We start from the raw sequence: 130368 nt of genomic DNA, 5'->3' as shown, positions 1-130368 counted from the left end.
ACACAAAATATTATAGATATGCGAAAACGTTATTTTATTGTTGTTTATATTGACTAATATTTAATAACACTTTTAATATTTCTTTGTGAAAATAACGTGCACTAGAAGTGCCAGTTTTTACGAACTTGTGTGATTTCAAGTAATGAAAAACAGAATCCCTAAAGGAAGCCCAACACGACAAAATTTTAAAATGTTGCAGGCTCGGTTTGATAAAGCCTGTTCATGGACGGTACTGGAAAGTGCAAGTTACGTCCACGCCCCCAGCAGAAGACAAAAATGGCGAAATTTGGATTTAGAAACATCCGCAGTACTGTTTATGAAATAATTATCATTTCAAGGTTTTAAATATTTGACCCCGTTACGTTGTTTCAGTGAAATACAAGCGTTCACAGTACTGGATGTTCATACGTCGTTATCATTGAACCTTCAATGTGACACAGTACTGTCATTCCGTGAAAAGCGGCGCATGGTCCCCAAGTAACAGAATGCGTCTTACCCCCATCCCACCCCTACATTTTTCTACCGTAAATCTGAAATCTTTTTTCATGATATGTTATTGAAGTTTATTAATCTTTAAAAGAGTGGGGCAGTCTTAAGGCAGATTTATATTTGATCCTAAATATTTTCCAATGTCAATTGTTGGTCAATTACCATAGTAACAGACCATCTTATAAAATATATAATCAATAAAGGACAACTTGCGAATGGAAAAATTAGCATAATGTCACAAACACAAATTCAACGTGCATGCTCAATAAGTGCGGAAGGTGCGTTAAGCAATTTGACGTTGAAAGAAAAATTGTGGTGTTCGGTAAAACGAGCGAACGGCATTTCTGAGATAGAGCTATGTCTGTCGTATAGATTCCATTATTTCTGTTCCAAATTTGAATGAGGCACGAGCATATGCATGGCGTAATACAGGATGCCATAAATCGAGGTCAATCATACTTTTTGTGACGGTTATTTACATTTAAAAACGTGTGTCCGTACAAATTCGATAAAATCGAATATTTTCATTTCTACCGCGAATGTTTCCGAGCAGGTACGTGTTACGCTATTGTTCCTGCCAGCATATCAGGTTTTTCGAAAAGTTACATATACAATGGTGCAGAACAGAAACAAAATTATGCAATGCACGGGCAAATTAAATGGATCACTACTACCGAGTTCATTTTACTCTTACTTTCTGTAATTAATAGCTCTAACGTACATTTTTAGAGCAAACACAAATAAGCCAGGTTTTTAACTGCAATGGTACAGCGCGTAGTAATATATTGATTATTTATAGATGCGTCTTGTATTTGCTTGTATTGTGCAAAATATTGCACGCGCTGTTTGACACTACATTTTTGGCGTCAGGTCTGTACAGCGTTTATGACTGAATTAAAGTTATTGGTGTTCGGATTTATTTTCTTAGACCATTTTCCATCATTCTAGTTAAAAATGCTTTTTATTCATCAGATTTTTCAGAAAAAAAAATAGCGAAAGAATTCCCTTAAAATAAGTTTTACTCCGCCCACTTTTATATTTATTTTTAAAAGATATTGAAATATATTTGACTCACCATATTTCCTGGGAAAAATAAATGAATTAAAAATATTGTGAACATGGCTTAAGAGAGAAACATTCATGCCTTAGGATATCAGTTCCGAACTCAAGATAAAAATAAAAGGAATAAGGAAAATATATCAACAATGTGACTGGGCTTTACCACTAGCCTGGAATTCAGGCGTTGATATTTTTTGCTTATTCATAACATACTATTTCATACTCGATCCTGTTTTGATCAACGATTTGCCGAGGCAAGAAATCGACTGACTGCAAGTAAGACTTACTTCTCGACCCCTTACGATATTAAGATGACTTCTAGACCTCTTGACAGTTAGACCCCTTTTTACATGACATAGGGTCGAAACCCCTATCTCATTTTTTGTACATACTTTAATATTTTAAAGCAAATAGCAGCTATTTGATTCATTTTCATAAATTAAACACTTAAGGTAAAGCAATAATTTATCATTGTTTTTTTATTCGTTTAATGTTATGTTACGTAGAATGCCACCTCAACGACTTTTCCTTACTGAGGACCACCATGTCGCTGTCCCCTACATATATAGGGTTTGCTGCCCTCTTCAGTACCTGGGTATAGTCAGGGGTCCCGGACTTGACTTACTCATCTTTGTGGCGCCGATACTTTTTAATATGGGCTACCAAGGTTTCCCTTCCTCAAACCTGAAACTGCACAAGGTGCAGTAGAACGGCACCCTGTCCATAGGAAACTGCACTACAAAACTAATTGGTGAACATTTCTCTACAATAAGATAAAGTCCATCATAAGCTTTCTCTAACTTGGAAGTCACTCGTACTTTTCTTTTTTCATGCAGGCACCAAAAAACTTGGCATCATAAATATCTTTACTTCGTTGGTGTTCTCTCGCCATATCATGCGCTGTCAACATGTTGGTCCTTAATCGCTGGACATACTGGTTCTCAATAATAACCTCTTTGGACATGGAATTCGCATGATTGAACATCAAGTCTGCAGGCATTCGAATCTCGCGACCAAGACAAGAAAGGTTTCTCGCTTCATTTGGCGTACATCTGTAGGCACCAGCCAACATCCTAAGTTAAGGTCCCAATCTTCTTTGTTCACCGGCTAAAATAGGCGCGAACAATCTTCAGATGCGTACGGTTAAACCGTTCTACTTGTCCATTTCTTCTCGGATTTCTAGAACTTGTTCTAATTTTCCTTATGTCTAGCATTCGACATGTCTTTGAACAATTTGCTTTCAAAAGCAGACCCTTGATCGGTATGTATGGAAAGTGGACAACCCCAGTGAGCAATAAAATCATTAAGTATTCTAGAAGCACAAGTTTCAGCCGTCTGGTCCAATCTTGTGACATTGAAAACACTAATTTTCCTCTAATTTGTTTATCTATTTTAGGCTCATTGGCTTTATTTTGTTCTAATCTGTTAAGTCGCTGTAAGATATCAGACATATTATATTCTTGATTGTTTTCAATATGTTTTCCAAGGTTGTCTCTTTTATGATGTGCAAATTTAGTAAAGGTATTGGGAACGTGTTCCTTTCTTCGATTTCTCTGCTCATTGCCTTTATAAGGTTCTGTTTCTGCTAAGACATCATCTTCATCACAAGCTCTCCTAGTGCTATTACGGTGTCTCCACAACTTTTGGTTTGTTCACTACACGAGCATCAATCGTCTCAGGCGCCTTATGATATTCTACTTCACAGCAAACTTCATTATCCCGCAAACCATCTAAGAATCTACGCACGAGATCTTCTTCACGAGTTTTCCTATCTCGAAAACCATGGGCTTTATCATATAAAACCTTCAATTCAGCTGCGAACTCCTCTGCGGTTTCACCTACTCTCTGGTTTCTTTTACTAAATTTGACCGCAAAAAGTCTAGGGGTTTCTATAACCCTATACCTGTTATTCAACTCATCTATTAACCTTCTGTAACTTAACATTAGGCTGTAGTTGTGTGAATACAAACTCTGCGGCCTGTCCTTCGATACGTGGCAATACTTGATCTAATCTTGTCTCATCTGACCATCCGTAACGCTGAGCTTCAAATCTAGCTATCCATACCTTCCATTCTTCTTAACCAGTAAACGGTGCGTACCTTCATTTCTGTTGTTGGCACTGTACATTGACAGGGGATAATGTAACTACTGTCATAATTTGTACATTGACAGGGGATAATGTAACTACTGTCATAATTGTCGGTTACACGGCGTGGCTCTTCATACCTATCCGATACAACATTTGCATTACCTGTTATACTGAAAATTCACATATTGGTCTCTATTAGAACCAGATACACGGGCTCTTGTATCGCCTATTTTGGTCATCTTACCAGATTGTACTTGAAATCTTGCATTAATAACAGGGTCATTGTGTACTTTGACATTCTTGCCAATTTCTACTATACATGTGTGGGAGTCTATCATATGGTGGTACATCAACAAATCTATTTGAGTTCAAACCAACTTCATTAGCTTTATTACTATTGCCATTAGAAACCTAAAAGTTGACATTGAGACTGCTTTAAACTTCTCAGTCCAGTGACTACATCATTTAAAACACCAGTTATACTGCTAAGGACTTCATTCACATTATTTGTTTCAGGTGTACTTTGTTGGTGATGTGTTTATACCAACATCTTCATGATCACACATCATATGTGATAGGACTGACATATTATCATCTTCACTTTCCTGACTTTGCCCTGCCTCATCATTTGAATTGAAAAATACGGTATTGACTGCTTGCACTGTCCCGCTAAGGCTTGGATTAGTATCACTGGATTTGATGTTTGATTATCAAATCCCACCACTGCCAAAATTAAATGTTGCGCTACTGTCCAGCTATATGGTACCAGCCCCTTTAATCTTCTTGTAATTGTGGTAACGTGCTCAAGACTTGGAGACCAATAATTGGACTGGACTGTAGAGAACGATATTGATTTACGAACAATGAATTGATCACAATTATAACAATGAAATATAAAATAGAAATTGTTAGGGTTAGGGGGACTAATGAGACTTGTTTTAGATGGCTGTCAAAAGCCTGTAGATCTATTTAGCTGAGATATGCAATTATGACATCTGCCAATAGTAGGGCTACTCTGTATAACTCTGTATGGCTTGGACACTGTACTCCACAGTACTTGGTAATACTTTCTCACTTCTGGAGGTATGCCAGTTTAAGATTAATATTGAGCCACAAAAAAGAAAGACTGTTCACAGTTTACTAATTTTAATTAGTGGTGAACTGTTAATAAATTCAATTGTCAAATATTCAAATAACAGTATTGTAAATAACATCAACACATGTATATAATTCAGTCCTAAACATCCTGTAGCTGTAGATTAGTGGTGAACTGTTAATAAATTCAATTGTCAAATATTCAAATAACAGTATTGTAAATAACATCAACACATGTATATAATTCAGTCCTAAATATCATTATCTCCGGGGGAGAATCACGCCGTTCGTTTACAAACAAACAAGATGGCGGATGCAGCCAAAAAGTAATGTTTCCCCTTTTTTCTCTGAAAATTGTAATGTTCTAGTGTTAACAACCTTCTCCACAGTTTTCCGGGCACACATGATTTTATTTCATGATGTTTTGTCCGGTACTTCATCTGAAATGCGCGTCACCAGATTAGTAATTAAGTAAAAGATTAGTAATTAAGTAAAAATGACGTCAAAAGGCCAACCTAAATTATTTTATTTTATTTATGGATAAAGGATATTCATGCAGTTCAGATTTAAATTCACGTCTTGGCGATAAAGATACTGCACGTGTTAAAGTAAACACCAAGACAAAATGTCAATTAATATATATTTTTATTACTAATGTAGGAAAAAGTCTAAGTTTCTTATTTCTGTAGAACAGCACGGATGAAAACTTACATATGCTTCGCAAATACTATTTTCATAGAAGCGTTATTTTTATTACCGTTCTGACGTCATCTGAGCGCATGAGCTGTCTGGCATTAAAGGTTTTAGACGGTTTTTCCGGCATGGATAAAAACATCGAAATCCTAAAATCCGATTTTAAACTATCTTTCATAGTCGGTAAAATGTTTACCACAAGAGATAAATAAGCAAATTTCAATGTGACTCTTTTATTGCTGATACCTAAAATACATTTTTTTTTAAAGAAACTGATTTTTTTTGTTTGTTTTTTGTTGTTTTTTTTTGGGGGCATTTGTGGAATAACGCCAAAATATGATAGGCAAATGTAACTGTTTTGATTAAATTATGACATTCCTTTCATTTAAAATAAAAAAAAACTGTATGGCTTGGTCGTGCAAATATCTGGCGTCAAAGTTGCTCAACGTCACGCTAAATGGTAGCGTTTGAATATATACCGCCTCTCAAATAAATAGGAAATTTCTTAATTGCTAAATTTATTGAACATTTTCGCATAACATTATTTTTAACTCATTTAATCAATTCAATATAGAACCTAAACTCATTTATTATTCTGTTATGTTTTTTTTTCAATGAGCGACCAGATTGATAAGCACAGACTCATTTCATCTGGATGTAAGCGTTTACGTTCATAAGTACATTATGGAAAAAGTGGTCGAAATGTCCAGTCAATTTAATGGCTCTAAGTGTCTTTAGGCTAAGGTCTAAGTCGAGATGTCTTAGGGGTCGAGGTGTCAAGGGGTCGAGATGTCATAGACTCGACAGACTGGAACCCAGGCTAGCTTACCACAATAACTGGAAAGTGTTAACCGAACACTGCAATTAAATTCAAGTCAGTCATGACTGGAGAGATATATTGGAAATTGATAATCAATTTACAAATAATCCGCATTTTGCATACAATAATATAATTTACATATAATAAAATAATATATAATGGATGCTTACTTCATTTGTATGTGTTTATCAATTTGCATTTGCTGATACTGCTTAGCAATCAATTCTCGTTATGACTAGCAGGCATGCATACTATATATGTATTATATTTTTTAAATACACGCACATCGCATGTGCAGTAGAAGTTATGTACATAAGAAGTTATGTATATATTACAAGAAGCCAAACTTCGTTAAAAAGCTCTATATGGTTCCCGAAAATAACACCAAGTTGCTTAAAATGAGAACAGTCTTGAGCTTTTAAAAAATAGTTTTGTTTTTTCTTATAAGCAAAGTCCCTCTCGCAAGTGTTTGGACGTCGGATGTCGATGTGATGTTAAAAATTGTTAAAAGAAATTAAATTGTTAACGGAAATGTAAAAACATAAAGAACCTAAAATTTTATTTCCCAAAACCAAACTTTGTTGCAAGCTGGTTACAAAAAGGAACACACTACAGGAGAATAGAAGCGAGTGAAACGAGAGAATTTGGTAAACTTCTGTCACAAGTGAAAATATGGCCTTTGACTCAATCAATAGAGACTTTATATACTTATATTTACATGATCAAGGCTGCTTAAAAGTATTTGGAATATTGCTTTTTAAGGTATCCTTAATATAATACAAAAATATACCTCATATCTGTGATAAATAACAAGCTAATGCAAATTAATCAGATAAAACCCGTAATGAAACGATAGAGATTGCAGCTAAAGTGCATCACAATGCGTAATTTCCATAGTAATCCATTTAACTGTGGGGAAATTTTAATCTAACTTCAATCTAAACTAAAGCATGTTCATTGTTGACTTCTCTGGGCGTAACAATTTTAGTCTAAAATTGCAAATTTCTAACTTATATTGTGAGAAAATTATTGCTGTAATTATTGCTGTAAACGTTGCAAAATGTTTGCAATGAAAAGTAGAGAAAGATGTGAATACTTAATACGAGTATTTAAAATATATAGAGGAATCTACTATGCTCAAATTTAATATTTGAAAATATCTATAATAGCAGTCCGTTTGTAAATATAAAATAAAAATGTTTTAAATTCAATGTTGTGTTTAATATTGTAGGAAAGGAAGGTGGTTAAAAAAACCTGAGAGAGAAGACAAATTTTACTTGACTTGAAATAGAAAACACAGCTTCCAATATTCTTTTATTCAAATTAGACATATTCGGTCAAAATAGATTTCAATAATTTTCTATGATATCAATATTTTACGCATACTTGTATCCTGTCTGCAAAAATATCTTTTAATTTTGGGAGAGTTGTGAAAATCAAAGAGAGATTCTTGAAAATAATCTATATTTATCTATCAAAGTGTCAATTTTCAGACAGAAGAAATGTTTTTCTGCATTGATAGCATGAAACACGCTCTTTGAAAATAGCCGCTTTTAGAGGCACGGTTTTTGGAGGAGAAAATTTAAAAGAACACTTTGGAGAAAAACAAAAAAATTTAAATTTTGGAAATATAACACAATGTACTCAGAATTAAATATCAATTGAATTTTGTCTGATTTGTCTGAAGTCGGATTTAATATTTGAAAATATCTATAATAGCAATAGCGTTGCATAGCTTTTCATTTTTGGGTCACATTGCACAGTTAAGGAAGGTGGTTACAATATGAATATATAGTGTCATTAAAAAACCTGACAAATTTTAATTTTATTTGACTTCTGAGCTTCAATTACATTCGGACATATTCGGTAAGAATAGATTTCAATATATTTTTATGATATAGATAAAAACGCAAGGTTCAAAGGTCTTCCTTTAATTCTGGGAGAGATGGGAAAATCAGAGAGAATCTATTTATCAGTGTCTGAAAAGACAGCAGAAAAAAGTTTTTCTGTATTGAAAGCATGAAACACGCTCCTTGTTTTAAATAACTTAAGAAGATTTAAGGGACACTGGAGAAAAAAACAAAAATTTGAAAAGTTTTGACTAATTTTATCTATTGAATTTTTGTCTGATTCTAAGCGGATGGAGCGCATAACTTTTCATTTTTTTGGGTCACCTTTGCACAGTTTAAAAGATTATCCAGGAAAACAATTTATAAGCAAGTTTTTAGTTCAATTAAGAAAAAATATTTTTAGTCCTATCATGAAGAAAAACCCATTAAGATTACACAAGACAGTCTGAAGGACAGCTAAATTCCCTTCCGCAGTGAACATGTACTGCTAAATCGCCTTCCGCAGGGAACATGTACTTCTTGACCTTTTACCGCCCGAGCATAGTCTCATGGTGGTGATTATTTTTGACATGTTATTAAAAATCTTCATTACCTTGATCTTGGGTGTAGCTCTCTGATCAGATTGTGTCATGGTGCTGATAATTGTGCCATGTAATTTAAAAACCGTTGAATTGTCAGTAAGTTATAGAGCGGGCATGAAAAAAAAGGTGTTTTTTAACATTGGATTCAGGGTTGTGACTTGATTATTGCGCTTTGCCAATTTGCCAATTTTTTTGCGATTTTCCCACTCGGATTTTTCAAGCTAAATAACCATACTAGGGCTTGGTGATCACTTCTCACCTAGCAAATATTGCCTGATATACTGAACGTAATATACAAGCAACTCCTTTTCCGTTACACAATAATTACGCTCGGCCTTGATCATTGACCTGCTGGCAAAGGCGATGACTCTCTCACGACCAGCCTGCAGCTGTGACAACCCTCCTCCCAGCCCAACCATCGATGCATCAACATCTAGGAAAAAGTCTCCTTCATTTAAAGGATAGCCCATGATGTCAGCGCCTGTGAGCTTTGCCTTTAAAGTTTCAAAGGCCATTTAAGCACTCCGAGGACCAATTGAACACTGCATTAACTTGGTTTACTCTTTCAGAGGCTTGGCAACTTTCGCAAAGTATTTAATAAACCGCCTGTAATAAGAGGCGGTCGCGACAAACTGCTTTACTTGCTTTGTTTGATGGCCTAGGCCAGTCAGCATTTGTCAGGTCAGGTCTCACACCATCTTTAGACGCTATATGACTAAGGAAGGTTACTTCTGTCTGAAGCAGATGGCATTTCTCTGGACGAAGCTTTAACTCCGCACTATTTATTCTTGAAAGAACCGTATAAACACGACGCATATGTTCCATCAAAGCTGGCACTGTAGACAATCATGTCATCGACATAAAAAAGACACGTTTGCCATTGAAGAGCTTTCAGTACCATCGTCCTTTGGAAAGTACTGCTGATGTTGCTTAAGCCGAACGGCATCCTGGTCATCTCAAACAGTCCATACTTGCACGTAAAGGCGTCTTGGGAATATCTTCTTTCTCGAGGGGGATCGAGTAACCCGAGGTCAAGTCAGGCTCATAACTGCCACTGCATCCAGGCAGTCCTGGACTCTTAGACATCGGATGGCAACTTGCTTGACAAGTTCATTAACCTTCTATAATCCACACACGGACGAATACCAGGCTTCTTACGCACAAATTCAATTGGGCTCGCCCAAGGAGGATGACGTCTTTCTTTAAGTCCTCAACTGCGGCCTTTTCTTCAGCAGCAGACGTCTTGGTCTCTGCTTAATTGGCGGTGCATCGCCTGTATCAATGGAATGTTCGACCAATGATGTAACTCCGAAGTGGGGCTAGTCCTTAGAAAATGTATCACTATGCTTGCACAGGAGGTTCTTAACCCGAACCTTCTCATAGGTGCTTTTGCCTTTTGTCTCCTCATAAAAGCTCAATAGGTGGACTGGTACATCACCTATATTCACCTCCTCGGCATTGGTCTCTCCTCGCGTAGTGCCCCATGGCATGGCAGAAATAACACTCCACAGAGTTAATATTTCGGGGTAACTGGTCTCTTTTAGGCTGCTGAGCTGCAGATCTACCTGTCCCTTCAAAGCTATCGAGTCTTTCCAAAATAGAAGCCAACATTTCTTCCTGCATATTTTGGACTTGCCGACTACCGCTATTACCGACTATCGAATGACATCTACCGCCTTCAGTCGGAGGTCCAGTCCATGGCAACACTTTCCCCGGAACCCTGCAAAGTCCTGCTCGGACTTCCAAAGTCTATATCTGAGTTCTCACCTTTCTGCATTGCACGCCTTGCAGCTCTAAATTTCCTGTCAGAGCCTACACCGTTTGGTGTCTGCACAAAATTGACAACATGGTATAATACCGCTTCGTCAATCGTTTCGGGCTCCTTATGGAATGCGATTTCAAATCTTGCCTCGTCATCGATCGATCAAGAAATCTCCGGACAAGGTCTTCTTCCCTGGTTCGCCTGTCGCGATACCCATGAGCTTTATCGTAAAGCATTTTCAAGTCAGCTACATAATCTTCGGCAGTCTCTCCTGACTTCTGATTTCTGCGACTGAATTTGTTTTCAACGACACAAAATCTATTGTTCATCTCTCTAACAAGCTCTTCATAGTCATTAATAATGACTCAGTAACTGTCCGTACAAAAATTGTGCGGCTTCTCCATGCGGGGCAATAACTGGTCCAACCTGTCTTCATTACCCCATCCGAACCTATCTGCTATGGCCTCAAAACCTTGTTATCTAGACCTGCCAGTCCTCTATACCTGTAAAGAATGGTATCTTTATTGTATATGGCAACCTAGATCTGGACACATACCTCCTATCTGACCGAATCACACATTCCCTCACGTAAGGTCTTCTGGGAGCAACATTCATCCTGGGCTCCGCCGAGTTGAAATTAATTAATCAAGGTCCAGATCTCTCTTGGTCCAGCTCTCTCATAGAGATACTGATGATCATTCCAAGTATTGACGCCTATGAGACTCATAATCTCCTTGACCTGGATCGGTTTGTGGGGACTCCATTTTGCAAGTTTTTACGACCACCTCTTTCAACACCCATTATTTCGTTAAACATTCTATCAGACCCTGCTTGATACTGATCAGTTGCGATAAATGGTGAAGTATTTGCCGCAGCATCTGTATATTTAGATACGCCGGATTTGTCGTTGTTTCTCTTTCATATGGCCGAATTGTTAAAGACCTCTCTTCGTCGGACACTGTTACGTATGTCTCCCAGTCATAGTCAGAATTGATTGTTCGGGAATAACATGTAGATGTAGATGTAAACTGCTCGCTCTAGACAATCCGTTATGGGTTGATCCTTCATGATCTTGCCGTCGAAAAAATACCACCCCTACACTTTCCCCTGGTATATAATTTTCCATCATACCGAGCTCTTGCAGGTTTGCATCACTGGATCCTTTAAAAATCAAGGATCCCACTTCTGACATCAAAAAAAATTTGTTACGCGCTAGCGGTCCTGGCGTCCGGATGACCTTGTATATGCTATAGACAATGTAGTGTATGACTGAGTGTGAGTGCCCGACTTAAACTGCTCGGTTCACTAGACTGGTTATCCCAACGCAATATTGTCAGGATATACAGGACTTCGGCTTTAGGGTTGAAGGGAAAATGGGCTATGGACTTCAGTACTCAAAGGGGGTCTCAACCAGTATGGGTAAATAAGAACTAAAATCTATTTTTGTACACAATGACAAAAGACAAGTGATAAAGTATGATCAATTTAATTTTCTGTCAAATCTGAAGCAATCAGAACATGCTCATAAATTAATAACAAAGTTTCATGTTTTTACAACTTAATTAACACTCATTAAATTATCTACAAACCTTTGGCTAACCACTATATTTACTGATAGCTTAACCCTTGTGCAAGTGTATAACTTATAATCTACTCTTCATCGCATGTAGAACTTTAAAGCCTCAAACTCATATGGCAATGTAATAAATGATTTTAAATGCACAAGTTATTTAAAGATATTTAGAAAAACTCTATAATTACTTATCAATGAGAAATCTACGAAAAATTATAAGATTTCTCTTACAAAAATATTTCTGCCAAGTTATCTTAAAAACATTGAAGTGATTTAAATGTTATTTAATTATTGCGCTTTGCACATGGTGATCACCGTGCCAAGTTATTAAAAAAAACAAAACTTTTCAGCAGTTTGAAAGTTATGAGCGGACACGAACTGAATACCTTTTAACACTGGACCTTTCAGCGTGACCTTGATCTTGGGGATACGATCCCAATTATTGCGTTCTGCACATTGTCTCATAATGGTAATCACTTGTGCCAAGCTATTCAAAAAACAGGTTTAAACGTTATGGAGGGACTTTTATACATTTGACCTGTAAGTGTGACCTTGACCTTTTATTGCGCTCATCCCAATCCCAATTCATCCCAATTATGTTTGCAATCATTTCGCTCGCTAGAACCATCTGTGCAAGCATTTTACGTTCTTCCCCTTGCACAAATATGGACATAAAAAGCTTTTTTCGTTTCGGATTAGCCTGTGGAACAAAATGCATCGGTTCTGGTCGCTGTGATCTTAAATCTTTAAGGTCAACACTAACAATTCAGACTTAATTCAAATGTTTCAACTGATGTGCTTGGACGAAAATATCATCTTAAATAAGCTGATAAAAGTTCTGTTATTGTTGGTTTGCAGTTTGTATTGTACCTAAAATCAATAAAGAATTCAATCCCGATTTACCATTCGATTACCCTGAAAAACTTATAGTATCTGGATGCTGTTCATTTACTGAAAACATATGATCGTATGTCGGCTCACATGGAATTACCCTCGTACATTAACTCGTAATTCATTAGAAAACAACATTACATTACAAATATTTCTACGGAATCGTTTTTGGTAACAATGGATGAATTTTACATCTTATAGTGCTCACAAAAGAAACTTCCAGTTTGGTGATGATAATTATATACAAAAACAGCTTTGGTACTAAAATGGCACCATCTGCTTATTGGAAAATTTAAAATGGGGCTTTTATCATTTTCAATGAAATTAACAACTATCACAATACAAATATATAAAATTATTTATAACTATTCCAAAACAAACGCAATCTTTAAATTTGGAAAAGAGAAACAGTTTTTAGAAATGGACAGACAAACCAACTGACAGACTCTGAGGATAAATCTTTAAACATCCCTGCTGGTTGTTTACCAGAATATCACATTCTAAAAACAAAATTTTTAAACTAAGCTTTTATTTATATTCTGAAAATCATGATACTGCGCAGCAGTATCTTTATGCTCACTTTTTCGCAATCCATTAAAGGCGTTGTTATGTAGCTATCCATGGATTTAGCTAGGAGCTGTGTTTCTTATGCACAGTAAAGTTCCAACCACTTTGTGTTCTGATATTTTAGTAACAATTGACTATTAATAAAACAGTGCCACTTGGAAATATAACCATTTGGAACTGCGCAACATACAAACATCCGTAATATAAAAAAATATTTAATTTTACCCATGAAATATGGTGCTATATCAGTCAAATATATTTCTTTTTTTTTTAAAAATAAATATGAAATATAAATTAGACAGTGTGCGGAGTCGAAACTCATATTTATTTTAAGGGACTTCTTTCGCCATTTTGTTTGAAAAATCTGAGAAATGCAAACAACTGTTTGTTGATTTTTGTTTTGAATGAGATAGAAAATGGTCTAACTGAGAAAATAAATTTGAACACCAATATCTTTAATTGTTAGGATATACAGGTCTTAGGCTTAAGGGTGAAGGGCAAATGGGCTATGGACTTCAGTACTCAATAAAGGGGGTCTCAACCAGTGTGGGTAAATAAGAATTAAAATCTATTTTTGTACACAATGACAAAAGACATCACTATGAAGTATAATCAATTTAATTTTATCGTGCCAAGTTATTTAAAAAAAACTGTTTCATTTGTGCCAACCTATTTAACTAAGAAAATAAATCCGAACACCAATATCTTTAATTCAATTATTAACGTTGTAGAGACGTTTAAACAGTTGTTAACGTGACGTCACAATGTAGCGCCAAATATCGCGTGCAAAACAAAATGAATTATATATTATTGCGCAATGTACAGCAAGCAATGGGGTTCGTTTTTTTTTCTTTGATAATGAAATTAAATAAAAAGGTTATTTTTTTGTTTTTCGTGAAATATGGTATATATTTTCACTTAACATGTTAAAATGCCAAATACTTGGCAAATTTCATTTCTTGAAAAATGGCCTTCAACACACAAAATGTTGTCAAGAAATATGTCATTGTTAAGAATTTAATGGGAGGAATATGCCCTGTTTCTCTTTAGCTGTGTTATTATTATTTTACTCTTGAACAATGCCACGCTTGACCTCGAAAAGTTAGACCTCTTGAAAATATATTCCATATTTCACTCAAACGGAAAAATATCCTGTTATTATTAATTTGCAAATTGAACGTTCAATCGGCGCATTTCTCTTAACATTTCTTGCAATTTTATTCCTACATACAAAAATGCCTAAATCCATGCAATATGATGGAATTACAGAAAATCAAATTCGTGTAATTTCTTATCTGATATATATATATAAAAAAACAAACAATTGCCAAACAAAAAACACGCACTTTGTCCTCAATATTAGTTGACGATTCTGCTTGATAAGATATATATTCACTTTATATCTAATGATTAATTTTCGGTATGACATATCTCGCACTGGAAAATTCATTTTACAAATTGAATATATCTCGCTGTCATTGTTATGATACTACACTGAGGACACATTAAATGAGCCGTGTCACGACAAAACCAACATAATGGGTTTGCGACCAGCATGGATCCAGACCAGCCTGCTCATACGCGCAGTCTGATCAGGATCCATGCTGTTCGCTTACAGACCCTATAACAAGTAAAGAAACTGATAGCGAACAGCATGGATCCTGATCAGACTGCGCGGATGCGCAGGCTGGTCTGGATCCATGCTGGTCGCAAACCCATTATGTTGGTTTTGTCGTGACGCGGCTCAAATAGCGTAATATCTAAACATCAATAACATCAATCCACAAACCATTAACTAAATATGCCTTTTAATAAATGTTTATTAATCCATACTGCTTCCGGACGTACACAATTCAGATTATTTAAAGCGTTCATCTGTATCGTTATGATTTGCTGAATTATGATAAAGATTTTGTTTTAAATTAAAGGGTGTGCTTTACAAAGAAACTGTAACATTTGTCCCAGTGCATACCACATAATTATGGAAATAAAACAATTTTCAAACATAAAAGAATATGTAAAATATGAACTGCAAATATTTGTGCATATTATATGTAGTTTACATGAAATGTTAAATTTGCTAATATCTTATATATATTTGGAATAGTTATAAATAAATTTAATTGTATTGTGATAGTTGTTAATTTCATAGAAAATGGTGTCGAAGCTGTTTTTGTATATAATTATCATCACCAAACTGGAAGTTGTTTGTTTTTTGTTTTTATTTGTGAGCCAATGTAAATTTCTGCAACTGAATGGTGGTTGTCCTGTTTTCTGATTAAGGTAGTTTTGACTCAAAAGTCTTTATAAGGTATACTATTATTTACAGACACAATTTGGCGCATCAATGTAATTATGCGGAATAATAAAAGATACAAAAACAGTGGTAGAGATAAGGTATTTAGTTCAAACATTAAATATTTGTTTTTGATCTTCAACTTCAACCTCGAACCACAACCAAACGGCACAATTGCCATGTCAATAATGGTCAAATTATCATGAAATAAACACACATTTAGCTGCTTGCCATTCGTATTCCAAACAGGTTAAAACATTCAATTCAAGTTGAAATATGCTATTTGTGAACAATATATATCGAAATTATGCAATTTTAACTCAATTTTATCGATTTCTATTGCTACCATTAGGTCACGCGGCTACCATTAGGTCACGCGCATTAAATTAACCAATGGAAACTTACCATATCATTTGGCAGCGTAATGGCGGATTTTTTGAAGAAAAAAAAGTGTATTGAAATTGAGTTAAAATGTGACATTAAATATGTGACAATCGTTATATAATGACATATAATTCAATGTTTTAACATGCTTGGAATACTTTCTTACGAATGGCAAGCAGCTCGTGGTAATTTTGGAAATTTCCGTGGCACAAAACATGTCGCAAGGTAATTTTTGATGTTTGGTAATTTATCGTAATTTATCGTAAATGAAGTTAGATGGCTCAATATTTTAACGGTTACCGAAATATATATTTATTGTGTTGTTTCCAGGTTTAATATGAAAATATGTCTTATATTTAAAAAAATGCGAGAGGAAAATGTTGACCGTATCGGGTGAATACGCAACGTAACTTCGAGTTACATACTAATCAAAAGTTCTAACGCTCGTCTTAAAATGGACTTTATTTCAAAACGAAGAAATGTACACATATGAAATATTCACCACATGTAGCTATTGTCTACATGTACGTTTTGATAATAGCTTCATGCTTGAGAGCACACAAGCTTGGTCAGTCAAAATCGCTTTTCTTGTGCATTAATCGCTTCATGTGAATTTTCAATCAATAAAATTCGAACAAAAACTTAGCGTATGTAGTCATTGTAGCAACGCTATATGTCGCAACGCCGCTATATGTCGCAACTAACGCTAAATGTCGCAACGCTGACGCTATATGTCGCAATCAACGCTATATGTCGCAATCGCCTACCGCTAAATGTCGCAACGTTGCCGCTATATGTCGCACAAAAATCGATTGCCGCTAATGTCGCAACCCCTTAACGCTAAATGTCGCACTTGGTAGGAAAGTAACAGATGGAACTGAAACAAAAAGTAAGTGTTAAAACATTTAAAGTTTATACCATTTACACATGAAAACATATCCTAGTAACCAAACAAAAGTTGTACTTCGCGGTCTATGGCAAAAACCTTATATGGCCATAGAAACTGTTTTTGATAAAAGGGATGGATTTGGTTCTCAACCACGGACCAGGTGTGAGATCAAACTTTCTCTTTGAGGATGTCTTTCTCACAAAATCCATCAACAAAAACATTTGGATATACATGTATATATGTTAATATATTATTTGACATAACTGAGCAAACCGCTTGTTAATGCTAAGGGGGAACTATATCTTAAAATATTTTTATTATACCTGTTCATAATCTGACAAGATAGGCTTTACTACATGTAAGTATTAAATAATACCCAATTGATCTGTTGATCGATATTCGTAACTATGCGGTGTATTGATTTAGGTTTATGACAGAATTGTTATACTTTCATAACTTTTTATATTTATCTCAATATTTCTTTGGGAACATTAATGTATCAATATACTATGGAATTGCCAAATGTTGACTGCCTACTGCTTACTGTCAACTGCTTACTATCAACTGCTTACGGCTTACTACTTATTATTCACTGCTTATAGCATTAAAATAAAAATGGACGACCTATTACAAATGTATTGGTCAAAAAATTATTCAGTTGCCGAAATAGTTGCCGTTCTGGAGGTCATGCACAATATAGTGCAGTGGTATATAGGCCACTTCCAACAGCATTGCTGTTGGGTAAACCCTTTAGCGATGTGGTTGAGGTGTCCGCCTACGGACCAAGAGGTCTGTTGTTCAAAACCCGGTTGGACCCTTGGTATTTTTCTGCCTCCTAATTTACTTAAATGGTGTCAGAAGTGTTTGACGGACTCATGCGGTAAGCAGGGAGTGACATTCAGGATAGCTGGCTAGCTCTGAAAAGTAAAGAGGAGAGGAGTGTAGTGGTTGTAGGTATATAGGACACTTCCATCAGCCTTGCTGTTAGATTAACCCTTTAACGACGTGGTTGAGGTGTCCGTCTACGGACCAAGAGGTCTGTGATTCAAAACCCGGTTGGACCCTTGGTATTTTTCTGCCTCCTAATTTACTTTAACAGTTTACAGGTACATATATATATATTCTTAGAACAACATTTAAAGGAATTCACTGATAAATTAATAAATGCATGGACTATAACATGAAATTCCATAAACGACAGCCAACTGTTTACTGTCAACTGCTTACTGTCAATTGCATACTGTCAACTGCTTACTCTCCCACTAGAAAACAACAACAACAACAACAACAACAACAACAATTAGATAAATAAATAAATACAAAAATGAATAAAAATAAATAAATAGAGGTATTCTTTTATCTGTTTACATATAGAGGTTAAAGGCTGACCCATGAAAAAATAGAGAAACTAAAAATCAAGCCAAAAAGAAATTGTTTTATCATATACTTATAAGTGAAATATTGAGAAATACTGATGAAATAAAATGCGTATTTTCAATTTTAGTATTTTCACTGTAAAAAGCTATTTTTCACTGTAGTGAAATATATTTTCCGTATTTTCACTGCTGTCTTGCCGGACTACTTTCTTCTAAATTCAGACAATACACATAATTTAAGGAGAATTCTTTCAAATTGTAATGTCAAAAAAAAAAGAGAAATCTATATGATAAACAGACAATTCAAGTTTTTTTTCTATAAATACAGGATTTATTTTTAACTTGTGGGAAGAAAATTATCATATTTCACTCATGGCTATCGCCACTAATAAGATATTTATTGTCATACCACTCGATGAAAATAAATCCTGTATTTATAGAAAAAACACTTGAATATCCTCCATGAATTATGTCATAATATGTTCAAAAGCAACCAGACATAAAATCGTATGTATCAGATACCTTATGTGTATTAATAATGATAAACCGAATGTTTATTTTTTCTTGTGTTCTGATTAAAAATAATCAAAATATAAATTAAATTACACATCCAATTTGTTGTTAGATAAATCATCAAAGGGTGATAATAAGACAACAACTTAATACATGTAAATGTGAACAAAATATTACCATTCACAAACGCATTCGTTTTCTGATGAAAACGTGACTTGAACAAACTCTGTTTCGATGAAAGCGATAATACGCAAACTTAGAGCTGAAAACGAGGCGACAGTAAGAAAACGTCACAAACGTATCTATGAAACAGTGAAAATGAGGCTAAAGAAAAAAACGTCCCAAACGCAACCGTGTAACGACGAAAACGAGGCAACAATAAGAAAACGTCACAAACGTAACCATGTCAGTTTTAAAACGAGGCTACAATATCAAAACGTCAAAAACGTGAGCATGTTTACAATAAAAACGAGGCTACAATAAGAAAACGTCACAAACGTATATATGTAACATTGAAAATGAAACTACGGAAAAAAGATGTTACAAACGTAACTATGTTACGATAATAACAAGAAAACAACAAGAAACCTTCACAAACGGCATGTTACAATGCAAACGAGACTACAATGACAAAACGTAACAAATGTACTGGAATCTATTAGACTTTAACAAAACGCGTAACAAACATCTATGTAACGATGAAAACGAAACTTATAAGAAAAATATAATCTATTCCATTCGCTTTAGTATAGTTGGCTCAGAAAGTAGTCCCAAAACCGCACTGACATACTCGTATGTTAACATTTTGGAAATGAATAATTTTGCGATTTATGTCGCCAGAATAAGGCAACTGCCTCCAAACTGATAGAGGTCCAGACAGGAATGTTTCTACCACATATTGAAATTATATTAAAATCACTTTCAAGTGTTTTGTTTGCATCTGCGTGATGACATCATCTGCATACTTGGACATGACAAAAGTTCCAATAAAAATGATGATAAAATTTATCATATCTTTACAACGTGCATCTATTTGTGCATTTTATCTATGGTCTTATATTTAAAGTCAAAGTGTTAAAAAATTGTTACGTTTTGACAAGATTCTTGTCATTCAGCATATTGCAGATGTGATATATGTGAGGAACGAACAACTCTGCTTCGAAATAATTTAGAAACGTCAAAAATGAAACCATGGTGAAGTTAAAATGAGACTACGATACATTAAGTTAACAAATGTATCAGTGTTACGAGGAAAAAGAGGATAAAACATATAAGGGAGAATATGAGATAATAATTTAATTTATCACACACCCGTGCCGATTTTGCGACTCCGTAAATATGGTATTGCACGGCCGTGCATATATTTTGACGTGACGTTATTAGCGTTATACAAACATAGTGTAAAGACGCTCTAAATTTTAGCGTTATATTATAGGCGCGTCAATGAAAAATGACTCTTACTTCACTTTAAACGGTATTTATTTTGGGTATGTGATAAATAGAATATTAAATTCGTGTAAGTTCATTACTGAATTTATTGCACACGTTGAATAAAATAATATTATGCTCGCCAGAGGCTCGCATAATATAATTTTATTCAACTCGTGCAATAAATTCAGTATTGAACTTACACTCATTCAATATCCTCTATGTCATAAACGTGTTCGTGTTCATGTAAATCAGGAAATAGAGTACCCATTCACAAACGTGTCCTTGTTTCGATCAAAACGAGAATATACATGTAATTAGAAAATGGTCACAAACGTAACCATATTGCAATACAAACGAGGCCACTTAAAGGAAACGTGACAAACGTAACTATGAAAACGAGGCTACAGTAAAGAAACGTCACAAACGAATCCATGTAATAGTGAAAACGTGCTTTACAGGGAGAAAACGTCATAAACGTTACCATGTTACGATGAGAACGAGGCTACAGAAGGTAAACGTCACAAACGTAACCATAACGAGGCTACAGTAAAGAAACGTCACAAACGTAACCATGTAACAATGAAAACGAGGCTACAGTAAAGAAACGTCACAAACGTAACCTTGTAACAATGAAAACGAGGCTACAGTAAAGAAACGTCACAAACGTAACCATGTAACAATGAAAACGAGGCTACAATAAAGAAACGTCATAAAACGTAACCATGTAACAATGGAAACGAGGCTACAGTAACAAACGTCACAAACGTAACCATGTAACAATGAAAAAGAGGCTACAGTAAATAAATGTCATAAAACGTAACCATGTAACAATGGAAACGAGGCTACAGTAACAAACGTCACAAACGTAACCATGTAACAATGAAAAAGAGGCTACAGTAAGGAAACGTCACAAACGTATCCGCGTTATAGTGAAAACGAGGCAACAGTAAGGAAACGTCACAAACGTATCCGCGTTACAGGGAAAACGAGGCTACAGTAAGGAAACGTCACAAACGTATCCGCGTTACAGTGAAAACGAAGCAACAGTAAGGAAACGTCACAAACGTATCCGCGTTACAGTGAAAACGAGGCTACAGTAAGGAAACGTCACAAACGTATCCGCGTTACAGTGAAAACAAGGCAACAGTAAGGAAACGTCACAAACATATCCGCGTTACAGTGTAAACAAGGCAACAGTAAGGAAACGTCACACACATTTCCGCGTTACAGTGTAAACAAGGCAACAGTAAGGAAACGTTACAAACGTATTCGCGTTACAGTTAAACGCAGGAAAAGAGACTACAGTAACCCTATTATAATGAAAACGAGGCTACAATAAGGAAATGTGACACTGAAAACCAGGCTGCAATAAGGAAAACTTTACAAAAGTATTTCATGTAATGGTGAAACAAGGCAAATGTATCATTATAAAAATGAAAATGATACTTCATTATGAAAACGCCACAAACGAAATCATGTTGAAGTAAAAATGAAGCTACAATATCAAACCATTACAAAAGTATCCATGTAACGGAGAAAAAACGAGGCTTAAACAAAGCGCTGTATAATATGAGAAATTGGACACAGTAGGCTACTTCGGATATCAAAATATTGTTGTATCCCCTGTCGTATAACGGAGAGAGAACACACTGATGTTTCACATTTTATTACTCAATACATAAGTATATATCTGCTCTGGACAAATACCAAATTCGAATTACCTAGACTGGGCTATTCGACCACTATTTATAATGACAGCTATTAACATAAAATGTTAAGATATAGTTCCCCCTTAGCAATAACAAGCGGTTTGCTCAGTTATGTTAAATAATATAACAAATATACATGTACGAGGGTTGTTCGGGAAGTTCTGAGAATTTTGTCATATCTCCTATATTTTTTGTTTCTAAGACGTAATATTTTGCACATACTAAGATTAGCATATCACGGAACTATTCCTTAAAATTGAATAGAATCAGACAACAATAGCCAGAAATAGCAGTAACCATAGCAACACTATAACGCCGCACCGGAGCAGTCCGACTCTAAAGAAAGGTATAATGCACTACACTAATAATATTTCGTAATTTTGATAACGTAAAAAATGCGCGAAAACGCTGGTCAGCAGCGGAACGTCATGACATCATTTCCTGAAAATATCATAACGTTATTTAAATACTCAACGGATCAACATTGTTTTAAAGTTGTTGCCCAGAGCCACTGAATACACAACATGACGTCGATAGGTGACGTTGAATTGCGAAGCATCGTGAAATTTTGTGTTCCGCTGGAAAAGTCTTCCACAGAAACAATGAAAATGATCAATTATACAGGAAAATACAAGAAATTCAGTCCGGCTACAGTGTATAGATGGCATGCTCGTTTTAAAGAAGGAAGAAACTCGATCGAAGACGATCCTACAGCCCGGACCTCGCTCCGATGGACTTCCGTGTGTTCCCGGAGCTCAAATCACAGCTGCGTGGAAAACGCTTTGACTCAGCTGACGATCTTGTTAAGCATACGCAAGCTATAGTCTGGTCCTTTACCGATAGCTGGTACGTGGAAACATACAATAAGTGGATCAGCCGACACAGGAAATGCATCGAAATTGCAGGTGACTACGTGCGACGATCGATGGACTTTAACGTCGCATAACGTTGCAAATGACGTCGGCGTGCTCCGGGTGTTTGTTATATGGTTATTTACTATTTTTATTATGTTTTAGTTTCTGTGTGTATGATGATGATATTTTCAGATACTGTACAGTATATATTAAAATAATTGCGTATATATTTATATTTACGCTAACCCGACTACAACGTGTGCTATAAAACAATTCTCAGAACTTCCCGAGCAACCCTCGTATATCCAAATGTTTTGTTGATGCATTTTGTGAGAAAGACATCCTCAACGAGAAAGTTTGATCTCACACCTGGTCCGTGGTTGAGAACCAAATCCATCCCTTTAATCAAAAACTGTTTCTATGGCCATACATGGTTCTTGCCATAGACCGCGAAATACAACTTTTGTTTGGTTACTAGGATATGTTTTCATGTGTAAATGGTATAAACTTTAAATGTTTTAACACTTACTTTTTGTGTCAGTTCCATCTGTTACTTTCCTACCAAGTGCGACATTTAGCGTCAAGGGGTTGCGACATTTAGCGGCAATCAATTTTTGTGCGACATATAGCGGCAACGTTGCGACATTTAGCGGTAGGCGATTGCGACATATAGCGTTGATTGCGACATATAGCGTCAGCGTTGCGACATTTAGCGTTAGTTGCGACATATAGCGGCGTTGCGACATATAGCGTTGCTACAGTCATAACAGTCATTTTATTAAGCCTTAATTAAGCATTGAAAAAAAGAGGACGTGCGATTGCGATGTTACAAGCCGGAGCGCGCGTAAGCAATGTACACGGTGTCAAACGTATACACATCATTTTTCCGCGTAACGCCGATAATTTATCATCCTGCGCGCAACACCTTATCATTCTTACGTAATCTTCTGAAAAATTCAAAATGCCAACATTTCTTACTAATATTGATTTTATTTAGAGAGTTTGCATACATCACGGAAGTTTTGAATGATTGATCTATGTGTGCAAAACATTTTGCAACAATATTTGTCTTATAACCTGAAACTAATGAAAACACTTTTATACATGTGAAACATTTGTGTTCTTGATGCGAACATTTTTCATCCTTTTCCGAAAGTAAAGCTGTCGGAAGAAGTATCATATGTCAAATGATCACAAAAAGCATTTACCCGAGCTTATAACATACCAGTGTTGTAAAACCAAGAAAACTTTGATAAACATGGTACCGCATCATGCAGAACCATGGCACCGCTTCTTTTTGCGCGGTAATACTGCATACATGTACTTTAAAATGTGTTAATCCGTTTTTTGTTACTTTTTTGAGGGGGGTATTGTTAATTTTTATTGTAGGATTGACAAGCAGTGGTAGATGTTAACAAGATTTAACTGCCACAAACAGAACACTAAAGAAACCGATGGAAAGTAGTGCGCATCTCATGAGAATATCCATTTCATAAATGAAAGTGAATTATGTCGGATTGACTAAGTGCACGAAGTTCCGTGCGAATACAATTTACCTACACCTTTCTCTGCCCAAAGCTTAAAGGCCTTGCAAATATTTTCTTCAACGTAGGAATACATAGATCTATTTATATGTGTTTATTTATTTATCGGTTCTTTACAATTTAACGTCGTATAAGTCAGATACAGTTACTCGTATTTTCTTCAAAATTGTCTTCTAATGTCTGTAAGAAGACACTTTTGAAGGAAAACTCGTACTGTATCCATTGCATATTTGTGTCGGCATGCTTGAATTTCTTTTAGTTCCATTTATTGATAGACTAATATTAAACTTATAAATAACTTTAACCACAACAATTTAAGATTCTTGCTCAAGGAAACATGGCGCCTCGACAAGCGATGCCAGAATTCCAAGTACGCCGTTTCAGTCTAGAAGTCTCGGCTTCAATTCCTTACTCTTCCAATGTATTTACTCAAATTCTTTAGTTATAACAATAGTTTATTTATGAACATATTCATAATTGACAAATATTAAATTGCACGGATTGAGTAGAAAGCTTGAATTCATTTTTAGAAACTCTCTCCGTAAGCGTATGTATAAAATTGTAACAATTCTATATGCATATTTGTGTTAAATATACATAAAATTTTCACTATAAACTTGCTTCTTTACATGTCAGCAATTTGCACTGAAGTTATCCTAATCGAATTGATCTTAATAATAAAGTAAAGACTCAGATTCTTTCGAATGTGACCGTGTGTTTACGCCGGACACACAAAGAACCAGGTTTGCTTCTAGAACTGACTAGTATTTATGAATTTTCCTCCGGTTTGTAAATAAATGATATACATCCAGATGGGTAACAATAAATAACTACAAATAAGATTATTCACCATTAAGGTTAATCATCATGATGCGGTGCAAGTCTAGCGCTAATGTATACGGTATACGGTGCCACAATTTTCGGTGCGGACCCATAATACGGTACCAAGAACTCGGTCAGTTGTCACGCTTTTAAGACTTTTTTAAGCTCTTTAACAGCTTAAATTTGTGTGCAATAATTTTTGTATACATTCATATCTTTGATGCTTACAGTTTATATAATTGGATCTCGTTATCATTCGTGGGAACATGAATGCTCAAAGTTACATAAACAACGTCTTAAATCCCGTTGCCATACCATTTATAATTTACAATTATGGGATGAGCTCGGACGTCGTGTCTAGTTGCGCCTAGAACACTCCAAGACCTTGAGAATGCGTTGCTTCAGGAATGGCAGAACATCACCGTTCCGACAATAACACGTGCGTTATTTTTGAAACTGACCCTTGTGATACGGAAGTGTCGATTTGGAAGTGTTTTGTTTTGCTTTTGCATTTTGTTTTGGAATAGAATGAATTAATTTCAATCAAAATTTTGGAATAGTATATTTTACCGTTTTTCTAAAAAATAGTCCCAAATTATAATGAGCGTTAGAACTTTTGAATAGTATATATTATATAGTTAACGGGAGCTGGATAGTAAGTTTGTTGTTGATGATCAAGGGGTGTTTATTTTATGATAATTTGACCATTATTGACATGGAAAATGTGCCGTCCGCCTGTGTCTTGAACTTAGAATTTTCATGAAAGAAAAAAATGATGTTTTTTTTTAAATAATTTCTATATTTCTTAATCTTCATATATATATATATTTATATATACATGTAAATGCAAGACTTTGAACCTGAATATAAAACTCGCAATGACAAGGAACATATATATACTAAGAGGATATTTTTTCGTTTGCTTGAAATATGGAATATATTTCACGAAACATGATAAAATGCCACATATTTTTACGAGCCGGTACGGCGAGTGAAAATATGTGGCATTTTATCATGTTGAGTGAAAATATATACCATATTACACAAAAAAAACGAAAAAATAACCTTTTTATCAAAGAAAATGGTAAAGGATTCCCTTGCTTGCTACCAACTGCAATTGTACAGCGCGCAGGAATTTATGCGTAAGCACGCGCTGTTTGGCGCCACATTGTGACGACATGTAAACAACTCTTTAAACGTCTGTACAGCGTTAATTATTGAATTAAAGATATTGGTGTTCGAATTAATTTTCTTCGTTAGACCATTTTCTATCATGCTAGATAGTTTTCAAAACAATATTCAAGAAAAAGTTGTTTTGTATTTATCAGATTTTCAAACAAAACGGCGAAAGAAGTCCTTTCAAATAAATATGAGTTTTGACTCCGCCCACTTTCATATTTTATATTTCATATTTATTTTTAAAAAATATGAAATATATTTGACTGATATATAGCACCATATTTCATGGGTAAAATTAAATAAATATATATATATATTTGATAAAGTTGAATATTTTTTAACTTCATAACAAGTCATAGCAATGCCAACTTATATTTTTCACAATTACTAAACGCCATGACTCTTTCAAGTTATATAACTGTATTTACATATTTTTTTGAAATTTTCCGTCCTTAACTGAGTGTATGGGTAAACATTTTTTTAAATATTGTTAGAGGAGGCATTTGTGTTTAACAAACACGTTCTTGTTTTATCTGTTGTCATGTCTCTCAAATCAACAATGACATTCTTATTGTCTTTTTTCACTGATCATTTTTGTTATGGTGGAATTGTAGTGGCTATGCTTTCGCGACAGTTCTAAGCGCTGTGCCGTAATTGGTTTAGTGCCTTGACTGTCTTATGATTATAACAAGAGTGCCATGATGGCCCTAAAATCGCTCACCTGAATATAAAACTCTCAATGACAAGGAACAAGTAATATTGTAATTTATAAACAATTTTGATCCCAGGGCCTTTATTTGAACAAACTTGGTTGACACCAGTCCTGTAAAAAGATTTTTCATACTTAATATCTAAGCTCTAGCTCTTTGGGATTTTTAAAAGAAGACTTTTTAAAGTTTTTACTATATACATTTAAGAAAAGCAATAAACCCCTTGGGCAGGGTCAATTTTGCCCCCAGGGCTTTTATTTGAACAAACGTAGTGGACACACATAAGAAGATTTTGCGAAGATCCAGCTCTTCGGGTTTCTTAAAAGAAGATATTTTTTTTAAGTTTTTACTGTGTACATTTAAGGAAAATCAATAACCTCCGGGGCGGGGCAACTTTTGACCCCAGGGCTTTTATTTGAACAATCTTGGTAGACACCCATTACAAGATGTATATAAGCTCCAGCTCTTTAGGTTTTTTAAAAGAAGTTTTTTTAAGTTTTTAAAATATACATATAAGGAAAATCAATGACCCCCGGGGTGGGGCCAATTTTGACCCCAGGACTTTTATTTGAACAAACTTGGTATGAACTCATTAGAAAATGTTTCATTCTTCATATCTAAGCTTTAGCTCTTTGGGTTTTTTAAAAGAAGATTTTTAAGTTTTTAAAATATACATATAAGGAAAATCAATGAACCCCCGGGGTAGGGCAAATTTTGACCCCAGGGCTTTTATTTGAATCAACTTGGTAGAAACTCACTAGGAGATGTTTCACGCCAAATATCTCGGCTCTAACTCTTTGGGTTTTCTAAAAAAAGATATTTTAAGTTTTTTCTTTTGGTTGCCATGGAAACCAGAGCTCTACATGGAATTAGATTCTTTGAACAATTTCTAAAGGTGACCACCAAAGGAACATTCAAATGAAGTTTGGATGAAATTGGCTTAGCGGTTTATGAGGTGATGTCGGACGTCGGACAAAAAGCGATCTCAAAAGCTCACCCTGTCACTTTGTGACAGTTGAGCTAAAATGAACGTTGTTGTGTCACTCTTTCTTTACACAATGTGCACTCATGAATATATTATGTAGATGCAGCCTTATATGAATACAACTGAAAAATATATGATGACAATGTGTCTTTATATGATGTCGACAAATCATTATACGATGTGCATTTATGAATATATACAACTCTAAATTTGCTAAGGATCACCTTTTTTGACATTGCATATTTCAGGCCTATTATCTTCATATCCGCTAACGAGGACTTCATAGGCCCGTGTTGGACCGTATTTGGTACAAAAACGAATATGGTACAAATGTACCATATTCGGACCGAATATGGTACAATTTTCGACCGAATATGGTATTCGGTTGGAATAAGTTTTTCTATGCTCGCCAAAACGTATTTGGTACATACCAAAAAAATGAAAATGGCCTACGTATATGGTACATAAATTATGTATTTCTTAATAAATGAAATAGTCTGCCGATGTGTAAACTTTTTTTCAAACTCAAATACATTGTATTAACCTAATATTGGAAGTGACAAAAGTATCATCATCATCAACATCATCATCATCGTCGTCGTCGTCGTCGTCGTAACTAGCAGTAACAGAAACAGCTAACCTAACCACACTTTACATGGATTTTGCTGGTTGTGTAACTGTTTCGCCGGCTAGCTCAGTCGGTTGCGCGTCAGATTGGCACGCAGGCGGCCTGGGTTCGATTCCCGGGCGGGCCAGATACTTTCGTGGAGATTGGTCACGAAATGATTTCTACGGCCATTCTTCCCCTACCGCTGTTTCAAGTAGGGCAGTTGTCAATTACTGGCGAATGTATCTGCTTAGTACTGGTTACTAAGTACTAGTACTCTAAGACTAGAGACGTGCTTGCTCCAGGTAACTCTGTAAAAGTTTGAGGATTATCGCATTTTGGTTATGTTCATAGAGTGTGAACTTGTAAGGGTAAAGGTAGGCGAGCAAATCCATGAAGCGCGCCAGCGCTTCTTGGAAAATTTGATCGTTTAATCCTGTTAGCGTTCGTTTCCTATTAACAAGAGCGGGCAGAAACAGCGTGGAAAATTTGATCGTTTAATCCTGTTAGCGTTCGTTTCCTATTAACAAGAGCGGGCAGAAACAGCGGTCTTATTTCGGCAATAAAAGAAATCATCAAGGGGCCAAAATGGGCAAACGCATGGCTGCGTTTGCGTGTTAGTGGAATCGGTTGGTATGATATCATAGATGTCATGTACAGACATTACAGGTGAAATATACATGTATATCGGTGTTTGGAAACCTGTTATGTTATTTTTGTGATTGATGATTATGTTCTTCTACCGGAAATTTGTTGTCATTTGCTCATTTAATGGTAACTTTTTACGAAGCACATTTGGGATCTTTGGCTGCTACTAAAACTAGAGGATGCTTTTGTAAAAAAGCGCATGTCTCCCCCACTGCACTGTGACCTTGACCTTTGACCTACTGACCCCAAAAACAATAGGGATCATCTGCTCTATAAGACCAATCATCCTATGAAGTTTGAGGGCTGTAGGTCAAAAGGAACTCTAGTTATCATCCGGAAACGAGAAATTGACCAACGGTCACTGTGACCTTGACCTTTGACCTACTGACCCCAAAAACAATAGGGATCATCTGCTCTATAAGACCAATCATCCTATGAAGTTTGAGGGCTGTAGGTCAAAAGGAACTCTAGTTATCATCCGGAAACGAGAAATTGACCAATGGTCACTGTGACCTTGACCTTTGAACTACTGACCCCAAAAACAATAGGGATCATCTGCTCAATAAGACCAATCATCCTATGAAGTTTGAGGTCTGTAGGTCTAAAGGAACTCTAGTTATCATCCGGAAACGAGAAATTGACCAACGGTCACTGTGACCTTGACCTTTGAACTACTGACCCCAAAAACAATAGGGATCATCAGCTCTATAAGACCAATCATCCTATGAAGTTTGAGGGTTGTAGGTCAAAAGGAACTCTAGTTATCATCCGGAAACGAGAAATTGACCAATGGTCACTGTGACCTTGACCTTTGAACTACTGACCCCAAAAACAATAGGGATCATCTGCTCAATAAGACCAATCATCCTATGAAGTTTGAGGTCTGTAGGTCTAAAGGAACTCTAGTTATCATCCGGAAACGAGAAATTGACCAACGGTCAGTGTGACCTTGACCTTTGACCTACTGACCCCAAAAACAATAGGGATCATCAGCTCTATAAGACCAATCATCCTATGAAGTTTGAGGGCTGTAGGTCAAAAGGAACTCTAGTTATCGTCCGGAAACGAAGAATGGACGGACGGACTGACGGACTGACGGACTGACGGACGGACGGACGGACGGACTGACGGACGGACGGACAGGGCAAAAACAATATGTCTCCCCCCGAGGTGGGGGAGACATAATGAATGTATATATGTATATTATGTCTGGTCAAAATGCTACAGTTGGATTAAAATTTAAATGCTGTTCTATGTTCTTCAATATTACTTTGAAAAATCCTGTCAGTATACTAATAAATGAAAAAAGTACAAGTTTGTTGAATCTCTTGAATGAAACAAATTATAAAATACAAAATGTAAAATGAATATGTGATGATGATGATGACAAAACATTTGTGATGATGATGATGATGGTAAAAAAATTGTGATGATGATGGTGGTGGTGATGATGATGACAGTGGTTATGATGATTGGGGTTTGATGATTGTGGTGATGATGATATTGATAATGATGATGATGATGATGATAACAAACGTTTTGGGATGATGATGACAGCGATGTTTATCGGACGATGATGATGGTTATAATGATGATGATAAGATTTTAGATGATGATGACGGCGATGTTTATCGGCCGACGATGATGATAATGATGATGATGATAACAAAATATTTGTGATGATGATGATGGCGATGTTTATTGGCCGATGATGATGATGATATTCTCATCGTCGTCATCATCATCACAACATCCTCATTATCGACCGAAAACATCGCTGTCATTATCATCACAAAAAAAACTTTTGTGATCACCATTACGATCATGATAATGGATATGATGATGTTGGTTTTGATGGTGATGATGATGGTGGTGTTGGTGAAGATAACAACGATGATGATCATTGGGGTGTTGATAATTGATGTGATGATGATGATGATGATGATGATGATGATAACAAACGTATTTTGATGATTATGACAGCGATGTTTATCGGTCGATGATGATTATTATAATGATGATGATTATGATGACAAATGTGTTTTGATGATGCTGACGGCGATTTTTATCGGTAGATTATGATGATGATGATGTGCTGACCGTCGTTATCATCATTACAAAACTTTTGTCATCATCATCACCATCGACCGAAAAACATCGCAGTTATCATCATCACATTTTTGTGATCTTCATTACGATGATGATAATGGTGATGATGATGATGGTGTTGATGATGATGATGACCTTGATGATTGTGGTGATAATGATGGTGATGATGATGACAATGATGATAAAAGTTTGTGATGATGATGATGACGGTAATTTTGATCGTCGTCATCATCATCAAAACTTTTGTCATCATCATGACGATGATGATGATAATGGCGTTAATGGTGACGATGATGATGATGGTGTTAATGGTGACGATGATGATGTAATTGATGATGATGACAATGGTGAAGATGATTGGGGTTTGATGATTGTGATGATGATAACTGCGATGTTTATCGGCCGATGATAATGATTATAATGATGATGATGAAAAAAGTTTTTTATTATGTTGACGCCAATGATTACCGGCCGCCGATGATGATGATTATGATGATGATGATGATGCTGATGATGATGATGATGATGATGATGATGATGATGATGACGATGATGATTATTTTCATGATGGTATTGATGACGTTGATGCAAATTGTAGTTATGATGATGATGATGATGATGATGATGACGATGATGATGATGACGATGACGATGATGATGGTGATGATGATGATGATGATGATGATGATGATGAGATGACGATGATGATTATTTTCATGATGGTATTGATGACGTTGATGCAAATTGTAGTTATGATGATGATGATGATGATGATGATGATGGTGATGATGATGGTGGTGATGATGATGATGATGATGATGATGATGATGATAATGATAATGATAATGATGGTGATGGTGATGAGATAACGATGATGATGATGATGATGATGATGAGTGTGTACCATATTCGGAACGAATGTGGTACATTTTTCATCCGAATATGGTACAAGTTTGTACCATATTTGGTCAGGCATTTTACCCCAAAACTGCAGATACGTATATGGTACAATTAGACAGTTGTACCATATTCGGCCGAATATGGTACAAATTTGTACCATATTCGTTTTTGTACCAAATACGGTCCGACAGGCCCGTATTCAGAATCGATACTTCACACTCAATGAGTAAATCCCATATAATTGCTTAACGGTTAAGACAGTCCTCACCTTTCAGTAAAGTTGTATTCAGGTTATAAAGTAAATGTCGAGTGAACTCAGGAAAGTTGAGAATCTGTGAGATTAGGAGGGGACTACCTTGAGGTGTCCTCAATTAAGTAATACTGAATACCACTTAGTTTTGAGTATTGATTTTGAATTTATTTCGTCCCATATACATTTAAGTGCATCAAATACGCGAACTGACAGTATTTTAGAAAATAAATGTTGAAAAACAGATACTTAGGAATGGAGATGATCCCATTAAATTAATGTCAGAAGGTGAATTTTATCAAAATATTTATTTTTCAAAGAGGTGTTCCCAGTGTGATACAACTAGTATGAACTATTAAGAGTGTATTCAGCTCGCGGGATACCAGTACTTATGCCAAAAAGAAATGAACTTATATGATTTCAAATTGGAAATATCTTGAATTTCCTTTTATCCATGAAAATGACTGTTCCTGTGTTTGTCAATGTGACCATCGATGATTCTTGATGATTTGTGTTATTCTTCTAAATATAGGCATATGTATAACAGTTAGATACAAGTTATATCACCCTGTTTGAATTTTGGGATTGACATAGAATTCCCAATCCATATATTTTTGAAGATATTTCAAAGGAAAATGACAGAAAAATATCTTCATAGCATCATGAATAACAATGGCATAAAGTGAACGTTGACGTCCGTCTGAGTATTTTAATTCAAAAAACAACAATCAAAATCCACGTAGCAAAACAATATCTTGAACATTTGTTTAGCATGATTTATGTTAAATATACTTTACTAAACGAGTATGGTGTTTCATTACTTAGATCCAGTTTGAAACTTTAATAACAGCTGATAATGAATTCCCGCTTCAGTCGTAAGGTATTCCAGCATCACAATCAAACAGGGTCGTTTTGTTCGTTTGTTTTTGTTGTTTTTAGAGGGACTTATGTACAAAATCATTGACTTTGATTCAAGAAATTAAAACGATTAGGATTATATTTTGCAAATACCAACAGCAGTCTTGTTAAAAGCACGTTATACCTCTTTCTATTTTAATTCTTTAAAAGAATAATTAAAAACTATTTATAGTTGCACTGAACGTGCAGTAATGTGTTATAATGGTAGAAAAATGTAAACAATGTAGTATGTTGACTTTAATTCAAAATGATAATGCAAGATTATACCCCTTGCAAAAGTTGAAATTTTGATAAATAAAAGTTATAGAATTTCTGAGGCATAATGGGCCTTTAAAATGTCATAAGATGATTAAAAAAGGGAAACGTAATTGTGTATTGCAAACAAAAATTGCATTGACATAAAAATTGGATGCTACTTTCAAAATACATGTAAAGCTATTGAAATGTTGTTTTTGTTGTTGTTTTTTTTTCAGTTCTAAATGCCTGTCATAAGCCTTTCACTACTTTCTTAGTAGCTTTTTTTTCGTCCTGTCTTTCAGGTTTTCCAACATAATTTTGCTATTTTGGCATTTACTACTTGAAATACTCTTTAAATGTCTCCTCATGGTACACACGTATAATTATTTAAAATCTTTTTTTCTTTTAAATTAAGATTTTTAATGATTAATTCTTTAACAAAATTGTTCCACTTCGTTAAAATACACTCTTTTAAACGACATGATTACACTTTTACAATGTACATGTATATTGATAAAACCGATCGGTCAACTTTTGAAGTCTCCCCCACGAGAGGTAAAGTTGAGTAAACAAAACGAATACCACTTTGCACATTGTGAGTTACGTACCGTAAGTCTACTCCAGCGTTACTTGAGGCGACCTTTCGTGAGTTTGAGTCGAGATTGAGATTGAGTATCGTTTCTGAATACGGGCCATAATCGTGTATTTGTTATGTACACCTTGCACGATAAGCACGTGGAAAAGCATTGTCGGAACGTATATGTCACGGAACGTATATGTCACACGTGTGGGACATATTCGGCCGAATTAATCACAGCTGTCATTATGTACAATATACGTTATGCAGTTTGGTAGTAAATGCCTGACCGTATATGTCACACATTTGAACAGTAAACATTATCATTGTCGTTTTAAACTACCTTCATAAACGTTTATAATACATCATTATCATCATCATCAACAACAAAAACAACAACAACAGCAGCATCACCATCATCCACCACCACCACCACCACCACCACCATCACTACCACCACCAACAACAAAATCATTATCATCAATGATTAGGGCAGTCATGCCAATGTTATTGCCATTGACTTAGTCGCGTGTAGCATTAGCGGTATGTGAACTAGGGACATGGTCATGAAACGTGTAAGCACAAAGCGTGATTTTGACATTACAAATGACGTTATACGACTAAATAAAATAAATTACCTACCGGTGTACACGCGTGGTAATTTACGCAGCGGCGTAATAATCACACGGTTAGGGGTAGTGCCGTTAGAATCACACGTACAGTCTTAAATTTACTCCAAAATAGTTAAATCATATACTATTTTATTTCAAAATGAATTCCGCATCTAATAGTATAATTTTTGTCGAAATTAATTAATTTTCTAACACACGGGAGTTTTTTATAAGCATGTATTGCAGCGAATTTGAAATAATTATGACAACCTTCGTTATGAATAATTATAATTATGTTCTGATGAATATTTTTTTTAAAGACTTAGTTCTACTTTTTGAATGTGTTATATTTATCGTGTTTTCACTTAGTGTTCATGATAATTGTGATTTTAAATATTGATAATAGCTATGTGTGTTTGTTAAATTTTGCCAGGGATGTAAATAGACAATCATTGATGTGTCATTCTTCTTAATTAGAATAACATTGTCTTAACAAATCGAAGCGTTTGATCGTTAGTTATTACATTAAATAATGGTTATCAATAAAATTGCAATCAGATAGAGCTACTTATAACGCCGAAATGTATAATTTGTATTAGAAATTAGAATAGTGCACGTGTTCGATTATATCGCGCCGAAGTAGCAACGGTCATGCGTACGAAATTATATTTAATTTAATCAAACATTTTTGAATTATGTAAAGTATAATACCATTTTCTCCGAAATCAATTTTGTGTCTACATGTGTCTTCAGCTGAAGGTTTATGCAAACTTTTATAATGTTTTGATGTTAAACAAACTTGATCTCTGAAAAAAAATGTATAAACCGCCTGCGACAGTAAAGCCGTGATAAGCCGTGATAATCGCAGCATGGTTTTATATTTTACCCATAGGAACTCGAGAACGGGACCGCAGATTGCGGCGCATATTTTCGATCGTGTAAGTATTATCCGAGCATACGGCCTCAAACAATATATTATCACTTGAACCCAATCTGTTACTTTTAAAACTGGTCAAATTTTACGGTATTATAAAATAAAGTTTCCTTTTAAAAGGAAAGTCTTGCACAGTTGCGCCTTCATCCCAACCCTTAAAAATTGTTGTTGTTTTTGTGTTTAAATTTATTATCACAATTTCTTTTTGAATTACGGTATTTGTATATCATAAAAGGTTTATTTAGTTGTTTTTTTTGTGTAAAAACGAATATTTTTTTGTCAAAACGATTTGTAATCTATTCTCTATTGTATAAAACTAATAAAGAAAATAATCAATCGTTGATATCTATCTATCATACCACGGATTTATATTATAAATCCGTGATCATACCGAATGGAAACAAGTGTGCACATTTCATTTCCACTTTTTTCGGAGATAAAATCATTCGATTTGGCAGTTGCTAATTTCATTTATATAGCATCTTTATGGACAAGTAAATGCACTAAAATACTTCGTTACGTGGTAGGCCTACCAATTAATAAGCACGAATCAACTATGTTACACGACCACAGATACGATGCGCTATTCGTGGTAAGGTTAATGATATGCATTCGTGGTAAGGTTAATGATATGCATAGGCTATTTTTAGATTACCTCACCATGACATTAAATTGCGTTCATTCGATCTAAATATAACTCGATCATGCACCAATATTCTGTGTGATTTGGTAAGCAGGACCACCCTTTGGAGACGGAATACTAGATCTACTACAGTAACCATTCTCTCTTGTATAAAACTAATACATACAAAAACAATTATAAAGGAAACTAATTCTTGCGTCTTGAAAAAGTCAAGTAAAAATAGAAATCCTATTTATATAAACAAACTGGGATTACCAAAGTAACTAAAATAGCTTAGATTTCCGTAATATTACTTCGTCTGATACCGCAGTATGACGGAATCACCCGAATTGTCACGATTGCAATCGGAACTACCTCGGCCGAAAAGTTGCGATTGGCACGATTGCAGCTGAATTCCCGTTCAATCATGCACTAACAAATGTAAGCAGGAAACCACCTAACCGGAACAACTTTTCCAAAACAAATGTCTTGCAGCCGTGGCTGCAAGCCAAAAAGACAAGGAGTGACATCCGCCATTCACCGCAACGTTCGGCATGAGTTTTCCCCCTTTGGCTACACTTGATTACTATTTCTTCAGAATTTTGTTCCCGTTATCGTTGTCAACTATCAGTTTATTGTTAACACGTGTTGACATGCACTAGTGTTTGACATGTAAAGTCGGCATTATAACGGGCGTATTCGTGTTATGATTTGTTTACATGGAGAAAACAAACACTTTAGTAATATGGTCTAATAGATTTTGCCTAACTGAAAAAAAGGAATATTAAACATGATCCATAGATAAATATTCAAGGCACTCATCTTGTATTCATTACTGGGAAATGTAAAAGTTTTCCATGTATTGAGTGACATAAAGAGAGTACTAGAAAAATTAAAACAAAAATCAAGCATATCAAGGGGGGTAACTTACGCCGAACGTTGCGGCAAATGGCGGATGTCACTCCTTTTCTTTTTTCAATATACCGTATATTTGACTAATTTTTAAATTAGCAGATTATACTAAATTGAGATAAGATAATAAAAGACCATCCGCTCGTATAATATAATCAAAGTGCTGAAAGCACTGGGTGCGACGGACATGTAAAGGGAATTGCATAAATGCTGTCAAAAAAGGACCAAGGTTTTTTTTATTATTTACAAAGGGCAGCAAAATTCTATGCCTGAGTTTTATGGAGCTTAAATAGAAACTTCTAATTATGACTAAAGACATGTAAATGTTTCATATGAATATCTTCTGTTTTCTTTTGAAATCTGATGTTATATGTTTAAATGAATACCACAAGTATATATTTGTTGTTCTAAAGATTGATTTTTTTGCAAGTTTTAAATTAAGATTTTTTACTAACCTAAAAAAAGACTATTACTCTGTTAAAATGATTGTTAGATTTATGGGGTTCAGAGAGTAACCTCCATTTATAATCCTGAAAACATATACAATAAAATTGAAAGAAATAAGCAAGATTAATTTGTTCCAAAATTGTCAATTTGTTCTGTCAAAAGACTATGCTAGAGTTATTGGCTTTGCAAATTTTATTACGGACGATCTCAATAATATTTGTGAAGTTACAAGTAAATATTTTAATTGTTTATATAAGCTGAAAGTTGCCCCAAAACCTGTAACCAAAGTGGTATGCCAACGCGGACACTCATGCCACCAAGATGAGAAGGATAGAAGGACAGTTGAGCTAATGTTTCCATCAGGCTCCAGTCTTTTTTCAAATACAAGTGACATGAGACCTTGCAATATTTTAAATTTTATTTGTTCCGTGTTTGGTAACACAGAAAATTAATAAGGAAGTAATATTTTCCTCAAGAGGCAGGGCATTTATAACAGTGCACAAATATTATGCAGGGTATGAAATAGGTCAAGATTTGTGAAGGGAGAGAATATCATTCGAATAGACTTACTCTGTTTTTACAGGGCCGGTCCATAAGAATTCGTAGGGGAGGGGGTATGTTTGAAATGACCAAACTCCCCCTTTTGATGTTGGAGGGTCTGGCGGTTCTCCCAGGAAAATAATGAAATTCAAATGTTACCTTATGGCTTTTGGTGCATTTTATTAGCACATTTTGAAACTGAAGTGTCTACATAATTTTCACAGAAATGATTTTTCTGCAAAATTGGAAGAAAAAAACTTAATCTACATGTATGGGAAAGCTTTGATTTTTAATGAACTTTCCAGAGGGTAAGATATGCTTTACATTAACCCTAAAAAGCGTGCTTTAAGATTAAAATAATTTAAATTTACATCACTTGCGCTTCAGTATTAAAAAAAATTGCTGAATATATATACGAAAAAATCATCATCACATTCAATATTCAATAGGGGGCTATTTATAATTCAAAAGTAAATGTATTTAGATGTACTACGAATAAGTAACTGTTGCTCTTTCATTTAGTATTATCAAGGCGCTTAAACTGCATCTACACTGACCAAGAGAACTAATTAGTGTCTGCATGTATGTATTTAGTCTAAGCCATAGTATTTAGTCTCGACTAATTGTAAAATGGACAGGAAACTCAGCTGGAGTCCAGGTTCAAATAAAAAAGGACTTAGATTTATATCATATTTTACTCTCAATGCGCTTTGTTTTTTTTTATAGGAAAACAATTCAGGCCAGGGTGTCTGGGAAGGGGGCTCCAGCCCTTCAGCTTCCTGCCGTGTATCCGTGCCTGATATTATCACATAAGTCTATTTAATATGGAAAAATATCATAAATAAATGGTCAATTCAATTTTAATTTTCCATAAAAATGTTCAATTTAGTCTTATAGCTGAACCGTACTTTAATATCTTGGTTACAAACTAATACGTATCGTATTTGTCTAGAATATAGATCGAGGTCCAGTATGACTTACTTCATGATGCTGGAGGAAACATACTTTCGATTCTTTTCTTTCGCTAATAAAGTTTCTTTTTAATGTCAGTCTACGGTTTAAAATAATAAAAAAATAAACAATATTCGATTTCAATGTTTTAATAATTTGTATGGGTCGTATTTCTATAGTTAATAAATAATAGTTCGCTGAATAAATGGTTTATGCATGTTATAAAGAAGTGTGCCACCCGTGAAAAAAGAACTGTCTTTGAAACCAAATCTCAGGAAAATGTACAACGACTGTTTTGTCTTACTGCCTGGATAATTGTTCTCTTTCATGTTTTTTTTCCAGAATTTATATTTTTCCGCTAATCTCTACTGTTTACATTAATATATTCACTTATTCGAAAACCTAGAAATAACTATGTTTATAATGGAAGATGCCACTACTACGACTGTTTAATTTTATTGATTTTCATTATAAACAATTGTTAAAAAATTTGCAATAGATATAAAAGAAATATTAATAACCACGGCTGCAAGACATTTGTTTTGGAAAACTTGTTCCAGTTAGGTGGTTTCCTTCTTTTGTTAGTGCATGATTGAACGGGAAACCAGCTGCAATCGTGCCAATCACAACTTTTCGGCCCTTTCCGTCACTCTTCGGATTAATGATGATAGCCGAGGTAGTTCCGATTGCAATCGTGACAATTCGGTCGATTCCGTCATACTGCGGAATCAGACGAAGTAATATTACGGAAATCTAAGCTCGGTAATCCCAGTAGGATTTCTATTTTTACTTGATTCCGTCAAGACGCAAAAGTTAGTTTCTTTTATAATTATTTTTGTCTTTATTAGTTTTATACAATAGAGAATTGTTACTGTAGTAGTATTCCGTCTCCAAAGGGCGGTCCTGCTTACCAAAAGATCGTGATTGAATCACGCAGAATATTAGTGCATGATCAAGTTATGAGTTTTAACGTCTTGGTGAGGTAATCTAAAAATAGTCCATGCATATCATTAACCTTACCACGTGCTGATCTCTGTGTTGTCATCATAGATATTTTAGGTGTAACATCGTTGATACATGCTTATTAATTGGTACCATGTAACGAAGTCTTTTAGTGCATTTACTTGTCTCTAAAGCTGCTATATAAATGAAATTAGCAACTGTCAAAACGAATGACTCTCTCTGCGAAAAAAGTGGAAATGAAATGTGCACACTTGTTTCCCTTCAGTATGATAGATTGATTTCCACGTGAGAGCAAATGTTAGTATTTTTACGATTGATTATTTTCTTTATTAGTTTTATACAATAGAGAATAGATTTTTGACAAAAAATATTCGTTTTTACAAAAAAAAGTTGCTACTGTTATCGTCAGCATAACCCTACCTATCCTTTAAAAGTGAAACTTTTTTTTTCGAGAATAAATAAACTAAATAAACCCTTTATGATATACAAATACCGTAATTCAAAAAAAATGTGATAATAAATTGAAACAAAAAAAAATTAAAGGGAAGGGATGATGGCACAACTGAGCAAGCCTTTCCTTTTAAAAGGAAACTTTATTTTGATTGTAGACGTCGAAATTCCATGTGTAGATGACATAGCTCTGAACGCGCCTGAGGGCGCGTCCGTCGCAAAAAGATATTCAAAGGTCGGACAAACAATATGTAAAGCTGGTACGGACTCGGATTTATGCGCCGCAATATGCGGTCCTGTTCCAGAGTTCCTATGATTAAATATAAAGGATATACCAAACAAATGCCAAAAAAAACCAAACCATAAATATTTTTCAGTCCAAATGAATTTTAAAAATGTTAATTTTAGGTGGGGCGAATCGTCACTAAATTGGGACGAATCGTCACTGTGGCGAATCGTTACCCTGTTACCGACAAATTTTATAAACAAATCTTCAAAAATTTATCACACGGGTGGCTCAGTCTCATAAAGTCTTTCTTATTTAATCGAAAATGAATTTTAAAAATGTTAATTTTAGGTGGGGCGAATCGTCACTAAATTGGGACGAATCGTCACTGGCGAATCGTTACCCTGTTACCAGTACCGACAAATTTTGTAAACAAATCTTCAAAAATCTATCACAAGGGTCAAAGGTGCTAGTGGCATTGATTTGACCTAAAATGTGTTTAACCTTGTTATTTATGCACTAAAACATCAACATATTAAACAAATTTTTTTTCACTGTTATATTATTATATAATAATAATTATTATTATATTATACTATTATTTTTATCTTTAATAATATAACAGTGAAAAAAATATTTTTTTTTAAATATCTATTGATGTTTTAGTGCATAAATAACAAGGTTAAACACATTTAGGTCAAATAAATGCCACTAGCACCTTTGACTCGGGTGGCTCAGTTTCATAAAGTATTTCTTATTTAATCGGCATAATCCGGTCACCAGGGGACAATACGTTTTTTTTTAAATATTTTTTTTATTGTCAGAGCGACTTTCTTTAATGACAGATTTCATCGGTACCATGTAAACGCTTGAAAATATGTTTATTTCTTACTATGCGCGCGCATTATCGCTGTCAAAACTGTAAAACATGTCTCCATTTCATATGAAATTTTAATAAACCATATTAAAACATTTTGATACCTGTTATAAACTTATATATTATAACATTTAAAATGCTGTGGGCAACGTCCCCGGGGACGAAGACCGGATAATATATATACAGCGGCAATATGAAATATTCGATCATTTCTTTTGCCTCGTAAAGGGAAGAGGGTTTTCTTGGGGGTCATTTATTTTATAAAATGGGGCTTGGTATGTTTTGGGGGAAGTGTCTTAATGGCTTTTTCAAAGAAATATATGTTTTTATAGTAATTTTCATTATTTGAAAGTGCTGTGGGCAACGTCCCCGAGGCAATCGCAACTACTCGGCCCCTTCCGTCAGTCTTCGGATATGGACCTCGAACGCAATAGTATGAATACACAGAACGGATGCGGTAGTTCGGTCTAACCTACGCTAAGAAACTAAACATGTTAACAAATAGTAATTTAATGCTTGGAGTTGTTGACAAGTTTATTTTCAATATACATGTATGTAGTAAAAGTCCACATAAATTAAGTGAATTCATAGGTACAATAGCAAACAATACATTATTTATATATTTATTATAATGGTTGTAGAAACCGAAAGTACAAAAAACCAACCTGTTGACATTTAGTCGGATTTGTTTAAAATTGAACATCAGTGGGCATACTTAAATTGCAAATTGTTGTCAGACATATTTTCAAGCATAAGAGTACCGGGACACACATTAGATGTCAAATGTATACATTCGTTTTACATTATCTCTGTTTCTGTTTACATCTGAAACCACGTGGTAGAACTACTTTCAATCCGTATTGTTTCCGAGGTTATTATAGATAATAGCCGAGACAGTTCCGAATGGTCCCCGGGGACGAAGACCGGATTATATATATTCAGCCGCGATATAAAATAGTCGATCATTTCTTTTGGCTCGTAAAGGGAAGTTTTCCCGGGAAGAGGGTTTTCTTGGGGGTCTTTTATTTTATAAAATGGGGCTTGGTATGTTTTGGGGGAAGTGTCTTAATGGCTTTTTCAAAGAAATATATGTTTTTATAGTAATTTTCATTACTTTAAAGTGCTGTGGGCAACGTCCCCGGGGACGAAGACCGGATTATATATATACAGCCGCGATATGAAATATCCGATCAATTCTTTTGCCTCGAAAAGGGAAGTTTTCACGGGAAGAGGGTTTTCTTGGGGGGTCTTTTATGTTATAAAATGGGGCTTGGTATGTTTTGGGGGGAGTGTCTTAATGGCTTTTTCAAAGAAATATATGTTTTTATAGTATTTTTTATTACTTGAAAGTGCTGTGGGCAACGTCCCCGGGGACGAAGTATATATACAGCCGCGATATGAAATATTCGATCAATTCTTTTGCCTTGCATTATGTAATCTTAACGGAATGAACTGAATTTAAATTATCATTTTGCATTCATTCCGTGAAATATCAAATATAAAAGCAAATTATTCATAAAATTATGTTGTAATATTTACGGAATGATCTGAATTGGGAACTTATCATTTTGCATTTATTCCGTTAAATTTAATATATTGATTAAATATCATATATTATATATTTGATATTGAAATTAATTAACAATCTGATGTGATCTTTACGGAATGAACTGAATTTTTAGTATCGTTCTGCATTCATTCCGTAAAATGTAATATATTAAACACACGGATGTGATATTTACGGAATGAACCAAATTTGAATTATCGTTTTCCAGTCCATAAAATATAAGAAATAGAACCTTATTGATCAACCATTTGATGTGTTCTTTTCTTGGGGGCGTATCGATTTGCATTCATTCCGTAAAACTTTATATATGAAACCAAATTTATTAACAATCTGATGTGATCTTTACGAAATGAACTAAATTTGAATAATCGTTTTGCATTCATTCCGTAAAATTAAATATTATTAAACTTAAATTTATTTGCACACGAATGTGAGATTTACGGAATGAATCAAATTTGAATTATGGTTTTCCAGTCCATAAAATATTAGAAATGGAACCTTATTGATCAACCATTTGATGTGTTCTTTACTTGGGGACGTATCGTTTTGATTTATTCCGTAAAACTTTATATATGTAATATGTAACCAATTTTATTAATAATCTGATGTGTTCTTTACGGAATTAACTAAATTTGAATAATCGTTTTGCATTCATTCCGTAAAATATCACAAATGGAATGAAATAACATATAATATGATATGCTCTAAACGAAATAAACTGAATACGAATTATCGCTTTCCATTCATTCCGTAAAATTTTGTAGATGGAACTAAAGTCATTTACAATTAGATATGTTCTTAATAGAATGTCACGATGGACTGGATTTGAATTATTCCTTAAAATACATGTTATTTCACATTAAGCCTAAGAAGGCTAATTCGCAAGTACGATATACAGGGATGATTAATGCGCGCGCATTATGAGTAATAATTTGTTTCTTAAATTAATTCAAGCGTTTACATGATACTGATTACATCTGATGTAAGTCACGCCAAATATAGTAACTTAAAAAAAGAGATTGTCCCCTTGGGGACGATGACCGGATTATGCCATTTAATCGAGGTAACTGTCAAAATTACTAAAGAACTTACAATTTCTTCAAAATATCCTGGATGTCTGTATCAAATAACGAAAGTCGAATCGAAAAAACATGGCTGACCTCAGTGACATGTCACGTGATTCAATCGCGCATTGATATTTTTTCTGTACACAGCACAAATTTACTGTAATTTTCGGTATCATGATACATTTCAAAATGTATGATAACCCTCCTGTAATGAATGAAGGTACGGATTTTCTAACTTGTTACCGACTATACGGAACTATTTACTACGTGCAAGTATATTTCAGCCGAAATTCGGTGCGCCATAAGCTTGATGTATAGCTTATAACTTTGGGTCGCTATTTAGCGCAATTTCTATCAATTTCCATCAATTTAAACAGACAATATTGTTACATACTTAATTAGTTTCTACTTGAAATACGTTTATGACAAGCTCTGTACATTTCTCTAAAACAACTTCTGCTATCGGGCAGGGAAAGTGTATTGTTTATTACACAGACTTGCTGTCTAGTCTCTATGCAGGCTGGCAGATATTAGCTATTCAGAGAGAATGTTCACGAATTAACGTGAATAAACGTTTGAAGCCGACTGCCAATAAATACTTAATTATATCCGACTAAGGAAGAAAAATGGATTCGAATTATGCTTTTAAACTTAATAAATTCCATATGTGTTTATTCAAGTTGGTGAAATAATTCTTTATCATGCATAAACATTTCTTTTAATTTTGAAAGATAAATTCTATATAAACTGTATTTCTTATGAATCAATAAATCTAATTTTTGAATGAATGGCAACTAATGAAATGGATATTAAAGAAGAGAACTCTCAAACGGAAGGTAAGATATAGTGAAATATAATCAAATATTAAAAGTTTCATATGAAAGTAAATATTTTATCAGATATATGTTTTACGTAAATTGCAATATTATCTGACATATTCTTTTTGAATATACAATATGTATGTGTTGTGATGCTTTGTTGTTTCTGATGCTTTTGCCTTCTCTCATTGTGACATTTATGAGCATGCAATATGCAATTAAAAATTATTTCAATGTCACTATTTCTCTGAACTTGGCCCTGTTTTTCTGTGAATTTGAGTTTTTATGATGATAGCGATTCACCTGTCTGTGTGTGTGTGTGTGTGTGTGCGCGCGTGCGTGCGTATGGTGTGCGTGTGTGTGTGTGTGTGTGTGTGTTATATAGTGAACTTAAAAAATCTTCTTGTGAATAACCACTTGTCCAATTTCAACCAAACTTGACAGGCTTGATCCTTGGGTGAAGGGCTTTCGAAGTTGTTCAAAGAATTTCATTCCATGCAGAAATCTGGTTGCCATGTCAACCAAAAGGAATAAGAATAAATTTTAAAAATCTTCTTGTAAAGACCCACAAGGCCTAGAGCATAGATATTTTGCATAAGGCATTGTCTGGTAAACCTCTACCAAGAGTGTTCAAATTATAGCCCTGGGGTCAAAAATGGCCCCTCCTCGGGGTCATTGATTTTCACTATAAGTGCATAAAGTAAAAACTTAAAATACCTTCTTGTCTGAAGGTATAAGGCTTAGAGCTTTGATATTTGGTATAATTATGATATCATCTATAGGTACTCTACCAAAGTTGTTCAATTTTTTCCTCTAGTGTCAAAATTAGCCCCACCCTGGGGGTCATAGGTTTTCCTTACATGTATATAGTAAAAACTTTAAAAAATCACCTTCTCGAAATTGACAAATGCTAGAGGTTAGATATTTTGCATGAAACATGTGTAGTGAACCTGTACCAAGATTGTTCAAATCATAGCCTTGGGGTTAAAATTGGCCCCGCCCCAGGGGTTATTGATTTTCACTTTGTACATTCAGTAAAAAATTAAAAATCTTCTTGTCTGAAGGTACAAGGGTTAGAGGTTTGATGTTTGCTATATCATATCATCTATAGGTCCTGTACCAAAGTTGTTCAAATTTTGCCCCTGGTGTCAAAATTGGCCCTGCCCGGGGGGATTCATTTTCATTATGTACACATAGTAAAAACAGAAACTAAAACAAATGTTTTTGAATTAGAGAAAGCTACAGCTTAGATATTTGACATGAAACCTTGTTTGGTGGACCTGTCTCCAGATTGTTTGAATTAAACACTTGGGTCAAAATTTTGCCATGCCTAAGGGGACAGTGACTTACCTTCTTGTCCTGTGATGTACAGCAATGAACTATGGACCACATGCACAACTTAAGTTGTAAAATTGAACTTTGATATGAGGTGACCAAGATTTTTATGATGTGACCTAGATGTAAAGCTATGAAATTTGAACCACAGATTTGAGCACAGATTAAGATGTAAAGTGAACTTTGATATCAGCTGACCTAGATTTTGACAAGGTGTCTTACTGTGTGACCTTTGATGTACAGTCATAAAATTTAGGCCATGTGAAATATGACCTTCACCACCAAATTCACTTGAATCAATTGCATTGATAGATCTTTTATTTGAATAACAATAGGTTTAATAACCACTAATCTGATAATAATAATTAGATAGGTCAGGGATTTATGCATTATGGCAATCTTCAATTGTATAGAAACAAAATAAATTATGTTCCTACACTATTATTTAGTGTTGTATTAATGCGGTGGCATATCATTTTTCACTTTTCACAAATGCAATCTTGTTTTTGTATGAATTTATTTCATGCCTATAATGCTATTTCACAGCATTTTGTTTTCCTAAATTCTTATCTAAAGAATTAATCTGACGTCAATATTATGAGCGGAAATAAACATGGGACATTCTACATCAGAAGCAATTATATTGATCCGATCTTGGGTTTTATTTACATTTGTCCGATCGATTGCTAATATTACATATTGCGTTTTCTGTCTGGACAACCTAATAATTTGCAAAAACTTGTATTATGTCCCCCATCTTGGCATGAAAGTATCATGGGAGGTTATAAATATAGAATGTATTTAATGTTGAACTGGAGATTGTAAAACGCAACAAAAAATACTCACACATACAAATAATGAAACGGAAACTAACCTAACAAACACACAACAAATAAATAAATTTTATGTACCTTTAAAGTTAGCATGATTTACTACGGTGTTCCGTTTGGACAGTATTGATTTTTAATTTAGTCTGTTATGTTACCGCGATGCACGATGGTACGATGGTGAAAACACGATGGCACGTTGGTACGATGGTGAAAACACGATGATACGATGATGAAATCACACGATTGCGCGATGGTACCATGATGAAAACGCGATGGTACGATGGTGAAATCACGATAGTACGATGGTGAAAACGCGATGGTACGATGATGAAATCACGATAGTACGATGGTGAAAACGCGATGTCACCATCGCACTATCGCACAATCGCGATTTCACCATCGTACCATCGCGTTTTCACCATCGTACTATCGTGATTTCACCATCGTACCATCGCGTTTTCATCATGGTACTATCGTGTTTTCACCATCGTACCATCGCGTTTTCAACGCGATGGCACGATGGTGAAAACGCGATGGCACGATGATGAAAACACGATGGCGCGATGGTACGATGGTGAAAGCACGACGGTGAAATCGCGATGGTACGATGGTGAAAAGAAAACGCGATGTAATATCGCATTTTCACCATCGTACACTCGCGCAATCGCGATTTCACCATCGTACCATCGCGTTTTCATCATCGTGCCATCGCGCTTTAACCAGCGTACCATCGTGCATTGCGGGTACAGACTAAATAAAAAGTCACATTTGTCCAAACGGAACACCGTATTTACAATAATTTAGCCTGTATTTGAAATAGTGTTAGTTTACTCAAATAACTTTAGATTTAGGCAAATAGATTCTCACATATACTTGTAAGGTAGTAACTGACCAACAACCAGTTTAATTTACAATTATTTTAGTGTTAGTTGGCGTTATCTACCTTACTGTATATGTTTTATCGTATTTATGTCATTTACATTCAATTTTTAATAAATACTTTAACAAACTATCTTTCTTCTCTATTTTCTTTCAGAAATGCACAAAACTGATAAAATTGTCAACGGCAAAAATGATTCAAATCACAGGGACGCAAGCAATAAATCATGTATCACAAAGGAAGCCTGTGGAACGTTTCTGGATAACTCAGATCAGTGCGAAAAGATTGCCAATCACTCAGCTCAATGCAAAACGCTAGTAAATCATACAGACCATTGTAAAACGCTTATAAATCTCGAACACTCGGCGGGAGCCGTCGATTTTAGTAATGATCAATCATGTTCAAATGACAGTGGTGCAAACACGCCTTTGTTATACAATGGAGACGATCTCTCTGAAACATCAGACAGTATTGCTAGAACAGGCATCCTTCGTCGAAAGTCGTATAACAATGAGTCATGTGAACAAAGTTGCTGTAGCAATAACGGTATCATTATTAACAATCATGATTTAAGTGCGTTTAATGATCAACTGGCAAGTAGTGAAGAAGAAGACACTATTGCCAGTAGATTAGATATAGAGAAAATCAGCAGCATTAAAAGTAAAAGATCAGGAAGTCAAAAAACTAAAAGAAAAGAGTCGTTCGAGCAAAGGCTGAAACGAACATTTACAATAAGAGATGCACATACCAGTGAAGTTACTAAACGTGCTCTAGCAATTATGATAAAATATTCTCTTTTCATCTTCAATTTTGTGTCTTGGGTAAGTATATGAACTGTTTCTTTTCTTACTTATTCATTTAAATAGGATAACCGCATAAAAAGCAGTTTTGTTACTATATACATGTATACAAGTGTATTAAAACCCGAATCTAAAGGCATAATAAAGCGGAAAAAACGCGTAATAACGCGAAGAAAAAATGCGTTATAATGCAAAGTAAAAGAAGCAAAATGTGTAATAACGCGAATTATAGCATAAAATCGGCTATTTTTACCTCTTTTGCCCATGTTATAACGGGACCAAAACCATGTGTTAACATAGTCACGCGCTCTTGTTATAGCCTTACATACAGGGCCAAGTAAACAAACAAACAAACATTTGATGATTTTAGCTTTTTGCCAAAGTGTTATATTGAAATTATTGCTATGCCGGAAATACGGCGTATATACATCGTCGCTAATCTAGGTTGTCGCCCTTTCTAAGAAACGGACAGTTGTCAATGTAAACAAATAAATGTCATTCAGTTTAACCCTCAAAATAACTTACAAAACAAGATAACACAAAATGAATATGAGAAAATGTTGTTTTATTGATGTTTATATTGACAAATTCTCTTTATATTTCTTAGAGAGAATAATGTTTGTGCCTGATATTCTTTTATAAACTTGTGAGCTTGAAAAAAAAACGATTCTGATCAGACTGATGTCACTGATCTTTTTTCTACCATCAATCTGATATCATTCTAGGAATTTCTGAGGGTCATGTTTTGTCTTGGGCAGAGTAATTTAATGGTTTTTTTTTTCTTGAGTTAATAAATCCCCAATGTTAAGCTTTGTTAAATCAATTAAAATTCGAATTTTCGAACGGTTCTGAGCATTTGTATTTCCTAAGTAGTTGGCCCCGGAAAAATAATACGCGTACGTAAAACATGTAGAATTGGATAAATACCGTCCAAGCACAAGTATTTATAGTCTGGTTCCCGTCGTACTATAAAATTTTGAACGGAGAGAAAAGAGCAGGTAATCCAGACTAAAGTATTTAATGTATGTGTTTTGTACTAAATATACAATATGAATCCTTTTTAAAATTTTATGCTATAACAGCGTCAACGCACGTTTATTTCGTGTTGTAAAGTCTGCAGAGTCCCTCGGAACTGTTGGAGCCCTACTGGGCTCGGGCACCAACCGTTCCTCGGGACTCTGCAGACGTTATAACACGAAAAAACGTGCGTTAACCCTATATATCAAAGGGCTGCAAGCTCTGTGGTATTTTCTGATCTTTGCAATCTAAATCGTGCTGTATATATTTTCCTGTAAAAGTTATTGTTATATACTATAATTCATCTTACAGGGCACCGAGATGCAGCGACTGCATTTAGATTTTTTTATTATAACAGTTTACGTTTGATACATACGGAATTTTGCATGACTAGAGTTGCATCAAAAAATCATTTATGTTCATTTTCTATGACAGCCACACTTTATCCTTGCATATCGTGGCTTCTTCCTTAAAAAAGACACATAAAAAATTAGGTGCCTTGACTGGGATTTGAACCCCTGGCCCCGTGTTCACAAAGATTAAAGGATCAGGATCAAGATCAAAATCAAATCTAAAAACTCTAATATTCTTCATTTTTTATCCTCATAGATTAAATTTCTAATATTAATTTGATAAAACTGGACTTGCAATAGCAAATTAATAAAATTTTAGAATAAATTTATTGTAATTCTTACAAGATACGGGCATTTTACAGTTGATCCAAATATCGATCCTGATCCTAAAATTGATCCTTATTTTGATCCGAATATTAAATTTTTTGTATTTGTTTTGTTATTTCTTGATTTTATCCCAAAATAGTTTGGTTTCTTTGCAAATCAACATTTTTTTTACATTTTGATTATTTACCATGTAATTCTAGCAAAACACGATTAATTTTAGTAACATAAAACAATGAATCACTTGATCTTGATCCTGATCTTTTCTTAGTGAACACGGGGCCAGACCTTTCACACCCTAAACAAGCTCGTTACCCCTGCACCACGGAGAGGTTATACGAAGAAAGCCTGAATAAAATCATATAATACTAAATTTAAAATTTCCATTTCGGGTTTGTAATCCTTATTAATTTCGAGGTATTTTGTTTACGATAAACCTGCTGTTTAACACTGATGTAAATAGTTTAGCGAAAATCTTCTCGTCAAAACAGTCCGAAATATATATTCCACTACTCACAGTCAGATTTATTTGTGTATTACGCTCTGCAGTATTCCGTCATCGACATCGCTAAAAATAGCATTCATTGATTAAAATGGCATTCATCCGCGTATTTTGTGATTCTGCATTTATTCACATTTCTATAAGCCAACGCTTCTTTTAAACTTTGAATGCGTTGTAATTTGTTGGATACTTGTAACAAAGTAAAAATATTTCTTTCTTTTACATCGCTAGTATTAAGCTGTTTTGAGAACTACTTGTTGTTAGGTTTGTCGTGAAATTCTGTGTCAGAGATTGAATGATAGCATTGAATTTCCTGATCTGCGATCAGAAAATACAAAAAGGCGTTATAACGCGAATAAAGACATTTTAACGTGCAATTAGAAATCAAAAGGCGTTAAAATGCGAATAAAGTTATACGCGAACCGGGCGTCATAAGTATGCGAATCAAAAGGCGTGATAACACAAAGCAAAAGGCGAAATAACGTCGAATTTAATACTACATGAATGCTAATTTATTATTTTCAATTATCTACGAATACGTCCAAATGCCACAGAGATCTTTTAAGCTCACACCTGCGCTAGCTCAGGGTGAGCTTTTAGGATCGTTGACTGTCCGTCGTCTGTCGTTCATCGTTCCTCCAAACTTGTTCGTGAACACTCTCGCGGTCTCATTTTTGCCTCAATCATTATCAAACTTTGTCAGGATGCTTATCTAGGTAATAGCTCGGATGAGTTCGAACATGGGTCATCTCGGATTAAAAAACTAGGTCACAGGAGCTTAAAATAGAAAAACCTTGTTAACACTCTAGCGGTCACATATTTGCCTCAATCATCATCAAACTTGGTGAGGTTGCTTGTCTCGGTAATTGCTAGAATGAGTTCAAACATGGGTCATCTCGGATGAAAAACTAGGTCACAGGCGCTAAAAATAGAAAAACCTTGTTTACACTAGCGGTCACATTTTTGACTCGATCATCGTCAAACTTGGTCAGGATGCTTGTCTAGGTAAATGCTCGGATGAGTTCAAACATGGGTTATCTCGGATGAAAAACTAGGTCACAGGAGCTAAGAATAGAAAAACATTGTTAACACTCTAGTGGCTACTGTTTTGATCCAAAATATCCTGGAAATTGTTCTGAAAGTTTGTTTTAATGATTTCTAGGTCAAGTTTGAATATGGGTCACCTGAGGTCAAAAACTAGGTCACACCGCCCAAATATGGATACACCTTGTTAACGCTCTAGTGGTCACATTTTTGACTCAATAATCATCAAAGTTGGTCAGGATGCTTGTCTGGGTAATTACTCGCACGAGTTTAAACATGGTTTATCTCGGACGAAAAACTAGGTCACAGGAGCTAAAACTAGAAAAATCTTGTTAACACTCTAGTGACTACTGTTATGATCCAGATATCCTGGAAATTGGTCTGAAAGTTTATTTTGATAATTTCTAGGTCAATTTCGAATATGGGTCACCTGGGTTCATAAACTAGGTCACACCGCCCAAATATGGGAAAACCTTGTTAACACTCAAGTGGTCACATTTTTGACTTAATTATCATCAAACTTGGTCAGGATGCTTGTATGACTTTGAACATGGGTCATCTTGGATGAAAAACTTGGTCACAGGAAATAATCAAAGCACTGAATGTACTGATGGGGAGGCTATGACAGAATGTTTCAGACTTATAGTTTCTTTTCTTTTTGCTTAAAATGTGCTGTTGTTTCACTTATTACCAAAATAAGAAGATATGCACATTGCGCTATTTATCCTTACTGTTGTGTTCAACCATTCATATATATGGTTAATATGGTTGACTATTCATTTTGTTAATATTCCAGAACATTTCATTGTGATCTACATTCGGACTGTTAATCATGCAAATTTTGAAAAACCTAAACTGTCAATAATAAATGACATACCAGCAAGTATGACGACTGTTCATTATAAGATATTCTAACACGACCCGTATTTTTCCCTATTGAACATACGCCCTCGTGATATAATTCCCCGCATCCGAACTCCAAACAGTGATGTTATTGAGCAATAAAATCACAGTGGGATATATTATTTCTTAAACAATAACATTTTACAACTGACGGTTCCTTATCAAAATATTCTAGGACTGTTCATCATAAATACTTTATGTCAGTAGTATAGGGGACGGTTTGGCCCCACGACTGCGCATGCGCGACGCCATATTGGATTCTATTTTTAGAATGACATCATCGTTCTATTTTTAGGATTTGATCATCGTTCTTTTTTAATCTAACGGAAGTATACGGAGCTGACTCGTATACCCGATCTAGGGCTTGAATCGCGGACATTGTAGGCCAGGTCCTCGGCCCTAGACGGAGAGATAATTACCATCATTACAGATAAAAGAAATATTTGTAAATAGATACGTGCTTAAAATTTTAATTTATAAATTAAATAAAAACATAGTTTTTTAATATGTTCAAAATAAATAATATGTATACCTTTGTAAAATATAAGTTGTTAACTTACCGACATCTAGTAAGGGAATGACTGTCATGGCGTCGCGTCCTTGTAGACTGCGCATGTGCCGATCTTTTTTTAGTCTCGGTATTTCACAATCACCAGGAGCTATTTCATCAGCCCCACGCGGGTGTCAATGAATGAAAAAGGCATTAAGTACAGTCGCCACTTTGTCTAGATTTATAATACCTAGCGGAACTATGTTGAACAAAAACTCTTTATACTTCGTTACTGAATATAGCTTTTCATTAATCACAAAAGATAAAAAGAATTTATTATCCTTTCAAACGCAGCGACCGTAAAGTAAAAACTCATCAACGAGAAATTGCTACGCATGCATTAACATATTTTAACACTTTATATATTGTACCCCTTAATTAGGTTCCTTTTAAGTGCATGCTACGGTCAACTGATTGCATATTTTAAAAACGGTTGCCCTTAGCAACTGGTCAAATTTTGTGATTTTTATGAACACTTCAGATTCCTATTTTTTATACGAAAATTAATTTTGAATGAAATTTATAATACACTTATGTATAAGAAAGTTGTAAACTGATTTTGAATGAAATTTATAATACAATTAAGCTATAAACCGTTTTTTCATCGTTTGGGCAACCGTTTACGCTCAAAATTTTTGAGATAAGGTCGTTATAAGATAGAATGAATCGAAAGCTTTCGTTTTGACCCGGGGTTCTGGATTCGATTTTCAGCCGTTTTCAAGTTATGACGCAAGAGCGATTTTAAACCCTAAATTGCGAAAGTCAATAAAAACGTTAGAACTTTTAACCAGTCGATCCGTGTCGTCGCGCTGATTAAGAAAATATATAGTTTTATGGGTTTATCTTTACCGTTTTCGAGTAATTCGAGTTTAAAGACACCGGAAGTGACGTCACGATAATTTGAAAATTGATTTTTTCAGTCATTACTTGACCGAATATACACGTGTTTGGTATCGTTGGAAAGCATTTTACCACACCTGTTACCTGACGATATTTTAAAAGCCATTGGACCGGAACTGAAATCACTAAAGCGTAAAAACGTGTTTTTGTACCACGCCTGGACCGAATTAAGGCGTGTTTGGTATCAAATGAAATGTCTAAAGCCGCTCTTTATGAATACGGACTAAAATCGAAATTAAAATCACTCATGCGTAAAAATTATTAAAATAACTAAAATAAGCTTACCCCCAGTCTATAATCCTCGCTATCTAAATCGGAAATGAATGAATCGTTACGGTTAAGCGAAATGAATGGAGTTAAAGAAGCGTTCTGATTGGTCACTAATAAGACAGTACTTGCACATTTTCATTGGTCTAACTGCAACATGATTTGACTAAACAGAGAGAGGCGGGGGCTAGTTGTCTTGTATTCCGGGGCAATAGCAAAAGTATTTTGATTGACTCGAAAGCAGGCTGGACAACCGTTCCTTGCAATGTGTAAACATACATAAAACAAGTGAGGAGGAGGTGGAGGAGGTGGAGGAGAAGAGGTGGAGGTGGAGGAATGGAGGAGGAGGTGATAGACCTGACCAAATGCTTCGAAATAAACCCTAGGTTCTCGATTCGATTTTTAGCAAAATATGTTATGCATTTGATGAATAATAATAGTAAGCTTATTTATTGATGTCAGTTTGTGCCGAGGACTAAAACTTTCGTTAATAATTTCGAAGTAATTTGGGAAATCTCAAGTCTTTCGTCCCCAAGACATTTCGACCCTAATGTAGCATAGTCTAATTTTTTAGACTGCATAACCGACAGATTTTACATATTGATTTTTCACAGATGTCTGCCTTTACAGGGAAAACCGGCATATACGCCTACAATTTGTTGGTCTTAACGTCCGTAACGTCGCTACCAAATGGGGCACATTCTTTAATATTTCAGAATAATTTTATTTTATCTTCATGTTTATACATTCACTAACTTATAATTTTATTCAATGAATAAAGGGATTCTATGAAAGATTAGAAATAAATGATTTTTGTGAAGTTGGCGGCCTGAAAAAGAAAAAATCACTTTCAGAGAACTTTTACATATTCTCATTTTTGTGAAGTTGGCGGCCTGGCAGCCCAGCGGCCTGACGGCCAAAAATTTTAATGTTGTAGAAATATTATTTTAACAATAAAACGGCATTTAATGAAGTTTTAAAGATAATTAGTGTTATTTAAAGGATAATTCAAAAGAAAAATTCACTTTCAGAGAACTTTTTTATTTTGTCATTTTTGTGAAGTTGGCGGCCCAGCGGCCTGGCGGCCAAAAATTTTAATGTTGTAGAAATGTTATTTTTTCAATAAACGGCATTTAATGAAGTTTTAAAGATAATAAGTGTTATTTAAAGGATAATTCAAAAGAAAAAATCACTTTCAGAGAACTTTTTTGTATTCTCTTTTTTTGTGAAGTTGGCGGCCTGGCAGCCCAGCGGCCTGACGGCCAAAAATTTTAATGTTGTAGAAATGTTATTTTAACAATAAAACGGCATTTAATGAAGTTTTAAAGATAATTATTGTTATTTAAATGATATATAAAAAGAAAAAATCACTTTCAGAGAACTTTTTTATTTTCTCATTTTTTTGTGAAGTTGGCGGCCTGGAAGCCCAGCGGCCTGACGGCCAAAAATTTTAATGTTGTAGAAATGTTATTTTTACAATAAAACGGCATGTAATGAAGTTTTAAAGATAAAAAGTGTTATTTAAAGGATAATTCAAAAGAAAAAATCACTTTCAGAGAACTTTTTTGTATTCTCTTTTTTTGTGAAGTTGGCGGCCTGGCAGCCCAGCAGCCTGACGGCCAACAATTTTAATGTTGTAGAAATGTTATTTTAACAATAAAACGGCATTTAATGAAGTTTTAAAGATAATTATTGTTATTTAAATGATATATAAAAAGAAAAAATCACTTTCAGAGAACTTTTTTATTTTGTCATTTTTGTGAAGTTGGCAGCCCAGCGGCCTGGCGGCCAAAAATTTTAATGTTGTAGAAATGTTATTTTAACAAAAAAACGGCATTTAATGAAGTTTAAAAAAAAATTATTGTTATTTAAAGGATATATAGAAAGAAAAAAAATCATTTTCAGAGAACTTTTTTATTTTCTCATTTTCCATAGGGAACGAGCCTTGGCGTTGGGATTTCCCTTTCCTCTATCTAACCAAATGGTTGATTATTTTTCTCACTCACCTGGACACACAAATATCAGTGAATCTACTTGCTACGCGCATTACAACGTACCTAGTTTTGAAAAGCGAGGGCTTAGGCGCCTGACTTTCTATGATTAAAAAGCATTATGTACGTCCGCAGAAATTCTACTGACCAAGTTTATGTGTGATGCAAGGTTATCATGATAAAACACACCAATATTAAAGTCGAAAAGTGTCATAATATAAGTGTTTATATGGAATTCAGTCGGTTGACAAAAAGCGTTTACCGTTTACAAAGCTGTTTCTACTTATTTGGTTATTTTGGCCGAATATTCAATTAAATTATCAAAATGAGATTCGTCATTAAGAAGCATCTATTATTGAGAGATAATAAATTATAAACCCCTTCATCATTTCCGATAGAGGACCTTTTCTGTTCTAATGTTGTTTGAAACCGGTTTGTACCTTAAAGATTAAAGTGATAGCGTTTGTGTAGATGAGCTACGCAATTCGCGGGTCAGTGATTTCCCACAAATATTACGAAAATTTTCAAACAATATTTTTTTTATGTTTATTATTTATATCAGATACATAGGTAAATGTGTTGAGTACGTTTAAGATAATTATTTAGTGACGCAGTGGTCAAGTCCACTATAAGGGTGTAAAACAGTTATCATATTGTATTTATCATCTTTTAACGATATAAACAAACAAAAACTACCAATTTGCCAACCGTCCACTTAACGCAGTAGGTAAGACTGTCAGTTAAATTTCTAGTTGAATATCAATGCGATGCAGGTTCGATTCGCAAAAATTATTTTTGTATGAAGAATATTTAAACGCACTACGATTACTTAATATTTATAATTTGAATATATGGATCAATATATAACATTATATTTTTACTTTTCTGATAATGCTTTCTCCTGATGTGTGGCGTTTTCTCTAACTGTACGCAAGTGCATATCAACCCGTGTCCAAAAATATCTGATGCATTTGTAACTATTTGAAACAAAACCGGCCAAATAAGAAAAAGATACATAAGACAGTCAAATGTAATAGTACTTATATATATAACCATGATTCGACCATGAATATAACACTGAAACGTTCGCTCTGCCTACTGCGCTATCAAGGCACATAAAATTCATAAGGCATCAGCTTGCCTTACCTTTTTTATGGAAAACCATGGCTGTCTTATATTGTTCTTTTTTTAATTTATTTAACCATTTGGATAATTTATAAGTTCGCTTCGACTATATATGAATTGAAAACACCTTCTAATTTAACCGGAATCCATTATGTTAATCCACAGCTACAATATATGAAAACATACCGTCAGTGTATGAAACAGAGTTAGCAATATATAAGTTGATTTTCTCGATATATGATTCCAGTTCTTCAATATATGGTACCAAAGTAGCCATGTATGGAACCAGATATCCTGATATTAAACCGAGTTATCACAAATATTAATTCATTTTTCAATATATGAAACCAATGTATCAATTTATGAAACCAAAGTAGAAATTTGGATTTAATAAGATATCTAATTCCATACATAGCTACCATATATTGAAGAACTGGATATATTGAGAAAATCAACTTATATCACGGGGGAGAATCACGCCGTTCGTTACCCAAACAAACAAGATGGCGGATGCAGCCAGAAAAAGTAGGGTTTTCCCCTTTTCTCTGAAATTCGTGATGTTCTAATGTAAAAGTACATATAACAACCTTCTTTTTCCTGGCACACATGATTTAATTTCATGATGTTTCGTCCCGTGCTTCATCTGAAATGCGCGTCACCAGATTCGAAGCGAGAGAATTTTCCATCGGTTTGATCGTGGTAACGTACGGCTTTTTCTCTCAAATTCACTGTTTCGTTTACATATATGTATATTAACTAAAACCACTGACTTTAAAAAGTTGTAATATGTCGTCATCTAAGCATTCATGCCCATTCTGACTAAAATAACTGCTGAAAATATTAATATCGGGGCATTTTCTGGAAATGATAACATATGGCGCACAAAATATCAATGATAACGTACGGCGCATTTTTTTCTGATTAATTGATTTTCTTTATAATAAAAAAGTTATGTTTACAAGACATAAGAGGATGTGTAGAACCAAATAAAGAAACTTAAATAAATAATATTAGTGTCCAGCTTTATATGTCATCCAATGAAAGCACTGTATTTCTTAAAAATTCTTTGTGTAAATTTTCATAGATGATATATCAAAGTCCGTTCATAGCAGCCTTCTATTTTTAATAGTGTTTCATAGAACCGCGTTTGTGCAAATGGACAGGTATAGTGACGAAATAAAGTTAATATTAATGTAGGCAAATAAAGCTTGACACTAAGTATGTTTGTATTCATCCGTAGCTGTTCTAGAGAAAAAAAGAAATATTCTCCGGTCGCTATCGCTCCCGTCGAAGTTTCTAATTTCTGTAGAACAACACGGATGAACACTAACATATACTTTGTAAACACTAGTTTAAGAGAAGCGTAATAATTTTTAAAACCGTTCTTTCATAAAGATAATGATGTCATCTAAGCGCATGAGCGGTCTTGCACTAAAGGTTTCAGACGGGTTTTCCGACATGGTTAAAAACATCAAAATCCAAATCCGATTTAAAACTTTATATTTAACACTCGAAATTAATAAGCAAATTCCAATGTAACTCTATTATTGCCGATACCTGCAATTTTATTTAATTTTTTTAATTATTGTTTTTGTCGGGGCATTTGTGGAAAAAAACGCCAGAATATGATAGGCAAATTATTGCATGTAATTGTTTTGATCAAATTATGACGTTTCCTTCATTTACAATTAGGAAATCCGCAACTGATGCGAATGGACCTTCATTTTTTAAGGATATGTGTATAAACATATGGCGATTATGCATTAAAAATCGATTAATATACAACAATGTTGCATTAATGGTTCATGTAATGTATGGTTTTTTTATATATGTACATGTATATGTGTGTATGTATATGTATATACAAGATACCTATATGTTAGTGGTTTAAAGCTCAATTTTGATTTGAAAATGTTCATTATGTAATTACTTAAGAAATTTTCGGCTGGTATTACTTTATCAATCACAATTGATCTTCTCCAAACTTTTTCTTGATTTTTGTTATTATGTTTATATGAACTGTTCGTTATTGTGCATGTTTTATGTCCTCATCGGCTTTAAAGCCTATTGGAACAAAACAAAATGTCTACTGTCTACTATAATAAAAAACTGTAAGGCTATGTCGCGTAAATATATCTAACGTCATAGTGGCACAACGTCACGCTAAATGGTAGCGTTTCAATATTAACCGCCCGTCAAATAAACAGAAAATTTCTTATTTACTAAATTCATTGAAGTTTTTCGCATAACATTATTCTCTAACTTATTCAATAAATTCAATATAGAACCTACACTCATTCAGTATTTTCTGTTAAGTATTTTTCTTTCAATGAGCGACCAGATTGAATAAATACAGGCTCATATCATCTGGCTGTAAGCTAGTCGCAATCACTTTTCGTTTTGTAAATGTTTAACGGGTTCAAATATTAAGATTTCCTTATCAGAAATTTGTTAGAAATGATTTAAGACTTTTTCTTTGGAAAAGAAAATATATCAAGCCGGCAGTTCCTTTTTAACATTTTGAATGCGTTTCTTCTTTCTGATAAGGGGATAAGACCATTAGAATCGCTGGCGAAATTTAATATGAAGACAACACTACACAAATGTTTCCTGAAATTGGAGGCTTTTCTTTCCATTCTGCATTTTATACAAAAATAGTCTCAAACTAACTGGTATATTAACAACGGATATCTATTATGCCAACAGCTAGAAAGATATTTATATCCAATAGTACAGCATTGTTCAATATGACCAACATTTTTTTCAGATATCTATCATTTCCTACATAAGAATAATTCATTATCAGCTGATTGGACAAATGGAAATCCACCCAGTAGTAAAATGCGCCGTACGTTATCATTGATATTGTGTGCGCCATACGTTATCATTTCCAGAAAATGCCCCGATATTATTATTTACTGCAGTAAATCTAGCCAGAATGGGCATGACTGCTTAGATGACGACATATTACAACTTTTTAAAGTCAGTGGTTTCAGTTAATATACATATATGTAAAAGAAACGGTGAATTTGAGAGAAAAAGCCGTATGTTACCACGATCAAACCGGTGGAAATTTCTCTCGCTTCGAATCTGGTGACGCGCATTTCAGATGAAGTACGGGACGAAACATCATGAAATAAAATCCTGTGTGCCAGGAAAATTGTGGAGAAGGTTGTTATGCGTACTTTTACTTTAGAACATCACGAATGTCAGAGAAAAAAAGGGAAAAAACCTACTTTTTGGCTGCATCCGCAATCTTGTTTGTTTGGGTAACGAACGGCGTGATTCTCCCCCTTGTTATATATTGCTAACTCGGTTTCATACACTGACGGTATGGTTTCATATATTGTAACTGTGGATTAGCATGATGGATTCCGGTTAAATAAGGTGTTTTCAATTCATATATAGTCGAAGTGAACTTATATATTATCCAAATGGTTTAATAAATTGGAAAAGAACAATATAAGACAGCCATGGCTTTCCATATTTTTTTCGCTCTTATTATGTAAACAAAGGTTCAAGTCGAACTCGATAACGTTTACATTAACGGGTCATACCATTATGATATAATGGGTTGTGCAAGTTATTCAGTTATTTCACTTTGCATTTTTATTGATATATAGAAGATGGATACGTACAACTGAGCAGCGTAGTGGTTAGAGAGTTCTGATTATGAGGAGAAAGTTGGATGATATATTCTATTATTCATTTAGTGTTAAGTGTCTTGCTCAAGAAAATAACGGCTTGCCCCTAACTGGCTTTGTGCCAACACGGCGAGCGATACATAGATGACTAGTCCGACGCGCTAACCACTCGCCATAATAATACTTTAATTTATTTATTATAAATATACATGCATAATAAGTACTATAATATAGTAATGATATGGTTATAAAGATATTTATTTCGTGTACAAGTTATGTTTTTATTTTCAAAATATGTTAGAGAATAATATGATTGTTATAAAATAAGATTCTATTCTAAATATTGGCATCATTGTAACAAAATGTATTTTTACTATTAATTCATGCGGTGTTGAGGTATAACTAGTATGCGATACAGATCGAAAATGGGTGCAAAACCTTAATAATTTTAATAAGAAAGCAAAGGTACTGTACATTTATTCTGGGAATATCTGTATATACAACACCATAAGAATGAAGTGTTGAAGTACAGCAATAGTAAGAACGATATATTGATAAACATGTGATGCATGATAATAATTTAAACAATTACATACATTTACAAGCAACATACAACTGTTACGGCACCATATGTAAAACGGCACCATTTGTAAAATGGTGCACCATATGTCAAAAAATCGGAACCAAATACGAAATTTTTTGGCGTTTTGCCCTGCACCAAATGTCAGTACTTTCGGTACCATATGTAAAATATTTTTTGATATGCAACATAAGTAAGAAAGGATGCACCATTCGTAAAATGCAAACAAAATCACTTGGAGTAATATAAAGGGGTAATATTTTCTGTACTATAACATAGTCTTATCATTATTAACACCATCGTCGTCGTCGCCAGCACCAACAAGATCATAATAATAATAATAATAATAATAATAATAATAATAATAATAATAATAATAATAATAATAATAATCATCATCATCATCATCATCATCATCATCATCATCATCATCATCATAATCATCACCACCACCACCAGTAGCAATTGTACGTACGTCTTGTTGTTGTAAAAGTAGCAGTATTACCTTTAGCAGTAGAACTAGTACAATAAAGTAGTAGTGGTGGTGGTGATTGTGGTGGTGGTAATGGTTGCGGTGGTTTTGTTAATGGCGGTTTGGTGGCGGCGGTAGCAGCAGCAACAGCAGAAGCAGATTTCCATCAAATATTTTTATTGAAAACCAAAACAATAGTTTCTTTCTTCTAAATTTATTGCAATAACTAGCAAAACTGTGACTCAAAACATTAACATAAATAAATTCAGATAAACTCGTGAAACAAAACTTTAGAAACGCAGTTGCAGCGAAGTAAAGTAACATTTATGTACATGTAACAACAAAATAAAACGTCTTTAACAACTAAGATAACATTGTTGTTGCGAGACCAGTGTCCCAATGCACCTTTTCTTAACGGTGCTTAAGTAATAAACGAGGAAACCGTGTACTAATTACGGCAATAATATACGTAAGGGAGGAAACCGTGTACTAATAACAGTGCTGCAGGCGCGTAGCCAGGCATACGCCGGTTCGCTCGGACGTACGCTCTGTTTAGACAAATAAAAAGGCATAAAACGCTGACGCCATAGTCATGGCATACTAAATTACATTTTCTGTGATTAAACTATCCATCTCTTAAAACGGAAACTCTAGCAAAAAGTGCTTGTTTCTGTTCCATTACAAAACACAAATATACAACTTTCGAATTTTTACTTTCACATTTACAAATGTCATGCTATTCAGTGCCTTTTTACTGAGCAAAAACAATTTTATTTTTTATTGTAAAAGATACTTTGTAGATAGAGTAATTGTCTTCCAACTGTTTTTTCTCAAAGAAGTGTGTTTAATTCAAGCGCTCCGCTCGCGCACAGATCTATATCGTTTGTGTATCTAAGTATGAATGTGCTGTGTTACAACTGTACATACATGGTGCAATAAAACTCCTTTTTTCAACAACGAAAACCGCATATTCATATGGAAAGCTATGGAAAGCCATGGCTGTCTTATATTGTTCTTTTTCAATTCATTAAACCATTTGGATAATATATAAGTTCACTATATATGACTTGAAAACACCTTCTTATTTAACCGGAATCCATTATATTAATCCACAGTTACAATATATGAAACCATACTGTAAGTGTATGAAACCGAGTTAGCAATATATAAGTTAATTTTCTCAATATATGATTCCAATTCTTCAATATATTGTACCAAAGTAGCCATGTATGAAAAAAGATATCCTTATATGAAACCGAATTATCAATATATTAATTCATTTTTAAAATATATGAAACCATTTTATCAATGTATGGAACCAAAATAGCAATATATGAGTTGGTTATACAAATTATTCAATATATGGAACCAAAGTAGCAATGTATGGAACCAAGTGTTCTTATATGAAAGCAAATTATCAATATATTAATTCATTTTTACAATATATGAAACCATTTTATCAATGTATGGAACCAAAGTAGCAATATATGAGTTGGTTATTACAATATATGATAGCAATTATTCACTATATGGAACCAAAGTAACAATGTATGGAACCAGGTGTCCTTATATGAAACCAAATTATCAATTTATTAATTCATTTTTACAATATATGAAACCATTTCATCCATGTATTGAACCAAAGTATCAATATATAAGTCGATTATCACATTATATGATACCAGGTCTTCAATATATGGTACCAAAGAAGCAATGTATGGAACCAGATGTCCTTATATGAATTCGAATTATCAATATATTATTCATTTTTACAATATATCAAACCAATTTATCAATGTGTGGAACCAAAGTAGCAATATATGAGTTGGTTATTACATTATATGATACCAGTTCTTCAATATATGGTACCAAAGAAGCTATATATGGAACCAGATGCCGTTATATGAAACCGAATTATCAATATATTATGTCACTTTTACAATATATGAAACCATTTTATTAATGTATGGAACCAAAGTATCAATATATAAGTTGATGTTACATTCTATGATAGCAATTGTCATTTTATGGAACAAAAATAGCCTATTTTCAAGTCAACAAGTCAAAGGCCGAGATCACTGGGTTCTGTTAATATTACAATGCATACACTTTTTCATCAAATCAATTATTATTTGACAAGTTATTTTTAAACTTTGTGAGTGTGTCCTACTGGCCATGCCCATTTTTAATCAAAGGTAAAGGTCGAGATGAACTTCTTTTTTAAATATGTTTTTGTTAATGGTCAGTTCGACTCAGTAGCTTAAATTATGACATAAAACTCGTACATATATAACGATAAGTTTTGCCTGCCCAGACCATTTTAAATGAATGTGACGTTAAATTCAAATTTTTCCTTCTTCAGAAAATGTGCAGTATGCAATCAGTGAAGCACGCTGTTCTTTAAACAAGGAATATTGGCGCGAAACTGTAATACCGGTGCAAGGATAGAATACAGCCTTTAAAAAAAGTCCCGTCAATATAATGACATTTTGGTTCCATATATTGCAACTTTGTTATCATATATTGAAGAACTGGTATCATATAATGGGAAAATCAACTTATATATTGATACTTTTGTTCCATACATTGATCAACTGGTTTCATATATTGTAAAATTGATTTAATATATTGATAATTCGGTTTCATATAAGGGCATCTGGTTCCATACATGACTTACTTGGATCCATATATTGAAGATCTGGTATCATATAATGTGATAATCAACTTATATATTGCTACTTTGGTTCCATACATTGATAAATTGGTTTCATATATTGTAAAAATGAATTAATATATTGATAATTCGGTTTCATACAAGGGCACCTGGTTCCATACATGGCTACTTTGGTTCCATATATTGAATAATTGGTATTATATATTGTGATTCTCAACTTATATATTGATACTTTGATTCCATACATTGATAAAATGGTTTCATATATTGTAAAAATGAATTAATATATTGATAATTTGGTTTCATATAAGGATATCTGGTTCCATACATTGCTACTTTGGTACCATATATTGAAGACCTGGTATCATATAATGTGATAATCGACTTATATATTGATACTTTGGATATCTGGTTCCATATATGGCTACTTTGGTGCCATATATTGAGTAATTGGAATCATATATTGAGAAAATCAACTTATATATTGCTAACTCGGTTTCATACACTTACAGTATGGTTATTATATGAAACCAAATTTTCAATATATTAATTCATTTTTACAATATATGAAACCATTTTATCAATGTATGGAACCAAAGTAGCAATATATGAGTTGGTTATACAAATTATACACTATATGGAACCAAAGTAACAATGCATGGAACCAGGTGTCCTTATATGAAACCAAATTATCAATATATTAATTCATTTTTACAATATATGAAACCATTTTATCAATGTATGGAACCAAAGAATAAATATATGAGTTGATTATTACAATATATGATACCAATTATTCAATATATGGAACCAAAGTTACAATGTATGGAACCAGGTGTCCTTATATGAAACCAAATTATCAACATATTAATTCATTTTAACAATATATGAAACCATTTTATCAATGTATGGAACCAAAGTATCAATATATGAGTTGGTTATTACAATATATGATACCAATTATTCAATATATGGAACCAAAGTAACAATGTATGGAACCAGGTGTCCTTATATGAAACCAAATTATCAATATATTAGTTCATTTTTACAATATATGAAACCATTTAATCAATGTATGGAACCAAAGTATCAATATATGAGTTGGTTATTACAATATATGATACCAATTATTCAATATATGGAACCAAAGTAACAATGTATGGAACCTGGTGTCCTTATATGAAACCAAATTATCAATATATTAATTCATTTTTACAATATACGAAACCATTTTATCAATGTATGGAGCCGCAGTATCAATATATAAGTTGATTATCACATTATATGATACCAGATCTTGAATATATGGATCCAAGTAAGTCATGTATGGAACCAGATGCCATTATATGAAACCAAATTATTAATATATTAAATCAATGTTACAATATATGAAACCAGTTTATCAATATATGTAACCGAAGTAGCAATATATGTTCATTTTCACATTATATGATACCAGTTCTTCAATATATGATACCAAAGTAGCAATATATTGAACCAAAATGTCATTATATTGACGGGACTTTTTTTAAAGGCTGTATTCTATCCTTGCACCGGTATTACAGTTTCGCGCCAATATTTCTTGTTAAAAGAACAGCGTGCTTCACTGACTGCATACTGCACATTTTCTGAATAAGGAAATATTTGAATTTAACGTCACATTCACTTAAAATGGGCTGGGTAGGCAAAACTTATCGTTATATATGTAGGAGTTGTATGTCATAATTTAAGCTATTGAGTCGTACTGACCATTAACAAAACATATTTAAAAAATAAGTTCATCTCGACCTTTACCTTTGATCAAAAATAGGCATGACCAGAAGGACACATCAAGGTTAATCTACTCACAAAGTTTAAAAAATAATCCGTCAAATAATATCTTGATTTCAGTGACCTCGGCCTTTAAATTGTTGACTTGAAAATAGGCTATTTTGGTTCCATATAATGAAAATTGCTATCATAGAATGTAACATCAACTTATATAATAGTTGCTACTTTGGTTCCATACATTAATAAAATGGTTTCATATATTGTAAAAATGACTTAATATATTGATAATTCGGTTTCATATAAGGGCATCTGGTTCCATATAAGGCTTCTTTGGTAACATATATTGAAGAACTGGTATCATATAAAGTGATAATTTAGTCATATATTGCTACTTTAGTTCCATACATTGATAAATTGGTTTCATATACTGTAAAAATGAATCAATATATTGATAATTCGGTTTCATATAAGGACATCTGGTTCCATATATGGCTACTTTGGTACCATATATTGAAGAATTGGTATCATATAATGTAATAACCAACTTAATATATATTTCTACTTTGGTTTCATAAATTGATACATTGGTTTCATATATTGAAAAATGAATTAATATATTGATAATTCGGTTTCATATAAGGACATCTGGTTCCATACATGGCTACTTTGGTACCATATATTTAAGAATTGGAATCATATATTAAGAAAATCAACTTATATATTGCTAACTCGGTTTCATACACTGACGGTATGGTTTCATATATTGTAACTGTGGATTAATACAATGGATTCCGGTTAAATAAGAAGGTGTTTTCAATTCATTTATAGTCGAAGTGAACTCATATATTATCCAAATGGTTGCATGTACATAAATTGAAAAAGAACAATATCAGACAGCCATGGCTTTCCATATATTCACATTATTTTTATCTCGTTGTTATATCTTTTTTTATAATATACTTTATAAATGCTTATAAACGACGATTTAACTAATTTATAAGCAATCTCTCACCAAAATAAAATTTATAATCTATTCATTAAAAAACAAAAAAGTCTTATTTACTTTTGCAAAAAATATTTTGAAATCATTTATAATTATTATTGCAAAATAATAAAATATTGTTGTGCATGTCACTGCACCATTATTAAACATCAATTTTACAAGCGCTCGCTTCGCTTGCGCGTTTAAATAGTTAAAAAAGATAATTGCCTCTAATTTAATATTCAAGACTAATGAGGATTTTACCGTACATATAGCAACTTACATGTACTTACTGGCGTTTGTTGTGTATGACTGCACATATATTGTGTATATCAACGATAAGCTTAAGGACCTGCAAACGTCACAAATTAGAACGTGCAAACAGAAAACATCCATGTATAAGACATGGAAAAGCAAGGCCCGCCATAAAAACAGAAAACTAATTATTTTTACTTGATAAGTATTAGCACATATGAAATTTGAATGCTTTGTTAACAATATCTTATTGAGAAATTGAAATAAAAACATCACTTTATGATAAAAATTCAATGTCTAAACTGTAAATAATTTCAAAAACGAAAGTATGTTAAACACAATGGAGACGATAGGTTTCTTTAAGGTTAATATTATCAACTAATCTAATTGAATAACTGGTTAGCTCGGTAGGTAAGGCGTCAGTCAGCGTTGTTGTTGTTGATGATGATGATGATGATGATGATGATGTTGATAATAATGATAAGACTATGTTATAGTACAGAAAATATTACCCCTATATATTACTCCAAGTGATTTTGTTTGCATTTTACGAATGGTGCATCTTTTCTTACTTATGGTGCATATCAAAAAATATTTTACATATGGTACCGAAAATACTAACATTTGGTGCAGGGCAAAATGGCAAAAAATTTCGTATTTGGTTCCGATTTTTTGACATATGGTGCACCATTTTACAAATGGTGCCGTTTTACATATGGTGCCGTAACATACAACATATACAAATGTTAAAACAAATCAATGTTTAAAAATTACAAGTTCACATATTGAACTTTAACAAATAATAGCGTTGAAATGACAACATGGGAACTTTAATACATTTTCACCCGAATAACGACTAATTTACTCTTGTGCTAGCAATCGGAATCCGGACCATTCAACCTTTCAGTTTCATCCAATAACAAGGAGGAAATCATTTAGGGTATGACCATAACCCCATGCTATAATCATGAGTTATTGTTAATAAATGTGTAAGCAAAAGTTATTTTGTAAAGTCAGTAAAGGATGATTACCTGACTTATACTCATGGTTGGGACGGGGAGAATAAATTGGATGGGACCCGAAAAAAAATGTTTTAAAACTTCATAAAGGACCATTCATATTTGTTACAGAAATTGTACACCATATATTAGCCTGCATTCCAGTTTGTCATTCTTATGTGCTTCTGTTCGGCTGATCGATATTATCAAAAACACGAACAAGTATGAAATAACGCGTATGTATGTAATGAATAAGCAAAAAATATCAACGCCTGAATCCCAGGCGTACCATACATAAAACAAGTTTACGCCGCTACCTTCACAAAAATGATAAAAGATCTCTAAAAGTGATCCTTTGCTTATATAATTATAAATAATTATAAAATAAGGAAAAAAAAGTGATCTCAAAGTGATTTTTTCTTTTTATTTATCCTTTAAATAACAAGAATTGTCTTTAAAACTTCATAAAATGCCGTTTTATTGTTAAAATAACATTTCTACAACAATAAAATTTTTGGCCGTCAGGCCGCTGGGCTGCCAGGCCGCCAACTTCACAAAAATGAGAAAATAAAAAAGTTCTCTGAAAGTGATTTTCTCTTTTGAATTATCCTTTAAATAACACTAATTATCTTTGAAACTTCATTAAATGCCGTTTTATTGTTAAAATAACATTTCTACAACATTAAAATTTTTGGCCGTCAGGGCGCTGGGCCGCCAGGCCGCCAACCTCACAAAAATGAGAAAATAAAAAAGTTCTCTGAAAGTGATTTTTCTCTTTATATATCCTTTAAATAACACTAATTATCTTTAAAACTTCATTAAATGCCGTTTTATTGATAAAATAACATTTCTACAACATTAAAATTTTTGGCCGGCAGCCCGCTGGGCCGCCAACTTCACAAAAATAAGAAAATAAAAAAGTTCTCTGAAAATGATTTTTTTTCTTTTGATATATCCTTTAAATAACAATAATTATCTTCATTAAATGTCGTTTTATTTTTAAAATAACATTTCTACAACATTAAAATTTTTGGCCGCCAGGCCGCCAGGCCGCTGGGCCGCCATCTTCACAAAAATGACAAAATAAAAAAGTTCTCTGAAATAACACTAATTATCTTTAAAACTTCATTACATGCCGTTTTATTGTTAAAATAACATTTCTACAACATTAAAATTTTTGGCCGTCAGGCCGCTGGTTGCCAGGCCGCCAACTTCACAAAAATGAGAATATAAAAATGTTCTCTGAAAGTGATTTTTTCTATTTATATATCCTTTAAATAACACTAATTATCTTTAAAACTTCATTAAATGCCCGTTTTATTGTTAAAATAACATTTCTACAACATTGAAATTTTTGGCCGTCAGGCCGCTGGGCTGCCAGGCCGCCAACTTCACGAAAATGAGAAAATAAAAAAAGTTCTCTGAAAGTGATTTTTTCTTTTTATATATCCTTTAAATAACAATAATTATCTTTAAAACTTCATTAAATGCCGTTTTAGTGTTAAAATAACATTTCTACAACATTAAAATGTTTTGCCGCCAGGCCGCTGGGCCGCCAACTTCACACCGCCAGGCCGCTGGGCCGCCAACTTCACGCCGCCAGGCCGCTGGGCCGCCAACTTCACGCCGCCAGGCTTCTGGGCCGCCAACTTCACGCCGCCAGGCCGCTGGGTCGCCAACTTCACACATCTTTTCAATCCAATATGGTACTAGACAGATGATATTCAAAAAAACATTTTATTGTCATTTTTTATGTATTTTTTATGCTTTAAATGATATACAATTTGTTGGATTAACAACTTTGTACATGGTACTGAATATTTTTCCAAATTAAGATGCAAAATTTCCTAATCAGTGCCAGGAAATTTTTCCCAAAATGTCTAGGAAAAGGCTTCAAAATGAAATTGTTTTGTTTGCATTTCTAATCTACATACTGAAATAGTCCAAGACTTGTTCATATATAGTACCGCCTAAAATAAAAGAGTGTCAGTGCATGCTCACAGTTTATTATAGTGTTACTTAAGAACATACTTCAAAATTTTCTGTCAATTGGCATTATAACATACTGCCTATGACAGTCTTTTTCCTATGCTGAAAATGATCACTTACAGTTGAGTTCACACTAAAGGTTACACAAAGTGCTCTAGGAGTGCACTAGATGTGCACTTCAAAGTCCACTAGTAGTGCACTACTAGTGCACTTCATAAGTACACTTTGTAGTGCACCAGACCTATAATTATATGTATTAAGCAGTTACCTTTTTTTCAATGAATAGCAATTTGACTTTTACAAAAAGATAGATAAATATAGATATCTGTATAATTGTTTTTCATAATAAATTTGAAGTTGTGAATATTGAATTTTGTAAAATATGGCGTAAAATATTAGAACAATAATTTTTCAAAGTCATTAATTTTACTGATTTTAAAACTTAATTGTTAGAATAAGTAAATATAAATTATTATAACTTTAATGTTGATAAGTGCATAAATGAACAAAATCAATGGATATTTAATATGAATCTATTTTATTATAATCTGGTAATGGAATATGAAACATTGAAAAGCTTATCAAACAAAATTCAGTCCAGGATTTTTTTTTTATTTTTTTTTTTTTTTTTTTGGGGGGGGGGGGGGTGGCAAATTATACCAATTAGATATTTTTGATCCTAACTTATGGTTGTTTTAGTTAAAGGTAATGATTTTAAGCATAAATAGCCTTTGATACATTAAAGATTTAATATGTTTATAATTGGCCTAAATTTTGTCAATTTTATCTCTCTCATTTATAATCTCTCTTACCTTCTAAAACTAAGATTTACCTAAGATTAATATAAACAAGTAGAGATTTTGATGCTAAAGCATCAAGTCGCCGGATAGAAATATGATTGTATTATCATAAATAAAAGAAAATATCAGTTTAATGGTTCGAGTATAAAGAAAATAGGAACAATAAGTTGAGTAATGTTATTCATAAACACGTTTTCATGTACTTGCCACAATTATATCTTTCTTGCTATAAACTTTGTAAAAGAGTTTAATGCAATAAATTTATGTTATGTTATAATAAAACATCATATTTGAAGCAAACTTGCTTAGCAATTTTGTCAAGAAACTGTTATCATTATTAGATAAGCAAGTATTGTTTGGCAATATTTACCCGAGACTTTCGGGAGCTGTTTCGTTAGCTTTCATAACTTATTATGATTAATGTTAACGATTTTATTGTAAGTATAATTACATGTATAATTATATCAATTAATACTGCTCGATGGCCTTGTGGTAAGTATGACGAAGTTGTTACATACGATATAGTTAACGTTTAATTGCCTTTCAGTGCGATAGACTATCAATACAAAGATAGTTTATTAGTTTTCTCTGTGTATCCAATACGATTCCAGCCCCTACTGTCATATACAAAATTACTTTGATTTCCACTTTAACCAGCTGCCAACAATTCACAAGTTACCTGTAAGCCATTTGTTACCATTAATAGATTTTATAACAGTAACATATAACATGTAGTCACGTGATTCTGGGAGAAGCTGTTAATAATAAATAAGATAAAAAAAAATAGAATAAGTCTCATAACATACAAACAACCAGATAATTTAAAAGTGTCATTTCAAATATCATGCGTGATTTATTTATCATAAAATAGCAACGCTTGACACTTTGAAAAAAGGAAAAACATCCCTAAATTCAATGACTGATCCATAGGGATACGTCATTAATTCATTTTATAAAAATTGTAATGTTGCTTTTTACGATGTCAATATTTGAATATTTCATTTCATTGAGCAACATTATTGTATGTTTGATTTTTTGAGATTACTGAAAACAATTGTAGTCTTTAATTGTTCAGTAATTGTTATGCTTTTATTTTCAGATTTTAATGCCTTCTCCTACCATAGGTATAATATTAAACTGTTACAAATATAGTCGCCGGTTTCTACCGGCGACTAATGAAATATCATAGTATGGTGTTTTAAGGTAGTACAAATCAATCCTACAGGGCATTACAAGGGAACTGCAAAATTTACAATACTGTTGCCTTGAACAAGACCTCAATATTTATGCAAAATTTACAATTATACAGTTCATCCTTATGGACATTGTTTTCATTTTGATTATTAAAGATTGAAACAAATGAAAATATTCAATAGCAAAGCACAGCTGTGAAGTGATTGTTTCTTACCAAATGATTTAAATATGTATAAAAATATTTCCCTACCCTTTGATTGACCATTTTTTTCTGCTTAGTGTGCCTTATTGCTAATATCTGCTTAATTGACAGGCTGTTTTTAAAGTTTGAAGGGATAATCTTTGAAACATTCATATTTGTTATTAAACTAACCATATAATTTTACATTTATTTGTAGCCAATAAATAATTATACTTTTAATTGTATGCCGTCTAAACAAATTAATTGTATACTGTCTGAACATATGTGACAGAAAAAATATCACAAAAGGAATTCAGTATTACTATCAGTATTTATAAAAAAATTGTATTTCAAATATATTTAAAAATTAAATAGTGTTATTGAAAGTCATTTTGTATGACAGACACACAAATCTAGTGCTCTGCATTATGAATGTAAGAAGAGACAAATAAGATAAACATTTTTTGCAAATTATTGCACTTCATACCTGTTTAATTGTTATTGCATTTTTTAAAGGTTGGCATGTGTCACTGTCAAGCAAATGAAGATTAGCACAGTCTGTGGGAATCTCCAGTTTCCAGATGTAGTGATCATAATTGTATAGGCACCAATATGAACACTTGGGACTAGTTGGACTATTTTAGAGTGGCAGTCTGAATTAGCGCTTCAGTTGAATCCCCTGTCAAGAACATTGTGTTGAAGGAAAATGTTAATCTAGTTGTTTTGGCTTGAAACAAAACCATGACACTTACCCAGCAGGGATAAATTAAATGTAATTATTTTGGTTGTTTCCCCAAAAGTTTCCATGAATTGACTTGTGTAACATATGACTGCACATTCCAAAATTTATTAAAATATTGTGTAATGTTTAGCAATGTTGTGTAAATACATTCAGAGCTAGTATAACATGTATCTTAGCTTGCCTGGTTTAATGAAAAGTAATAAACCTGAGAATTGAAACTAGAATAAATTGTTGTTATTAGTCCCCCTCTATTATCACCAAGAGGGGACTAAAGGCTGACCCCTTTCTGTATGTCAATGAAATCTGAATTCTGATATTACTCAAAAGGTACAAAAGCAAGGTTCATCCTACTGGTATTTGATATACAACCATCCAGTGATTTAGCATGTTATTATAGTTTATGCTCTTCAAAAGGGAGAGAATACAGTTGCGGTCTTAACCATCTTTCTGTATGGAATCAATTGATATTATGGATAAATAGCCGTGTTCATTCTATATAAACTATATAAACGCCACAATTATCCAATGAAAATTGACGTTACAAACTTGCAGTAACAAACGTGCAGTATTATAAAAGATTTTATAATACTGCACGTTTGTCACGTCACTTTTCATTGGATAATCGTGACAATTTTATAGTTTTATATACGCTGTTTCTGGAAACTAAGAAATCTCACCTTTTTTTTCTAAAAAAAAAAGGAAGTTTGCGGTTTTATAAATGTGTTATAAATATTCCTGACATGTTAAATGATCATATACAAGCGGTTGTAGGTAATATAACCATCGTTTAGCGGCTCGGGTTATATTTCCAAACAGTCGTTTATATAGGGCAATATTACCTGTCAAAATTCTTTATAACTAATAATATAAACGTCATGATTATCCAATTAAAATCGACTTTACATATTTAATATATATTTATGCTTATGAAGTCATTGTTTTGCTAATGGCGTCATTGTTAGGCGCATGTCTTTGCAGCTGTGTAGCAAGTGGGATTTAAGAAAGATTGCTGTACATAATTATGATTGTCTAAAGGGTAAAATTTTATTATGTTTCGTGAAAATATAGTCCATATTTCACCGAAACGGAAAGCAACAATGAAAGCAACATTTTCGAATTTGAATATTGACAGTATACTTACAACCTAAAACAACATGTTGATATAGCCTGAAGAATGAGGGATGGTTATCTGTCCCAAGATTTTTTGACTGGTATTGAGAAGAAGCTCCGCCAAAATATTGGCTTTAACTATGTAAATTGTTTAAAATGTCTGACTACACTTGCAGCCGTTGCTGCTAAATCTGCAGTCTCTGCTGTTCTATATACAGTCGTGTTTCCTCTGTTTCTAGTATTGCAGTTTCTATTTTAAGTTCCCGACACACCCCCGCCCTCCCTCAATTGAATCACGCCTGTTTCATTGGAACTTTCAACAGGGGCAGTTCCAATGACTGTTCTCTTTTTTAAAGGAACCGTTTGACAATTGACATTATCAAGGCAATCGGGATTTTCATCGCAAGACTAAGTCTAAATTGCTAGACGACAGACCGGATCCTGCATGTGTCGTGTGATTGTGTGGTTTAGCATGATCGTAACCTTATGCTCTAATTCACCTTCGTCTACGCAAAATGATGATTCGGTGAATATAAACAAGAGCTGTACACAATTTTCGCGGTAAATGTATTCAAATGATTAAATAACTCAATCGTTAATAACTAACGAGAAAGCAACGAACGATTGCTTAACTATTGCTTTCGAGATACCCGCGCTAGTCTCTCGTTAACCAACCCTCCGTCAATCGTTAGCACGTTCGTAAACGCAAATATAACGATAGCTTCGAGATACTAACCCCAGCTACGTATACTTCCGTGAGATTAAAAAAGAACGATGATCAAGTTCTAAAAATAGAACGATGATGTCATTTTAAAAATAGAATCCAATATGGCGTCGCGCATGCGCAGTCGTGGGGCCAAACCGTCCCCTATACTACTTATGTCATTTTAATATCATTGAATGATAATAACAACGGCAATTTATGCAACATTTTTATTGAACATAAAAATTATAGATTTTCTACATATTTACATGTACCATAATTGAGATCAATAAGATACTGTCTTGTGATGAGTATTAATATTCATGCTCTACGGACAGAAAGTTGTCTGCTCCCGAAGCAAATCTCGAATAAAATCACGTTTCAGAAAAGTATTCCCATTCCATTACTCGTCGCTGACTTTGACGGCTTCGGATAATATTAAAGCTAAATATTTCTTGAAAAAATCAATATCTGCAAAGCTTATTCAAAATTGAATCAACCTAAGTGAAAATTGATCAGGAAGTTATATCTTCTTTTTTACCGCCAACACTCAACAAACTTATGGTAGTTAATCGATAGTTTTAAACCTCACTAGCTTGAAATATATACTGCGGAAAATCTGATGTTAACAGGGTGTGCGGTTATTACGTAGGGTTTTCCCTGTCGACCATTTCCCGCAAATAAATGAGAACATCGAAGCGTCAGTGCTATGAATGGTGTTATAAATAGCGTGTTTTGGAGGTTTTTGTTGAAACTTCTCCAAAATCCCTCAAGAGACGTGCACGTCGCGGAGAAGGCACACGACAGGTCAAGGTCTAGTCATCTCAAGTACCAGAGGTGATTGGTTGACCTGTCGTGACTTACTCTGGAGGTTTAGCGCTAATTAATGCCGTTTTTGTTTTCGTCAGTCAGGAAGTTGATGCATTGACAGTATTGTCGTCTCCTTTACCACCAACGAACGAAGAATGGGCTACCAGGAAGATTCTGCTTCAAAAAGACATCCCCGATGCTATAATCTCGGACATATGGTTATTCCGGCGCCGAGTATAAATAAACTTAAAACACACACACTTTTGTTGAAAACAAAACAAAAAAACAACAACACATTTTCTGTAGTAATTTTTCAAGTGTTGTAAAATGAATACGAAGTTCCTCTTATGCCGCCGATTATTTTTAGAACACAAACATATAAGTTCTTTTTATTTGATTTATTCAAATAAACATTAATCACTTCAGCGCACGCAAATATCGTTTTCAAATTAAAGTTTCGTAAGATATGTTGATGATTTCCCGATGCTCGACTGTAAGTCATTCGTATATATATGCGGTTTTTTTTAAGCTTCTTATTCTTTAATATTTTTTATGTATCTCATAATCTGTATTGAAAATTTGAATTTTATAACATAGGACTATCAAATTATGATGCGTTGCCCTTGAATTGAATAAACGTTCTAATTACACAATACGGGGTCATTGATTTGATTGAAGACTGATCTCTGCGTCTTTCTCTGAAATAATTATTTTCTTGTTAAAGCATATTTGACCACATATCTCTGTCATTCACTTTATTTTCGATTTTTGTTGTACCGAAACACATGTTTCTATTTGTGTTTTCTAATCAATTCGAATCTATAATCAGTTTAATGGGATCACCACCGGGTAAACGACTACTAGGTACTTTGGTCATGTTTTTTACCCCAAATATTTGAATGTTTCTATTGGGATTAAAATGAGCGTAGTTAACTAAACAACTGGTTGTATAAATCCCTGACCTGTCTAATTCTAATTATGAGATTAGTGGATATATAAAGACTTTCGTTACAAAATATTCCTAAACAAAAGAGCACATGTTTAAATTTATTCCTATATAAATAAAAGATCAGAGTAGGGATCTGTCAATTGCCAGACATATTTTTAAAAGATACTTTTATGTTTAAAGTTTGATTAATGAGTTATGTAAGATGAAAATATAAGTATTGCTTTTTTATGCCACCGCAGCATATGCGATGCGGTGGCATATAGCGATTCACCTGTGTGTGTGTGTGTGTGTGCGTGTGCGTGTGCGTGTGCCACCGCAGCATCTGCGATGCGGTGGCATATAGCGATTCACCTGTGTGTGTGTGTGTGTTATAGATTATATAGTGAACTTAAAAAATCTTCTTGTGAAAAACCACTTGTCCAATTTCAACCAAACTTGGCAGGATTGATCCTTGGGTGAAGGGCTTCCAAAGTTGTTCAAAGAATTTCATTCCATGCAGAAATCTGGTTGCCATGGCAACCAAAATAAATTATCAGAATAAATTTAAAAAATCTTCTTGTGAAAAACCACTTGTCCAATTTCAACCAAACTTGGCAGGATTGATCCTTGGGTGAAGGGCTTCCAAAGTTGTTCAAAGAATTTCATTCCATGCAGAAATCTGGTTGCCATGGGAACCAAAATAAATTATCAGAATAAATTAAAAAAATCTTCTTGTAAAAAAGGCCTAGAGCTTACATATTTTGCATAAGGCATTATCTGGTAGACCTCTACCAAGATTGTTCAAATTAAAGCCTTGGGGTCAAAATCGGCCCCGCCCCGGGGGTCATTGATTTTCACTATATGTACATATAGTAAAAACTTAAAATACCTTCTTGTAAAGACCCAAAAGGCCTAGAGCTTAGATATTTTGCATAAGGCATTGGCTGGTAGACCTCTACCCAGATTGTTCAAATTATAGCCCCTGGGGTTAAAATCGGCCCCGCCCCGGGTGTCATTGGTTTTCCTTATATGTATATAGTAAAAACTTATAGTAAAAACTTTAAAAAAAATTCTTCTAGCAATTGACCAATGCTAGAGGTTAGATATTTTGCATGAAACATTGTGAAGTGAACTTCTAGCAAGATTGTTCAAATTATAGCCCTGGGGTCAAAATTGCCCCCGCCCCGGGGGTCATTGATTTTCAATATATACATATAGTAAAAAATCAAAAATCTTATTGTCTGAAGGTACAAGGCTTAGAGCTTTAATATTTATTAAATGATATCATCTATAGGTACTCTACCAAAGTTGTTCAAATTTTGCCTCTAGTATCAATATTAGCCCGGCCCCGGGAGCCATAGGTTTTCCTTATATGTATATAGAAAAAGCTTAAAAATCATCTTCTCTAAATTTACAAAGGCTAGAGTTAAGATATTTTGCATGAAACATTATGTAGTGAACCTCTAGCAAGATTTTACAAATTATAGCCCTGGGGTCAAAATTGGCCCCACCCCAGGGGTCATTGAATTTCACTATGTACATATACTAAAAAAATAAAAAAATCTTCTTGTCTGAAGGTACAAGGCTTAGAGCTTTGATATTTGATATATAATATCATCTATTGGTCCTCTACTAAAGTTGTTTTAATTATGCCCCTAGTGTTAAAATTGTCCTGCTCCAGAGGCGATAGTTTTCCTTATATGTATAAAGTAAAAACTTAAAAAATCTTCTCTAAATTGACAAAGGCTAGAGATTAAATATATGGCATGAGACTTTGCGAAGTTAACCTTTACCAAGATTGTTCAAATTATAGCCCATGGGGTCAAAATTGGTTCCGCCCGGGGGTCATTGATTTTCATTATGTACATGTCAAAAAAATAAAAAATATTTTTGCCTGAAGGTACAAGGCATAGAGCTTTGATGTTTGCTATATAATATCATCTATAGGTCCTCTACCAAAGTTGTTCAAATTTTTCCCCTGGTGTCAAAATTGGCCCTGCCCAGGGGCAGTGATTCTCATAATGTACACATAGTAAAAACAGAAAATAAAACAAATGTTTTCTGAATGGTAGAAAGCTGCTACAGCTTAGATATTTGACTTGAAATGTTGTTTGGTTGACCTGTATCAAGATTTTTGTGAATTAAACCCTTGGGTCAAAAATTTTGCCTTGCCCAAGAGGACAGTGACCTACTTTCTTGTCCTTTGATGTACAGCAATGAAATTTTGACCATGTGCACAGTTTTAGTTGTAAAATTGAATATCAGGTGACTTAGATTTTCATGATGTGACCTACTTTCTTGTCCTTTGATGTACAGTTATGAAATTTGAACCATGTGCACAGATTAAGATGTAAAGTGAACTTTGATTTCAGCTGACCTAGATTTTGACAAAGTGTCTTACTGTGTTGTCCTTTGATGTAATCATGAAATTTAGGCTGTGTGAAATATGACCTTCACCACCAAATTCACTAAGGCCGAAAAATTCAGGGGAGATCACTGCGTAAATATGGTCACATGACAGGCGCATTAATTTTCAAGCAAAATAATTCCCGAATGGTCGAAGATTTCTAATATTATTTTATTCTTTATAGCTATACATGCTTATAGTAAGCGCCATGATTATTTACACAAGCGTTAAACAACAGTTAGCGTCGTTACAAACCCTAATTTAGAATAATATGCTTTTCTTCAGGCCATTAACATATATATTCACCGTGGCCGAGGGGTTTGCGCGCTCGCTTAGGAAGCGAGAGGTCTGGAGTTCAAATCCCAGTTAAGGCAACTCATTTTTTTCCAAATTGATTAAATCAAATAAACATTGGATTGAATATCAGTGTTGCAATTAGTCTTATAGCAAATCTACTACAATTAAAACGCTGGAAAGCATTGGTGGCACTATACAAAAACAAATTGATTTATAATCTCACAACCTTCACCTTTCTGACATTCTGAGACCCAAACAAATTCAGCGCCTTCTGTACTTTGATTCTCAAATGCAATATTGTTGATTTTGCTAATGCAAAATGTAATCTTGTGCGGAAATTTTGTCGGAGGGTCCTTACGGGTTTTGTAGTTTTTATATAGTTTTTTTTCGGCGATAATGGTTTAAGAATATAATGTTTTCAAACTATATGTTCATCACCATGAGTGAAGTTTTAGTTAAATGTATGCAAAATATTTACTAGCAGCTATATGATATAGCGGTTTATGAGCGTTTTCCGCGTCAGCCTCCTAGGGTGTACTAATAAGTTAGTTTTCCTTAGTTATCACGCAAGCATGATCCATGTCTCTGATGTAAGCGACAGTTTACCATTATTTGTCTTTTAAAAAAATACTAAGGACTATTAATGGTTTATAACAACAAAAGAACATGCATGATATTGAGACTACGGTGTTGCAACGTTCTAGTTAATGACCCGTCATAAACAGTTGGTCGCTGCGTAGTAATTGGAAAATTGTTATCAAAAATAATAAAGAATATTTGCCACCTAATTAAAGCATTTACTTATAAATTTTCATTTATGCTTTTTGTTAAAAAATTATTGATAAAGTTATTATGTAGAAGGGTTTTCATACCAGAACTATTTATGACCAACGTATGACTAAACCTGATTACCGCCGCAGTATGACGTCACGGTGTAGTGATTTTGAAAAAATAAACAAAGAAAAATCAAGAATTTTTCAGAGAATTATTATCTTTACAGATATGAAGTTAAAAAATGAAACTTTTTTCATATTGTAAATGTCTGTGATGAGTGATGAGTCAGCTTAAATAAAGGCAGGTACTATTTTTTTACCTGATTACCGCTGCAGTAAGATTTGACGAATGGTATTAACATTGGGGAGGCATACCCTCCCCAAAAATAAAAAAAAATGTTAGATTGTCTGAAAGTTTGTTTTGATGATTTCTAGGTCAAGTTTGAATATGGGTCACCTGGGATCAAAATCTAGGTTACACTGCTCAAATATGGATAATCCTTGTTAACACTGTAGTGGTCACATTTTTGACTCACCTGTCATGAAACTTGGTCAGATTGCTTGTCTAGGTAATTATTCGGATGAGTTTGATGGGTCAGGTGAGCGATCTAGGGCCATCTTGGCCCTCTTGTTTTTTAAGATGTTGTACATTATCTTAACATATTTTTTTCATTCTGTCGCTTCGAAATTTGTGAAGTTAGCAGCCTAGCAGCCTGGCAGCGTAAAGAAAACTAAGAATAGTACAAACATGAAAACCGTCGGAAATGAATCGGTAGCATATACTTAGACTATTCCACGTCTTTTTTCAATATCATGATCTTTATCTTTTAAAATATTGAACTTTATTTTTTTTTTCATTCTGACGCTTCGAAAATTGTGAAGTTAACAGCCTGGTAGTCTAGCAGCCCAAAGAAAACTAAGGATAGCACAAACATGAAAACCGTGGGAAATGAATAGGTAGCATATACTTAGACCATTCCACGTCTTTTTTTTCAATATAATGATCTTAATCTTTTAAAATATTGAACTTTATTTTTTTTTTCATTCTGACGTTTCGAAAATTGTGAAGTTAGCAGCATAGCAGCCTGGTAGCCTAGCAGCCTAAAGAAAACTATGGATAGTACAAACATGAAAACCGTCGGAAATTAATCGGTAGCACATACTTTGACCATTTCACGTCTCATTTCAATATCCTGATCTTAATTTTTTAAAATATTGAAATTTTTTATTTTTTATTTTGACGCTTCGAAATTTGTGAAGTTGGCTGCAGCCGCTTGGGGGTCAGATCCTGCCCCCAATGTGATACAAGATATAAAGATAACAAGAACTTTGCACATATGGCCATGAAATCTGGGTACTTATCAGCGGATGATACGTTAATAAGATTGATATTTACATATCCTAATATGTATGTAATAAATATCTCTGTAGGAATTGCCTGCAAAAAACTTCTCAGAGTTCTATTGAACTGATTTTCTAAGCAATCAAAGAATGTTGCCATTTTCTTTAGTTCTTTGTTCATCTTACAGTAAAACATGAGAGTTCATGTCATGTGTACATTCATTAAAACACTTTTGACAAATTATAGTTTGTTTATGCTTAACTTTACAGTTAAGTTGCGCAACAAATCGCATAAGAGTCAGTTACTCTGGTCTTTCTTTTGCTAAACTCTCCATACATTGGACATAGTCAATACGCTATTAATCTCTCTAAAGTGTATAAAGTCATTGTTTCTCTGTACGCGTACTTTCCATTAATTTTGCTCGTACTATTTAACACACTTTTTCCATTTTACTTTTGCCGGAAATAAAACACTTTCTATAAACTGTCTAATATAATTGGTCAATTTATACTTATCCAATAATTTCAAGACATCTGGAATAAAGCCTAATGAGGATATCGTCACTTTTGTTTTAGCATGCATAAGTCTAGTTATGAACACTTTACTAATCATTTCGCTTGGTTTTAAATTACACAAAGTACCTATACCTAAGACGAGAAGTTTCTTGAGGTCGATGTAGGCCTCGAGTGAGGTGAGACCTAGCATACCCGTTACCATATCAGATCTAGTAAGATGTGGAAAGCCTTTCGCATTTTTCAAACAAAAATGGAACGTGCATTCGAGTTGTTGTATATTGTATATCTGACTGCTTTAGAGGATTCCAAAGTTCGCATGCAAATAATGATCTAGGAAGGATACAGGTAGGAAACAACCTTGCGATAATATGTGGATTTACACCATCACAGCAAGTACTTCTCATGGAATGTCGAACTTCGTCGATGTCGAAGGGATAGTTACCGTTTGATGACTGCACAATGCCGAGATGTGTATGATTGGATACGTCTGATATAATCGAGCTTCCATATAAAAGTTTTTTTGGTGCCATAACACGTGATTTCTTTCTATTCATTGTCATTGTATCACAATTGTTAAAATTATAACAGTACCGCCAATTATTTGCATATGTTCGACTTATACCCAACAGGTTTTGAAGATCAATTCTACTTGTTGAAAGCAAAACAATATCGTCGGCCTGAGTTGGAGCGGAAAGAGGTATTTCACTCGTACGAAAACCACTGTGAGTTAATAGTTCGTTTATGTAAGATTGCGTATCAAATGGTTAATTGTCCAAACTGATATTAACCATGAGAAATCTGTCGTTTACAAATGCGCGTCTTCTGACCATGATCTGTTTAAAAGATCTTGTGTTTGACGGGGTAGAGCGGTGCTGACTGTGAAATTTAAGATGCAAAGTTTTCTCCTGGTGATGAGACAGACTTTTTTCCTAACTCTTTACCTTTTTATAATGATCATAGTTCAAGAATAGTGAATTTTTTTATTTGATATATTTGGCATCTTTAAAAATATGTAACTTTTCCAATCTCTGAAAACGCGTGATTCATTTCTTATTTACATTAGATTTGTATTATAATGACGAAGACTGAATTCATGTTGATGATTAAATAAATGTGATAAAAATAAATAAAATGTTTAAAGGTACGTTTCGATGTACGCTATATAAAAGAATGCTCAATTTTCTTATCTTGTAGAACGTATATTTTGTATATGTAAGCATGACCAACGCCGTGACATCATATTAAATTAACAGTGCGTATACGATTACATCACATCATTTTGCAAGTTATGGTTGATCCCATAAGAGAGGGTTTAGTGGATATGATTTGGTGCCTTTGATAGAAATCCTTGGATATGACACCCTTTGTTAGTAAGGAATAACGAATGTCACTTAATTTCCTGTTATACAATATCCCACCGTATTCTTATTTGCACTGTTGAATTGTTATTAAGCGAAATATAATTTCAAAATGATTTTATTGCTTGTTTGTCAACACTTATTATCGACATGATCATACTGAACAAATGAGATATTATAAGAGAATAAGTTTGTAAGATAATCTAGCTTCATGATAGTTTAATATAATTTATAGCATTCCAACGGATTACGGTTAAATCAAATAAACGTATAGATGTATATTATTTTCATTTGTTTAAGTATGTTGAGCGACCAAAATGATTTATTCTATACATTATATTACTTGTTTAAGAGAAGTGATGACGCGTACAGACGTGCAAACTATCTTTATAACCTGAAGACAATAATGTCGCTATAATTTTCTATTCAATTTCTTATGATTGAGGAAGTGAAGTTGTTGACGACTGCAAAATTCGCACCAGTCCAGTGCTATATCAAATCCCCATCATACCCCATATACATGTATATGGTACATATTCATATCAAGGTGACATTTTGTAAAAAAGTGATAATAAAGTGTAATAATGTTTCTGAGTCTTCCCGTATTTAATAAAGATGTACTAAGAAATATTAATTTTACAAACTAATATATAATTATCCATAACAATCTCTTTTTCTATTTATCTTAACCCCTAATTTATTCTTAATGTTGATTAAAACAAATAAGTGCACAAAGTTCGAAAGACAATTGGCCATCAAATTATGATTTGATATGGACGAAAACGAAGGCATTACATCAGTTAAAGTTTGAACCCCTTCATAACAGATGCATAAAACTTTGAAATATAAGAATCCTAAACGTCAGTAATCCTGTAAAGTCTTTCGATTGTAAGACATTTCCAAACATTTCACTATTTGTTATATTCTTCATCTTCTAAATGATGACAGGCTGCCAGGCTTGATATCATAAAAAGGCGTGGAATGGTCTAAATTAGTGTCACTGATGCATGTCCGAACGTTTTCATGTCTGTAGTATTCTTAGGTTTCTTTACGCTGCTAGGCAGCTAATTTCACAAATTTCGAAGCGTCAGAATGAACAGAAAATAAAGTTCAATTTAAAAAAAAATAAAGATCAAGATATTGAAATAAGACATGGAATTGTCTATCTAAGTATGTGCTACCAATTCATTTCCGACGGTTTTCATGTTTGTACTATCCTTATTTTTCTTTAGGGTGCTAGGCTACCAGGCCGCTAGGCTGCTAACTTTAAAAATTTGGAAGCGTCAGAATGAAAAAAAAATGTAAAGATACAATTCAACATCTTAAAAATAAAGATCACGATATTGAAAAAAAAGTAAAAAAGGCGTGGATGATCTAAGGAAGTGCTACTGATGTATTTCCGACCGTTTTCATGTTTGCACTATTCTTAGTTTTCTTTAGGCTGCCAGGCTGTTAGACTGCCAACTTCAGGTTGCTAGGCTGCCAACTTCAGGCTGTTAGACTGCCATCTTCACGAACATTTAAAAAATTGCGTTTCACTTTCAAAACCACTGTAGGGAAACGATAAAAGAAAGTTATAAAATTATATTATGTCAGATTCGTGCTTTTGTATTATTCTGAAACATAAAAGAGGGGTCAGAACTTAAAAAATGGTCTAAGATGAATTTACTCATAATGAATTTAAGACTGTACAATAACACATATGACAATTCCTGGCTTCTTTGTTCCAAATAAATCATATGCCTGTCAGATTCTTATGCCATTTTAGATCTACATTCTTCAGAGGAACTGAAAATTTTGTGGAAATGATTGTTTTGAACGAACTATAGTATTTTTATTCCTTGTAAAAATACTGTTTTGTGATTTATGGTTGTAATGAATCAGAATTTGTTTTAATAACTTATTTATCTGTTTTCAGTTTTGCATTTTTCCCACTTTATATACCGAATCATGATAAATAAACGTACGAGTACACAAACAAACTGTTAGTATATGCCTTACCAGTAGAAATTAAAGTGTATAAAGAACGAAAAACCGGTGGGGACATTTCAACTTCATGAATTCCCGATTTCAACCTCATGAATATCCGATTTCACCTTCGCGAATTCACGATTTCAACTTCACGAATTCACGATTTCAATGTCATGAATTCGCAATTTCAACTTAACTTAATGAATTCACGATTTCAACTTCACAAATTCAACTTCGTGAATTCACGGTTTGAACTTCACAAATTCACGATTTCAACTTCATGACTTGACGATTTCAACTTCAAGATTTCAATTTGAGGCTGAAATCGTGAATTCGTGACGTTGAAATCGTGAATTCATGAAGTTGAATTCATGAAGTTGAAATCGTGAATTCGTGACGTTAAAATCGAGAACTCGTGAAGTTGAATTCGTGAAGTTGAAATCGTGAATTCGCGAAGTTGAATTCGTGAAGTTGAAATCATGAATTCATGAAGTTGAAATCGTGAATTCGTGAAGTTGAAATCGTGAATTCATGAAGTTGAAATCGTGAATTCCTTATGTTGAAAACGGGAATTACAAATTCATGCATATGAAATCGAGAATTCATGAAGTTGAAATGGCCCTACCGGTCTTTCGTAATAAAGCTATAATTTTTATATTTGCCGTTGAAATTTTACAAAAGGATACTTCCAAAATTCTTGAATTAAACATGGTAGATGATTACCTTAAAAGCAAATGACGCATGCACAAATTCATTGCTAAACGGATAAAACCCTACTTAAAATAACAAACAATATTTTGTTCCGGAACATTTTATTATGTTTGCGAACAATATTCATGTGTGTTAAATAACAGAGACATTCTATGTTACAACTTTTTTGGGAATCAACCATATTATATTGGAACTAATATAATATTATTGTTGGTAAATTTTATAAAAAGATATAGATTCATACCCTTTAAGAAGATATCAGTTGTGAAATTTAGCTTCATATGCAATGTCTACTTTTTGGTATTATCAGTAAATTTATAATTAAACGCAGCATTTCATCTAAATATTCAGACTGTGTGCCAATTATGGAACTCCATAGCTGCCTCATGTTACATTTCTTTTTATCTCGCCTAGAAAGCGTCTTATTATGTCAAATATTAGCGTTGTGTTGCCATAGTATTTTGTCGACTTGTCTAAACATTGCCTTACTATGCGTAACAGTAGTCTTATCTCTTCAACATATGATGTTGACTTGTCTTAACATTGTTTAATTATTTCAAACAGTAGTCTTACAATGTCAAAATGACGTTTTGGCTTGTCTGAAATGTGTCATATTAGGTCATCTGGACAGGGTAATTCGATTATCTGACATAATGAGATGGTATTTAGACAAGTTAACGTAATAAATTGGCAAGTCTACGCCACTGTATTACATAATGATACTGTGTTTTAAACAAGTAAACACCACATTTGAAAAGGAAAAATGATACTTCGACATAAAAGGAAGATGTTTAGTTTTATTTACACCGCATCTTGAAAAAATAAAATGACACTTAAACAAAAAGATAGTGCTTTACACAAGTCATCGCCACGTTTCGACAACTTATAGATATTACTATTTGACATATTAAGAAGAATCTAGACATGTTAAATCTGCATTTGGACATAATAGCGTAACCTTTTGACATACTTTTATTGCGTTTTAACAGTTCATAACCATAATTTGTAAAGATACCACCATTATCTCACATAAGTCGGTGTTTAGGCGGGTTAACATAAAGTTTGGACAAAGTAGCATGGCGATCTGAGAAAATAAGGCAGTGTTTAGGCAAGATGTCACTGCCAGCCGACATGATAAGACATGAGTTTGACAAGTTTGCACCATGCTCCGACCAGATAACACTACTGTTTCACATAATAAAACAATTTCTTTCTAGACAATTAACCACTACAGTTTGACAAGACAGCATGCTATTTTGACACAAAAGACACTCTTTAGGCAAGATAACGCGGAATTTGAAGACAATGACATGGCAGTCTGACAAAATGTGACGGTGTTTAGACAAGACAATACCACATTTGGACAAGACAAAACGACAGTATAACATAATACAATAGTGTCATAACAAACCAGGATCACAATTCAATACCAAATTTAAACAAGGCTGTGTTAAGACATGTTGAAATCTTAATTCGAAAAGATGGCGTGCATGTTAGACAAATTGTTACGCTCCTGCTCTTAGTTGTGACCTTAAACTATTCTAGCTTTCAGCTGCTCTCTGTAATTTGTCAAAGTCTGATGGCCAGATCTTGTGTAGTCTATCTGTCTGCTCCCTGTCTCTATCTGACAGCTCCTCTGTAGACTGCAACTCTATGCTGCCCTGTGCTGTTTGTTAGTCTGCTCTCCGTGAAGTCATGCACCTTATTCTGCTGTAGTATGCCGCAGTTATCCCTTTTGACTGCTCTCCGTGACTAACTTTAGTCTTGATATAGACAGGAACTACCCTTTCTGACTGCTCTCCGTGACTGTGTGCTGTTCTTACGTAGACAGCGACTATACTTTCTGACTACTCTCCGTGATTTCACGTCGTCTGCTACTGATAGTTGACTGGCCGCTGAGCATTCACAAAGTTTGAACTTCAACGTTAAAAATAATTAAGGAGGGAACACAAAGTTTGAACTTCAACGTTAAAAATTAAATTAAGGAGGGAAAAATTACAAATACTTTTTAAAGTTTCTAAAGTTTATTAAACAGCTTAAACAAGATAACTGTAAGATATTATTGTGTCACAAAAATCGTTCAAAAAATACTGTTTTAAGTTACAATCTCAAGTTCCCTCAATAAAGTTTCTAATCAAAATAAAACTTGAACTTCACAAAAATAAATGTGCAATTCTTTAATATAATATAAATTAATAACAAGAGCCACCGCCGGGCGGGGGCAACGCTCGACTTTTTCCTTTTTCTAAAGGTTTTAACAAATCTTAACGTTTCCTTTTTATAAATTTAATTGGTCTGTCTTATCACATTAGTTGAGAGAGAGAAAGAGAGAGAGGAGAGAGGAGAGAGAGGCCAAGGTCAATATGGGTTTGATAAACAACAAGGTCTTGTCCTTAATCCCTTCAATATTAGCAAAGTTAAAACAATGAAAATTTCAATAATTTGACCTTCAAAGTCAAGGTCATTAATGAGTGAAGGTCAAGGTCTGCCTGATTAGTTTTAAGGGTTATCCTTGAAGATTATTATGTTCAAGTTTGAAGACAATCCATTTAAAAATAACAAAGTTACAGCCAATAATAGCCAAAAAATGAACATTTCAATAATTTGAGAGAGAGAGAGAGAGAAGAGAGAGAGAGATAGAGAGAGAGAGAGAGAGAGAGAGAGAGAGAGAGAGAAAGAGAGAGAGGAGAGAGGAGAGAGAGCCCAAGGTCAATTTGGGTTTGATAAACAACAAGGTCTTGTCCTTAATCCCTTCAATATTAGCAAAACTAAAACAATGAAAATTTCAATAATTTGACCTTAAAAGTCAAGGTCATTAATGAGTAAAGGTAAAGGTCTGTCTGGTTATTTTTAAGGGATATCCTTGAAGATTATTATGTTCAAGTTTGAAGACAATCCATTCAAAAATAACAAAGTAACAGCCAATAATAGCAAGAACAAGCAAAATTTGGACTTTTAACCTTGAAGGTCAAGGTCATTTATGGATGAAGGTCAAGGTTAGTGTTGTCTAATGAAAGGTCTTGTCCCAAGGGTTGTTGTGGCCAAGTATGAAGACAATACACCAAGAACTAAAAAAGTTATGATCCAGGCGGCAACGGCATCGGCAACGGCATCGGCAACGGCAACGGCAACGCCGCCGCGACTATAACAATACAGCTGTACCTCTATTTTTTTTCCAAAAAAGTGGAGCTAAAAACGTTGTGCACCAGAATAATTTCGAATAAATTCCAAAGTATTTTGAATTTTAAAGAAAAAGCCAAAACGGTGCACAAAGTAAATTTTGGATGTTGAAGCTCTCAAATGAAGGGAAGCTGTGTAACACCGCACTTTGGGGTCCAACGCACTTTGTGGTCCGACCCCATAGTGCGTTACACTTCGCATTACACTTTGGGGTCCAACGCACTTTGGGGTCAAAATCGAGAAATTGACCCCAAAGTGCATTAATATGCTACATTTCAACGCACTTTGGGTTCCAGGGTCTGAAGGTGTCATCTGAGTTCTGCTTAAATACTGACTTATTGTTGATCTGCGACATTTAAATATTAGAGATTGAGTTCAAGATGGCGGTCGATACTTTGTTTGATGCTTAAGTGATAAAAGTTTCATTAATTTTACCAATTGAAATATTTAAAAATTGTGTTCATATAACAAAGTACTCTATTTCATAAATTATGGATGTATTCCTAAAATTAAAAGATGCTGCGAAAAATATCCCGTTCTGTAATAATGTACTTTTGTGGCATAACATTTGGGGCCATATTGAGCTCCATTTTAAATATGATGGGGATGAAATAAAATGCAGTTTTTTTTTTTAAAGAACTATAAATTATTTTATATACTCTATTGCAATGTTCTGGTGAAATATCAAGTTTCTCGATCGGACTATAAATAGTGATTTTTACAAATACGTCAAACTTAAGTTTTTTTTGTAAGCTCCGTAACACACCGTTCGCCAGAAGCTTTTTAAATAGAAATCCTACATACTTCTTTAGAAAGGGCAAACATGAATTTTATAATGTTTAAATAATGGTAGTAGAGAAATGTAAGATGCTTGTTACCTGAATAAAGTAGCGATAAATGTGAAATTATTTGTCATAAAAGTATAATGTAGTATTTGATTTCCATATAAAAAAAACTAATTCACTATAACTGTACTCATCATTGCCAAAGAGAGCAGATGAAAAAGATGGTTCAGGTAATTGGCCAATGAGTATTTTCTGGATACCATAGAAGATCACCAAAATTAAAAAGCCTTTAAAGGGACTCCACTGAGGTTTGAAAGCGTAAAACATAACATTTGAATTTCTTACATAAATGATCATGAGCTGGGGCACTTTAAACAGAAATATATGCAAAGATTGTTAAGAAATATACTTTGAAATAAATTGAAAATCGTATGTTTATGCTTTTTTTAGCCCAATTTGATTAAAAAGCGTTTAAACGCCAATTTTTACAATTTGAATAATTATTCTGGAAAAACGAAAAGCGCGAATGATCTTAAATTTTGCACAAAGATTAGTGGTCTTAACCTACATCGAATGGTACATTTATCTGGAAAAAAATATTTTCAGTCCCATCATGTCAAAAAAATCTCAGTGGAGCCCCCCTTAAGAAAAACACATAAAAGCATAATGGGCCTTTAAACGTTAATTTTATGATCTCGGGGGGGGGGGGGGGGGTATGAAACTCCGCTCTTAATGCGTGTCTACTTAAATAGTATATAATATTTTTGAATTCTGCCCTTACGGCCGCATCTACTCCTAGTCAAGTTTCTTCTATGTCACATTTAGATAATCTTAATAAATGGCCCTTTCAACATGTTATCACGCACATTTTTTACTGAAGACTATCATATTTTTATAAAATGTGTAAATAAAAAAAATGATGCAACGAGCTTAAAACAATGTAGTTAATGAAAGGTGTACATTCTTTTACAATAAATGGAAAATTTGAGAAAAATATATTTTGAGCTTATTAATTGATACAAATTTTTTATTTGATGAAATTCTTCGCTTACTGATCAAGATCATTTAAATCCCTATTGATTCTTCATGGCACATGTTTTGCGTCTATTTAATACTTTGATTTTTGTTGACCATTAGCATTGACTACAATATATTTTTTAAAACATAATGAAAATTCATTTTTATGACCCCTAAGTGTCTGATATTAAAAAATGCATATGTACCTGTTTAACGCACTTTGGGGTCGAAATTGGACCCCAAAGTGCGTAACGCACTCTGGGGTCGGACCCCAAAGTACGTAACACACTTTGGGGTCGAACCCCAAAGTGCGTTTGACCCCAAAGTGCGGTGTTACAAAGCTGGCTATTTATATGCCACAGTCCCCACACATTTTGTGGAAAGAACGCTCCACAGATATTTTTGTGGGCTCCAGTTTTTTTCTCGTGGGAAGACGTCCCACAGATTTTCTTGTGGAAGGAACGCTCCACAGCTTTTTCTGTGGGCTCCAAACAATTTTGTGGGATATCTTCTGCGCCAAAAACAGACACCCAATTAACAAAATATATACATCAAAACTTATAACAAGAACAATCACGTTAAAATATTACATTTTCTAAGTGACAACATAAGTTAACAAATTACCATCATCGGATAAAGATCTATCCCTTGCACTCACAACGTAAAAGTCCAACATGGCCGACATGGAAAAGTGCATTTCAAATTATCACAAATACACGGTGTTTACAATCAAATTCAGATGGATTTACAAGGCAGATTTACACATTAAATGAGTCCGCATCATACACAACAAAACCTTTACATTGAGTGTGAAACAAAGTAATTAACCGTTTTGACAGAAGTCACGAAAACAGATCATAAACACAGGATTCTACCATGGACAACATTTAGGGAAAACCTTCTAGAATCAAGAAGGATCAAACTGCTGGCACAATACGTAGATTCACATTGATGTCCTGTACGCTTCATTAGGGCACCACACGATCCACTGTGTTGTCGCCAGCAAAAGCCTCTAAAAATGAAAGTAAAAGCAGAAATAAACAAGACCGAAATCCAGTGAGATCATAAAAAGTCAAATTTCCAGGGCATTACAATATTAAGATTTCCATTAGGCATGTTAACACCGGATTTAGACATGATAACTTTAAGATCAGTGTTTAGACAAGTCAGCATGACGTTTTGACAAGATAACATGAATATTTGACCTTATAAGACCTCGTTAACCCTGGCAAGCCAACACTACTATTATACATAATAAGACCCTTTTAGGGAAAAATAAAACGAAACGTAAAATGAGGCAGCTATGGCGTTCCATAGCTAATATACATGTAAAGGGGGTTACATATGTCGAGTAAGTAAAGAAAATACGTACTACAAATTCATTACTGGACAAAACATTTTTACTAAAACCATTAAATTACGCGGAATTATTTTTTCCCTAAATGATCATGAAATACCTGGAAAATCATAGATAATAATTACTTTTTTGGCAATCTAATGCAAGTGTTTGCTACTACTTCACTGACACGTGAAATTTGTTTTTCGATTCCAACTCGTAAAAGACCGTTAACCAACCTTTTAAAGGTGTATATGAATTCCTTAAACATTGCAATGTTCCGTGCAAGTAAAATATTCAAAGACTAATAGATGGAAATGTGTTTATTATGCCCCCACTTCAAAGAAGAGGGGGTATATTGCCTTGCATTTGTCTGTCTGTCGGTCCGTCGGTCTGTCGGTCCGTCGGTCCGTAGACCAAATGGTTTCCGAGTGATAACTAAAGAACCCTTAGGCCTAGGAACTTCAAACTTAGTATGGTGATTGGTCATGACCCCTATTGATTTTGGGGTCAAGGGGTCAAAGTCACATTGACCTTTAAGATATAAACGGTTTCCGATCAATAAATAATGAAGTCTTAGGGCTAGGAACTTCAAACTTGGTATGATGACAAGCAGATTAATCATGACCAGCAGATGATCCCTATTGATTTTGGGGTCAAATGTCAAGGTCATATTCAGAGCTCCAGATAATTTTTTTGGCCAAGGGGTTTTTACCCCTCAAAATCTAGAGTGAGGGGTAAAATGCAATTTCTGAAAAACTTAAGGGGTAAAATCTGTCGAAAAAAGCATTTTGCATTTTTTATAAACAAATTAAACTTACAATATTGTTTTTGTTTGTTTGTTTCTTTTATTAGAAAAACTTTTACAAATAAGATACTGATTCAATGTGAAACTGTACAAAACATGCTCTGTAAAGTCAGACTTCCAGAGTATACACAACAAAATTATCAGGGCTTCCATTTTCAAAATTTGGAAGTCAGACTTCAAAATCTCTGATATTGGAAGTCACATTTTATAGGTAAAGAAGGAAAAGTATTAGATTTTGGAAGTCACAAGCCAAAATGAAGGAGTAAATGACTCCCAAACTTCCAATAGTGGAAGCCCTGAAATTATTTTATATTCTAGGAGTCAATATTTTCTTTCTTTATTTCTGTTGGCATGTACCTTATCATTTGAACAATTATAGTTTAATTAGAATTAAAGAAAAATAAACAAGATTTTTTTTTATCTTTCTTAAAAAAGCATTGGTCTGAGAGAAAATTGTCCGTAACTGTAGACTGGGTACGAAAATATTGAGTACAAAACTGCAGGTGAAAAACGTGTCTTTTTTGTTCCAACAACAAAAGTGAAAGAAATTAAAATATATTTTTGTTATAATATTGAGACATAAGCATGTCAATAGATGCCTAAACAAACAATACTATGTTAACTCCTACGATGATTAGCTGGCTAATTTCACAGGTTGATCTACGAGAGTTATCTCCCTTCTGTACTTCCTGTTACTTTCATTTTTAACATGCGTTGTTGACAACAGAATTTTTAGTTTTCAAAGCAATGAAATGGAATTATATTGATTTTTATGCTCAAAACATCCTATTTCTAAATATCAAATGTTTACACTTATATTCTTTTACGCTTAAATTTTGACATACAAGCGTATTTTCATTTTGTTGTGCGTAACTTTGACGCACGGATTTTGAAAGTGATGCGTATTTTGGATTTTCTATGCGTATTTTACGCTGATACGCACGCTATCTGGAGCTCTGCATATTGACATTGTAAGTTAAAACGGTTTCTGATCAATAACTAAAGAATGCTTAAGCCTAGGAACTTCAAATTTGGTATGATGATTGGTCATGATCAGCAGATGACCCTTATTGATTTTGGGGTCAAGGGGTCAAAGGTCAAGGTCACATTGACCTTGTAAGTAAAAACAGTTTCCGATCAATAACTAAAGAACGCTTAGGCCTAGGAACTTCAAACTTGGTATGATGATTGGTCATGGCCAGCAGATAACCCCTTTTGATTTTGAGGTCAAGGGGTCAAAGGTCAAGGTCACATTTACCTTGTAGGTAAAAACGGTTTCCGATCAATAACTAAAGAAAGCTTAGGCCTAGGAACTTTAAACTTAGTGTGATGATTGGTCATGACCAGCAGATGACCCTTATTGATTTTGGCGTCAAGGGGTCAAAGGTCAAGGTCACATTGACCTTGTAAGTAAAAACGGTTTCCGATCAATAACTAAAGAACGCTTAGGCCTAGGAACTTTAAACTTGGTATGATGATTGGTCATGACCAGTAGATGACCCCTATTGATTTTGAGGTCAACGGGTCAAAGGTCAAGGTCACATTGACCTTGTAGGTAAAAACGGTTTCCGATCAATAACTTTAACTTAGGCCAAGGAACTTCAAACTTAGTGTGATGATTGGTCATGACTAGCAAATGACCCCTATTGATTTTTGGGTCAAGGGTTCAAAGGTCAAGGTCACATTGACCTTGTAGGTAAAAATGGTTTCCGATCAATAACTAAAGAAGGCTTAGGCATAGGAACTTCGAACTTGGTGTGATGATTGGTCATGACCAGCAGATGACCCCTATTGATTTTTGGGGTCAAGAGGTCAAAGGTCAAGGTCATATTGACCTTGTAAGTAAAAACGGTTTCCGACCAATAACTAAAGAATGCTTAGGCCTAGGAACTTCAAACTTGGTATGATGACCAGCAGATGAACCCTATTGATTTTGGGGTCAAGGGGTCAGTGTCATATTGACCTTGTAAGTAAAAACGGTTTCCGACCAATAACTAAAGAATGCTTAGGCCTAGGAACTTCAAACTTGGTATGATGACCAGCAGATGAACCCTATTGATTTTGGGGTCAAGGGGTCAGTGTCATATTGACCTTGTACTTAAAGATGGTTTCTGACCAATAACTCAACAACTCAAGTTGCCATGGTTGATATTTTTATATTAAACTAAAAATGCTTTTGGTATACACATTTGAAGGTCTCATGTAATATAACAACTTGGCTGTCATTAATGAGGCCTACATGATTCATAAAATTTATGCATATATTATTTGGTAAGATTTGTAATAACTTAAATTGCTGCACACAACTTATGGGGTCACAGTAATTATTACTTTGTAACTAGTCATGACCAGTAGATAACCCTTATTAATTTTTGTTCACTGGGTCAGAAGTCATGCATCATAACCTGATCACATGACTAATTGGCTGCCGATAGGGGGCATACATGTTTTACAAACATATCTTGTTTTATATATTTTCCTACCTTGTCATGCTAAAAATCCATTTTATCTGAATCAACCGGTGCCAATAAATCCAAATCAGTTCAGGAACGGGAAAATATTCCAAATCAGTGCGAAACGATTATTCACCGTGAAGTCGGCAATTTTCAGGTAAAAATGAGAAAAACGAATCAAACCCTAAATGTCGCTAAAATGCTTGTGGTGATGTTTGGAAAGTTTCTGCTTAACTAGTGATTTTAATTACTTTTATTTCACAGATTATGGCAGTAATTGCTATTGGCCTTGGTATTTGGATGCGAGCAGACAAAACTCTACTGGTAACATCGAATACTGAATTTTACCTTGACTTGCCTTTGTTAACATGTATCGGTGGAGGTATAACGTGTATAGTGGCTTTCCTAGGATGTGTCGGTGCCCTCAGAGAAAATCTCGTTTTGCTAAGAGTTGTAAGATGTCTAGTTGTTTGATTAAAAAACAATGTTTATAAATGGTTTTGAAAAAAAAAACAATAAAAAACAACATGGAAATCTTAAATTGTCCAAAAATAAGAATTCCATTAATTCTATTGTCTGCAAACTAGATTAATTACATGTGTGTTGTAGGAACAGAAACAAAATGCGATATAAAACGATTATAACACCACTCAATACGGGACAAATTAAGTTTATTCTGTGTTTGTCGTTTTGCTTTCTTTTTGTGTGAATGTAGTACAATAACAATTTTGATTTGGTTGAAAAAAATATCATTTTTTTTTGTATCTTGAATATCCAATAAATTTTAGTTTTAAGTATCTTGCGGGTCACATTGGGCGCTTCTGTATATTGCGCAGTCCTGACTTTTAAACATTTCATTCCACGCGAGGAAAATTAAGCAGCGGATGATTATTTATTTCTGTTTTTTGTTAATGCAATTTTATGTTCATTGTTATGTTATGTATGTTTGGCATCAATTTATCTTTTTAAACTGTATAATTATAATAAATACGATGTGCTTAAACAATTTCTTTGTGAATGTGATCTATTCTGTTTTCTTTTTCAGTTTTTCTATGTATTAACATTTATTTTGATCGGCGAAATGATCTTGGCTATAGTAGTATTTGTAATTTACACCGTACCAGAAGCCAGAGATAATTTTCTGCGTTCTCAACCAGAGAAAATCTTATCCTCTGCCATAGAAAGCTATATGGACGACACTGACGTTAAAGAATGGGTAGACAGAATTCAATCCGAGGTTAGTTGTTTTAAATTCAAACCATAAAGATCATTGATTCAAAAGCAAGACACATCGACATAGGAGAATTTCAAAACATTTACTAGCATATCTTAGGTCGTTCCTTCTGTAAAAACAAACAAAGGAAAGTTAGATAAGTTTAAATCTCTATTGACTAACACTTTTGATAACGTCATTATAATAAACTGAAACTCCTATGATGATTTTGCGAATATTTCGAGATAAATTTCGTGTAGCTCATATTGAAATATTATTTATCATGTTGGCACTCATTTTACAATAAAACGACCTTTGGCTGACAAACAACAGACTGGTCATTAAAAACATTCAAAGTTTTAGATTTTTTAGACATTGCATGTAAATACGAGGGCTGCTCAAATTATAGTTATTTAGATATTCTAATGATATAATTGGTATAGATATGAAGTATTTATATGAAAAAAATTGAATCAGAAAATGAGTTTTTAACAAGAACAATTTCTAGAATATTGTGAAAAAAGGAATGAATGATCGTCAACATAGTGACCAACTGCCCAATAAAACCTGATAACACCTCTATTCCAGTGTAACGTTCTGTTTTTAAACATCTATTTGTGCAGTTCAAATGTTGTGGAATCAGCCATACAGACGAAGGGTTCCGTGACTGGCAGATAAACCCATATTTTAATTGCACGTCTATGAACAGAAGCATCTATCGCTGTGCAGTTCCAACATCTTGTTGTATATTTGAAAAGGTAATTCTACTTATGCAAGAAAGTGAATTGACGAATCAGTGTGTAAATTGGAATACAGACTTGACTTAGTACGACATTTAAAATGATACAAGGAATCAAAGCAACATTTATAACATATCTTACATAGTTCTTTCTCTTGAAACCCCAAAATACAACAAAAAATAAGAGGCGGGGCAATATACGCCCGAATGAACTTTGAGTAATCAAAATAATCGTTCAGTTAAGAAAGAGACCAATTCACGAAACTTCACCCAAAATGTTTTATCTTATATTAAATAACTCCCAGATGGGAGCATTTTTGACCCTCGGAGAATGATTCCAAAAACTTATAGATAAAGATCAGAATATTAATAAACAATGACCCAGGGACATTTCTGTAAACATGCTATAAAATTTACCTGTACCTATGGAACAGTGCATTTATTCCATCTTGCTTGAAAAAATAACTCTTACCATCTACGTAGGAGTTATATTGTCTTACGTGGGAGTTATAAACACCTACATAGGACTTAAGTAAACAGCTCCTACGTAGTATCTATTACCGTGGGAGTTATAAAGTCCTCTGTAGGATTTTTTAAGTCCTAAGTTGGAGTAATAAAGTCCTACATAGGTTTTATAAACACCTAATGAAGCTTTTTTTATGTCCACCAGGACGCTTCCTGACGTAAAGTTAAACAAACATTTTTTGTTGCTTTTTATAGAACATAAATTTGTAATTTCTGCAAAAAAAATATTTTTACCATATGAATATATACGTTTTGAATGTAAATAAAAACATAGAACATAAATATTTTTATAATGCCATTTAATCTCGTTGTGAAATTGTAAATTATATGCCTTCTGATTGCAGGGAGATAGAGTGAATATTATGTGCGGTTTTGAGATAACAGATAAACCGGTATGTAAAATAGACCAAATTCTTAAAGAAGCAGTCACTTTAAAATTAAATCTTTCCTGTAAAATATCATCCCAAAGAAATACTGATACCCGAGGCGTTAGGTATGGGTAAGAGTTTGTATTAAGACGACCGTAGGGAGTCTTATAAAACTCTTACCCATATAACTGCAAATCGGCTCTTACAACTCGATATCAGATAAAAATATATAGAAAGTATCACCTCTTTAATGAAGCATGACATTGTTTTTCCCCAGCAGTCACGTACAAACAAGGGTGGGGTCTAGTTACATAATCTGGCATGAAAAACAATGAGTGTTCAACAATACCTAGGATTGTTAATGCAATTCATTCCTGTCATATGAAACAAAATAATTTTTTGCTTACTTTTTCTAGAAAAAATAAACAGTCAGAAATTAATAATTGACATTTTTCTTAGAGTTAAAAGGATATCAAAAAGTTACTGTTACTCATTTGTCTCTGCGAGCTGAGCTCCACCTGTATTATCTATGTAATAAATTTAAATGTATCATCACATTGCTACAGTGTTATCAGCCTTTTTAGAAACACCTGACCTGGCTAATTAAATTATGCCAATCACAATTTTCACTATAAGCACTGGTTTCTTCATGAAAAAGCAGCTACACTAATTACTGCCGAGTAAGAGCCGATTTGCAGTTATTATTTTTACGAGGGTGATATTTTATGTGTTAATTATTTTATTTCCCTGAACAAATACTGTAATGATCTGAAATTTTCAACTAAATCTAACTGTAATATAATTGAACCAAGAGTAACAATAAATCAGCTATCTGTACCTTGCAAAATGTAATTTAAATTGAGAAGCTGTTTTTCTCTTGTATCAAATTATGATATCTACCAGTCATTAACATACAGTAAGCTGTTACATTTAGAAATCAAAACAAACCATTATACGGTTATGATATGATTTTTGACGTGCAATTACGATATCCTACATCTAAATAATGTTCTAGATCGGTCTACCTCACGTTTAATGTTTCACAAGTTAAATTTATTAAGTAATCTTTTCATGCTTTAATCGCCTGCTTGTCTTATTTTGATTCATGTATATCCCAATGCAATAACTTCCGATGAAAACGGATGTTTACTTTTAGATTATTCAACAAAAGATTTAAAAGGTGAACTAGAAATGTGCCCATAGGACAAGGGTGCCCCCACTCCACTGTTTTGTTAATCTTATGACAAGGTCAAATATTTTTTGGGCTACATGTGCCACAAGTTGAAAACTGAAAATCTTTTACTAAGTAAAGGTCTTTACAAATACTGAATAAATCCACAAGCAAAACCCAAGGTGCAAAAGTAAACGTGCTGACCATTCTTGTAAACCTTCAGACCTACAGGTCAAATACTTTTTGTGCTATGCATGAACAAGTTGAAAATTGCAAACTTATACTAAGTCAAGGGCAATAACTCTAACAAAGCTAAAAAAGAAATCACATGCAAAACACAAGGTTCATAGCTTCACAGTGATGTTGATCATTATTCTTGAAAAGTTGGTTGATTCAAACCCTAGCACTCAAGGAACAAATAACACAACATAATGGAACGATTTTTACTTAAGTCAAAGGCAATAAACCTAGAAATACTGGATAAATTCACACGCAACTGCCCAGGTGCACAACTACACATGCTGACCAACAGTCCTGTTAAGTTTTATGACTCTGGGTCAAATACTTTTTGAGCCAAGTGTGACACAAGTTGAAAAATGCAAATTTTTACTAAGTCAAGGGCAATAACTTTGACAAAACAAATTAAATCCACACGCAAATCCCAGGTGCACAACTTCACATGCTGAGCAACATTCCTGTAAAGTTTCATGACTCTAGGTCAAATACTTTTTGAGCTACGTGCGACACAAGCTGAAAATTGCAAATTTTTACTTAGTCAAGGGCAATTACTCTACAAATACTAAATAAATCCGAATAAAAATACCTAGGTGCACAACTAGACATGCTGGTCAACATTCCTGTAAAGTTTCATGACCCTAGGTCAAATACTTAAATACTTTTTGAGCAACGTGCGATACAAGTTGAAAATTGCAAGTCTTTACTAAGAAAAGGGCAATTACTCTACAAATACTAAATAAATCCAAATGAAAATACACAGGTGCACAACAACACCTGCTGAGCAACATTCCTGTATAGTTTCGTGACTGTAGGTCATTTTTGAGCTACGTGCGACACAAAATGAAAACGGACTGACGGTCGGACAGACAAGGGTAAATCTTAATCCCCCTCCCCCCTATAATGGGGGCACAAAAAGTTATCTGGCGGGGATCGCCCGGTCGCCGGGCGGCACATGGGTCATCGATTTTGTAGCTGCATAAAACTGTATCTTAATTCCTTTGGATTGAACATGAACTTTATGGTCGAGCAAGATTATATCCGCGGATTATTATTAAGGAAAAGGCAAACTACAATTGTTGCATTATTTGCTTGAGCCTACTTTGATCACTGACAGTTTTTTAAAAGAATATCATAAAATGCCCAGCCCTAAATCTCCGGCACCCAAGCGGCGATCGTTCGATACATTTATAAATCGCAAAGACGCCGTCCGGACATTGGGCAGAGACCGCGCTTTCTGTAACACCAATTCGGATGACGCAAGGTATCATTTTTAAATTCGCCCGGTGTTCGCGAACATGTCAAAGCCGCCGATGTTGTAGAAATCGTTAAATCGGGCGGCGGACGTTTTATTTGTGACTTGGGCATTAGTGATCTGGTGAATCGATCTTTAAAAATGGTTGGATACTACGTAAAATAGTAAAAAATGTAACACAGGTTGAATTGATCATTTCGCAGACATTAAATGAAATTGAGAGTGGTGGTTTTTAGCTCACGAAGTGGTCAAGGTGAGGTATAGTGATGGGGCTATGTCCGGCGTCCGTCGTCGTGCGTCGTTCGTCGTTAACAATTGGGTTGTTAACAGTCTAGCAGTCACAGTTTTGATTGGATCATTGTCAAACTTTGTCAGAATGTTTGTCTCAATGAAATACAGATCGAGTTCGAAGATTGGTCATCTCCGGTCAAAAACTAGGTCACAGGAGCTAAAAATAGAAAAAGCTTGTTAACACTCTAGTGGCTGCAGTTTTGATCAAAATATATTGAAAAAATTTGTCAGGAAGGTTGTTTTGATGATTTCTACGTCAAGTTCGAAGATCGGTCACTTGGGGTCAAAAACTAGGTCACAGGAGCTAAAAATAGAAAAAGCTTGTTAACACTCTAGTGGCTGCAGTTTTGATCCAAATATTCTGGAAATTTGTCAGATGATTTCTAGGTCAAGTTCGAAGATGGGTCATCTCCGGTCAAAACTAGGTCAAAGGAGCTAAAAATAGAAAAAGCTTGTTAACACTCTTGTGGCTCAGTTTTGATCCAGATATTCTGGAAATTTGTCAGGAAGGTTGTTTTGATGATTTCTAGATCAAGTTCGAAGATGGGTTATCTCCGGTCAAAAACTAGGTCACAGGAGCTAAAAATAGATAAAGCTTGTTAACACTATTGGCTGCAGTTTTGATCCAAATATTCTGGAAATTTGTCAGGAAGGTTGTTTTGATGATTTCTAGATCAAGTTCGAAGATCGGTCACCTGGGGTCAAAAACTAGGTCACAGGAGCTAAAAATAGAAAAAGCTTGTTAACACCCTATTGGCTACAGTTTTGATCCAAATATTGTGGACATTTGTCAGGAACGTTGTTTTGATGATTTCTAGGTCAAGTTCGAAGATGGATCATCTCCGGTAAAAAACTAGGTCACAGGAGCTAAAAATAGAAAAGGCTTGTTAACACTGTAGTGGCTGCAGTTTTGATCCAAATATCCTGGAAATTTGTCAGAAAGGTTGTTTTGATGATTTCTAGGTCAAGTCTGAATATGGGTCGTCTCCAGTCAAAAATTAGGTCATATTGCCCAAATATGAGACCTTTTTAACACACTAGAGGTCACATTTATGACTCAATTGTCATCAAACTTGGCCAGGATGCTTGTCTAAGACATTGCTTGGATGCGGTTGATGGGTCAGGGGAGCGATCCAGGGCCATCATGGCCCTCTTGTTTATGAAAAAGTTGTGCTAAAAAGTAGTCAAATGGATAATTTTGTAAATGATATACAATCGGACTAATTCGTCAACTTTCAATTGTCCTACTTTGACTAGATTTTAAGAAGGAAGAAAAGCCATTAATTGATAAAAAGAATGAACGTTTTGGAGAAAGCTTGTCCGACCGGCTTGGATTTTTACCGCAAGATCAAAGAACACGGACCGTAACACGAAATGGGCTTACAATATTTGAGGCGCGCCTGCCTAGAATACCAGTGTTGAAGGAACTGGACACAAAAAAAACATTTGACGAGGTAAGTTAATGCATTTTTTCTTAATGCGAAATATTATTCACCTTTCCAGCTCTTGTTTAAAACATAATCTAGGAAATATTGTACATAAATCCCGGTGTATATTTCAGAGGTATATCTTGTACGCGTATTTTTTAAAACTAACGAAAATGTAGTGATTTGTACTTAACACTACTTCCATCTATTAATAATTACGCTTGAATATTATTATGTTCATACGTGTAGTGACTTACTGAATGGCTTACTGGTCAGAATCTCCTCCAAAATGAAGGCATTGTTTAAAGTAAAAACAAAATGAATAATTTGATTATTGTTTCAGATTTGTTGTCGAGGTCAGATACAGAATGGAGAATAATACTTTCCACTGGAGTCAACATCTTTATAATAAATTCAAGTTTTGAAAAAAAAATGGGATGATATGTATTTTTTTTACCAAAAAAAAAAAAGTTCTGTCAACTGTGTAATGTTTTGTTTTGCTCTTTTTCAGGTATGCTCACTTTATTATTTAAAATAATAAACTGGGCATGCGCGAGAAAGTGGTGTACTGTTACCTCATTTAGAGCACGCCAAAGCGTACTGATACCTCATTTAGGGCACCCCAAAGCGTACTGGTACCTCATTTAGAGCACCCCAAAGTTTTCCAATACTGAAATTTAGAGAACGCCGATTTTCAAAGAAAAGTTGTGGCGGTCATGCGATAAAACGCGCTAATGTTAGCATTACGCTATAAGCGCGTCAAATAAAAATGAATAATGTTAACAGTTTACCGTGCTTATGATATATATGTGATAAATAGAATATTATATTTGTGTAGATTCAATACTAAATTTATTGAACTTGTCTGTATACTGGCGGAAAGGGCCGAAAAGTTGCGATTGCCGAGCGGATCCCTACGTCATCGCGCACCTGCAAAATGTCCCCAATCGGACTGGGTTTTTTTGTTCACATAAAGATGAAAAAAAAGTATTTAAGAAATCGTTAGTATACCGAAAAATAATGTAGCGCACTGTAACACCGCACTTTGGGGTCAAACGCACTTTGGGGTCCGACCCCAAAGTGCGGTAAACTTCACAGCGCACTTTCAAGAAATCGACCCCAAAGTGCGTTGATATGCTACATATCAACGCACTTTGGGTTTTAGAGTTCTGAAGATGTCAACTAAGTTCTGCTTAGATTTTGAGTACTGACTTATTTTCGATCTGCGACACTGAAATATTTGAGGTTGAGTTCAAGATGACGGTTAATACATATATACATCAATATTTATACGTGTCATTTAAATGCTGATGTAGCAGTAATAAAAATATGTGTTTGATGTTTAAGTGGTAAGTGTTTTATTCATTTTACCACTTTAAATATCTATTGTGGCTATATAACAAACTACTACTACATTACTTAACTTACAAATTCGAAAAATATCCTGACAGTCATTTAGTAGATAACTTTTGATGCTATATTGAACCTCATATTAAATATGATGAGGTGTAATAAAATGCAAATAATGTCATCTCAGTGTATTATAATTTCTACCGAAATGACTTGTGACAAGTAAATAAGAAATAAAGCTAACACAAATAGAATAAAGTTACGTGACTGTTACATCAAGCCTTTTTGCACATCAGTTAATGCCTTACATGGAATTTTGGTTTTCATCCATTCATGATTTTAACGTTTGTCAGGTATCAGTCATGTTATTTTATGAAAGTAACTGCTACTTTAAATAAATTTAAAGTTTTCTTAAATATACTTTAATATTTCCGCAACGACATACTTTTAATTTGTGGCCATTTTAAGATTGCAAAATAAACTGAGATGTAAACGTTAATTTACAGCACAGGGGAGTGAATACTGTGAATCAAAATAAACTTATATGTTATTTTGGGTAATGAAAACGTGTCTGTTTGATGAACCGCCAAAACCGCTGCCATTTTAAAATGAGACGATATGTCTTTTTTTTCGAAAATTACAAAATATACGTGATTGAAAATAATTCCTGCCATAATTGGACTTGAATTTCATTTAAATGATTACAAACTATGATCTTGTTAAGCATGGTGTATTCTAATAATATTGCATCCATCTTGGAAGCGATCTTAAATGGGTATTAGTACGTAGTGGCAGCTTGACACAGCCTGAATTCCTTTCAATGCAAGTCTTTTTTCTACAACATAGAAAAACTATAAGTAATCAAGAAAGGTTACTTCCGTTTAATATAACTAGAAATAGAGAAAATCCAGATTTTAATGGGTCATGAAAAGGATTATATCATATAAGGGACTGGATTTTAATAAGATGGAAATATGTATGACATGCAATTTCTACAATTATCGCTAGTTCATGGATATGTTATCTTATGTATTATTACACAAAATACACATCAAGCATATCAATATATCTCTCAAGCCAATATCCTATGGGACAATTAATTGAATATGAAACATAATTATAATAAATTGCAACCATTAGATATAACAAATTAAAATAATCAATCGTCTGCTATTGTTATCCAACTTAATACATTTAGCCTACTTCTTTTTACGATTGGCATCAACTACAAGATATTATTTTAAAATATCACTATAATTCGTTCTTATTGATTGAATTTTATGACCCCAAAGTGTGGTCGTTTGTCTGATGTCAAAAAATGCATATGGATATGCATATGGATTGGACCCCAAAGTACGTAACACACTTTGGGGTCGGACCCCAAAGTGCGTTTGACCCCAAAGTGCGGTGTTACAGGGCTTAATTCTACCCAGGACCTTTTTGAAGTATTATTCAACATTCTATGAAAGTTTTAAGGCATCAATCATGATTTTGTTAACTTAATATCTAGGCTATAACCTGCATACACATTGCTCGCACACAAGATATTATGTGGGAGTTATCAACAATAAAAGTACCCGTGTCCGTTACCCAAATCATTTTTCTCTTGTATATTGGAATAGAAAATATCCAGTCAACATTTAACATGCCTAATATTTACATTTTTGCGACGGACGCGCCCTCAGGCGCGTTCAGAGCTAAGTCATCTACACATGGGATTTCGTTGGCTACAATCGCGCAATGTGTCCTAAACCAATTAACAGCCCAAGAAATAGTACATGAATTTGATCCTTCAAAACTCCCATACTTTGTCTGGATATCTTAATGTCTTCCATATTTAGCCTTTTCAATTTCAAATTAAGTTATCCAAGTTAAAATATGAACGTATATTATTGATAAAAACGTTGTAGTCCCGTAGTATTATTGCGCAATATGCAAATTACTGCTGAAACGATTTACCGCTGTCGAAAAAGTAGGACAGCAAATTATACTACAATAAAGGTGTAACCTCTGAGTTCCAAGACATTATTAGTAGGAAATAAATATTTCTACATTATACAAAACATTATTATTAACAAATCAAAAGTTTTTCGTGACTCTAGGATAGCTCGCGCATTAATAAAAGAAGAACTATTTTCGTGACTCATACCGCGGGTTTAGCTGAATATTCAGCAGTTATTAATAAATTAGATACAGTACAATGGCTAGTATAAATATCTATTTTTGAAAATGCATGTTAGACACTTTACCGCCATGTAGTCTTTCATGGTAAGGAAGTTATAATATCAGTTCTACTTCCGATTCTTGTGGTTTGTTTACATATTTTACTAGGTCATGATATGAGTTAACCTTCGCTATTCTAAAAATAGATTCTGCTTCACCTGTTCTGATATTTGGACAGGCGATTAGGAAGTACACATTAAACATGTAATTAATAAACCAGCGGATTGTAATGCAATATTTTTAGAAATGCTATACAATTGTAAGAAGTAAACAAGTTGAAAATGGAATTTAGTGTGAAGTTGAAAAGGACAACTAAACACTGTAGTGCTTAAGTGACATTTAAATTAAAATAAAAACGATGTGCTCTGGCCTCTACATCTTTACCTTGTAAATAAAAAAAATCTAAGAAATACACTATTAATTGCTGATGATTTTAACCAATTTTTTTTAATGAGACATATCCTAGAGAAATAAAAATACAAATGACTTATATTTTATTGTCTGTATGCCCACTATGATATAACACGAAGCAATTCTAAATAGCATTCTCAAATGTATAATGTATTATGTTTGAAGTTTATTTGCCTGGATTTATTCTAGAAATAATTATTTCGTTGATAGTTTTTTTTTCTATTTACATATCATTTCTTAGAATAAATCGATAAGGACACTGATTTACAAGTTTGACCAGAGTTTTTAGGCATAAATTTCATTCTGTATTTAAGTGCTTGAAAGTAGAAAATCTGAATTATATCAATTTGGGACACAAAATATATTGCTCTACAAATCTCGAACTTGTATGGAACAAATTTTCTCTGTTATATATTTTGTGTTTTTTTGTTTTTTTTTCTAAAAGAAGCCTTAATGTCTCTCCGGTTGCATGTCCGTCGCATTCAGTGCTGCAGCACTTTGATTAAATAAGAAGTTCTATGAACCTTTTCTCTTTGCTAAGTCGACATAGTTTAATCAAATACCAAAAAAATACAAATCTTGCGTGAACGTTACCCGCAAAATAATTGTCCAGATTTAAATTCCTGTTGAATTTTTGAGTGTTTTTAAAAGTTTTTAGCACAGTGTTGAAAATAAGGTATAAGCGACAATAATTCTTTATTCCGCGTAGGCTTCCACAGGCATCGTATGTAAGTAAAAGGAATATAATCAAGAATTACCTGAAAAACACATGTAAAGCGAGATGTTTAGGCCGCCATATTGTCTGTACGTGTTACCGTAAAAGTCACGTGATTCCCTACCGTGAATAAAGAAATAATCTGTCTTTGTAGTATACAATTGTAACTTTAAACAAGAGGGCCATGATGGCCCTGAAATCGCTCACCTGTATAAAGGCCCCTAGGCCAAAGCCAGTCTTAAACCAGTGGCTTTTATTTGAACAAACTTGGTAGACACCCATTTGAAGATGTTTCATGATAAGTATCTAAGTTCTAGCTCTTTGGGGTTTATTAAGGAAGAGTTTTAAAGTTTTCACTAAATTTATATAGGGAAAACAATTTTAATCCCCCCTCGGAGGGTTCAATTTTGACCCCAGGCCTTTATTTGAACAAACTTGGTAGACACTCTCTAGATGATATTTCATGCTTAGTCTCTATACTCTATCTCTTTGGGGTTTTTTATAAGAAGATTTGTTAAGTTTTTACTATAATACACATTTAAGGAAAATCAATGACCCCTGGGGCGGTGGCCAATTTTAACCCAAGGGCCCTTATTTGAACAAACTTGGTAGACACCCATAAGAAGATGTTTCATGCTTAATATCTTAGCTCTGCTCTTTGGGGTTTTTAAAAGAAGATTTTTTAAGTTTTACTATGTACATATAGGGAAAAACAATGACCCCCTGGGGCGGGGCAAATTTTTACGCAGGGCTTTTATTTGAATATACTTGGTAGACACCCATTAGAGGATGTGTCATGCTTAATATCTTAGCTCTAGGTATTTGGGGTTTTTGAAAGAAGATTTTTAAGTTTTTATTATTTACAAATATGGAAAATAAATGACCCCCCGGGGCGGGGTCAATTTTTACCCCAGGGCATTTATTTGAAAAGACTTGGTAGACACTGACAAGAAAATGTTTCATGCCAAATATTTAAGCTTTAGGTCTTACGGTTCTCTGAAAGAAGATATTTTAAGTTTTTTCTTTCGGTTGCCATGGCAACCAGAGTTCTGCTTGGAATTAAATTCTTTGAACAATTTTTAAAATTGACTACCAAAGGAACATTCCTGTTTGTATGAAATTGGCTTAGCGGTTTATGAGGAGATGTCGTTTAAAGTAAAAGTTTACGGACGGACTCCGGACGAAAAGCGATCACAAAAGCTCACCATGTCACTATGTGACAGGTGAGCTAAAACACTGTCGTGATGAAACATTCACATATGTTTGTAATCCGACTGAATACAGGCATGGCTCACATGTTGTTTATTCTGTTATATTTACAGTTAAATGATGTTCGTGACTATATCTACACGAGAGGTTGTATTATTGGATTTGGGGAATGGCTGGGAAAATATAATGATTTTATTATAATATCATGCTTATCAGTAATTACAATGCAAGTATGTATAAACCAATTTTCTTATATCTGTATATATTTTAGCTCGGCTTTTTCGAAGCTGTTGTCGTTCCCGTAGCTGTTGCCTGTTGCCGTATTGGCCATTTTTAGCTCGACTTCTTTTTTTTAGAAAAAAAAGTAGAGGTATTGCTATAGTCGCGGCGGCGTTGCCGTTTCCGTTCCCGTTCCCGACCGCAAACTTGTACCTGGATCATAACTTTTTTATTTCTTGGTGTATTGTCTTCATACTTGGCCACAACAACCCTTGGGACAAGACCTTTCAGTAGACCACACTAACCTTGACCATCTTCCATAAATGACCTTGACCTTCAAGGTTAAAAGTCCAAATTTTGCTTGTTCTTGCTGTTATTGGCTGTAACTTTGTTATTTTTAAATGGATTGTCTTCAAACTTGAACATAGTAATCTTCAAGGAAATCCCTTAAAAATAACCAGACAGACGTTGACCTTCACTCATAAATGACATTGACTTTGAAGGTCAAATTATTGAAATTTTCATTTTTTGGCTATTATTGGCTGTAACTTTGCTATTATTGAAGGGATCAACTTCACCACCACCACGGGTCACCACCACTACATGCCACCACGTGTCACCACCACCACATGTCACCACCACCACGTGTCACCACCACCACGTGTCACCATCACCACGTGTCACCACAACCACGTGTCACCACAACCACGTGTCACCACCACCACCACCACGTGTCACCACCACCATCACCGCGTGTCACCACCACCACCACCATCACCACGTGTATCTATTTATAGAATTTTCTATTTATAGAATTGCGTGTTTCTATTTATAGAATTGCGTGTTTCTATATATAGAATTGCGTTTTTCTATTTATAGAATTGCGTGTATATATATATATTGTATATTTATAAATACGAAATATATAGATAAAACTAATGTGACAAGACAGGCCGATTAAATTTATAAAAAGGAAACGTTAAGATTTTGTTCAAACATTTCTTTGTTTGCTTTTAGAGAAAGTAAACAGTCGAGCGTTGCCCCCGCCCGGCGGTGGCTCTTGTTTATTTCTAAATGGATTCTCTTCATACTTGGACACTTGGATACTTTGTATAAGATCTTTTAGTAGACCGAACTGAACTCGACCTTGACTCATAATTGACTGGTGCTTGTTTTTTTTACTATACTTGGCTATCAATTTGTTACTTTTCATATTTTGTCGCAACAAATCTTGCAGGAAACCTGCAAATAGATTAAATTGATTATGATCTTAATATACCTTTGTGTTGACGGTCATATTATTGCATTTTGCTTTATGTTTTCTATAATTTACTACAACATTGTTTTTATAAATGGCTTGTCTTCAAAACTACCTAAAGGACACTGTCTTAAAGAAGATCAAACTAAATTTCACCTTGACACATGAATGATAAGGGCCTTAAACGTAAAATTATTGTAATTTTTCTGTAATTGGCTGTTACTTTGTTAATAATGAATGGATTGTTTTCATACTCGGGAAAAACAAGACAATATAAAACATTTAATTGAACTTGACATTGACTTTTATTGTTGCTACAATTGGCCATCACTTTGTTATTTATTCGTGGGTTTGATTTATACTTGGACAAAAGAACACTTATAAGTTTAGTAATTCAAATATGACCTTAATCTTTAAATGATCATTGACCGTCAAGGTCAAATATTGAAATTAGTTCAGATTATTTATACACGGAATTTTTTTATACTTTATACTTCAGACAAACATATTTTGAAATTTGCTTAAAAATTGTCAAGATTTTATTTATTTAAATATTTGATTTATACTTAAACAAAAGAACTCTTAGGTCACTTTTAAACTTGACGGTCAATGATCATTTAAAGGTTAAGGTCATATTTGAATTCCTTAACCTGTCGGGTTTCTTATAATTGACAAAATTAACAGGGTGATTCATTTAAAAACGACCTAAGACTAGATATGACAAAACCGATATTTTAAATAATTCTGATATGACTTTCACCTTTCATTGACCTTCACCGCCAAGGTTAGATAATTGAAACTTGCTTAAATTGTCATATTTTTCTTATTTATTTCTTGATTTGATTCATTCTTGAATAAAAGAACTCTAATAAAAACACTGACATGGTTATTCATTATGACTTTGACCTTTAAATGACCTTGATCATCAAGGTCGAACTTTGAGGTGTATTTTGTACAAGAAGACTATATTTTCCAAGAGTAATCTTTACTACAACATTGCCCATCCAATGTGTTTTTGTGAAATATGAAATATGTTGAGTGAGCCTGGTGGTGTTTTTTGTTATTTTAAGAAATTACTTTAACTATTGTGATTGTCCGACTTTAATTTTACCGGATAAGGAAAATTGCATTTACACCGTGTATATCCAGTAACGCAGGAATGTGCAAATAACACAGGAGTTGTGCAAAAGTAACACAGAATTGTGCAATTTAGCGGCTAAAACGAGGACCGCGATAAGTAAATGGACCAATAATTTTATTGTACCAAATAGGAAGAAATGACTTGGTTCGTTTACTTACTGTGTTATCGTTTTGGCAATAGCGTTGAACAGATTCGGCGTTACTTTTGCATAATTGCACATTCCTGTGTTACTGGATATGCACGGTGATGTATAATAATGTTATTGATTTGTTACGTAAAATCGTACCTCTTGTTTCAAATCCGTCTAAATACAATAGCAACTCAGTGGTCATTATTGATAATTTATTCAAGCTTTTGTTTAAAAAATAATAATTGACTAAGACAGGAAAACTACAAAATATATGCTGTATTTAGCAATTCCATCAGCTTTCTATTGTTTTACAGATAATAAAAAGACATTGTTTTTTCCAGTTCCTTGCTGTTTTGTCAGCCAAAATCATGGTTGTAAGGATATGTAAACAGCGGTCAAGATGGCGTCTCCTACTGGCTGGATCGTCTACCTCATGTGCTAATACTGCAACAAGAAATACATAATATAACATTTACGATATGTTTACTGACATAATTTTCATGGCAAAACGAACAGAAGTTATTTTATAAATTTTGATGTTATACTATTTAATGTAACTGTTATGACAAACTACTTTACTTTACATCAACTAAACTTAATAGAGAAATGTAGATATGTAGAATAAAATATTTATTACAATGTCTGAATATTAATTTTATTGATACATGTGAAACAATACAAACACCTGGTATAACTGATAGCCTATCACCTGTTTATCCTTTGAAAACTGTACACCAAGCAGTTTGATGTACAATCTATTCTCAAAAGATTTGGGGTTATTTACCGATAATTTCATTTTTTTGAGAAGTGCAAATTGTCGGCTGCTGTATGTTTCATTGTACACCTGTATGCAACGTTTTTATTTGTTTGGGTCGTCAGACCAAACAAATAATGGTAGCGAAATTTCAGAGTCAAATGCTGTTAATTGCAAATGCCTAAAGTAGTCCACTTTTTGATTTGTGTGTATTTGCGTTTATTTATACTCGCCACCGGTTGCCCATATGGGCGAGTCCTCCAGAAGAGTATTAGTCATTTTATTTTTTTGGAGGATAGTGCAATTACAGATACAGAAAGATGCCCCAATTCCAGAAGCTTCTCCTGGTTCTTTAGCGTGCCAAGTGTTTAAGCACCCATACACGGGACCTCGATTTAAAGTCTCATCCGAAAGACTGATTAGTAATTTTAGTTGGCCAGCCCGGGTATCGAACCCACAATGTCGAGATTACAAGTCTCGCGCTCTAACCGATTGAGCTATGCGCGCTGGCTAACCACTTTTTGAAGCGGTTACTTCCCTTTATATGTACACTAACGCCGAAAAATTCAGGGGAGATCAATGCGTAAAGATTGTCAAATGACAGGCGCATTAATTTTCAAGCAAAGTAGTTCCCGAATGGTCGAACATTTCTAATATTGTTTCATTCTTTACAGATATACATGCTAACAGTAAGCTCCACGATTATTTACGTCTGTGTTAAACAACAGGTTTAGCGTCGAAATAATAAGAGTTACCAACCCTAATTTAGAATAATATGGTTTTCTTCAGGCCTTCACATATAACTTCACCGTGGCCGAGGGGTTTACACGTTCGCTTATGAATCAAGAGGTCTGGAGTTCAAATCCCAGTTGAGGCAACTCATTTTTTTTAATTTTTAAGTCAAATAAACATTGAATTGACTATCAGTGTTACAATTAGTCTTAAAGTCAATTTACTACAGTTCAAACGCTGGAAAGCATTGGTGGCCCTATACAAAAACAAATTGGTTTATAATCTCACAACCTACACCTTTCTGACATCCTGAGACCCAAACAAATTCAGCGCCCTCTGTGCTTTGATTTGAATTTTCTGATTGCAGATCAGGAAATAAAATGCTGGCATTCAATCTCTGGCACAGAATTTCACGACAAACCAAACAACAAGTAGTTCTCAAAACAGCTTAAAACTAGCTATGTAAAAGAAAGAAAAAAATATTTTGTTACAAATATCCAACGCATTCAAAGTTTAAAAGTAGCGTTGGCTTATAGAATTGGCAATAAATGCAAAATCACAAATTACGCGGATGAATCAATGAAAATGCTATTTTTAGCGATGTAGATTACCGAATACTTCAGAGCGTACATGTTTATCGTGAACAAAATACCTCGAAATTAATAAGGAATACAACCCCGAAATGGAAATTCCAAATTTAGAATTATTTGATTTTATTCCGACTTCTTCGGATAACTTCCCCGTGGTGCAGTGGTAACGCGCTCATTTAGGTTGTGAGAGGGCAAATCAAAGTCGAGGCATTTTTGTTTGTTTAGTGTCTTTTTGCGACGGACGCGCCCTCAGGCGCGTTCAGAGCTAAGTCATCTACACATGGGATTTCGTCGGCTACAATCGCGCAAAGTGTCCTCAACCGATTAACAGCCCAAGAAATAGTACATGAATTTGATCCTTTAAAACCCCCATTCTTTGTCGGGATATCTTAAAATCTTCCATATTTAGCCTTTTCAATTTCAAATTAAGTTATCCAAGTTAAGATATGAACGTATATGATTGATAAAAACGTTGTAGTCCCGTAGTATTATTGCGCAATATGCAAATTACTGCCGAAACCATTTACCGCTGTCGAAAAAGTAGGACAGCAAATTATACTATAATAAATGTGTAAGCTCTGAGTTCCAAGAAATTATTAGTAGGAAATAAATATTTCTACATTATACAAAACATTATTATTAACAAATCAAACGTTTTTCGTGACTCTAGAATAACTCGCGCATTAATAAAAGAAGAACTATTTTCGTGACTCATACCGCGGGTTTAGCTGAATATTCAGCAGTTATTAATAAATTAGATACAGTACAGTGGTTAGTATACAAATCTATTTTTGAAAATGCATGTAACAAGAGAGTTTTTCAACACTTTACCACCATGTAGTCTTTCATGGTTATCTTTATTGAAGGAAGTTATAATATCAGTTCTACTTCCGATTCTTGTGGTTTGTTTACATATTTTTCTAGGTCACCATATGAGTTAACCTTCGCTATTCTAAAAATAGATTCTGCTTCACCTGTGCTGATTTTTGGACAGGCGATTAGGGAGTACACATTATACATGTAATAAACCAGCGGATTACATGCAATACTTTTAGAAATTCTATACAATTGTAAGAAGCAAACAAGTTGAAAATGGAATTTAGTGTACTGTAGTGCTTAAGTGACATTTAAATTAAAATAAAAACGATGTGCTCTGGCCTCTACATCTTTACCTTGTAAATAAAAAAAATCTAAAAAATACACTATTGATTGCTGATGATTTTAACCAAAAATATTTTTAATGAGACATATCCAAGAGAAATAAAAATACAAATGACTTATATTTTATTGTCTATATGCCCACTATGATATAATACGAAGCAATTCTAAATAGCATTCTCACATGTATAATGTATTATGCTTGAAGTTTATTTGCATGGTTTTATTTTAGAAATATTTCGTTGACAGTTTTTTTTCTATTTACATATCATTTCTTGGAATAAATCGATAAGGACACTGATTTACAAGTTTGACCAGAGTTTTTAGGCATAATTTCATTCTGTATTTAAATGCTTGAAAGTAGAAAATCTGAATTATATCAGTTTGGGACACAAAATATATTGCTCTACAAATCTCGAACTTGTATGGAACAAAATTTCTCTTGTTATATATTTTGTGGGTTTTTTTTTGTTTTTTTTTTTGTTTTGTTTAAAAAGCCTTAATGTCTCTCCGGTTGCATGTCCGTCGCATTCAGTGCTGCGGCACTTTGATTTAAAGAAGTAGTCACGATATGCAAGGATAAAGTGTGGCTGTCATAAAGAAATGAACATAAATGATTTTAAGATGCAACTCTAGTCATGCAAAATTTATCAAACTCAAACTGTTATAGTAAAATATCTAAACGCAGTCGCTGCATCTCGGTGCCCTGTAAGATGAATTATAGTATATAAAAACAAATTTATACTCGTACAGGAAAATACATACATATATACAGTACGATTTAGATTGCAAAGATCAGAAAATGCCACAGAGCTTGCAGCTCTTTGATTTTTTTTTATAACTTTGAAGGATGAAGTTAATGCTCATGTATATATACTTCATCGATTATGTTTTTTTTCAGGAACGATATTAAGGAATCTTTTGCATCTGACAGCCGAATCCTGAAAAAAATGATAGTTATCTAAAAATTTACGTGACAAAATTATTTACACACCAAGCTATAAACCGCATATTAATATAACTTTGTCATCATAATAACGATATGCATGTCTATTATGCGAAGAAATATTGCCATATATATTTCTCTTCACAAGAACGATGTAGTTGCTGTAAATTCAGCGTTAACATTTCAAAGGAAACTTATGAGTTGACGAACAGTATACTATGGAATGCCGGTAGGGACATGCCACTTTGCTTATTTGCCAGCTTATTTGCTAATTGCTGATTTGCCAATTTTCTTATTTGCTGATTTGCCAATTTGCTTATTTGCTAATTGCTTATTTGCTTATATACATAATTTTTTATGCTATTGTCAGGCGACACGTCCGACTCGCGAAGTTCTTGTTTGATATAAAATAACAAGTCTTTGTAGACTTTATTTCAAGCTCATGAACCTATATCATGTTATTATGTTTATAAAGTTTTGTTAATTATAACTTGTGACAATTATGATCAATCCATCATTACCTAGAATATAGGTAGAAAGACAGATGGATACATTTTAATCAATTTCGAAAAAAATAAATTCAGTTTCAGAAAGTAGTTGTTTTTTTTAATTATCTTGAGTTTCAGTTTTAGCTCCACTATTCAGAGAATAGGGATGCTATTCTACCCACCAATGCATTGGTTTTCTTGGTAACTTGTTTTTCTGTCATATCTCTGTTACTTTTGCTGATTCATGCATCTTACTGCAACTTTGCATAAACTTTGCAGCAAAGATAAACACCCGTGTTAAGCATGCACCAAATGTATCATTCGTGATACTATGTGTTCGTACCACTAAAATGAGGCCCTCTGTGACAAATCTGCTGAGAATAACGACATTTTATATGCCATAAAATAAGAAATAGTTTTGTTTTCAAGTTCTTTTATTTTCAATCTTTACCCAATAATTTTCACTTATATATGACTAATCAAGTGTTTATTATGCCATCAACACATTAAACGGCATTCTCAAGCACAGATGCTGGCGGGTCAGATCCTGCCCCTAACGTGATACGCGTCTGTAAACACTATATCAAAACTATTTTAATATTTATTTAAATACGAATTGGACATTTGTTACAACGATAAAACCATTAAGTACTTTATTGAGACTTGGTGGTATATGGTATTTTTTCATACCGGTAAAAATTGCTTGAAACCCAGTTTTGACGATGTCCAATTCGTGTTTAAATATTAAAATATTTTAAAAAGAGTGTTTACAGGGGCGTATCACGTTCGGGTACGGGATCTGACCCCCAAGCGTCTGTGTTCTCAAGGACATGTCAGCCATCAGTTGTAGACATATGTCTGCGTGGGCATCACTGCAACTAAATTCATTGACCAACAGTATTCTTGGAAAAGCACTGAATTTACAAGAATACTGTTGGTAAAAGTTAACAGATCTGACTCAACTGGTTGTCTGTAGTCAGATTTTCAATATACTTCCGGCACAGTGTAAACTATTTCTGTTGCAAAAAAGCAAATTAGCAATTGGCAAATAAGCAAATACGTAAACCAGCGGTTAACAAATAAACAAATTAGCAATTCAGCAATTGGCAAATAAGCAAATGTGTCGTTAAGCCTATCAGCCATTGGCAAACAAGCAAATCGGCAATTAGCAAATAAGCAATTCAGCAATTGGCAAATAAGCAAATTGGCATGTCCCTACCGGCATTCCATAGTATACACAGAAATATTTAGTGCATTCGTTCGGTTTTATAATGTCAATATGAATTGAGAAAAATCTTTTTCCAATGATTGTTATTATCTTAAATGCTTCTGGGATTGTTGTTTTATCAATTCATTTGTAAATAAGATTGTTATATCTCTATTAACGGAATAATTTTAATGAACACGAAATTAGTTCACACCTTTATGTGTATTGATAACGTGATGGTTTAAGCCAATGAAAACACATCAATATTATTACAATCAGGCAGAGAAAAAGTTTGCAAAGAGTGAATCGATAATCTTTATGTAGCAAACAAACTTTGAATTGCAAGTATTTTTTCATATCTTTTCGGCAGGATAAACTGTCCGAGGAGGGCCAGGCATTTTCGTATAGTAAAATGGCTGCCATTTACAGTATCAAGTGATTATCCCAAGCACCACCGCGACTTAGCGCGGGAATTATAAATATAGCTAACCTCGGCGCGTCGCATAGGATGGAAAATACCTTTTTTCATATTTTATTGTAAATAAATTTAATATTTACAAACTGTGTCTTTCGGTTTTTTATCAATATATAACCAATTATAATGATGTTAATATGAATAAATAATCATATCTCAAATCTGCGACTATGACTTACAATAAAATTCTACCTTTAGTGTATTAAAAAGGTTTTTGATTTCCTGTCATTTTATTCCGTGATTATGCTTCAAAGCAGTCAATTGACCGTGAATTTTCTTTTCATATTTTGATTTCCTTGAAATCATTTTTATCATCTGAAGGCACGCAACTTTAATATGATGACATATACATTAATTACATTCCATGAAAATGTTTAAAGATATAAAATATCGAAAGTCGATGTTGCAAAATGATGTTCTTAAACCGTGTGTGCCACTCTGACTGTGCATTACAGCCTTGGAGCGTCGTCGCATCAATGTAACATACCGTTAGAGATTATTTTGGGGTCGGCGAGGAATGTTATAAACGCTGCCAGTTACTCTGTTATGAAGATAAGCCTTCTTAAGCCTTGTTATTACATTGCGGTGACCACCATGCGCTGCGCAACCTCCAAATGATATAAACATGTAATAAGTAAAAAACAAATATGCAATTACATTCGTTTTTGGAAGGAACTGAATTTAAATGATTTTCAGCTTTTACAATGCAATGGAGTTTAAATAATTATATAAACAAATTATTTTTTACCAGTTTCTGATTGGTGTTCTCCAGCGTAGACCAATCCTAGGGCTATGCCACGCTGTTGAATAGATAATGTACCCATATGTTATGTTTTTCTGATATGTGGATCTCTGTTGTATTCGAGAATATCATGTGCAATTTTCTTTCACGCATTCACACATTTTTTTTCGTGCATTGTGTGAATTTTGTATGTTCACGGTTGAACGCGCCGCATAATTAAATTTGACAAGTTTGAGCACGGGAAAAGTGTGGAAATGCAGTCAATATTCAGAACCCAAAATTTTGTAAAGAAATATTGATGAACAAAAAAGTTATAAGGACATAAAAGGTGCACACTTATAAGATTTGTTAAGTGTATGTCGTGGCCACGAGTTACTTAGTCGTGGCCACGAGATAGCTAAGTCGTGGCCACGAGATACTATGTCGCGGCCACGAGTTACTAAGTCGTGGTCACGAGATAGCTAAGTCGTGGCCACGAGATACTATGTCGTGGTCACGAGTTACTAAGTTTTTGCCTCGAGATAGCTAAGTCGTGGCCACGAGATATTTAACCAATCAGAATGCACTATATATATATTATGATTTTTTTTAAACTTAACAACTTACTTTTACATGCAACATTTATCTTTGAAAATTCTAAAGATAGTCACTTTGAACTTGTTTTTAGGTTCATATTAGAAAGTCACCTTCCAAGGCCCATCAGACACTAATTTTGACTATAGCTCTTTGTTTGGACAATTTTGTGATCGAATTGGTCAGTTTGTACGTACTACGGCCTGTTAACCTTGTTTATACGATAACATGTGAGTGAATAAGTCCTGGTTTATTTTATTTGTAAGGGACATTGCCCATGGACAGTAGATAGTCTGTAAGGTAAAATCCTTGTCTGATGAATAATTTAGAAAGGATAAGCCATGGTTTATATAACCCAGACAGATCATTGCACCTGATCAGTAGATGACATCTAATAATTTCAAAGTCATTGGGTCAAAATCAGGGTCACAGTGACGCTTAATGTAAAATTATTGACAAGCCAATTAGTTGTATAAAAGGCACTTTTACAGGCTGGGGAAGTAGGGGCATCCTTGTTCTATAGCACATGTCTAGTTAATCAGAGAGATTCACATAAATGGTGTAATCTGATTTTTTAGTCAATGCCCCTGTGACCTTGACCTTTGACCCAGTGACTTCAAAATCAGTAGTGGTCACCTAATTGTCATGATAAACCTCCATGCCAAATATGAAGACCTTGGGTCAAAGGATTCTTAAGTTATTGGGCAAACAAGCCTTTTGAAGTCAAGGCCCCTGTGACCTTGACCTTTGACCTGGTGACCTCAAAATCAAGAGGGGTCATCTACTAATCGTGACTAACCACCATGCCAAATATGAAGCATGTGGGTCAAATGATTCTTAAGTTATTGGGCAGAAAAGTTTTTTGAAGTCAAGGCCCCCGTGACCTTGACCTTTGACCTGGTGACCTCAAAATCAAAAGGGGTCATCTACTAATCGTGACTAACCTTGATGCCAAATATAAGGACTGTGGATCATAGGATTCTTAAGTTATTAGGCGGACAAGCTTTTTGAAGTCAAGGCCCCTGTGACCTTGACCTTTGACCTGGTGACCTCAAAATCAATAGGGACCATCTACTAATCGTGATTAACCTCCATGCCAAATATAAAGACTGTTAGTCAAAGGATTCTTAAGTTATTGAGCGAACAAGCTTTTTGAAGTCAAGGCCCCTGTGACCTTGGCCTTTGATCTGGTGACCTCAAAATCAATACGGGTCATCTTCTAATCATGACTAACCTCGATGCCAAATATTAAGACTATGGGTCAAAGGATTCTTAAGTTATTGGGCGGACAAGAAAAAACCCGACGGACGCCCGACGGCAGGACAGCCGGACGGACAAGCTAATTCCAATACACCCCCTTACAACGTTGTTGTGCGGGGGTATAATGATTATAAAATTGAAGATGAACTTGCAATAAATTTACTCTCATCAAAAAAAAAAAAAAAATAGAAAAAAGATTGAGCAAAAATTTAGCAGATAAAGCAATCACCAGTGATGTACATAAAAAATTAAAAGTATGTGAGTCTCAAAAGCCAGTTTCTTAATCTGTTAAAAACTTTGTCTCAAATGGAAAAATAAAATTGTTCAAGGAAAAAACTGTTTACTTTTAAAGATCTTCAACCTGGCCCGTTACATATTAACATTGCTGTCAATAGTTCTGAATCATCTAAATCTGATGTTGGAAGTGATGAAGTTGTGTTTGTAACTTATCTAAACCAAACTGGGTATGTAACACCGCACTTTGGGGTCAAGCGCACTTTGGGGACTCCCAGAAGGTAGTTGGTAATTCGGATATTGCACCATAAATCGACCAGGGGACTACCTTCTGGTTGGTAGTTGGGGATTAATGAAATAATATAGCTATTTTGTATGCTTTATAAGCTGAAAATAAAAATGCGGGTTGGTTACATGGTTCCTTTCCGACGCCACCTATTTCAAATTTAAGAGTAAATCCTATTGGTTTTGTTCAGAAGCACTCTGGCGGATGGAGGCTCATTACCAATTTGACATTTCCGACTGGCGACAGCGTAAATGATTTTATTGTCCCCGAGTTTAGACATGTTAAATACGCATTATTTGTTCGTCCAAAATCTAGGGAAATATGCATTTATGGCAGATGTATGAAGTTGGCGGCCTAGCGGCCTGGCGGCGTGAAGTTGGCGGTCTAGCGGCCCAACGGCATGGCGGCGTGAAGTTGGCGGTCCGACGGTGTGAAGTTGGTGACCATACCGTCAAGCGGTCTCAACTTTCAAAATTGTAGAAATTTGTCTAACAAATTAAAATGACTCTGAATACATATCTATTCATTTCAAAGTGACATAAAAAGAAAAAAAACACTTTTTAAAAGTTTTTATTTTTCAGCGACCTGGCAGCCGGAAATTTTACAGTTGTAGAAATTTTATAAAAACAATAAAAACGGCATTTTTTGAAGTTGTTAAGACTATTCTTGATATTTAAAACTTTTGCTGTTATTGAGAACAAAAATATATTTACTTCTTTCGCTCGAACCAGTAGGGCCCGTGAAAATCTGTTGAATAGATCGATTGATTTTATGAATAAAACATTTCAGGTGCATGGGTGTGAAGGGTATCCCGGTTATATACTTGTTGTTTATGGTATAAAATGATACAAATTACTTAGCCGCTTCTTAGGAAAGCCCTACTATATATTGTCTGCTTAAGAAGGCGGTTGCTTAAAACATGTAATTAAGAACAAGGTGTAAGTTTTAAACAATTTTAGCTTGGTGGTTTAAGCCATGTTGCTGCTGAATACAAGTGATTGCTGATTCAGGTTTTCCTAAAGATAGCCTATCACCTGTTTATCCTTTGTAAACTGTTCACCAAGCAGTTTCATGTTCAATCTATTCTTAAAAGATTTGGGGTTATTTACCGATAATTTTTTTTTTTTTGAGAAGGCAAATTGTCGGCTGCTGTATGTTTCATTGTACACCTGTATGCAACGTTTTTTGTATTTCCTGATCGAAGATCAGGAAATAAAATGCTGGCATTCAATCTCTTGCACAGAATTTCACGACAACCCAACAACAAGTAGTTCTTAAAACAGCTTAAAACTAGCTATGTAAAAGATAAAAAAATATTTTGTTACAAATATCCAAAAAATTACAACGCATTTAAAGTTTAAAAGGAGCGTTGGCTTATAGAATTGACAATAAATGCAAAATCACAAATAACGCGGATGAATCAATGAAAATGCTATTTTTAGCGATGTACATTACCGAATACTTCAGAGCGTACATGTTTATCGTGAACAAAATACCTCGAAATTAATAAGGATTACAACCCCGAAATGGAAATTCCAAATTTAGAATTATTTGATTTTATTCCGACTTCTTCGCATAACTTCTCCGTGATGAAGTGGTAGTTAACGCGCTCGTTTAGGATGTGAGAGGTCTGGGGTTCAAATCCCAGTCGAGGCATTTGCTTTGTATAGTGTATTTTTTAAGGAAGTAGCCATGATATGCAAGGATAAAGTGTGGCTGTCATAAAAAATGAACATAAATGATTTTTAGATGCAACTCTAGTCATGCAAAATTTATCAAACTCAAACTGTTATAGTAAAATATCTAAACGCAGTCGCTGCATCTCGGTGCCCTGTAAGATGAATTATGGTATATAAAATAAATTTATACTCGTACAGGAAAATACATACATATATACAGTACGATTTAGATTGCAAAGATCAGAAAATACCACAGAGCTTGCAGCTCTTTGATTTTTTTATTACTTTGAAGGATGAAGTGATTGCTTACAATATCCTTCATCGATTATGCTTTTAGTTGGGACGTAGTCCAAACTAGTGTAATTACAAACCCGAAATTTCCAACCATACAGAGTAACGTCCACTGCAGTGACGTTTCATCACCACTATATATGCTATATTGTATTCTAACATTTTTTCAAGGAAGTTGAATTCATAGTGATCATCCGACCATGACCGGCGCATAACCGCCGCGAGTGAAAAATAGTGCTCTGAATTTCTTAAAACTTTGACTTATTGCGAATAGAAGAGGAGATAAGAAATTTATTTTTTGAAAATCAGGTGCAATTGAGCTTGAATTACGGTATAAGAAATGTAGCGGATATATTTTGAAAGATCGGGTAATTCTATGAATGGAATAGTAAATTAATTGGTTCATAGTAATTCTATGAATGGAGACGGCGATTGACGGCTCGCAATATTTAACTTACTCATCCGTACATTATCATCACATTTTTGTATGATATTCCAGAATTTTTTTAAAAAGACAATTTTTATCGAATAAATTTCGTCTCTGAATTAGCCTATAATTAGATGAATCCGACAACTTCCGGTTTACTTTATGACCTACTTATCAAGCATATCAGAAGGTAAGTTTTAAAGCAAAATATGTTATGACTTTGATGAATAATAATATTAAGTTTATTTATTGATGTCAATTCGTTCCCGAGGACTAAAACTTTCGTTAATAATTTCGAAGTAATTTGGCTACTGTAGCCTAGTCTTAAATTTTTGACTGCAAAACCGACAGATTTTACAAATTAATATTACACAGATGTCTGTCTTTACAGGGAAAACCGGTGTAACATTAAATTTTGACCCTGTTGAGAAATGACCCTGAGGGTCATTTTTCAACGTTGAGAATTGACCCTGGGTCATTTCTCAACGGTCACGGGTCAATTCTCAACGTTGAATTTTGACCCACCCGTTAAATTTTGATCAGTAATGTGAAGGTGTTGAAAAATGACCCCGGGTCGTAATTCAACGTTGAAAAGTGACCCCAATTTTTTGATATTTGGAATGTAAGTTTTAAGGTTAAAGTGCATGGAGGTATGAAACGTCAAAAACGCATTAATGGGTAAACTTAAAGCCTTTTGGTGCGTCCGTCCGTTGTTTCCACAGATTGCATTACCTTTAAATCTAATTTATCGTTCTTTATGTAGGTAAAACAAATGAAAAATACAGTTCAGCAACATTTGGGGAATATATATTAAAATCGTGCAATAAAATCGAAGTATTTAAGTTATGAGACGTCGCATGAAACAGGTCATTAATGAACGAGCGTAAATGAGTCATTTTTATTTCGCTGACATTAAATGATATCTCTATACAGACGGCAAATGTCATAATTATGTGTCTGCCCCTTACTCTTATCCCAATTACGCAGCATCCTAAGTTGGGGCTTGATTTTTGTGTGTTTTGTTTTGTAGTTTAAAATTAATCTTACTTTTAATACATCGGTGAAAATTTAAGTGAAATATGTTATTTAAGGTTTGGAAAATTGGAGAAAGTAATTGGCACCCACCTAGTTTTAAGATTACCTTTACATAATGGTGTACCCCGTCTGTCAAATGGTGCCCAGCTTATCAACTGCAGCTATTCAATGATATTTAAGCTACTTTACTCCGAGGACATCAATTCCAACCCCTATTCCTTAATATATGAATCGAGAGTCTTACTCCCCTATAAACAAACATGAATTGTCCTTCGTACGGTGTACTGTTAGGGCCAAACGCGAAGCATGACAGTACGATGGTGACAGTACGACAATACGATGGTGACAGCACGACAGTACGATGGTGATAGTCCATCGTACTGTCGTAGTGTCACCATCGTACTGTCGTAGTGTCACCATCGTACTGTCGTAGTGTCACCATCGTAATGTCGCCTTCCGTTAGCGCATGAACGGCAGCCAAGATTCCCACCACTGCCTGCAAGCTCAGTCTGTCGAAGAAAACATTCAATGTGTAGTTTTTTTTCGTGGAAAATGCATAGGCTTGGAACCATAAAAGAATGTTTACTTGTAAGTAACTGTATCAGTGTGAACAGGCTGAGAAGCATTTTTAGTATTTACAGTAATTAGCATTTTTTCTGCATTGGCGGAAGCAGTGGGTTCGAATCCCGAGCTAGGAGGTGTTATTTTGAAGCCTCTTCAAAATATTTTTGACATGATAACCATAATTACATAGTAAATACTTCAATCTGTCATTGTCGTAGTAACGTGTTGAGTAACTCACTTTTTGTTGCCATTAAAATCTATAATCTCTAATCTTTTAGCCCGAATAAGCTAAAATTCCAACTTGTGCCCAGTCAGGTTAATTTGATGTGTATGAAATTAATACATAGTACTAACCACGCAAGGACGCCACTGTTAGCTAACGTTAAACATTTGGCTTATTCAAACTCGAATTGAATTTGCCTAAATATGAAATTGTCTCACTCGTGAATTAATGTATATTGAGTAATGTAGCCGTCTTACATTTCAGGTAACAATGTCTTAAAGAATAAACGTTTCAGGAAGGCTTCAACAATAACATTATATATACAGGCAATTCGAATCGCCTTCAAAATTAATAGAAACATTTATTTAAAATGTACCTAAATAGCCACTTCCACCTGTCTTTGATTCCAGTGTTGGCGTCTTTTCAACTTTAACTGATTCAGTTTCCTTTTCAATTGACGGACACTAATATTACAAAGAAAACGTACAATAGCTTGAACAAGAGCTGTCAGTAGGACAGTGCGCTCGACTTTTCGTGTTTGCCAATAAACAAGCAATCAAAGTTAAAACATGTATCTTTAAAGGATGAGGGCAATATTCAATGTATTTTTGAATTAAAAAGGGGCATAATTCTGTCAAAATCTTGACAGAGTTGTGTACTCCTGTCTGTTGATGGATGTCATGATGGCAAGTAAGTATGATTTAGTTTCAAAGCAATATCTCAAACTGTTTTGAAATCAAATGAGGTGGAACGAAATACTTAAGCAATATTATATGTCGATCAAGGTCCTTAAATTTTTTAAAGTAATGCGTGACAGAGTTATCATCTCTTGTCTATAGATAGGGGTAATGATTAAAGCAGCATTCAAAGTTTCAAGCACCATCTCAAAGGGTTGGGCATAATTCTACAAAACACTCGAGACACTTATATATACTCTTGTCTTTTGATTAGGTCTTCATGGTAAGTACATATCTTTAGTTTAAAAGCTGTATTTGTAACGGTTTTGAAATAAAGTGAGGTGTTAACCAAGCTCAATACACTTTGTAAGTCCAAAAAGGCTCATAATTCTGTCAAAACTCTTGACAGTGTTATGTACACTTGTCTGTAGATGGAGGTTATGATGGTAAACAGGTATCGAAAGTTTCAAAGCCATGTCTAGTAATTTTAAAATAAAGTGAGTTGGTACGAAAAACTTTACGATGTCGGGTTGAGTAGGAAAAGTCGAGCTCAAAATGTTGCAAATTCCTGAGAAAAAAAAGTAATAAAGGGCAAGTACTTGATATATAAACCTTAGAAACCGAAAGTAGAATAGAAAATTTAATACACTGAAACACGTAAACCTTTATTGAATAACTAAAATAAATTGTAGAAAAGGTAAAACATGTCCATTCACAAATTTCATTCCTAACACAAAATAGAATAGCCCTTGTAATAAAATCGAAGCATTGTTACTGTCATTGAATTGTAGAAGTCATGTAGAAGACACTACGACAGTACGATGGCGATAGTACGACAGTACGATGGTGACAGCGCGACAGTACGATGGTGACAGTACGACAGTACGATGGTGACAGTACGACAGTACCATCGTACTGTCGCGCTGTCACCATCGTACTGTCGCACTGTCGTACTATCGCCATCGTACTGTCGTAGTGTCATCATCGTATTGTCGTACTGTCACCATCGTACTGTCATGCTTCGCGTTTTCCGTCCTCAGAGAAAACACGATGACCCTAACAGTACACCGTACCTTCGTGAATGCATTACGTATGTTCCATTTCTGACAATCTTGTATTTACAATTTCGAGTTTTGAATTTTTCACATGGACATTTATAAAGTTTGTATTTGACAGAATGATATATATGCATGTTGGACTGCTACAGACAGGCATTCAGTGTATTGTTTGTCTGTTTGCATTTCATGTTCACGAAAAATACGAATGAAAGTTCAAAATGTTCAAAAATAATTTTGACGGCGATATCGTTCCTAAGGTGAGCGGCTATAGACTCGTGATACTCTTGTTTACGTTTGGCGCCATTTGATCAAAATAGTGGTAAAAGCGGTACACATTGATATCAAAAAGACCGCGTTAGAAGATCAAAGAGGCCGACGCATTCTTTGAAGTACCAAAAAGCGTGCTGTAATGACGTATTAACCGCCAAAAATTATCAGACTTGAGAAAAAAGTTACGCTGGAAACCTGTATTTTTTTTAATCTGGCATTGAAGAGTTTACCACTAATTGCGGTTTCACACGTGCAATTAGGTAATATGGAGACGGAAAACAGTATGCACGAGGAAATAGTTGCATATTTGCAACAAAAAGTGTACCCTACCCGCATGAAAAGTGACTTTGACAAAAGAAATTTCAGACGGTTATGTGCAAGATATGTTATTAATGACAACGGCATGCTGTTCAAAGATGGGAAAAGGGTCCTGAATGAGTGTGAACTGGAAAAGGTTTTGAAAAGCATCCACAATCAACCTCACGGGGGTCACCTTGGAATCAACAAAACGTAAGTTTTTGTTTGTAGAGAAAGTGTTTTTTTGACGGTGCCATCCTCGCGTTTTACGTGGTGTTCAGGGCCATTTGAGTGTATTATGTCCCCAGAGGTCCCGAATATTGTACATAGGCAGATGAAAACCCCTAATATTTTGTAGCTTAAAAATTGAAAATACGTGTAATTAGGAGAGACCGGGGCAAGTTGTAATACTTTTTTAGTTTTGACAGTATTTCTGAAATCCAGCTACCACAAAACTAAAAGTTAGAATATATTTAATTCAACGATTATCTGTTTAACTAAATAAGGGGAAAAATAATCTCTTAACATCTCGTATTTTATATGAAAATAGTTATTTTCAAATAGTGGGAAACCTGTCCCGATAGGAAAACTGTTATTACATAGCGCGGGGCAAGTTGTTGCGACGGCATTGTTTGTGCATCTAAGTCAACATTTGAGCCGCGTCACGAAAAAACCTACAAAGTGCGTTTGCGACCAGCATGGATCCAGATGAGCCTGCGCATCCGCACAGTCTCATCAGAATCCATGCTGTTCGCTTAAACCTTGTGCAACGTTTATAAGGTCTGATAGCGAACAGCATGGATCCTGATGAGACTGCGCGGATGCGCAGGCTCATCTGGATCCATGCTGGTAGCAAACGCACTTTGTTGGTTTTCTCGTGAAGCGACTCATTTATCTTTTACATAAAGACATCAATGTGAAAAACCGATTATTTGAATAATTGTAATTTCATTTTTGATATCTTAAAGCTATCTTCATTTAAATTTTTTCCGCATTCTGAGGCATTACTCGAGACGTTGGGATAACATTTATATGAAACGTCGAAATAGCTACACATAACTACACCTTAATTTGAAAAAAGAACGATAGCTGCCAACTTGGTATCCATCTATACATTGTTATGCTCCCCGAGAGCATATAGTCGCCGCTTTGTCCGCCCGTCCGCCCTTCCGTCCGTCCGAACGTCTTTTCCGGAGCATAAGTCAAAAGTTATTCAAGCTACTAACTTGAAACTTCAGAGATGGATAGATCTCATTCTGGAGAGGTGCAGTGCTTTCTTTTACATATTTTGTGAGTTTGTAGTTTTTCTTACTTAATTCTTGTCATGAGCATAACTCTAAAACTGCTAGAGATATGAAATTCAAACTTCATAGTTGAATAGATCTTATTGTAGAGAGGTGCAGTGCCCAAAAACCATAGCTCTTTTTCACATAATTTTTTAGCTATTGCCCTTTGTAGTTTTTCATACTTAATTCTTGTCCGGACCATAACTCTAAAACTACTAGAGATGTGAACTTGAAACTCA

General features: G+C 34.2%; 1 protein-coding gene across 1 annotated transcript; it reads left to right on the top strand.

Moving 5' to 3' along the window:
- The first annotated feature begins 44672 nt into the window (after positions 1–44672).
- LOC132727215 (uncharacterized) lies at positions 44673–113512 on the top strand. Its single transcript, XM_060712634.1, has 8 exons — positions 44673–45410; positions 48594–49258; positions 97263–97451; positions 98044–98235; positions 98835–98969; positions 99820–99867; positions 110243–110359; positions 113219–113512. Exons 1-8 carry the CDS (start codon positions 45362–45364, stop codon positions 113339–113341), a joined length of 1518 nt encoding a protein of 505 aa, XP_060568617.1. The 5' UTR covers positions 44673–45361; the 3' UTR covers positions 113342–113512.
- Positions 113513–130368: the final 16856 nt, after the last annotated feature.

Source organism: Ruditapes philippinarum, unplaced genomic scaffold, assembly GCF_026571515.1.
Source record: "Ruditapes philippinarum isolate M1 unplaced genomic scaffold, ASM2657151v2 ctg1630_1_1_1_1, whole genome shotgun sequence".
In the NCBI taxonomy this organism is placed as follows: Eukaryota; Metazoa; Mollusca; class Bivalvia; order Venerida; family Veneridae; genus Ruditapes; species Ruditapes philippinarum.
This window is presented reverse-complemented; position numbering and strand designations above follow the sequence as displayed.

Coding starts and splice junctions, on each gene's coding strand:
- LOC132727215 (XM_060712634.1), top strand. CDS start 45,362: ATGGCAACTAATGAAATGGATATTAAAGAAGAGAACTCTCAAACGGAA. Junction 49,259..97,262: donor TCTTCAATTTTGTGTCTTGG/GTAAGTATATGA, acceptor TTTATTTCACAG/ATTATGGCAGTAATTGCTAT. Junction 98,236..98,834: donor TAGACAGAATTCAATCCGAG/GTTAGTTGTTTT, acceptor CTATTTGTGCAG/TTCAAATGTTGTGGAATCAG.